The sequence below is a fragment of the Equus przewalskii genome, chromosome 18, assembly GCF_037783145.1.
Source record: "Equus przewalskii isolate Varuska chromosome 18, EquPr2, whole genome shotgun sequence".
Taxonomy (NCBI): domain Eukaryota; kingdom Metazoa; phylum Chordata; class Mammalia; order Perissodactyla; family Equidae; genus Equus; species Equus przewalskii.
The window spans coordinates 23,847,401-23,967,228 of NC_091848.1; the positions used below are offsets into that span (position 1 = coordinate 23,847,401).

A 119,828-nucleotide genomic window follows, 5' to 3' on the forward strand; every position below is an offset into this window, starting at 1 on the left:
TTTTGGCTCAGAATAAACTCACCCCAATTTTCATTTATAGATTGGTTATGGATTATTTGCATCGACAACACCCAAATTCAAGGTAGGAAGAAGGGGACCGAGGGGCAAGGGCAGGACTAGCTAGAACTCTCCCTTCTTTGGAAGTCTCTTTTTTGATTCATCAAAATTGTGGTTTCATCTTCTTGACTAGAACTGAATCATATGGTCACTCCTGGCTGCAAGTGAGTGTAGGAAATTGAGTGTTTAACTTTCCAGCTTCTTTAGAAGAAGGCAGAGGAGAAACGACTGGGAATGGATGTGAAGTCTGCCAAGCTACTGTGTACGCTACATCTAAAAGGAGAGAGTTACAAGAAGGAGAGAGGGGGGTAGTGGAAGGGAGAGAGGACAGACCCAGCTTCTTATCCCTATGTTGTTGCATAAATAAAACTTTTACACAAAATATAAATGTCAGCACTGTAAAAACAATATACAATTAAGGATTGAAAAAATATCTGCTTTCCCCACTATCATACCCAATATTACAATTTTTTTTTTTTACTTTAAAATAGACTGCCTGCATTTTGGGCCATGAAGACTCAAATTCATTCTACACACAAACTCTGACTACTCAAATTCTCTGCTTGGTCTTATCTACAGCAAATAGAATATGAAGCAGCAAGGAAAATTCCCTAACAGTTCCCCCTCGTTTTGTTCCTTTTATAAATGTAAATAATTCTTCTCTAGGCACATTTATGACTGTCCTGACATTATCTGCTGCTCAGCTGGGGAACACCAAACCTGGATGAATTTACTCTGAACATACAAACATGGCATTTTATAAGCATAGAAAGAGAAACATAATGGTTATATAAAGGAAGAAAGTTTGGCAATGTTTGGAGAAACAAAAGTTATTCACATGTGGTATGTCTCACTGCCAAGGTCAGTTTATAGAACAGAACTCTTCTACCTAAAATCCCCTTGTTCACTTGCATTGGAGGAATGTGAGATCTGATACAGGGATAATGTCCCACAATCTGCCATTGGTGGTCCTATCGTGAAGGCAGAATAAGACTTGTAACGTCAGGGTCAAGAGGATAGCACCCTGGGCTGTAATCGATTCCCTGATACATGCAACATTATTCATTTTGGCTCAGTCAAGGCCACCAGAGGCCTCTTCATATGTTTGGGAATGAGGGCTATTTACAGTCAGGACTATACCTCTTGACTAAGGGCATTTGGGGGTGTTTCCAGAACGGATGAGCCATAAAAATAGGAAGCCAGGAAAAGATCATGACAAAAGCTGGCAGAGGATAATACAAGTAAAACCATCAAGGATATTAAAGGATATTAAAAATTCTGTCAACAGATAAATAAGATCCCCACTAGTGTCATTATCTTTCATAACAGAGAGCTGTAGTGTGAAAGTCCAAATTAAAAACAGTAAGTGACAAATGAAAATATCTCAGTGTTGCATTAATCCGAAACATAAGAGCTGATTAAAGATCTAAGGAAATATAATCAAATTAAAATCAGAAGTCTTCAGTCTTTAAAAAGTTGACCCAGAAGTTTAAGTAGAACTATTTTTGGATGTTCCCATTTTTACGTTGTCTAGATTCCACTAGTACCAGCTCATATCACAGCTGAAATTTTATATTTGTCTTACCTTTAAAAGTAATTTTAAGATATTTTTAGCTTCTGCCTAGAGGCTTTTTTTAAAAAACAACTTTATTGAGATACACTTTTTTTGTTTTTGTTTTTTTGCTGAGGAAGATTTTGCCCTGAGCTAACATCTATTGCCAATCTTCCTCTTTTTGCTGAGGAAGATTCGCTGTGAGCTAACATCTGTTGCCAATCTTCCTCTTTTTGTATGTGAGTCACTGGGACAGCATGGCCACTAACAGATGGAGGGTGTAGGTCGACGCCCAGGAAGTGAACCTGGGCTTCTGAAGCAGAGTGTGCTGAATTTAACCACTAGGCCACCAGGGCTGGCCGGAGATACATATTTTTGCTATGAACAAACCATGTACAAATTTTGCCTGGACATACACTTTCATTTCTCTCGGGTATTTGCCTAGGGTCATATGGTAACTCCGTGTTTAAACTTTGAGGAACTGCCAAGCTGTTCGCGAAAGCGGCTACATCCTTTTGTATTCCCTCCAGCAATCTATGAGAGTTCCAATTTCTCCACATCTAGAGGCTTTGTTTTTATATAAAACAAACAGAGAGAACCCAACTAGTTCCAGCTGTAGAAAATTTCCTTTCAGGGCAAATATCCCTTTTTTTTTCCATGAATGAAAACACGTCTGGCATCATCTCCCCCATTCCCAAAGTTTGCATTCTGTGGCGACCGCACAATCCACATGGAGGAGAAGCACAACACATGGCTCCCTTTGGGTTATGATAGGGTCCAGTAAGATCTACAAGGGTAGCGTGTAGTTTTGCCAAAATCCAAATAGGCCAACTAGACATTTGGTTTCTTCTTGGGACCTGGTTGGGGACAAATCTTTATTTTTAACTGCCTGAGTGTTATTCCCAGGCACTAACTACTTAACAGTTTGCTTGGGGCTGTAAATTAAGTGAGGTTCTCATTTTACAAGTCTAATTAGCATCTGCATCCTGGTAGGGGAACCTCATCACCTAAGGGCTCCAGGGGTCCCACTCCTGTTAATCTTAGGAAGGGTGGTAGGTCTCCCCAGGGAGGAGGCAGGATTCCTCGGGCCTGGGGATCTCTGGGCCAGAATTCAGCAATAATTTTCCATCTGAACCAGCTCCCCGCTCCTCCTCTCAGGCAGAGCTTTGGGCTCACCACCCTTCTCAGGCTTTCCTCGTTTCTCTGAGTGCTGCTTTCGGTCTGCCCCCCCGCCCCTCTCCACTGGAGCCCTGCAAGACGCTGCTTGGCAGCAGCTCTGGGAGTGAGGTCCCCTCAGCCACCAACTCCTTTTCCTGGGTCAGTGTCGACACTCCTGGAACTTTCTCTTTTTTTTGTCATTTTTTTTTTCTGTTTTTTCTCCCCAAATCCCCCCAGTACATAGTTGTATATTTTAGCTGTGGGTCCTTCTAGTTGTGGCATGTGGGATGCTGCCTCAGCATCGCCTGATGAGCGGTGCCATGTCTGCACCCAGGATCTGAACTGGCGAAACCCTGCGCCGCCAAAGCGGAGTAGGCGAACTTAACCACTCGGCCATGGGGCCGGCCCCTGGAACTTTCTTGACTAACTTCACTAATAGCTGCTTTTCCTTTCATTAATATTGTACATTTAACATCCACCCTGCCTCCCTCCTCCCACACTTTTACTAAGGAAGGAACTGATGAGCAATCTAATCCACCCCATCCCCTTTCCCAGTTAAGAGTCTGTAAGAAAAGACCCCAAACTGACTAAACTGTATTTTTTTCCCCAAGACTTGAAAACAAGGTTAAGCATATTGTTAAAGTCTCCCCAACCTTAGTCTGAGGAGATCGACCTTATCTAGGTAAAACTGTCTGAAATTAAAAAGTTATTGCACATTTCAGCTGCCTTTTCTCTGTGTCATTTTTTTTTTCCTTTTTTTTCCTTTTGAGGAAGATTAGCCCTAAGCTAACATCCGCTGCCAATCCTCTTTTTACTGAGGAAGACTGGCCCTGAGCTAACATCCATGCCTATCTTCCTCTACTTTATATGTGGGACACCTACCACAGCATGGCTTGCCAAGCCGTGCCACATCCGCACCCAGGAACCTAACCTGCAAACCCTGGGCCACTGAAGTGGAACATGTGAACCTAACTGCTGCACCCCGGGGCCGGCCCCATCTCTGGGTCATTTTAATCTCATATACTTGGGAATGACAGATCATCTCAGAAGTATGATTGTCTCAGCAGCACAGAAATGTAGTTAACAGTTTCTCATACATATTTAATCTAAATACTAACCTGTTTTTACCAATTTTACCTGACCAGATAAGCCACAAACAGAAATTTCACAAATAAATAATTTTTTTTATTGAGTTAATGACAGGTTACAATCTTGTGAAATTTCAGTTGTACATTAATGTTTGTCATTCGTGTTGTAGGTGCACCACTTCACCCTTTGTGCCCACCCCCCACAAATAAATAATTTTTAAATTCTTACCTGTAGAAGTTAGATGTCGTGGGGCCAGCCTGGTGGTATAGTGGTTAAGTTCATGGGCTCCTCTTTGGCAGCCTGGGGTTCACAGGTTCAGATCTCAGGCGCAGACCTAACACCACTCGTCAAGCCATGCTGTGGCAGCATCCCACATAAAATAGGGGAAGACTGCCACAGATGTCAGCTCAGGGCCAATCTTCCTCACAAAAAAAGAAAAAAGAGAAAAAAGTTAGATGTCTCAATTTAATATTTTCTATTTTCTACTTGGTAGAGGCATGGATATAAAGAAATAACTCTCTAACATGAGGCAACAGCAGCATGAGTAAAACCATAAAAAGCAACTAATGCTGACTAGGATGGAGGAGTTGGGAAAACAACAGGGAGTTGTGGGACCCTCTGCCGAAGGCCTTAGGCTTCTCTAAATGGGACTGTAGCTTTCCAGAGGCATCCACGGTGTGACAGCTAAGCTCTCAGACTCAATGCTCAGACCGCCTGAGTCTGCAACCCAGCTCTACCACTTTTCAGCTGTCTGAAAAGTCACTCAACTTTTCTGTGATTCAGTTTTGTCTTCCTTAAAGTCTGAATAACAACAGGAAAGTTGTTACTTAGATTAAATTCGTAAAGTGCTTGGAAGACTGCCTGGTACACAGTATTAACTAATATCTAATTATAGCAATGTGGGTCCAGGTTACACAGTTTTTGATTTTTCATAGAAGGAGAAATCCAGGTTAGTATGTGAAATTTCTCAACGTTTGGAGTATTGGCTTGTTTAAAGCAAAGGGTGACATTGTAGGCTGTGACTGTGCCACCCCTCTGAACTGTACTATCTTCCACTGCAATCTTGCCAGTTCTCACAAACTCCTGTTGACAACGGTGTGTGGGCAATGCCACCCATCAGTTCTCCTCTGAGCCTCAGAACCACCCGTACAGATGCCCGTTTAATCTCCTTAGGTGGATGCCTCAAACTTAAAATGTGCCAAAGGGAATTCCTGATTCACCCATCCCCCAAGATACAAAATCTGTCTTTCCTTCAGTCTCCCTCCTCTCAGTAAATGGCACCACCATCCAGTTTGCCAATGCAAGAAACCTGGGAGTCACCCTCCGTACTGCTCCCTCCTGATCTCCTTGCAGGCCCACCACCAGTGGGTGTGCAGGTGAATGCTGCCTGAGGAGGGCTGGCCAAGGAGGGGCCTGAAATCCAGCCCCCAGCTGTGTGCCCCAGCCTCGGGCAGGCAGCATCTACTGGAAGACTGGGGCAGCTTTTTCTTACGTGCCGTTTCGTGCGGTTAGACTTAGCAGGGGCTAGTCCCCTTCCCTTTCCTCCTCAGTCCTCTCCTAGTTCATTATCAAGCCTCTGGGCATTTTCTCCACAATTCTTGATTCTTTCCACTTCCCTCCGTCTCCATTGCCCAGCGTAAGCCACCCTCATTTTTCACCTGGGCCACTCAAGTGGCTTTCTGACTGTCTGGCTGCTGCTTGGTTCACACACCCTTCCAGGCGTTCCCCACCCATTTGCCCACATAAGTGATCTTTTATAAAGGGCAAATTGAATACCTTACTCTTCTGCTTAAAAACCTTTGATGACTTCCTGTTGTTTTTACGGTAAAGATCAAAATCTTAACGCCACCTCCCTGTGTGACCTTCCTCTTGCCTTACTCTCAGCCCCACCCCAACCCCGACCATGCTGCTCCTGCTTCAGTGACCCTGGGCTTCTGTCACTCGGTCTTGGGCTTTATCGTGCCCCAGCAGCTCTCACTCCCTTCAGGTTCCACTTAACATTTTTTCAGGGAGGGCTTTTCTACCTCCACATTAGATTTGGTCCCCCTGTGTTGTGCTTTCTTAGCACCCTGCCCATTGCCTTCCTAGAGCCTGCCTCTGTTATTGAAAAGTACACACCGCTTACATATGTATAAAAATCTATAGCTATGTTATGCCTCTTTAAATGATGCAAACTTTCTCATGCGCTCTCATTCCTTTTGCAGAATGGGCTAAACTTAAACTTGCCAGTGAAAGTTATCTGGTCTCAAACAGTCTCATTTTGGGTAAATATTCAAAAATATTTAAAAATATTTAAAAATTCAAAGTTGCATTCCTGTCAGAACTTTCCCCTCCTCCCTCTTCTCAAGATGGCCTGTGGGATCAAAGGGAGGCTTCAAGGCAGTGGCCAGAGGGGTCTCAGATCTGTGTGCAGAGCTGTAGCCTGGGTCCTCACTGGCCTGTGCTCCCCAGTCACTCCTGGTCCCCGTGGCCCTGCTGGGATCAGGTGCTGAGGTTGTTCGCTGGCAAGCTCATGATCTGTTGCTTCACCACTTTGAGAATCTGATGTCTCACCTTCCCACCCCCACTCCTCCATCCTGTCCCTCTCGCTGCCGGCTGACTTGGGAGCACTTCAGCTCCTGCTGAGGTCTTCAGCTCTGCCCATCCTTGAAACCTTAGCCACATTCTGTAGTCATTCCCTGCCAATCAGTCCACCACTGCCTCTGGTTTAGGGTCTGGCCCCTGGCACAGTGCCAAATGCTCCGTCCACGGCTCTCAACCATGCTGCTTTCTGCTTGCCTGGCAGGGAGCACACAGAGAAGTCTGGGTTTCTAGCACACCCTCTGCAAGTTGTGGACAGCCAGCAGCATCAGCTCAGACTCCTCTCCTTCCCCAGTGCTGCTGTCTGCTCCTGAGCCCGGCTCAGTGAGAGACATCCTGCCAGAATCCGGCAGCCTTCCAAGGGGAAGTGGACTTCTCCTGCCCGCTCCACTTAGCTAGATTCTTCTATGCCTCTGCCTCAGGGTTAGGCCCCAAAAGTAGGGGAACATTGACACACTCATGATGACCTCTTATGCTGCCTCTTTTTCCATGAAATTTATTTTTATCTCTCCAATTCCTATTCTCTCTTCGGGTCTTAGCTGAAGGCTCAGGGAGGCCTTTCCTGGACTTTCAGATAAGACTGACTGTAAATGTCACAAAGGCAGCACTGTTCTGTTCATTTCTGATCCTCAGTGCCTACCACAGGGCTTGGCACATAGTGCCAGAACACAGAACGGAAATGCAATAAAAATTAGATTAACAAATATTATTAATCTGTCTTTACCTCCAATAGACCTTAAGGTCAGGAGGCCAAAGGTGACATATTATAAATCCCTCTATTTCCTTCTTATGCAGGGCTGTGGAGTCAGTTCCTGGCCCTACTATTCACTCATTCAACAAATACTTTTTGAGTACATACTATGTGCAACGCACTCCACTTGCTATTGGAGATAAAGGAATAAATCCTTTAAAACATTTTTATTAAGCATTAAATACATCCAAAAAATTGATACCATACATGTAAAGTACAAAAAAATTATAAAGTGAATCCCCTCTAAAAGCTGTCATCCAGCTCCGGTGGTAAATCTTTGCATAGTGAGAACAGAATGATCCCTGGAGACCAGTCGGGAGGCCACAGCAGTCTCGGGCAGGGTGGCACAGGGAGAAGAAAAGGGAAGGGTGGGCTCAAGAGATATTTAGGAGGAAAACTGGACTTGGTGGATTGTCACTCACTAGCTGTGTGACGTAGATAAGTCCCAATCTTTGCAAGCCTCAGTTTCTGCATCTGTAAAACAGGTTAGTAATAACGATTGTTATCTGTACTCCCAGCACCTAGCACAAAGCTTGGTACAAGATGACACACAAAAATCATAGCTACTGTTGTTATTACTGGAGAAGCTTCATAAATGCAGGCAGCATGAATATTCTGTCAAACTTGGAGCTGGAACTCGCCTCTTCTTCTAAAGAGGAAATTGATAAATGATGGTGCCTCCGTCAGCACCGATGCACACACTCCCCAGACAGCGCCGCAGCGCGCGCCAGGGTCGGTGTCTGGGTCAGGGCCAGCCCCCGCCCCGGCCCGGGCCCGGGCCCCAGCACCAACCTGTGCCCCGGCCCAGGCCCCGCCCACAGCCCTGCGAGCTCCGCCCCCGGGCCGCGCGCGCGCCCCCGTTTCCGCCGCTGCTGACGCCGCGCGCGCCCGGCCCCGCCCCTGCCGCTGACGTGAGGGGCGAGCGGGCCGGGCGGGCTCCGCCGAGCCGTGTGCTTCCGCGGGCTCCGGGGTCGCTGGGGCCTCGCGGCTGGGCAGCTCCGCGGGCTGCGCCCGCTCCCTCACCTGCCCGTGCCCTCTCGCGGCGCCCAGCGGGGCCTGCGCTTCTGCCGGAGACCGGGGAACGGGTGAGTGTTGGCGCGAGCGGGAGGGGACCGGCCGGGCGTGCGCGCTGCTCTCCGGGGCATTGTCTGGGCGGGGGCGGCGCGGGCACGTGCGCGCCCCTCCCCCACGGCGCCGGCGCGCGGGCCCCCTGCCGAGGGGCGGGAGCGGGGAGCCGGGGACTGCGGAGAGGGGAGGCGCCGGCGCCGGCGGCTGGGTGCCCCCTGAATGTGCGTGTCAGTGCGGTCTCCGAAGCTGGAACCCGGAATTGTGGGGGTAGGGGGTAAGAGTCCTTCTCTAGGGGGCGCAGCGCTCTCTGAGGGGATGGGGTCCCTTAATTAAGCCCAAGTGCCCGGAGCTTTTAGCATGTTAAGTTTGGTTGCCTGTGCCACCCCTTGAAGACGAGATTTGGCCCCAGCACCAGCAAGCTGTGAATTTACCCCCAAGAATCCTGGAATCTCGCTCCAGCCTGTCTCCATCCCTCCCGTCCCTCTCCCCGGTGAAGGATGAGTAGGATTTAGAAAGACTGGAGGATATTCCAGGGATGGTGCCCGAGTTACAGCGCCAGAGGTGCGAGACTGTGTGGGGTTGGAATGGAAAGCTTGGGAAAGTGAGTTCTTGGAAGAAAGGCTGGTTGGGTGGGTTGTGGCCAGATTGCAGAAGACAGTGAGGTTTATATCCTAACCTTTTTTTTTTCTATTATGAATGTAATTATGTTAAAAAACAGAAAGTAGAGGAGGAAAATATCACCAGTAATCCTTCAGCCCTGACATCATTCTTAGAGTTTTGATATGTTTGCTAAATAAAAGCTTATAACGGTTACAATTAGGGGTTACCTACAGTTTTGTATTCCCTTTTCTGGTTAACATGTTTTCTCATAACATGTAATATTATGTAGCATTCAGCAATATCATTTCCTCTTTCCTAATAAGCAAATAGCAAGTATTCATCATAGAAAAATTTAAAAATACAGTCCTGGTAGTTTTACTGCCTAGAGATATTATCATTGAGTGTATGTTTTTGGTTGTGTATATTCTTTCAAAGATGGGAGCAGATGATGCCCTGACTAGGAGTTGCGTTTTTATGAGAATCTTTTGAAGATTTTAAGAAGGCCAGTAGCATAATTTGGCTGCTTTGTGGAGGAACAGGGCAAGAGTGGAAGCTGGGAGATCAGTTAGGGTGTTGTTTGCAATGCCTGGGCTAGGTCTGTGGCAGTGGAGATGGAGAAGAGTAGAAACATTAAAAAATATTTTGGAGGTTGAAAGAACAAGACTTGGAAGTGGATTGGTGAGGGGAAGGGATAACTCTTTGCTTTTTGATATTTGTTTTGAGCACCTATCAGTAGATGGTGGCATTTAGGGAGAAAGTGAAGGATGGAAGAGAGAAATTTGAGGTGGGAAAGGAATGGGTTCTGTTTTTAATTTGAGATACATATTAGTTATGAAGTAGATATGTTGAGGAGGGAGTTGGATGTACTCATGAGGTTTGGACTCATGGAAGAGAAAGCCTAGAACTGGAGATAAAATTTGGAATACTCAATATATAGATGATAATGAAGGTTATGGGACTATATGTGATCACTTAGGGGGAGAGTACAGATAGAGAAGTGAAAAATCAGGGTATTTTGAGGTCTAGTAGAGGAAGAAGGTTGAGTACAGGACAGAAGAAACAGCCAGTGAGGTAGGAGAAAAAATTGGTGTCGTGGAAGCCAAGAGAGAGAAGTTTCTGGAAGATGGAGAATTGGTCCATTAGTTCTTCTGAGATGTTTAGTGAGATGCTCAGTTGGATTTGGCAATGCGGTTGTTATTAGTTTTGGTCATTGGTGTTACTATTCAGAGTTCTACAAGTAGGAGGTAGAAACCAGATTGGAATAATTGAATGGGACAACGAGTGTGATTTAGAAAAAAGTGCCCCTTCTTCAAGACACCTTATTTCCATCTGCCCCCAACTAAATTTGATAGATGAAAAATGGTTATCTTAACTTCTCTTTCCTTGATTACTAGTATGTTTGAACATTTTTCACATTCATTGGCCATTTGTAAATTTCTGTTCTGATCCTCTGTGCATCTTTTTATTTGTATTTGTCATTTTCTAATTGTCAAGTTCTCTAGATATGAAAAATATATAACTTGACATAGAGCTTGCAGAATTTTCCCCCTATGTACCGTGATGCATCACTTAACAATGGGGATATGTCCTGAGAAATGCATCATCAGGCAATTTCGTCATGGAGTGAACATCATAGAGTGCACTTATGTTAACCTAGATGGTATAGCCTACTATACACCTAGGCTAGATGGTGCTAATCTTATGGGACCATCCTTGTATATGCAGTTGGTGGTTGACGGAAACGTCATCATACAGTATGTTCCCTCCTTGGGAATAAATGAGTTAATTAGATAGGCTCCATCAGGAAGGACATGTTTAATAATGGGAAAACCATACTTACCATTTAATTCCTTTGTCTACTTTTTTTTCACTTGTAGCAAAATCCACCTAAGGTAAAATTTACCTCCTTAACTATTTTGAAGTGTACAGTTCAGTGGTATTAAATACATTCATAACATTGTGCAACCACCACCACTATCCATCTCCGTAACTCTTTTCGTGTAAAACTGAAATTCCATATTCTAAACAATAACTCCCCATTCTCCCCTGCACCCCCAGCCCCTGGCAGCCACCATTCTACTTTCTGTCTCTATAAATTTGACTACCCTAAGAACTCATATAAGTGAAATCATACAGTATTTGTCTTATTGTGATTGGCTTATTTCACTTAGCATAATGAATATCCTCAGGGTTCACCATGCTGTAGCATGTGTCAGAATTTCCTTCCTTTTTAAGGAAGAATAATGAATAATATTGAATAATATTTCAGTGTGTGTATATATCACATTTTCTTTATCCATTCATCTGTCAATGAATACTTGGGTTGCTTCCATCTTTTGGCTATCGTGAATAATGCTGCTAAGAACATGGGTTTACAGATAGCTATTTGAATCCCTGCTTTCAGTTCTTTTGGGTATATACCCAGAAGTGGAATTACTGGATCATATGGTAATTCTGTTTTTTTTTTTTAAGATTGGCACCTCAGCTAACATCAGTTGTCAATCTTCTTTTTATTTTTCTTCTTCTTCTCCCCAAAACCCCCCAGTACATAGTTGTATATTCTAGCTGTAGGTCCTTCTGGTTGTGCTGTGTGGGACGACGCCTCAGCATGGCCTGATGAGCAGAGCTAGGTCCACGCCCAGGATCCCAACCAGTGAAACCCTGGGCCTCTGAAGCTGAGCACACGAACTTAACCACTCGGCCATGGGGCCGGCCCCCTCTATTTTTGTCTTTTGGGGAACCACCACCCTGTTTTACAGTGGTTGCACCATTTTATATTCCCACCAACAGTGCCCAAGTGTTCCAGTTTCTTCACATCCTTGCCAACACTTTTCTGTGGTTGGTTAGTTGGTTTTGGTAGTAGCTGTCCTAATGGGTGTGAGGTGATATCTCATTGTGGCTTTGATTTGCACTTTCCTAATATTAGTGATGTTGAGCTGCTTTTAATGTGCTTATTGGTTACTCGTTTATCTTCTTTAGAGAAATATCTATTCAAATCCTTTGCCCATTTTTGAATCGAGTTTTTTTTGTTGTTGAGTTTTAGGAGTTTCTTTATATTCTGGATATTAATCCCTTATCAGATATATGATTTGCGAATATTTTGTCAATATTCTGTGAAATATTTTCTCGTTACTCTGTGAAATATATTCTGTGGATTGCCTTTTTGCACTGCTGATAGTGTCTTTTGATGCACTAAATTTTAAAGTTTTAATGAAGTCTAGTTTGTCTATTTTTTCTTTTGTTACCTGTGGCTTTGGTGTCTTATCCAAGAAATCATTGCCAAATCCAGTGTTGTGAAGTGTTTGTCCAATGTTTTCGTCTAAGAGTTTTATTGTTTTAAGTCTTACATGTCTGTTTTTGATCCATTTTGAATTAATTTTAGTACATGGTGTTAGGTAAGGGTTGACTTCATTCTTTTCCATGTAGATATCCAGTTTTCCCAGGACTATTTGCTGAAAAGACTGTCCTTTCCCCATTGAATGGTCTTGGCACCCTTGTCAAAAGTCATTTGACGATATATGCCAGGGTTTATTTCTGGGCTCCATTCTTTTTTCTTTTTCTTTTTTTTTCCCTGCTGAGGAAGATTTGCCCTAAGCTAACATCAATGCCAGTCTTCCTCTGTTTTTTGGTGTGTGGGCTGCCAGCCCAGTATGGCTGCTAACAGAGGGGTGTAGGTCCCCACCCAGGAATTGAACCCAGGCTGCTGTAGCAGATCTTGCTGACTAGGTGACCAGGGCTGGCCCTGAGCTCTATGCTATTCCATTGGTCTATGTTTCTGTTTATGCCAATACCACACTCTTGATTACTGTAGCTTCTAGTAAGTTTTGAAATTAGGAAGTGTGAGTCTTCCAGTTTTATTCTGTTCGGGATTGTTTTGGTTATTCAGGGTCCATTAAGATTCCATCTGAGTTTTAGGATGGGTTTTTCTGTATTCTGCAAAAAATGTCGTCGGGATTTTGATAGGAATTGCATTGACTCTGTAGATGGCTTCGGGTAGTATTGACTTTTTAACAATAGTAAGTCTTCCCATCCATGAACACTGTGTCTTTAATTTCGGCAATATTTTGTAGTTTTCCTTGTGTAAGTCTTTCACCTCCTTAGTTAAATTAATTCCTAAGTATTTTATTCTTTTTGATGCTATTATAAATGGAATTGCTTTTGTAATTTTCTTTTCAGATTGTTCGTTGTTTGTATATAGAAATGCAACTGATTTTTGTGTGTTGACTTAGTATCCTGCTACTTTGCTGAATTAATTTGTTGGTTCTAACAGTGTTTTTATGGAATCTTTAGGGTTTTCTACATGTAAGATCATATCCCCCCATATTAAAACCCCGAAGTATCCACAACTCTGTGAATAAAAACATTCAGTATTTATCACAACTGTAATTTGCTATGGACTATTTCCAGTTTTTTGTTATAAAATATGTAGGAAGAGGAGAACTAACATTTAAGTCTAGATTTTTCTAAGTGCAGCCCACTTATGATGTACATCGCCCTGCCTTGAGAGTATTTCCTTAGGATACATTCTCAGAAGTACTTGATCCTCCTCTCTTCTCGTTCAACTATAGATTTTTATTTGAACCTTCGTTGCCACCTCCTTAAATTGGCCCCCATCTCCATGCCTTTAATGCTGTCCCCCTTTCAGTCTTTTCTACACTGCTGCCAAATGGGGGTGAGGGTCGAGGGTCGGTGCACTTTTACCTCGTAGGAAACAGGACTTAGGACGCAGACTGTTTCCATATCATCTGTTGTGTGGGAGTTAGGGAAAGAAGTGTTTGAAGACTGGAGTGCACTTCGTGGAGTCTGATTTGATTCTCGAAGGATGGTAGCGTGTCAGTAAGCGAAGAGAGAAGGTGGAGGGGAAACGTGAACCCGTGGGAAGGGAATGGGGAGATGTTTGGGCATGTGAGCTGTGATGACTGCAGACAGGGAGAGGTAGGAGACCTAGTTCTCCTAGCCAAGGACTGTTTATTCTATCTGAACAGTGAGCTGTGGGGGTGTGGGGGAGACCTGTCACGTGGTGAATGAACGCTGAGCGTGAGGACCATGCCAAGGAGGGGGGCTTTGACTTTACTTGTAATGTTTTTATTCGCAGAGTTGTGGGTTCATTGGTTATTGTTATCTGTTTTGTTTTTTAAAAATTAGTTTGAGCGTGTGTATACTTTTTTTATTGAGATATAATTCACATAAGGTAAAATTCACTATTTTATTTTATTATTTTATTTTATTTATTTATTTTGTTTTTTTGAGGAAGATGAGCCCTGAACTAACTGCTGCCAATCCCCCTCTTTTTGCTGAGGAAGACTGGCCCTGAGCTAACGTCCGTGCCCATCTTCCTCTACTTTATGTGTGGGACACCTACCACAGCATGGTGTGCCAAGCATTGCCATGTCCACACCCGGGATCCGAACCGGCAAACCCTGGGGTTGCCAAGAAGTGGAACGTGCAAACTTAACCGCTGCACCACTGGGCTGGCCCCTCACCATTTTAAAGTGTATAATTCAGTGGTTTTTAGTATATTAACAAAACTATGCAGCCATTACTACTGTCTAATTCTATAGCATTTCTTTTTTTCCTTAAAGATTTTATTCATTTATTTTTCCTTCTCCCCGAAGCCCCCCAATACATAATTGTATATTTTAGTTGTGGGTCCTTCTAGTTCTGCTATATGAGACACCGCCTCAGCATGGCTTGAGGAGCAGTGCTAGGTCCGTGACCAGGATCCGAACCAGTGAAACCCTGGGCTGCCAAAGCGGAGCGCGCGAACTCAACCACTTGGCCACAGGGCCAGCCTTCTGTAACATTTCTGTCACCCCAGAAAGAAGCCCCATACCTGTTAGCAGTCAGTCCTGGTTCTCCCCTCCCCTCATCCCCTGGCATCCACTTCTTTGTCTATGGATTTGCCTCTTTCTGGACATTTCGTGTAAATAGAATCATTTAATATGTGACCTTTTGTATCTGGCTTCTTTCGCTTAGCATGATATATTCAAAGTTCATCCGTGTTGTAGCGTGTATCAGTACTTCATTCCTTTTTACTGCTTAATAATATTCCATTGTATGGATATACCACATTTTGTTCAGTTATGAATTGATAGACATTTGGATTGTTTCCACTTTTTCATTATTATGAATAATGCTGTTATGAACATTCACATGCAAGTTTTTGCATGGACATATGTTTTCAGTTCTCATGGATATATACCTCGGAGTGGAATTGCTAGGTCATACAGGAATTCTATGTTTAACTTTTCTTTTCTTTTTTTTTTGGGAGGAAGATTGTCCCTGAGGTAACATGCCAGTCTTCTTCTATTTTGTATGTGGAACACCTGCCACAGTGTGGCTTGATGAGTGGTGCATAGGTCTGCTCCCAGGATCCAAACCTGCAAACCCCGGGCCACTGAAGGGGAGTGCGTGAACTTAACCACTACGCCACTGGGCCACCGTGTTTAACTTTTTTGAGGAACACCAAACTGTTTTCCGCAGCAGCTGTACCATTTTACATTTCCAGCAACAGTGTATGAGGGTTCCCATTATGTATTCTTTATTCGTTTTTTTGGGCAGACTGTATTTAATAATAGTGTTTTTATTTTTTATTTATTTTATTTATTTTTTAATTGTTTTTGGTGAGGAAGATTGTCCTGGAGCTAACTTCTGTTGCCAGTCTTCTCTTTTTGCTTGCGGAAGATAAGATTATCCCTGAGCTAACATCTCTATTTTGTATGTGGGATGCTGCCACAGCATGGCTTGATGAGCGATGTGTAGGTCCATGCACAGGCTGCTGAAGTGGAGCTCTCGAACTTAACCACTATGCCACTGGGCTGGCCTCTTGTGTGTGTGTTTTTAAACAGCTTCATTGAGGTACAGTGGCATCTACAAACTGCACATATATAAAGTGTACAATTTGATAAGTTTTGACATATTTATACACCTGTGAAACCATCATCACAATCAAGATAGTACACATATGCGTCATTCCCCCACTTTTTCTTATGCTGCCTGGTGATCCCTCTCTCTTCTCCTCTTTCATCGCCCCTTCCCCTGGCAACTACTGATCAGCTTTCTGTCACTATAGACTAGTTTGCATTTTCTATAAAGGGAATCATTGTAGTATATACTTCTTTCTTAAGGTAGCTTCACTCAGCATCATTTTGAGATTAAATCACGTTGTTGCATGTATCAGTTCATTCCTTTTTATTGACGAATGATAGTCTATTGTATGGATATCACAGTTTGTTTATTCATTCACCTGTTAATGGACATTTGGGTTGTTTCCTCTTTTTTGTTTTTTTTGGGGTTTTTTTTTCGTGAGGAAGATTGGCCCTGAGCTAACATCTGTGCCAGTCTTCCTCTGTTTTGTATGTGGGACACTGCTGCAGTGTAGCTTGATGAGCCATGTATGGGTCCGTGCCTGGGATCCAAATCTGCGAACCCTGGGCCACTGAAGAAGGGCCTGAACTTAACCACTACACCACTGGGCTGGCCCTGTCCCAGTTTTTGACTGTTACAAATAAAGTTGCTGTGAACATTTTTGTACAGGTTTTTGCGTGGACATATGCTTTTATTTCTCTTGGGTAAATATCTAGGACTGGAATGGCTCGGTCATATAGTAGTGTTTGTTTAGCTTTTTAAGAAACTGCCACACTGTTTTTCCAAAGTGGTCGTACCATTTTACATTCCCCCCAGCAACGTCTGAGGGTCCCAGTTGTTCCATATTCTCTGTAGTTGTATGCTTTTCAACATACAGAAAAGTAAGAAGAAAACAGAGACATAAAGACACCCATAATGTATCTCCCAGATTAGTCCTTTTGGCGTTTTCCTCCCCCAATTAATGCATGTACATGGTTACAAAATTCAAACATCGTAGTCGGGAATAGAATGAAAAGCAAAACCACTGCCCAGAGGCAACTATGTTAATTGTTTTCAGTCTTTTCTTCCAGAAAAACCTACAGAGGCGTAAACCAGCGTTTCTTTTATCTCTCTTCTTTCTCACCTAGTTTACACAGAAGGCATCAAAGTATACATGGTGTTCTGCAGGGTGGTTTTTTTACTTTACAATTTATTTTAGAAGTACTTCCATATCAGCTTATTCTGTTTAATGGCTGCATTACAAAACAGTCAGTTTTGCTGTAGGAAAACACGAATTTGTTCCATTGCAATTGATGTATTAGGGAACTATTTGGGTATAATGTAAATTTCACCTTTGCTTATGCCTGATTTCGTCGGCAAGAAATGGCTAGGTGAATGTAGAAAACTGCACCCAGCGAGCTGAGCCACGGAAGGAATGCACGAGCCGCACAGTCGTCTTCAGGGGTCTCAGTTTACCCTCAGTTTGCTGCTTTGTGGTGAGCTACACCCATCCGCAGCTGGTGTCACAACTTTCTGTTGATTTCGGATCACCCTCCTACCACTTCACAGTAACTCACAGGCTGTGACCTTTCAACGCCCACTTCCACAAGCAAACTTGAGGTCTTTTTCAAGTAGAGTGCCATATTTACTGTAGCATTGATGTATTTCTTAACCATTTAATGTGTAAAACTGTGCTACTGTTTTTATTAGATTTCCTTTTTTGTTTCACCGGTAAGATTTTTGAGTGTTGTGCCCCTAACCCTGTTTTTCCTATAAGCCTTGTGGTTTTTATTATTTACTTTTACACAGCATGGTGATTTTTAGGAATGCATATGTCACATTATAGCAGAACTGATTTATTCCGTAGTGTGAATGTACATAATTGTTTTATTTTTAAAAATTATGACATACATCATATATACTAGAGAATACATATGGTAAGGAAGTATGTTTTAAAGGAGAATAATAAAGCAACAAATACCCGCTTAGTTACTACCTAGCTTAAGAAATAGGAACTTCTAATACTTTTGAACCTCCTTGTATTCGCCTCACTGATCATTTATACTTTTTTGAATATCTGAAATACTTCACAATAAAATCAAATTTAAAAGTATTGGGGCTGGCCCAGTGGCGCAACAGTTAAGTGTGCACGTTCCACTTCGGCTACCCTGGGTTCGCTGCTTTGGATCCCGGGTGTGGACATGGCACTGCTTGTCAAGCCATGCTGTGGTAGGCGTCCCACACATAAAGTAGAGGAGGATGGGCACGGATGTTAGCTCAGGGCCAGTCTTCCTCAGTGAAAAGAGGAGGATTGGCAGCAGTTAGCTCAGGGCTGATCTTCCTCAAAAAAAAAAAAAGTATTATCACTCTGTTCCCCCCCCACCCACCCACCCACCCCTACTGGTTTCCCTGATGTTGATTACCCGGCTGGCTGCCCTGCCCCCTGCAAGTTACAGTGTACATACACATGGCATGCACGCACATACTTCCGGAAGGATAATCTGTAAGTAGATTTCTGTTAAGGTTAATATATATTGGGTTTATCATCGTTATTTTTTGTTACAGCTTTGTTGAGATCTAATTCACATACCATAAAATTCACACTTTTAAAGTGTAACACTCAGTGTTTGGTTTTCTTTTTAGTATATTCACAATGTTGTACAACCATAACTATATCTAATTCCAGGAAGTTTCATCAATAGGTAGGTTTTTGTGAATATATAGATTTTTCTAGATTAGGCAGCGTTGATCTAAAGAGAAACCATTTTCTAAACATGTCTTATGTTTTAAGGTGCTTGTTTCCTTTCTAGAATCTCAGCTCCAGATAGAAAAGCATGAGACTTATCCCCATAGGATTTGTTGTCAGTTTGAAAGCTCTAGTGAAAAATCCCTTTTTAGTGAAGTGTGCAGGATTTGGCTCAGTTTATATATTCTCTGACTGTGTCCAAGAGTTTGACACAGTCTTGATCTGGTCCAGTCCAGTTCCTTCCTTTCTTTTTTCAACCTGAATGTGTAGACAACTTGTTTTTTTCCCTTCTCTTGGAAGGAACTTTTATGGCTTCACAGCTGAAACTAAGGATTGTAATATGAGGCAGAACTATCATTTTAGACAATTCCAATGATCTTTGTCTGAAAGTGGCTCCAAGGAAGTCACTGGAAGGTTATATGGCCTCGCTTCTTTCTGTCAACTTGAGAAGAATTTTAGCTTCAATATTTCAAAATCCTTAAACATCCCATGTGGCTCACTCTGTCCAGAAAAAGTATGTTGAAGGGAAGGGTAGATCTTCCCTAGGCTCTCCAGGTGCACCAATGGACAGAAACAGTGGCATGCGTAATATAAAATACTGTTTCATCCTAAACTCTTTTCGTATTGCTTTGCAAGATCAGAGACCGAGTGCTGGCCTGAATGGACCTTATATAGAAACTTGTATGATCTTAAGCTATTTTATTTATAATAGGAAAGTAGGTGTTTTTGACCTGGAAATATATAATACTTAAATAATGAAAAAAGTTTTTTGAACTCAGCTGTCTGGCTGTTCCATTTTGCTTAGCTCTTTACAGTGATATTGGGGATGGCACAGGTCAACTGAATGGCCCACATAGTTTGATGCTAATGACCGACCTTGGTCAGTTTCCCACCATTCTGGTCCAGTGTAAAGTTGTGATTATATTTACTTAAAATATCTATTTCTTATCCCAGATGAGTTGAAGAAACTGTGATAATGTTGGTCAACAAATGAGAGCATATTCAAATGGTTTTGTCTATAAGACCTGGCTTAGAATAATTAGGATAGAGTTTTTCTCAGTATAAACTCCAGTGAAAATCAGAGCAGAATCTTCTCTTCTCCCTTTTAGATTTTCCTTGATCTGAGTCTTTCCTATAAGTTACTTCAGATTACTTGTGTTGTGAAAAATAAGCGTAACTTTGGGGAGAAAATTAGCTGTATATATTTTCAGTTATCTCTATCAGTGGCAGATGTTAGTTCTATGAGTAATTTTCAAATAGAGGAAAAAATTTCAATTAACATTGAAATATATATATTTTGATTCTTTTGCTAGGACTTCTATATGCCTTAATGGTTTTTCTCAGTATAATATTAAAATGGGTGTAGATTCTTAGAGTACACATTGAGCAGTCTGGGAACTGTGGATGTTGTTGGGGTAAAAGCTGATGCTATTTTTAATTTGCAAAACATGATTGATGAAATGGATCATTTCTATTTGGATGACTGAAAGTCGCTTGCATTAATATATTCCTAAAGGTCCAACTTTAGGCATGTGCAGTACACATCACCTTGCTTCTGGATCTCCTCAACACTTTATTACTGGCAGTAAAACCTTCTAGTTATGATGCACTGTTCTTTTAATACCCTGCTGGATTGGATTTGTATTTGTATTCACAAATGAAAACTGGTCCATTTTCTTCTGAGGATGCCTTTGACTCCATCTCCATAGGTCTAGATATATTCTGCCCTTACTGGTGTTAATTTTGAAATAGTGTGTTATTTTAATTTCCTCTGTGAGCCATAAGTTATTTAGAAGAGTATCTTATTTTCCATATCAGAGATTTTTTGTTAATAATTTCATATTTTTATTAGGATCGGAGAACATGGCTTATAACATTTCCACGTTTTGCAATAGTTGAAACTTTCTTCATATCCTATTATATAATTTAATATTAGTGAGTTTTTATAGATATTTCAAATGCATTGTTCTTTGTTGGGTTCAGAGTTATATGTATGTGTTAAATCTGGCTTTATCTATATCATCTGTATTTTTATCTCATCTTCTTGATCTTTTAAATTTCTGAGAGATGTGTTCAAATTCTCCTGCTGTGGGATTTTCTTAAGTTCTCCTTGTATTCCTGATTTGTTTTGTGCATTTCGACACTGTGTCATTTGGTGTATAATTTATAACATATGTTTTTGATTGTGTCTTTAAATAGTAACATAATCTTTACTATGTTAGATGTTTTTTGCCTTAAATTATTGTCTGTTATTAATCTTGCCATCCCTGCTATCTTTTTGTTTGAATGTATCTGTGTATGTTAATTTTGCACATCCTTGTGTTTTGGACATTTAGCTATAGTGCCTTTGAAGATATAGCAGTGTTAACAAATAGATTTGTAGGTATTATGGAGAGAATGATGAAAGCTAGTGTAAGCTAGTAGTTATGTTCCCTGTGATTATTTATATTTTGGCATGTATTTCATTTATTTCTTGTTTTATTTCTTCAGCAAACAATTTATTGAGACCTCCCAGGAAATTTGGAGGGAGAAATGGAGAGAGCTGTGTTGGATAGTATGATCAGGGAAGGCCTTCTATGATAAGGTGGGCATTTGAGCTGGGTTCTGGGAAAGCTAACCTGGGGGAAGAGCATTCCAGGCAGAAGGAACCATCAGTCCAAAAACCCTAAGGAAAGGTTGAGGTGTATTTGAGGTACTGAAAAAAAACCATTTTGTCTGGATCTTAATGATTAAGGATGGAAAGGGAGGTGGGGTCCAATTCATTTAAGACCTTGTGGGTCATGTTAAGGAGTGTGATTTTATTCCAAGTGTTGTGAGAAGCCATTGGAAGATTTCAAGCAGGGATGATGTGATCAGATAAATATTTTTATAGTGCTTTTCTAAATTGAAGGATAATTTACAAACAGTGAAATACACAAATTTTAAGTGTACAGTTGGATGAGTTTTCACAATTGCATGTGCCCATGTAACCCACACCCTTGTTAAACTATAAAATATTTCTATCACCCCAGAAAGATCCTTCATTCCTCTTCCCAATCAGTCGCCACTACCAGAACCCTAACTACTGTTCTCATGTGTTTCACCAAAGATTAATTTGTCTGTTCTAGAACTTCATATAAATGGAATCGTTCAGTGTGTACTCTTTTGTGTCTGGCTTCTTTTACTTACTGTAATGATTTTGAGATTCACCCCTGTTGTTACTTAGATCAGGAGTTCATTGGGTATACCTCAATTTGTTTATCTGTTCTCCTCTTGGTTTTTGTAGACTTTTTAAAAATGTCTCTTTGTCTAAAACAGGGGAATGGATTGTAGATTCTCTCCAGATATTTAATAAAGGAAAACTGGTTGTTTTGTTTACAAAGGATAAGTTATTTTGTTTGAAGTGAAGCATATAAAAAGGACAGGGCCAAAGAATTATAAAATCATTTTAACATCTTAGGAACATCTGTCTGTATGGAAGCAGGTGGAAAAGGATGCACTGCTCCTCCCTGGCTACCCTTTTAAATCAGGTGGGAGCACTTGTCTTGAGTGAGAGCACAAAGTTCAGTGGTCCTAATGAATTCAAATGCCATGATGATCGTAGAATTTTATGTTGAGAAGATACCTCACATGGTACATGGCAGATTTTTCAAATATCATATATCAGATTTTACTCCTTCCCCCAAGAATTGATCACATCTTGTAAGATGTGCAGAGTTCTAGGATTAGGTTCTACGGGTTCTGTGTCTTCTGTGACATGAGAATTAATACCTTTTACTAAGAATTTCTAGTGACTGTATTACATAATTTTTGCGTTTTTCACTATGCAATTTCTTTTAAAAATATTTTTCTCTTGGGGTCTATTTCAAAGTATAGAACTTTAAAAGGTTTCGTTTTGTTTTTATCTTTAACCTTTGTCAAAAACTCACTTGTTTATATTATTTGAGTGGGTGTGATACAGGGTAGTTTTGCTTTCTTACATCATGCATGGGAAAAAGACCATGTATTTTCTGAATTTAAATTGACACATTTACTTTTTACAATGAGGTGGTTTCAATGAGAAAATTTTAAATTGGAGGAATCAGCATTGCATGTATTTCTGTATTTGGATTTGGTCCCATGGTAAGGAGAAAATCTCACAGACGTAAATTATAAACAGAAACAGATTTCTTAAACAGTTCACATGACCATCTCAGTATTCTTTTCAATTTCCTCTGATTCATATGCTTGAAAACCTAAAGAGGATTAGTGGGACATTTTGTTTCAGAATTGAATCTGACAGTGTCTAGCAACTGCTCACATTTCCTCTTCATAAATCTCAAGTCAGACAAGAAGAATCCAAAACTCAGTATTACCGTGGGTCCTTGGTTACACATTCCATCCGCTCACTTATTACATCATGATGAGAGCATGCCTCCGCAGATGTGCCTTGCCGTAGCTAGCATATACTTGAATGTGCCATGTGTATACAGACCTAAATCTTCCTAAACATGTTTATTGGAAGCTCAAGTCTATGCCCAAAGATGACAGGAAAGGCTTTATTACAGGGCTGCATGAAATATGAAATACCTTGGCAGTACATGTTAACTCATTGGTGGTTTCTTCCCCACCCACCCCACCCCCCTTCACCACCAAATTCTAGTCCCCTAGTTTGAGAGCAAAAGTCAAAAGAGAGTTTCGCTTCATCCTTTAAGTGAGGGTAAAATAAAATCCTATTTTCTTCAGGGGTCCCCAGCCTTTCTGGGGACGAGCCACTGTTATTCTTGAGATTACTTGGGGGTGGGAGGAGAATATGCAGATTATGAAGTCGATGGAATGGAGGAGTGAAAATGATGCTGGAGTCACTCATGTTACAGATAATCCCCTAAGACTCTTGGCAAATTGTAAAGACGGTGGTCACTGAGGAAAAGGGTGTGGTGCAGGAACACATTTGGAGGGCTGCTGGGATGTAGCTGCCTCTGAGTCTAGGTTTCTCTAAGGGTAGGAAGTGGGTTTTTTTGCTATCTGCATTAAGGAAAAAGGAATGAGGGTTATTGACTTTTAAGAATATATTGTTTATATAAGTGCCCAAGACTTTCACAGGTTGTCTAAAACTAGTTGCAGACCAAATGGAGAAGGCTAAAAGAATAAGACTTTCCTCACTTTTTTGTTTTGTTTTTGTGAGGAAGATTGGCCTTGAGCTAACATCTGCTGCCAATCTTCCTCTTTTTGCTTGAGGAAGATTGTCACTGAGCTAACATCTGTGCCAGTCTTCCTCTATTTTGTGTGTGGGACGCCAACAAGGCATGGCTTGATGAGTGGTGTGCAGGTCTGCACATGGGATCCGAACCAGTGAACCCTGGGCCGCTGAAGCAGAGCGCGCGAACTTAACCACTATGCAACCCGGCCAGCCCCCTACTCTCACTTTTTATACGCTTTAAAGACAGAAGATAACAGTTGAATTCAGCGCCTCTCCAAAAATAAAGACTCTTTTTTTGTTCTAAATTACAGCAGGTGTTAATGATTGTGAACAAACTTAAATGGTTTAATTCGAGATTTTTGTAATGCCAGGGGTTTTTAGAACATTTTTAAGCTTAGGAATATTACACAAGATAACAGTTACAGGAAAAGTGTTCTCTTTGATCCAGGATTTGCATCTATATCATTACGCAGTGAGTCTCTCCCAGCTGAGTCAAGTGAGTCTGTCTGAGATGGGTGAAAGAACTGGACCAAGAGCTGAGAGACTTTTAAATTATTTCACTTTTAACATTGAGTGAATAAAGACAAATATTTTTGAGTTGAGGTTTTCATTAATTTTATTTTAAAACTTTTTATTACCTCAATAGATATGTATTGTGTATTTTTGCCTTTGGTTAGGTAATCTCCGTTAGTGGTGGAGCAGAGGTTTGGAAATCAGGGAGCTCTTCTTGTCTTTTCTGTGTCGTAGATTAATGTGCTAAGGGGCAGCTTACCTAACCACCCTGGACCTTTTTTCTTATCTGTCAGTAGACCCTCGCTGCCCAGTGAGGGAACCACTAGCCACAGGTGGTGATTGAGCCTTTGAAACGTGGCTAGTCCAAATCGAGATGTACTCCAAGTGTGAAGTAGACACCAATTTTAAAGACTTAGGACAAAGATAAGAATGTAAAATGTCTTATTGCTAAATTGTTTATATTGATTACATTGTTGGAATAATAATATTTTACATACATTAGTTAAATAAAATGTTATTAAAATTAACTTCACCCATTTCTTTTTCTAATGTGATAGAAAATTTTAAGATTTCTTTTGAACAGTGCTGGTCTGGACAGTATTTCCTAAACTGACTCATGAAAAATAAGTAAGTGCTCAATGAAACACAATTTGTGAGAAGGGTAGAGTCTAGTAGAACTTTTTGCAGTGATGTACATGTTCTGTATTTGCACTGTCCACTATAGTAGCTACTAGCCACTGATGGCTGTTGAGTACTTGAATTGTGGCTAGTTCTGAAATGTGAAAAATTGAAATGTGGAAAAAAGGAACTGAATTTTAAATTTTATTTAATTTTAATTAACTTTAAATAGCCACAAATGGCTAGTGGCTAATGTGTTGGGACAATGCAGATCTAGAGAATTTATGGGATTGTTTTATTCAAAGACTTTTATACCTAATACTTGTTTACCGTATTTCACTAGTTTAATATGAGTCTATACTGTTTGTGGTTTATTATTTTTTTTTAAAGAGTTTGTTTCCTTCTTCTTCCCAAAGCCCCCCGGTACATAGTTGTATATTTTTAGTTGTGAGTCCTTCTAGTTGTGGCATGTGGGGTGCCCCCTCAGCATGGCCTCATGAGCTGTGCTAGGTCCATGCCCAGGATCTGAACCGGCAAAACCCTGGGCTGCCAAAGCAGAGTATGCAAACGTAACCACTCGGCCACAGGGCCAGCCCTGTTTATGTTTTTCCTGAGTAGTGTTAAATGATCAGTAACAATAATGTTTGTCGAGTACCTGTTATGTAGCAGACACTGTGTAAGTACCAGAGAGAATTTATATGATAAATTATTTATTGAGACCTAAGCTGTATTGCTGATATTTTGTAATATGCTTGGATGCATTATGAATTCCAAGGTACCGTGTGGGCTTACCGTGCTCTCATCGAAGTCTGGTTTCTTTCCTTTCCTTATGAGGGCCCTTCCATGAAAGCCTGGCTCCTTTTGAAAAGTCTGAACAATATGCGGCCTTGTTAAAGGATTTTCTCTTGAAAGGGAAATCTATGCCTTGTAACAGATGATGATTTTTTTCCCCCAGTAAACTTTGGTCATTAGTTATGCTTTTGGCTTTAAAAGGGATGTATGCATATTTACACGAGACTTACAAGTATCAGTATTATGTAATATTTATTCCCTTTGTGTGTACACATATGTTTATAAGTACTAGTTTCAAGCAGTGTTGTTAATGAATTTATTTATGATTGCTTCACAGTGAAGAACGAATGTCATCATGTCTGGAATCAAGCGAACAATCAAAGAAACTGACCCTGATTATGAGGATGTGTCTGTGGCCCTTCCGAATAAGCGGCATAAAGCAATTGAGAATTCAGGTAGAAATTCGCCTGCCTTAGGAAGTCATTTCTTTGTTGACGTATGCCTCCCTATGAGATTTATAGGAACTAAAATGAAATGCATTTCCATTGTTGTGCATAATTTGAAGAGATTTGTGAGAGGGATTAATTAAGTGTTCTGTTTAAGTAAGACACTATGTGCAGCATAAAAGGCAGGACACAATCAGGTAGACAGTGAAAGCATTAACAATGAGACAGGATGTAAGTTTAGCTATCATTGTAGGTTAGATATGATCATAAAGTCTTATGTATACTACCGTGTGGTATCATGTGAGATGATTACAGGTGGTACATGGATTAAGGTTTTTTACTTTAGTAGTTATGTGTTATTTTAGTGTCTATGAAAAAGATGATGGTCTTATCAGACTAACAGTTTCATGACTACTGTTGCTTAGGATGAGGCTAAAATTATTTTTAAGTATTATTTAATTGTGTTAATTAGATGTTTTTCATGGTACTCAGATGTTGTAGGTATCTTGAAGGTGGTATATGAATGATGGAAATTTGGGAAACATTAATGTAGTTTAACTCCTGCTTGTGGTTAAGTTAAGGCTCAAAGGCCCAAGATCATATAATTAGCAAATCATCAACTATGTCTTGTAGTTACGCATAATGTTTTAAGCTATCTCAAAAAAAGTTGCTAAATTTGAGTTTTTAAAAGACATTGCTGAAATTTATTACTGTTTTTTTAAATAATAAATTTACCTAAGTTAATATGTATAGCTGGGTAAAGAAGTCATCATAATCATGGATAAGGTATTACAGCTCCTCAAAGATTAGGACCCCTGGAATTTAAGTGGTGAGGAAAATTCCTGACTGTAAGTGGAATCAAGTCATATGTACCCCTAAAAGTGTTTGTGGACAGAGAATTATCAAATCCAATTCCAAATAATGAAAGCATTTAACTACAGCTTTTCCCCTCCATTCAGTTGTAATTTTATTCACAAGGAAATGTTTCACTAATAAGCCAAATAAATGTGAAAGTATCCTGAAACTTAAATCCATTATTCAAATGTATCACATGACATAACTTTTCTTTTAAAATAAAAATAAGAATAGAGAAAACTGATTATTTTAGTAAACATGGTAATTTCAGTTTAAATCTAGTATCAGTTCCCAAATACTCAGTGTAAGAAGGGATAGTTTTTGTTACTAAATGACAGTTTGCTCTTCTTCCTTTTGGTGTCCATACTCTACTTAATCCCAAACTGTATTTTTATTTTTCAGAACTTTTCTCAATGTAGATTTGGTGGGATGCTTTCCTTTGCTTATGTTGTTTTATTTTGTTTGTTGTTTTGTTTTTGTTTTTACTTATTGCATGAAAGAGATAATTTAGAAGTGTTTCTTTCTGAGGAGGTTATTATAAATAGCCTTTAGTGATCACAGTTTCTGGCTTTCAGCCTCCTGTAAGAGTGTCTGCTGATTTCTGTTACAAGGTTTATATATGCAAGGATAAATACAATAATATTAGAAAATATTCTTTTCCTCAAATATGAGAGAAATCAGTCATTTGCCTTTGTGCACACATATCCACAAGAATGCTTATATTATTACTAGTTTTAAATTGCCAATCTAACGGCATATTTTATGGGGAGAAAATGGCATGGGTGATCAAAGGGTCCATTTTTTTGTGCAGCTTTTCATATACTCCGAAGTATGCATGGCGATTTTTTCATATTACAAACACAGAATCATTTTGCAAAATCCCAGGTTTTTCAAGCAGTCACTCAGCTCTTTTTTTTATTCTCTTGTATCAAGCTACATTTCATATTCCGCTGTTTTTACTCTTTGACTTGCATGTTACTTTGAGTAGTCGTCATCTCAGTTTTATTATCTTCAGAGGCATTTTCTTTCCTTATGAATTCTTTCTTTGCTCATTCCTTCGAGTGGTTGTGATCAGAAACTACTGAATTGCTTGCTAGATCCTTCTCTACAGAATGAAACTTCTGCCTTGTTATGAACTGCTCTAGTGTCACAGACTACCTCTCCCTTTAGCTAGCTCTCTACTTTCTTTCTCCTTGGGGCTGTTGTTTTTCAAAGATCACCAAATATTTCTCTCAGAACTTTCACGAGTGTTTTTTCTTTTTTGGTAATTTTATTTTGATAAAATTTCAAACAGAGAAATTGCAAGGAGTACCCATATGTCTTTTATCCAGATTAATTCACCAGTTGTTTGCATTTTGCATCATTTAGTTTATCATTCTTCTCCCCCACCCCCAAACACACACCTACACACACACAACATAGACAAATGTGTGTATGTATACAGATATATATGCACGTCATTCTTTCTAAATCATCAGAAAATAAATTGGACACCTGTGAACACTTTTGTATATGTCTTAAGGACATTCTCTTATGCAACCATATATCAAAACCAGGAAATGTTAACATTTATACATTACATTATCGAATCTGTGGTCCATATTCAGGTTTTACTGTTGTCCCAGTGTTGTATTTTATAACTATTTTCCCCTCTCCAGGATCCAGTCCAAGATCACCGAGTGCATTTAGTTGTCATATCTCTTTAGTCTCTTTTGATTTCCTCAACTTTTTTTGTCGTTCTTGACTTTAATATTTGAAAAGTATAAGCCAGTTCTTTTGTAGAATGTCCTTTGATTTAGGTTTGCCTGATGTTCCCCATGGTTAAATTCAGCATTTTTGGCAGGAATGCCACAGAGCAATGTAGTCTTCTCTTGCATCATGTCAGAGAACACATGAGGTCAATTTGCCCCAGTATTAGTGGTGCTGACTTTTCATCATTGTGGTTAAAGTGATGGCCACTAGGTTTCTCCTCTTCAGAGTTACTGTTTGCTGGGTGTCTTTTCTTGCTTGCTGACTTAAATCAAGACAGCTGCTGATTAATTAAACCTTGGATTATTTTATGTTCTTTGTGCAGCTCGAGATGCTGCTGTGCAGAAGATCGAGACTATTATCAAGGAACAATTTGCACTTGAAATGAAGAATAAGGAACATGAAATTGAAGTCATTGACCAGGTATAATGATGATAAATTTCTAAAAGACCCAAAGCTATTGAAAAAAATCTATACATGATGTATTGAAGAAATCTACTGAGATAGAATCATGGTTGGTTTTTCCCCTTTGCTTGTCATTTTTTTTTTTTTTGCAGGGAAAGATTCACCCTGAGTTAACATCTGTTGCCAATCTTCCCTTTTTTTTCCTCCCCAAAGCCCCAGTGCATGGTTGTGTATAAGTCCCTCCAGTTCTTCCATGTGAGCTGCTGCCACAGCATGGGAACTGACAGATAGGTGGTGTGGTTCCGTGACCTGGAAACGAACCTGGGCCACTGAAGCGGATTACTTGTCTTTTAAAAAGTTTTCTCGTTTTTGGAAAAAAGACATGTACTTTTTGTGTCTTTATATGAAATTGAAGAAAAGGATAAAAACAAATACCATCCTGAAAGATAATTCCTCTTTGCTCTTGTGCTCATATCTTTGTGGCTATTTCTCAACAAATATGCATATAGACACAGAAATATACATATTAATATGTCTATGAACTCTTGAAAACATTGGTTTTTGTCATTCTTTTAAGTCTTTTGCCAATCTGATAGGTGGAAAATGGTCATTTTTATTTGTCTGTCTTTGGTTATTAGACAAGTTGAACTTTTTTTGGTCATTTGCATTTCTTTTTTTATGAATTGTTGGTGTATCTTTTCTGTCATTTCCATTTTTTAAAGTAATGAGTTAATACTTGTTTTTAGCGACTGATTGAGGCAAGAAGGATGATGGATAAACTTCGTGCCTGCATTGTCGCAAACTACTATGCTTCTGCAGGACTTCTAAAAGTTTCTGAGGTAAGTTTCCCTCATGCAGTCATTTCTGGCCACTCATATTTGTTGTATGAAGGGGACCTGGGGGTTGAGATGGAATCCCTGCCTTTGAAACATTTCTCCTGTTGACCTTTAGAATGCAAGAAGCCTAGCCTGCCGTCCTGGGGAAGCACACAGACTTTATGCTGTGTTCAGCCATCATCCTTTAATCATACCTCTCTGTCAGTAATCTTAAGTAATGTTTTTTCTTTTTGCTTAATCCCTCTTCTACTAATTGTTAGCACTGTTGCTGTGGTTTGCAGGTAAAAGGTGACTGAGACCCTGTTCTAACTTCTCATATTCCTCTTCATTTGATTATGGTTAACTTTGGAGTATGTTATAGATCGATTGATTTTCCTCTGATCTTTTACTGCTAATGAACAGCAATTTCTGTTTTCAGTAGATGTACCCTATTTAAGAAGCCCTGATTTTTTTCCCCGTATTTCTTGTGAAAAATTTCAAAGCTACGGAAAAGTTGAAACAAGTACCTGTTTATGCATCATCATCAGTTTCAACAATTTTAATGTTTTGCCTTATTTGGTTTTATCTTATTTTTCTCTAAAACATTTGAAAATAAGTTCCAGGTATCATGACACCTTACTCTTAAACACTTTAATCACATATTTCCTAAAGGACATTCTTCTATGTCATCACAACACCTAAGAGAATGATTTCCTAATGTTATATGGTAACCAGTCCATATTCACATTTATCCACTTGTTCCCAAAATATCTTTTAAAGCTTTTTTTTTTTTAAAGATTTTATTTTTCCCTTTTCTCCCCAAAGCTCCCCGGTACATAGTTGTGTATTTTTAGTTGTGGGTTCTTCTAGTTGTGGCATGTGGGATGCCGCCTCAGCATGGCCTGATGAGCGGTGCCATGTCTGCGCCCAGGATCCCAACTGGTGAAACCCTGGGCCGTCGAAGTGGAGCACACGAACTTAACCCCTCGGCCATGGGGCCGGCCCCCATTTATAGCTTTTTAAAAAACTTTTATTATTGAAATTCATCAGCTTTGTTGCTTTGACTCTGAAACACTAGTCTCTGGTTCCTTTTTCCTCACTAAAACAATTATTTTAACAGCACAATTTTTAAAAACTGGGCTTCTTAGCAACATAAGTACAGTGTATCGCATCATAACAGAACACACTGTATTTTGTATGTAAGTAACAAGATACAGAAAAATGCCCTAGGCTTCAGGGCTGGACTGAGGACAGACTTTATATATTGGTATTAATCATTTTAAAGCTTTCCTTACTATATTTTACTCCTATGTTGAGGCTATTTTACATATACTTTCTTTAATCTTTATATGTCTTTCAATGGAATGTTTTATTTAGAGCAGTTGATATGTTTGTGTAAAGGAAAGTGAGACTTATTTTTTTAAAGTTACATCTTATTTTCTGTGTATTACTATATGTTTATTTTTCATTTACCTTCAGAGGACTTTACATCTTTAGCTTTTAGTGTTAGGACCTTTGCATAATTATTTATCACTCTCTAGTTTTTGTTTTGTTGGTCAGACCATCTTAAGGCGTTTGGACTTTATTTTCTGGGTGTGGGGGAATTTTGAAGGATTTTAAGCATGATCCCAAAATAGATAAGGGTTTTGGAAAGATCAAAATTTTGCCTACTTTTGGTGGATTTGACTAAAAGTTTGTTTTGCTTGCTTTCATTCTTACAGGGATCAAAGACATGTGATACAATGGTTTTTAATCATCCTGCTATCAAGAAGTTTTTGGAATCACCATCTAGGTCATCATCTCCTGCCAATCAGGGATCAGAAACACCATCAGCCAATCATTCAGAAAGTGATTCTTTATCTCAACACAATGACTTCTTATCTGATAAAGACAATAACAGCAATATGGATATAGAGGAAAGACTCTCAAACAATATGGAGCAGAGACCAATCCGAAATACTGGAAGGGTATAGTTGCATGGGTGGGAGGGAGCCAAAGGAAGAGGGAGCCAGTATTTATTAAGTATGCACGTATTATCTCATTTAAGTTAATTATTTCCCTTTTAGAGATGGGGAAACAGAGTCTCAATGAGGTTAAAGTTGTATTTGTTCAGAAATATCAGAACTGGAAAACTTAGGTCTTTCTGATGTTAGAGTTCAGTGCTCCTGTGTGTGGCTCAGTTCCTGCATGCTGTTATGTAGATATGAAAGAAACCTTCAGGATTCAAGGTCAATGCTGTGACCTTGCCCAAGGTCCTTCTACTCTATCATGTTTATTCTCTCAAGAGCAATGGCTCTTCAGAAGTTTCTCTGTGAAGCTTTATATTCTAGAAGCTTTGATAAATGGAGGAAATTTGACAAATAATAAATAGAACTGAAAACCATTTATTGCTCTTTGAACCTGCCAGTTTGTCATTCAAGTTCCCATCTCAAGCTGTTCTGAACTTCTTGGTATCGTGTTTGGCTGTAGAGTCCTTATTGGATGAGACCAATGATTTTTCTCAGCCATGTGTTCTCAAATAGAGAAACTTTCCAGGATGCTTTCCGCGTATTCATACATCAAGGATTTGATTCATTTTTGATAAAAATAAATTTAAAATCTTTTTTCTGATTATTAATTCATATGTGTTCATTGTTGAAAATTGTAAAATACAGAAAAGTGAAAAAAATTAGAAAAATCATTCATAATGCCACCACCCGAAAATCAGAATTCTTAATGTTTGGAGTTACTTGACTCTTTCCAGTATTATTTCTGGGCAAGTACTGCATGTTTTTCTTTTTCTAATTAAAAAGAATTTAGGTCATACTGGTCAAAGGATTTAGAAACTTACCATCTTTTATATAATATACATGCTCATGTTTATGTAATAAATATTTAGTATTTCCTATATACCAGGCACTTTTCTAAGAACTATACAAAACATTCGTGTGAGACAGGTACTATTATCATCCTTATTTTATAGATGAGAAAATTGAGACAAAGAAGTTAAGTAATAACCCAAGGTTGGGGCTGGCCCGGTGGCGCAGTGGTTAAGTGCGCATGTTCTGCTTGTGCGGCCTGGGGTTTACCGGTTCGGATCCCAGCACTGCTTGGCACGCCACACTGTGGTAGGCGTCCTCCATATAAAGTAGAGGAAGATGGGCATGGATGTTAGCTCAGGGCCAGTCTTCCTCAGCGAAAAGAGGAGGATTGGCAGCAGTTAGCTCAGGGCTAATCTTCCTCAAAAAAATAAAAAAACAATCCAAGGTTACACATCTAGTAAATGGAAAAGTCAGGATTTAATCCCTGGCCGTCTGTTTCCATGGTCAAACTGTTAGTTAACCATTATATTACTTCTCACTGAAGATTTTTGATGGTACAGAAGGTTGAAAAGAAAATTCCATTGACCCTTCCATATTCCCATTTCTTAGAGGTAACTTATAATAGTTTCCACATCTTATTTGTATATACAAAGCAAATGTGTATGACTGTTAAAAAAAGCACGTGGAATTATAGTGTATAAACTTTATATAAACTGATGCAAAAATCACAGTAAAAGTATTCTTTCATGCTCAGAGATGCCACAAAGAAAGAAAATTTTGTAATAATAAAAAATTCTGTTATTCTATTCTTACCTTGTATGATTTTATGGTTTCTGCCTATTAAAAATTGTCCAAATTGAAAATGAAAATTGATTATGATGTTTTTCAGGACACTTCTGTTATTACTGGCTCCCATAAAACAGAGCAGCGGAATGCTGATCTCACAGGAGATGAGACTTCACGACTTTTTGTAAAGAAAACAATAGTAGTGGGCAATGTGTCCAAGTGAGTATCAAGCTGAATTGTCTCATTATTGGTCATACATTTATGTTATTACTCTGGCATACTCTTATCATAGTATTATGGTAGGAAGAGGCCGCAGGGATTCTTTTTCCCAGACTCTTCATTGTTTCAAAAGTAAACCAAGGTCCAGAGACTTGAGACTCTGTCTCAGTGTATCTGCTAATCTTTGACAGAGTAAAATTATGCTTGGTAAAAATTTCTAAGACATGAGCTTTTATACAAATGGTATATTTCATCGAGCATTAAGTATGGATAAGTTTGGAGAAACTTGACTTCTCCTGACCTAGTTCTGTCCTTAGGTGCCTTAGCTAATCCCTAAAAATGTTTATTTAATTGCCCAGACCGGAATGTTCTTAATATATAACAAGACTTACAGAGCAAGTCTTGAAGGTAGAATTCCTCTAAGCTAAAAGGCTGTCCTCTCATGCTGTCTTGTGGGAGTGTCATCATTTTTGCCACGTGTCTAGGAATGGATAAAGACATCATAAATCTTCAAATAGCATAAGAATGTTATTTCCTCATGAAGTCTCGTCTGCCTTTCTCTTCCCTTATAAGATATATTTCCTCTAAACTCTCAGGTCATATTTATCATATTATATGGTCATTTCCTATTTTCATATATTTTTCTCAAATTAGACTGGCATCTTTTAAGGATAGGAAGTATGTTTTGTTTGTTTTTTTACCTTACAGTACTTTGTGTTTGGTAAATATTTAATTGGTGAATAAATTGATGTATTTATGAAAATTGTGATTACACATAATTATTGAAAATAAATTTGGATTTGGGATTGTAATAATTGACTGAGGGGAAAAAGTCACACGGGGGAGAAAAAACTTCCAAGCCTCATTTAATGGACCACTAATGATAAAAAAAGAAGTACATTAAAAATCTCAGGATAACAAGAACAGAGATTCTTAATTGTCTGTGTAACGGTATTAAATAACATAAAATATGATTAAGGCAATTAATTTCTGTCTTATAGATTATTTTAGAGTTAGCATGCATTCAGCTAATAGTCCATGTGAAGTGTTAGAGTTGAGGTCTTAAGTGTAGTACAAAACAGGTCAGCCCAGAAAAGCCCGAAATTGGAAATCCTGGTAGACTCACCAGGCCATGAGAAGATTGGGGAGAAACATCATTGATATTTTCAAACCATTATGTCTAATTCTTAGTTTTTTAGTTCTTTTAAAGGCCAACTAGATAAAATACTGGTTAACTGTGGATTTTAAGCAGAGAGGGAGTGATTGGCGTTAGTGTTGTGAAGTCCTTGTTTCTTCTGGGAGAGGGTAAAATATTGATTTACTTGAGACTTTGTTAAGAATACTCAGAATAGCTAAGATAACAACTAAAAGTATACATAAGAGATTTAAACTTTAAAACTAGTAAGGGAGGGTGGGGAATTAAATAAATGAAAGAAAAACAAAACCCCTGATTCCAAAAGAAGGCAGGCAGGGATAAGAGGAAGGATGTGGAGAAGAAGAGAAAAAACAAGACAAATAGTATAAAATAATTTAGTAACAACGAATCTAAATCTAATCAGTCGTAAAAAAGGTATATGGATTTAACTATCAAGTTAAAAGATAAAAAATGTTAGATAAAATAACCTAAAATTCACCTCTCCGTTGTTTATCTGTGACACATGTAAATAGAGGAAGATTGAAGGTAGACAGAGTAAAAAGGTAGAACTGTCCAGTACTAACCAAAAGAAAACCAGTGTAGCATATTAAGATGAGGCAAAATAGACTTTAGGACCAAAAGCATTCATAGAGGTAAAGACAGATATATAATGATAAAAGTTCTGTTCACCAAGAAGATAGAAAAGTTCTAAACTTCTATGCATTTCACAGCATAGTCTTAAAATTCTAAACCAAAATTGATAGAACCACAAGGAGAAATTCCCAAATGCACTACCATACTGAGATTTTATATACCTCTCAGTAACTTGTTAGATCAAGCAAAATACCTGTATGAATGTAAGAGATTAGAGAATCAGCAAAGCTTGATCTAATGTACACATATAGAACACTACACAATTGAAAAAGAAACATTTTTAAGCATACAGGGGACATTTATGAAAATGGGCTGCACAGTAAGCCATAAAGCAAGTTTCAACAAGTATCAAAGGACTTGTGTCATACAGACTGTTTTCTTCTGACCACAGTGCAGTAAAGTTAAAAATGAATGACAATAGGATAACTAGAAAACCTCTGCATGTCTGGAAATTCAAAGCACTTCCAACCTATTCATAAGTCAAGGAAAAAGCACATTGAAATATTCAGAATTAAATAATAACTTGTAGGATAACACTAAAGGGAAATTCATAGTCTTAAATGACTGCAATAGAAGAAAGGCTTGAAATTAATGAATTAAGCATCTCACTTAATTAGTGCAGTGGAGAAAGCAAAGAAAATAAGAGGAATAAATAATAAACATATACAAACCTGGTGAAATTAATTAAGGAAAAAAGGACAAATTTTAGAAATGAAAAAAACATTGCTGATGCTGCACTATTAGAGAAGAAACTATGAACATCTTTATGCCAGTACATTTGAAAATTTAGATGAAATTGAGAATCCTTAGAAAAATACAGCTTAATCAAAATGACTCAAGAAAGAGAAAACCTTGAATAGTCTTAGAACTACTAAGTTTAGTTATTTATTTTAAAACATTCCCGTCACCAAACCAAAGCAGACCACTAGGTCTAGATTGCTTTACAGCAATCTGATAATTCCAGTTGTATATAAAATCTGGAGAAAAAGAGCTAACACTTGTCAAGATATATTATGAGGGTAGCCTAACTTTGTTAATCAAGCCAGACAGTGAGTTTATAAGAAAAAGAAAATTAACACAACATTTACACTCATGAATATAGATGCAAAAATACTGAACAAAATCATTAGCAAGCTGAATTCAGTAATTGTAGAAATGAAAACACTTGATGACTAAGAAAAGTGAGTTTGGATTCACATTAGAAAATTAATAAATAAAATTAACCATATTAACAGATTAAAGGAAATAAATATTATCACCTCCAGATGCAGAAATATTTAACAAGACTCAACGTCTGTTTGTGAAAAATCCTCATGGCAAACTGGGAATTTAGTTAACTCTCATAAAGAATATCTTTAAAAAAGCTACAGCGTAATCGTACTCAATGGTAAACTATTAAAAGCGTTCTTTTTAGGGTCAGGAGGAAGACAAGAGATGCCTGATATCACTGCTTGGGTTCAGTATTGTACTTGGAGATACTAATGTAGTCAAAAGAGAAAAAAGTGTAGGGATTAGAAAAGAAGAAATAAAATATCATTGTCAACAGATGATGTGATTGTTTACACAACAATTTTTGATACAGTTTTAGAATAAGAGCTTAGCAAGATTATTGAATACAGTATGAATACACAGAAGTCAGTTGTTTCTGTATGACAGCCACAAACTTAGAAAACATTTTTTTGAAGATATTTACTTTAGCAATAAGAAACATAATAAATCAAACAAAAGACATGCTGACCTTTCATGAAGATTTATAAAAACTTTATTGAAAGACTGGTAAAAGAACTAAACAGAGCAGTGTACCATGTTCATGGACAGGAAGGCTCGGTATTGTAAAGATCTCTCTTCTCAAATTGATGTGTAGATATTCTGATTAAAATCCCAACAGGGTTTGTGAAATTCACAGGCTGGTTCTTATCTATGAAGAGCAAAGGGTCAAGACTGGACAAGAACACTCTGAAGAACTAGGTTAGACACCTTAGCCTTGTGCATTACCCAGGATAACCTCAGGCAGAAATGAACGTGTAGAAGGCCATGACCATATTTTCCAACAGAATTTAGCAAGGGAGGCTCATGAAATAAAGACAGAACCTGCAAAAGAGAGGGCTAACGATGCTGGTTTTACCGTGGTCAGGACAGAAGGGAACGGCTTGTTTGGGGTTTTAGAAGACGAGACCAATTGCAACATTCTTGGCAGCAATAAATGGGAACCAGAAGTGTCCAAAGTTCTCTTACCGTGAAACCTGAATGAATGAAGTCAACCTGAAGGCCTGAGATTCCCTAACCCAGGAGTAAAATATGGCAGTTTATTTCCACCTCATGTACTCCGTTGGCAGGAAAAGCAAGGTTGATTTTTTTTTAATTACATAGTGATAATCAGAAAACAAAACAAACCTTTAGGAAGTGTTCCTTAGACCAAAAAGATGTTTAAAAAAGAGATTAACTGGAAACACTAGGTTTGGTTTGGTGATGTAGCTGTTAAATACTGCTGGAATTTTTTTAAGATTTTACTTTTTTCTTTTTCTCCCCAAAGTCCCCCGGTACGTAGTTGTGTATTTTTAGTTGTGGGTCCTTCTAGTTGTGGCATGTGGCATGCCGCCTCAGCATGGCTTGATGAGCAGTGAGGTGTCCGCGCCCAGGATCCGAACCAGTGAAACCCTGGGCTGCCGAAGTGGAGCGCACAAACTTAACCACTTGGCCAAGGGGCTGGCCTCTGGAATTTTTTCTTTAATTTTAAAATTCCTTTTCAGATTTATTGATATAATTGACAAATAAAATTGTGAGATATTTAAGGTGGACATTGTGATGATTTATGTATACATTGTGAAAGGATTCCTCCCCCTAGTTAATTAGCACATCCATCATCACCTCACATATTTATCTTTTTGGGGGAGGTGGGGGTGAGAACATTTACAATCTACTCTCTTAGCCACTTTCTTTTATACAATACAGTGTCGACTGTAGTTACCACATTACGCATTAGATCCTCAGACCTTATTCATCGTATAGCTGAAAGTTTGTAACCTTTTACCAAGCTATTTCCCCCACCCCCCAGCCCTGGGAAACCATTTTTCTACCTCTGTTTCTGTGAGTTTGACTCTTAAATTCCACATATAAGTGATACCAGGTGGTATTTGTCTTTCTCTGTTTGGCTTATTTCACTTAGCATAATGCCCTGAAGTTCCATCCATATTATCGTAATGGCAAGATTTCTTCCTTCTCATTGCTGAATAAAAGTCCATTGTATAGCTATATCACATCTTCTTTGTCCATTCATCCATTGACGAGCACCTGGGTTTCCATATCTTAGCTATTGAAAATAATGCTGGAGTGAACATGGGAGTGCAGATGTCTCTTAGATTGCTGTTTTCATTTTCTTTGCATATATACACAGAAATGGGATAGTTCTATTTTTAATTTTTTGAAGAACCTCCCTGATGACTGCAACCAATTTACATTCCCGCCAACGGCACAGTGGTTCCGTTTTCTCCACATCCTCGCCAAGGCATCATCTCTTATCTTTTGGATGATAGCCATTCTAACAGGTGTGAGGTGATATCTCATCGTGGTTTTGATTTGTATTTCTCTGATGACTAATGATGTTGGGCATCTTTTCATGTACCTGTTGGCCATTTGTATGTCATCTTTGGAAAAATGCCTGTTCAGTTCCTCTCCCCATTTTAAGGTTGGATTATTTGTTTTTCTGCTGTTAAATTGTGGGTTATTTATATATTTAGGTTATTAACCCCTTATCGGATATGTGATTTACAAATATTTTTTCCCATTTAATAAGTTGCCTTTTCATTTTGTTGATGGTTTCCTGTGCAGAAATCTTTTTCGTTTGATGTAGTCCCACTGGTTTATTTTTGCTTTTGTTGCCTTTGTTTTTAGTGTCAGATCCAAAAAGTAATTGCCCAGATCCATGTCAAGGAGCTTACCTCCTATGTTTTCTTCTAGGAGTTTTATGGTTTCACGTCGTAAATTCAAGTCTTTAATCCATTTTGATTTGATTTTTGTGTATGGTGTAGATAGGGATCCAGTTTCATTCTTTTGCATATGTCCAGTTTTCCCAATACCATTTATTTATTTTTATTATTATTATTGTTATTTTAAAGATTTTATTTTTCCTTTTTCTCCCCAAAGCCCCTGGTGTATAGTTGTATATTTTAGTTGTGGGTCCTTCTAGTTGTGGCATGTGGGATGCCACCTCAGCATGGCTTGATGAGTGGTGCCATGTCCGCACCCAGGATGCAAACCAGCAAAACCCTGGGCTGCCGAAGCAGAGCGCTCGAACTTAACCACTCGGCCACGGGCCAGTCCCCCCGAATATAATTTATTGAAGAGACTGTCCTTTCCCCATTGTATATTCTTAGCTCCTTTTTCATAAATTAGTCAATTATATATGCCTGAGTTTATTTCTGGGCTCTCTTTTCTGTTCCATTGATCTATGTGTCTGTTTTTATGCCTATTCCATACTTTTGTTTTACTATCAATTTGTTATATAATTTGAAATCAGGAAATTTGAAAGCCTCCAGCTTTGTTCTTCCTTCTCAAGATTGCTTTGGCTATTCAGGGTCTGTTATGGTTCCATACGAATTTTAGGATTTTTTTTCTGTTTTTGTGAAAAAATGCCTTTGGAATTTTAATAGGAATTGTGCTGACTCAACAGATGGTTTTAGGTAGTATGGACATTTTAACTCCTAATTCTCCCAATCCATGAGCACAGAATATCTTTCCATTTATTTGTATCTTCTTCAGTTTTATTTATCAGTGTCTCATAGCTTTCAGCGTCTCGTAGTTTTCAGTGTACGGAACTTTCACCTCCTTGGTTAAATTTGTTGCTAAGTATTTTATTGTTTTTGATGCTATTCTAAATGGGATTATTTTCTTAATTTCGCTTTCTGATAGTTCATTGTTAGTGTATAGAAACACTATACACTATACACTGATGTTTGTATATTGATTTTATGTTCTGCAACTTTACTGAATTTGTTTATTAGATCTAACAGTCTTTGGGCAGAGTCTTTAGGGTTTTCTATATATAATATGTCATTTGCAAGTAGAGACAGTTGTACTTCTTCCTTCTTCCTGCTTCCTTTGTGATTTGGATGCCCTTTATTTCTTTTTCTTGCTTAATTGCTCTGGTTGGGACTATGTACTGTGTTGAATAGAAGTGGCAAGAGTGGACATCCTTGTCTTGTTCCTGATCTTAAAGGAAAAGTTTTCAGCGTTTAACTGTTGAGTATGATGTTAGCTGTGGGCTTGTCATATATAACCTTCATTATGTTGAGGTGTGCTCCCTCTATACCCAATTTGTTGAGAGTTTTTATCATAAATAGATAATGAATTTTGTCAAATGCATTTTCTGCATCTGTTGAGATGATCATTTGATTTTTGTCCTTCATTTTGTTAATGTGACATATCATATTCATATCGATTGATTTGTGGATATTGAACCATCTTTGCATCCCTGGAACAAATCCCCCTTGATCTTGGTGTATCATCCTTTTAATGTATTGTTGAATTTGGTGTATAAATATTTTGCTGAGGATTTTTGCATCTATGTTCATCAGGGATATTGGCTTAGAATTTTCTTTTCTTGTGGTGTCCTCATCTGGCTTTGGTATCAGGGTAATGCTGGCTTAGTAAAATGAGTTTGGAAGTGTTCCCTCTTCTGTTTTTTTGGAAGAGTTTGACAAGGGTTAGTATGAATTCTTCTTTGAATGTTTGGTAGGATTTACCTGTGTAGCCATCTGGTCCTGGAGTTTCCTTTGTTGGGAGTTTTTGATTACTAATTCAGTCTCCTCACTAGTAATTGTTCAGTTCAGATTTTCTGTTTCGTCATGATTCAGTCTTAGAAGTGTGTATATTTCTAGGAATTGGTCAATTTCTTCTGGGTTGTCCAATTTGTTGGCATATAATTATTCATAGTAATTTCTTATTTATGTGGTATCAGTTGTTAATGTCTCCTCTTTCATTTGTAATTTAATTTATTTGAGTCCTCTCTCTTTTTTTCCTGGTAGGTCTGACTAAAGATTTGTCTTTTTTGTTTATCTTTTCAGAAGACCAGCTCTTAGTTTCATTGATCTTTTCTGTTGTCTTTTTAGTCTCTATTTCATTTATTTCTGCTCTGGTCTTTGTTATTTCCTTCCTTCTAACTTTGGGCTTAGTTTGTTCTTTTTCTAGTTCTTTGAGGTGTGAAATTAGGTTGAGACGTTTTTTCTTAATGTAGGCATTTATCACTTAAACTTCCCTCTTTGAACTTTTGCTTTTGCTGCATCCTTTAGGTTTTGGTATGGTATATTTCCATTTTCATTTGTCTTAGGATATTTTTTTATTTCTCTTTTGATTTCTTTGACCCATTGGTTGTTCAGTAGTATGTTGTTTAATCTCCATATGTTTGTGAATTTTCTGATTTTCTTCTCATAATTGATTTTTCATCTTGTGTTAAGTAGGAGTTGCTTTGTTAGGTTTTTGAAGGAAAAAGAATTCAAGTTTTTTTTTTTCTCTTCTAGATATATACCTCCTGATAAGAGAGAAGAAAATGACCAATCAACCCACAAGTGGATGGTATATGTCCGAGGTTCTCGTAGAGAACCCAGCATTAATCATTTTGTCAAGAAAGTTTGGTTCTTCCTTCATCCCAGCTATAAACCAAATGACCTTGTGGAAGTTAGGTAAGCACACTGGAGTGAGTTAACCTAAGAAGTACAGGTTTATTGAAGTGGAAGAAAAGTGATTTAACTGGAGAACACGCCCTTGAAATTCTTGTGTTATTAATAATTTACTCAGCTTTGACTCTTAGTCACAATATAGTTTTAACTGTGGTTTCCTCTTGCCGATTACTGTCTCACTGAGCAGGCACTGTGTCCTCCTGGCACATTGTTACCATAGGAATTATATTAGCTGATTTTGCTCCCCCTGGAAATAGCTAAACTTGTTTATATAAGTACAGATAAATATAAAAATGTTACTGCTTGTTATGAATATCAGAATATTATAGAATTATATACAAGATTTTAAGATTTTAAGACTTACAGAAATATTTAATGTCAAAAGTTCCCTATGATCTCACTCTCTTACAGGTAACCCTTAATGATATATTTCCTGTGTGTATTAATCTGGTATAGTTGTTTGTTGTTATTTCACAAAGATAGAATGATAATATATATACTATTCTGAAATTTACCTCATTTAGATGTATTCTTTACACCTTTATATCACTTTACATATCACATATCCATTCATTGTGTGTGGAAGTGGTTGTGGTTTGTTATCGGTGAAATCTCCTGTATCTTCAGCTCTCTTCAGAACATTCCTTCTACTCTTGACTCTTAAACAAAACGTGGCTATCTCCTGAGAACATCGCTTTGCCTGAGAACAGCTTTGAAGTGGCAGCTGGTTTCTTCCTCAGACACCATGTGCCATTGTGTCTGGGGGTGGGGTGCATGTCTTTCTTGCTCATATTTGTGGCTTCCAGAGCACCTTTCCCCCCTCCTTCCTGAAAAACCTCAGCTCGTCTGAAGCAGCGTATGATCTGCTGCTCTTCCTTATTGCGGCATCTACTAATTTGCTGGTCACTCCCCGCTTTAAAAAACACTTTCAGCACCTCGTTTACTGATTTTCTCTGTGCCAGCAGTCTTGTATCATTCATAAGGACTTTGACATGCCTACAGACAGTTCTCCCAAAACCCTGCCCTCCCTGTTCGTTCATGTCCTCACTTTATTTATTTATTTATTTATTTATTGAGTTAATGATAGGTTGCAATCTTGTGAAATTTCAGTTGTACATTATTGTTTGTCAGTCGTGTTGTAGGTGCACCACTTCTCCCTTTGTGCCCACCCCCACCCCTACCCCCCCCTTTCCCCTGGTAGTCACTAATCTGTTCTCTTGTCTACATTTTTAAATTCCTCATATGAGTGGAGTCATACAGAGATTGTCCTTCTCTTACTGGCTTATTTCACTTAAAATAATTCCCTCAAGGTCCATCCATGTTGTTGCAAATGGGACGATTTTGTTCTGTTTTACGGCTGAGTAGTATTCCATTGTATATATATATACCACATCTTCTTTATCCATTCGTTTGTTGCTGGACACTTAGGTTGCTTCCATGTCTTGGCTATTGTAAATAATGCTGCAATAAACGTTGGGGTGCATGGGACTTTTGGAATTGCTGACTTCAGGCTCTTTGGGTAGATACCCAGTAGTGGGATAGCTGGGTCATATGGTAGTTTTATTTTTAATTTTTTGAGGAATCTCTATACTGTTTTCCATAGTGGCTGCACCAGTTTGCATTCCCACCAGCAGCGTATGAGGGTTCCTTTTTCTCCACAACCTCGCCAACATTTGTTACCATTAGTTTGAGATATTTTTGTCATTCTAATGGGTGTAAGGTGATGTCTTAGTGTAGTTTTCATTTGCATTTCCCTGATGATCAGCGATGATGAACATCTTTTCACGTGCCTATTGGCCATCCGTATATCTTCTTTGGAGAAATGTCTGTTCATGTCTCCAGCCCATTTTTTGATTGGGTTGTTTGATTTTTTGTTGTTGAGTTGTGTGAGTTCTTTATATATTATGGATATTAAGCCTTTGTCAGATGTATGACTTGCAAATATTTTTTCCCAGTTAGTGGGTTGTTTTTTTGTTTCAATCCCATTTTCATTTGCCTTGAGGAAGCTCTTTAGTCTGATGAAGTCCCATTTGTTTAATCTTTCTATTGTTTCCCTTCTCTGAGAAGACGGTGTCCGAAAAGATACTTTTAATACTAATGTCAAAGAGTGTACTGCCTACGTTTTGTTCTAGAAGCCTTATGGTTTCAGGTCTCTCCTTTAGGTCTTTGATCCATTTTGAGTTTATTTTGGTCAATGGTGAGAAAGAATGGTCAATTTTCATTCTTTTACATATGGCTTTCCAGTTTTCCCAGCACCATTTGTTGAAAAGACTTTCTTTTCTCCATTGTATCCCCTCAGCTCCTTTGTCCAAGATAAGCTGTCCATAGATGTGTGGTTTTATTTCTGGGCTTTCAATTCTGTTCCATTGATCTGTGCACCTGTTTTTGTACCAGTACCATGCTGTTTTGATTACTGTAGCTTTGTAGTATGTTTTGAAGTCAGGGATTGTGATGCCTCCAGCTGTGTTCTTTTTTCTCAGGATTGCTTTAGCAATTCAGAGTCTTTTGTTGCCCCATATGAATTTTAGGATTCTTTGTTCTAATTCTGTAAAGAATGTCATTGGGATTCTGATTGGGATAGCATTGAATCTGTAAATTGCTTTAGGTAGAACGGACATTTTAACTATGTTTATTCTTCCAATCCCATGTACATGAAATGTCTTTCCATGTCCTTATGTTATCATCCAATTCTCTCAGAAAGGCCTTGTAATTTTCATTGTATAGGTCTTTCACTTCCTTAGTTAAATTCACCCGGAGATATTTTATTCTTTTTGTAGCGATTGTGAATGGTATTGTGTCTTGAGTTCTTTTTCTGTTAGTTCATTATTAGAGTATAGAAATGCTACTGATTTATGTAAATTGATTTTATACCCTGCAACTTTGCTGTAGTTATTGATTACTTCTAAGAGTTTTCCAGTGGATTCTTTGGGGTTTTCTATATATAAGATCATGTCATCTGCAAACAGCAAGAGTTTCAATTCCTCCCTCCCTATTTGGATTCCTCTTATTCCTTTTTCTTGCCTGATTGCTCTGACCAGGACCTCCAGTAATATGTTAAATAAGAGTGGTGATAGAGGGCATCCTTGTCCCGTTCCTGATTTCAGGGGAATGGCGCTCAGTTTTTGCCTATTGAGTATGATGTTGGCTGTGGGTTTGTCATATATGGCCTTTATTATGTTGAGGTAGTTCCATTCTATGCCCATTTTGTTCAGAGTTTTTGTTATAAATGACTGTTGAATCTTGTCAAATGCTTTCTCTGCATCTGTTGAGATGATCATGTGGTTTTTATACCTCAGTTTGTTGATGTGGTGTATCACGTTGATTGGTTTGTGGATGTTGAACCATCCCTGTGTCCCTGGTATGAATCCCACTTGATCATGATGTATGATCCTTTTGATGCATTGCTGAATTCTGGTTGCCAGAATTTTCTTTAGAATTTTTGCATCGATGTTCATCAGCGATATTGGCCTGTAGTTCTCTTTTTTCGTGGTGTCCTTGTCAGGCTTTGATATCAGCGTGATGTTGGCCTCATTAAATGTGTTAGGAAGTGTTTCATCCTCCCTAATTTTTTGGAATACCTTGAAAAGGATAGATATTAAATCCTCTCTGAAAGTTTGGTAGAATTCCCCAGGAAAGCCATCTAGTCCTGGGGTTTTATTCTTTGGGATGTTTTTGATTGCTGTTTCAATCTCTTTCCTTGTGATTGGTCTGTTCAAATTGTTTGCTTCTTCTTGAGTGAGCTTTGGGAGATTGTAGGAGTCCAAGAATTTATCCATTTCCTCTAGGTTATTCATTTTGTTGGCATATAATTTTTCGTAGTAGTCTCTTATAATCCGTTGTATTTCTGCGGAGTCTGTTGTTATTTCTCCTCTTTCATTTCTGTATTTGTTTATTTGAACTTTCTCCCTTTTTTTCTTTGTAAGTCTGGCTAGGGGTTTGTGAATTTTATTTATTTTCTCAAAGAACCAGCTCTTTGTTTCATTGATCCTTTCTACTGCCTTTTTTGTTTCAATAGCATTTATTTCTGCTCTGATTTTTATTATTTCTCTCCCTCTGCTGACTTTGGGCTTTGTTTGTTCTTCTTTCTCTGATTCGGTTAGGTGTAGTTTAAGATTGCTTATTTTTGGGATTTTTCTTGTTTGTTAAGATGTGTCTGTGTTGTGATGGATTTTCCTCTTAATACAGCTTTTGCTGTATCCCATATGAGTTCGTATGGCATGTTATCCTTTTCATTTGTCTCCAGGTATATTTTTATTCTTTAATTTCTTCAATGATCCATTGTTTGTTCAGTAGCATATTGTTTAGTCTCCACATCTTGTGCCTTTCTCAGCTTTTTTCTTGTAATTAATTTCTAGCCTTATAGCATTATGATCAGAGAAGATGCTTGTTATTATTTCAATTTTTTTAAATGTGTAGAGGCTTGGCTTTTTTCCCAGCATAGGTCTATCCTTGAGAATGTTCCATGCGCACTTGAGGAGAATGTGTATTCTGCTGTTTTTGGATGAAGTGTTCTATATATGTCTATTACGTCCCATTGCTTTAGTTTTTTGTTTAGCTCTACTATTTCCTTGTTGATTTTCTGTCTGGATGATCTGTCCATTCATTTGAGTGGGGTGTTGAGGTCCCCTACTATTATTGTGTTATTTTTAACATCTTCCTTTAGGTCTGTTAATAGTTGCTTTATGATCTTTGGTGCTCCTGTGTTGGGTGCATAGATATTTATAAGCATTATTTCTTGTTGATGAAGTGTCCCTTTGATCATTATATATTGTCCCTCTGTGTCTCTCTGTACCTGCCTTATTTTGAAATTCGTTTTGTCTCATATAAGAATTGCAACACCTGCTTTCTTTTGCTTGCTATTAGCTTGAAGTATTGTCCTCCACCCCTTCAGTCTGAGCCTGTGTTTGTCCTTGGGGCTGAGGTGTGTTTCCTGGAGGCAACAAATTGTTGGATCTTGTTCTTTAATCCATTTTGCCACTCTGTGTCTTTTTATTGGAGAGTTCAATCCGTTTACATTGAGGGTGATTATTGATGCATGTGGATTTACTGCTGACAATCTGTCGCTCATTATCTGGATTTCCTGCATTACCTTTGCTTCTCCTCCTGTGTGCTTTAGCCTACCCATTGGCTATTGCAATTTCTTCTGCTGGGTTTCTTAGATTTTTCCTTATTTATGTTTTGTGGCTCTGTTCTGTTTTTTAGTTTAGTGGCTACCCTGAAGTTTGTATTTAGAATCTTGTGTATAATATAGTCTATTCTCTGATGGTCTCTTACTTACTTGGCCTAGACTGATTTAGTCCCTTTGCTCTGCCCCTCCTAAATTATTATTTTCGTTTCTTATTCCAACTCGTGTTATGAGTTTGTAGTTAGAGTGATAAGATCGTCTTTGCTTTGGTAGTTTCCTTACCTTTTTCCTAATGCTTTAATTCAATATTTGCTGTCCTGTTCTGGTTATACCTGTCTCCCTACTCTGCGGTTTGTGACCTCGTTTTACCTTTTTTCTTTTTTCAGGTGTGAGAGCCTTGAGGATTTCTTGTAGTGGAGGACTTTTGGTTACAAATTCCCTTAACTTTGTTTGGAAAAGAGTTAATTTCTCCCTCATATCTGAAGGATATTCTTGCTGGATAGAGTATTCTTGGCTGAAGATTTTTATCTTTTAAAGTTTTGAATATGTCACTCCATTCTCTCCTAGCTTGTAAGGTTTCTGTAGAGAAATCCACTGAAAGTCTGATAGAAGCTCCTTTGTAGGTTTTCTTCTGTCTTGCTGCCCTGAGTATTCTTTCTTTGTCTTTCATTTTTGCCATTTTTACTACTATATGCCTTGCAGTACGTCTTTTTACATTGACAAATCTAGGAGATCTGAAAGCTTCCTCCACACACATTTCTCCCTCAATCCCTGGGTTTGGGAAGTTCTCTTCTATAATTTCATTAAGCACACTTGCTGCTCCATTTTCCTTTTCTACGTTCTCGGTAATTCCTATGATTCTTAAATTCTTTCTCCTCATTGAATCCACTATTTCTCTGATATTTTCCTCATTCTTTTTTCTCCTTAGTTCTCTTTCTTCCTCTGTCTGGAGCCATTCAGCCTGTCTATCTTCGATTATAGTAATTTTCTCCTCTATGTTGTCTACACGGGCATTCAGGGAATACGTATTCTGTTTTATCTGATCCATCGTATTTTTCATCTCCAGTATTTGTTTGATTCTTCTTTATAGTTTCAATCTCTTTTGTGAAGTAACTCCAGAATTCGTTGGCTTGTTTCTCTATCTTTCCCTCTACCTCATTGAGTTTTTTGATGATAGCTACTCTGAACTCATTTTCACTTGGTTTACCTATTTCCAAGTCCTCAGGACTTAATTCTGTGTTTTTATTGTTTTCCTTCTGGTCTGGAGCTTTTATAAATTGCTGGACGGTAGAGGAGCGGTTTTTGCACATGATGGTAGAATTCAGTTGCAGTTACAGCCTGTCGCCCCTAGATAGGGGTTGAGAGCCATGTGTTCTGAGCTCTCCGCCTTCAGGCAAGATGGTGGCACCCAGCGCAGGTTGGGGAGGAGGGGCTCTTTCTCTTGCGCACCAATCTGGATTCCAATGCAATCAGCTCTCGTTCTCTGGTCTCCTGGGGCCTTGGTTTGATGGGGTCCCCACGCACGGAAGCTTTCTGCCATCAGTGGGTTTCCACTGTACCAGCGGCGGGAGTCCTGGACGATGCCCGGTGGCATGGCCCCTCCCCTGCTCCTTCCCTCACCCGCGGCAGTGATCCCAGTCTCTAGGGGAGAGAGTGAAGTTCTCTCTTACCCCGTTCCAGCTCCTCCGAGGCCAGCTGCACCCTCTCTGTCCTCCATGGTCTTGTTTCTGTAGTTCTCTGACAGTCTGGCGTTAAGATTATTGGCTGAAATTCACTTTTTCCTATCCTTTGTTGTGGTGTGGAGGGGAGACAGTCCTGGGTCAGTTCAACCCGCCATTTTGCTCCGCCCCTCTCTCCAGTGTCCTCACTTTAATAATGAGGTTATGGTAGTATAATACCATAGAATCTAAGCTGACTAAGGAGAGGAGGAAATTATGTAAGATCAGCGATGCAAATTGAAAGTTAGTAGACTCAGAGCTTCTTGATATTTAGGACCTTTTCTTTCCTGTCTTTATATCCTCAGGGTCTAGCGTAGTGCCCAGCACATAGTAAATACTCATTTCATGTTTGTCGTGGATTGAATTGTTGAATCCATGAGTGGGCCATTCCTTTGGAGGTGGCTGTATTTGTTTGGAAGTTTTTTGTTTTTGTTTTTGTTTTGCAGGGGAAGATTCACCCCGAGTTAACATCTGTTGCCAGTTTTCCTCCTTTTTTCTTACTTTTTCCTACCTCAGAGCCCCAGTACATAGTTGTGTATAGTTGTAGCTACTTCTGTGTGAGCTGCCGCTACAGCATGGCTATTGAAGACAAGTGCTGTGGTTCCACGCCCAGGAACTGAACCTGGGCCGCCAAAGAGGAGCATGCCAAACTTTAACTGTTAGGCCATCAGGGCTGGCTCTTGTTTGGAAGTTTTTAATTATATTGAGCAGAGACCTAATTTCCTTTAACTTCTAAATAGTAAACTTTAGTATGCCTTTTGACACCACACAGATCATTATAATCTCTTTTCCATGTAGCTGTTGTTCAGATATTTTGAAAGCAACTGTTGGGTCTCTTCCAGTCTCCTCCAGGCCAACCACCCACATTTTTTTCAGTGGTCATTCATGTGACTTTGCTTTGTGTTTCTTTCCATCCAGGTTATATTCCCTAACACACTCCAGTTTATTTATATTCTTCTTAAAATAGTCTTTTTAGTACTGAACTTTAAATTCCAGGTCTGGCGTGTGTAACCAATATAAAGTAGAACAGAACATTAATGTGTGTTCTAGATTTAAGAAGGGTTTATGTCTTCTACGAGGCTCTTCAGGTATTTCTGGCGTCAGGTGTCTAAAGCAGTGTGATGAGTAGGGGAGATCTTTTGCAGCTGCCTTGAGACTTGGGCTTAATCTTAGCTCTGGATCAAAGCATGTGTGTGTTTCTTATGTGCTCTGAATTTCCTCATCACCACGTGTTACCTGGTAAAGAGCATGGGCAGATTCTGCTCCTATAGAAGCATCTTTTTTTATATTTGGTTCAGTTGCCATGACCATCCTTAGTTAACTTCCTAAAAGCCATGATTATAAATTTTGCTTTTAGGCACAAGACAGTCAGTAAATGTGTGCTAGGCTCAGAACTTGGCAGGGATTGCAGAGGTGAAGAACATATGGTTCCTGCCTTTGAGAAGTTTAGTGGCATATTCCTGCCCTTGGTGCGTGAGAGACTAGAGTGGGCTAGGCCCCCACAAGAATGTCCTAGCGAGCCTCCTCAAAACATTTGTATCTGTTTCATTTAATTCACATGTAGAAACTCTCTAGAGTTGCACTGTCCAATAGAAATGTATTGTGACCCACATAAGTAGTTTTACATTTTCTAGTCACCATGTTAGAAAAGTAAAAACCAAAAAGTGGAAATAAATCGCTACACAGGGTAATGCAGTCTTAGGCTACTTTATGAGGAGTAGACTTACTATACCCTGCAGTCTGACAGTGTCTAGCCATACTGTCATGCATATGGGGAGTGAGGAGATCTGACACCACAGGGACCTGGAGTAGCTAGTGGTTAAAGCATGGGTCCTGGAGCTTGTGGCCTCTGTTTTTATCCTGGCTCCACTGCTTATCTGCTCTGTGACCTTAGGCACGTTAGTTATTCAGCCTCACTGTCTCAGAGAGCATATTGCATAGTGTGGTTATAAAGATTAGATAAGTTAATAGATATAAAGGGCTTAGAACCTAAGTGGTTGGATCATAGTAAACAGTATAAGTGTTTGCTTCTGCTGCTGTTACAAGAAACAGAATGTATTCATCCTAAAAAGAAAAAACTTAGGAGAATGTTGTAGTTCTCTTGAAGTTCTTTCATGGGGAGGAAGAATTTATTTATGATTCCAGAAGGCATATTAGAACTAACATGCAGGAGGAAGATGAAATGTTTTTATAACAAAGCTATTCAGGAATGTAATGGAGAGTCTCATTAAGTAATGAGTTCTGGGTCCCTAGAAGTGATCCCGAAAGACTGGTTGGCCACTTGAATTAATTAGTTGTGCAAGGAGTTGCACTCCATTCTTTATTTCTAGTAAAGCCATTTTTTTTATCCCTATATTCTGTGGTTTTCCTTCCTGGTCATCAATGTATTTCACCTTCTATGAGGAATCTACAGTCATGTGTAACGACATTTCAGTCAATGACGGACCACATATGGTGGTCCCATAAGATTAGGACCATATAGCCTAGGTATGTAGTAGGCTACGTCATCTAGGTTTGTGTAAGTACACAAACACACAACGACAAAATCACCTAACAACGCATTTCTCAGAACTATCCTTATCATTAAGTGACTCTTGTCTGTAGACATACAGAAGTCTGTTCAGGAGAGGCAGTCCTTTTTTGTGTGAAAAATGTGTATCTCTGAAATATAACATTTCTGTGGGTGATGTCTTGTGTGTTGGTAGGTCTTAGGTTCCTTTTTTGTTTTAAAAAATGTGGTTATGGAGGAATTTCCTGTTAAAAGCATTGTTCCTTTTTCCTGGCCTTTATGCCATTTGTCTGTCTGCCCTGGCAGAGCTCCTTCCTGTCCATTCACTAAAGTTTAGCCTGTGTATGTGAATTGAGGAACGCAGCTAATTTACTGTATCCATAGTGAGAGAAATTCAGCATAGAAACAGTATTATGGACATGTATTGCACAGTAAGTTTAGACTGTCTGCTTGGCTTTACTGGAATTTAAGTGGCCAAATGTCATCAGTAGAATTTGCTTTAATTACTCTTAGGTCTACCTTGCCTCTTGGCCCCGCTGTACCTCAGGCTTTGGATCCCTTTCCAAAACTATCTCAAGTCTACCTTCTCGTTTGACCCCAAGCTCATCTTTTAATTTATGTCTGAATCTGTACCAACATTGTGGCTGCTTCTAGTACTTACTCAGCATGTATTCAGCTGGTCTCTTCCACCAAGACACTCTGGTTTTCTTTGCTTTATTCTCTCTCTGCTTTATAACTTGTGTTGCTTTCTCTACTTTCCAGGCCACTCTCGATCTCAGGGGTCTTTCCTGTCTTGGGCTCTCCCGGTAGCCCCAGGCCCTGTGCTTAACGGTTCAGACCTGTCATTAGGCTCCTCTGAGGTCGAGTCCTTGGACTCTGCCATGACTGATTCATGTCTCCTGAGTTTTCCGAAAGCACAGCACACTGAAAGTTCCTTTCTCCTTGCAATCTTGGCATCCTCTCTCATTACAGTAATTCCAAGCCAGTGATTCATAATGAGCATTTTCATTTTAAAGGCATTCTCTTTTCCCCGTTAACTTAAACCGTATTGTTTTTGAGTACTTAAAGATCTCAGTTAAATTAAAAAAATTGTTATTATGGAAAATTCCAAACATTCACAAAAATAAAGAGTGTACTGAACCCTCATGTACCCATCACCAGTTATTAACAGTTTGCTAGTCTTTTTTCATCACTTTTCCTTTTTTTCCCTTCACAAATGACATTTTGCCTGAAGATTCTCTAGTCCAGTTAGCATTCACACATATTCCCCTTTGTCCACTAAAATCATAGTCACTGTTTGGGGAAGATCATTTTATGAACATAAGATCTTTTAAGTCCTCTTAGCAGACAGTTCCAAATAAATTGTCACTTTCAAATTGAGCATTTTCATGATTTACCTTGTTTTGGCCAGAGTGGAGGAATAAATGTGAGTGTCTTGGGTAGGGAACGTGCACCTCAGAGTCTGTCTGTCAAGTACCAGTCAAGGACTTTGGCTCTGATATTGTGACATCCATCAGATCACCTTAGTTCCCTGTCTGTGAAAGCAATGACATTGAATTATATAGTATAAGTGCCTTAGCTCTAAGTAGTCAGTAACTGAAAGTTTAATATAGGTTTGAGTTGTATTTTCTTTTATAATTCAGCATTTTAGCAAAATTCACCATATTAATTTAACGTCAAACAAAGAAACCTAAATAACTATCAGAAGGATGTGAATTTTTAACTTAGCTATTATGAGAAAGCTTTTCCTCTGTAGAATGAGAGCGTGAACATGGATTGATGTGTTAATATCTGCTTTTCTCTAGAGAGCCTCCTTTTCATCTGACCAGAAGAGGCTGGGGTGAGTTTCCTGTCAGAGTTCAAGTTCACTTCAAGGACAGCCAGAACAAACGGATAGATATCATACATAATCTGAAGGTATTGTCACAAATGTTACTTCCCAGGAATGAAGTCTCTTTGCACCTGGTGCTCACAGTGGAAGTGTTAGGCCTTCTGAGACAAGTGGCCAAGGAGCCTTATATTTACTGCTGTGACCCTCCTTTGTCCTCTGAACATCGGGGGAGGGGCTGTTGTACAGCAGAATCTACATTCTTTAAAAAGATGAACTGGTCAGATAATCAGAAAACTTGAATCTTTGATCAGCGCTCACTGTTAATTGTGTTGCCTGGGGCTAAGTTACTGAAATCTTTTTCTTTTTTAATCTATTTGCTTTTCTATAAAATGAGGCAAATAATAAGGCTTGTCTGTTTATCTCATAAGGATAAAGAATATGCTGATCTCCTAAGAGTAAAGATAGGAGAACATGTTTTATAAAATATAAAGTACAAGGTTATAATACTTTTGTATTAGAGAAATCCTTCACTGGTATATCCTCCTGGTTTATTATGCAGCCGTTGTAAATTGTATTTGACAAAGTGTTTTCTATATGTGGGGAAAAATTTCCATTATAGTAAGTCAGCAAAGTGTATAAAACTGTATGTATAGTATGAGGTCAACCATGATTTTATTTATTTATTTTTATTTATTTATTTATTTTTAAAGATTTTATTTTTCCTTTTTCTCTCCAAAGCTCCCCGGTACATAGTTGTGTATTTTTAGTTGTGGGTCCTTCTAGTTGTGGCATGTGGGATGCCGCCTCAACATGGCTTGAGGAGTGGTACCATGTCCATGCCCAGGATCTGAACCAGCGAAACCCTGGGCCGCTGAAGCAGAGTGCGCGAACGTAACCACTTGGCCACGGGGCCAGCCCCCAACCATGATTTTAAATAGGTGGAAAAAACACAAAAGAAATATACCAAAATGTTGGAGTAATTAAAGTAATGATATTGCGGGCAATTTCCCCTGCCTTTTTTTCGCCTGGGTTTTAAAAAAAAAATGTTTTTCCAATTTTATTTAATAAACATATTTAACTTTTGTAGTTGGAAGACAGACCATTTTTTTTTATGTTCCCTTGGGCCATTTCCATAGTAGTTTCGTGTACATTTTCTCTATGTAAGATATAATCCTAATATTGAGCTTCTCCCAAAGCACCGTTACTTTGTAGTTTACCATACTGTTTCCATTAATGGCTCCCAAAAGTGAACTACATGAATTGACTATATCTGCAGAATTCCTTTTTTATACCCTTTGTTCTACAAGTGGACCCTTTACAACCTTAAGGCATGTTGAAATTTGCCCTCCATTGGTGATAGAGAGCACTGCTTAACTTCATGTTTAAGTTATTTTCTAGAGATTCCTGTAGGACTGATTGCCTTATGACTTCAGAGAACAACTGGAGCCAAATAAAGAACATACTGAGGGGCAGGATATGGTCCTACTTACTTAGAGAAAGATCTAAAATAGTTTTGCTTTCCTTTTATTTTAAGCACTGCACATACCATCTTATATTATACTGGGCCCAGCCCTCATCCCCAGAATAAAAGGAATTGTTTACATAGCTTTCATACATGTTTTCTTGTCCATATCACTTAGAGTTTCTGGTGGAAGATTGAGACAGTTTTTTAAAATGACAGTATTTATTTCTTATCAAGCTTTCTGAAAACCTTAATTTTACTATTTATTATGTATTGGTTGGCCTTGAGACCTTAACTGTGACCGTATGATCTTTATTTGTACTGGAGTGTCATTTTCCCTGTTCTTCTGTGTTAACTCTCAGAGCCATCTTTGATTCTTCCCTCTTTGTTCTAAATATTTGTTCAGTTGCAGACCATTCTTTCTTCATAATCTTTCTTATATTCTACCCTTTGCCCTTCCCTTCTCCTGCTAGGCTATTGCTCCACTCTCTCCTGATGCTTCTTTAATCCTAGTTGATCAGTCCGTTCTGCACACCACCGTCAGAGTAGCCTTCCTAACAGAGGAGAACCATTAAGCTATTCCTCTCTGAGAACCCTTGATTGAATTCCTGTTATTCAAGTTTGAACTCCCCTGCCTGCTACTCAGGGCTCTTCACATTTTGACTCAACATACTTCTCCTTGATCTAAATTCTCTCACACTGATCCCCTGTGTGAACATCCTCCTCCAGCCAGGTCAGTCTGTTCATGTCCCAGAAATGCCTGGAGCCGCCTTCTCTCATGTCTTCTTTCAGGCTCTTCCCCTCCTCAAATGCCTGTTTGGATTCTTTCCATTCTTCAAGTTCCTATGTAACTTTTCCTGGCTATTGAAGCCCAAAGTGATCTCTCTGTATTCTGAAATTCTATGGTAAATAACAATCTGTATTTGATACTGTAATAATTACATTAAATACTAAATACTCTGAGTGTTAGACTTATGTGAAATTTAAAGTTCCCAGAATGTATGAAGTTCCCACATCCCGGATCCCTGACAGGTCATCATCTACAGCCATCACCCTGGAGTACAGTAATCCCCAAAACAATCCATTTATCCATTTAGTAAATAAACTTTTGGAAGGTTCTTTCATAAATTTACCTAAAACTGCCTTTTTTCTTTTTTAACCTTGAAACTCATTTGTCCTAGTTTGATTTCTGGAATAGCACAGAACAGGACTTTGTTTTGTTTTTTAAGAACCCTAAAACTGTTTAATGATAGCCTTCGTGTCTCTCCTTAAGTCATTTCTTTTCCAGGCATAGTCTGTTCTTGTATGCTGTGCTTTGTAGTCCCTCTTGCCATTTTGATAACAGTTCTTTTTATCAATCTTTCTCTTAAAATGTGCTCTGAAGAGTGAAACATAGGCCAGTGCAGATTAGAGAGAGACTCTGTGCTCTGGAGAATATGAAATGAACGTAACGTGAAATTGCCCGTATCTTTCAGCAGTCATAGTGTTGGCTAAGGTTTAAGTTTTAAAACTCCAGATTTCTCCCATGGAACTACTATGAATCCACTCTGTGTTGCTTTTCTATTATGAACACTAGATCTCGTGTCTGAGTGTCCTCTCTCTGTGTTGGCTGCTAAGGAGCTCAGCCAGACTTCAAATGTACCTCTTCCAAGCCTTTAGTATTTTCTGTTTACCAACCTACCCCTAGCTTCATGTTTTCCCCCATCTTTCCTCTCTACCCAACTTAACCATTTTCCCCCTGTTGATCTTACTATATACTATTTATATTGATGAGCTGCCACAGATCCTTTTTTTAAAGTGTGAGAATATAAATGAAAATACAGGAATAAGAACTTTGCCTCTTTTTATGTAATTGTAATCTTTTTTGTTTATATTATCAACATTCCCTCAGTTTATACTCTTGTCTTTTCTAAAGTCAGTCACGATGCTGATATATTGAAAGTGATTAGTGTTGCCTAATATTATCTAAATTTTCATTTATTTTTTCAAAAGTGCTTAGTAATACACACTAACTATAAAATTGTGTCATCACATTGCATATGTATTTTTATAGTCTGTATTTTAAAATATTTTTACATAGTCTTTGTAAATATCATCTACATGACTGCATAATACTTCACAATTGATGGTTCATGGTTTACTTAAGCATTCCTCTCTTGCTGGACGTTTATATTCTGATTCAGTTTGTGATTATAGGTAATGGTGCAGTAAACATCTTTTTATGTAAAACTTCCTCCATTTTTAGATTGTCCTTAGAATAGCTTTTTAGAAGTGTGTAGTTTATGTTAAAAGTATAATAACCAGCTGTATTTCTGAGGTTATTATTAATTTTACTCAATTTTTCCCCCAGAAAATTGAGGGGTTTTATTGAAATGATGAATTGATAGTTTACATTATGGAAAAGTAGATCCTATGGCATGAAGACTTGTGAAAGAGATTTTAGATAAGATTGTATCCTGAGATTTATAAGTAAGTGTTGTGAAATTTAACACTCTTCCTTTTGTCTCTCAATAGCTGGATAGAACTTATACTGGCTTGCAGACTCTTGGAGCAGAGACGGTAGGTTTCTTCCCTACAGTATTATTTGGGAACACGTAGAATGAAAATTGATGTTGTTTGTTGTTGAGGAAGATTGGCCCTAAGCTAACATCTATCATCAGTCTTCCTCTTTTTGCTTAAGGAAGATTGTCGCTGAGCTGACACCTGTGCCAGTCTTCCTCTATTTTTTGTGGGATGCTACCACAGCGTGGCTTGACCAGCAATGGGTAGGTCCACACCTGGGATTTGAACCAGTGAACCCCGGGCTGCCAAAGTGGAACATGAGAACTTAACTGCTGCACCACTGGGCCGGCCCCTCTTCATTTTTAATTAGAAAAAAAATGAGTGCTGAATTTTTTAAAAAGTTTATCTCCCCCTTTTTTTGTTTCCTTTTTGAAAAATTGTGATAAAATACACCTAAAATTTATCATTTTAACTATTTTTAAGTATATGGTTAAGTGGTATTAAATATATTCACATTTTTGTGCAGCCATTGCTACCATTCATCCAGAACTCTTTTCGTCTTGGAAAACTGAAACTGTACCCATTTACAATTACTCTCCATTCCCTTCCGCTCCCAGTCCCTGGCAACTACCCTTCTACTTTCTGTGTCTATGAGTTTGACTACTCTAGGAGACCTATAAGTGGAATCATACAGTGGTTTTTTTGTGTGTGTGTGACTGGCTCATTTCACTTAGCATAATATTCTGAAGGTTCATTCATATTATAGCATGTATCAGAATTTCCTTCCTAAAAAAGGCTGAAAGATACAGACATACCTCATTTTGTTGCACTTTGCAGCCGTTCCATTTTTTGTATATTGAAGGTTTGTAGTAGCCCTGCATTGAGCTAATTTGTCAGTGCCATTTTTCTAACAGTGTTTGCTCACTTCATGTCTCTGTGTCACATTTTGGTAATTCTCACAATATTTCAAACTTATTCATTATTATTGTATTTATTATGGTGATTTGTGATCAGTGATCATTGGTGTTACTATTGTAATTATTTTGGGGCTCCACAAAACACGCCCATGTACAATGACGCACTTTATCAATGTGTGTGTTCTGACTGCTCCTGACCAGCTGTTCCCCCACCTGTCTCCCTCTCCTCTGGCCTCCCTATTCCCTGAGACACAGCACTACTGAAATTAGGCCACTTAAGTCTACAGTGGCCTCCAGTGTTCAAGTGAAAGAACGAGTTTCACATCTCTCAGTGTAAATCAAAAGCTAGAAACGATTAAGCTTAGTGAAGAAGGCCTGTCAAAAGCTGAGATAGGCCAGAAGCTAGGCCTCTTGCACTAAACAGTTAGCCAAGTTGTGAATGCAAAGGAAAAGTTTTTGAAGGAAATAACAAGTGCTGCTCCACAGAACACAACCTTATTGCTGATATGGAGAAAATTTTAGTTGTCTGGATAGAAGCTCAGACCAGCACAACATTCCCTTAAGCCAAAGCCTAATCCAGAGCAAGGCCCCAACTCTCTTCAATTCTATGGAGGCTGAGAGATGAGGAAGCTGCACAGGAAAAGTTTGAAGCCAGCAGAGGTTGGTTCCTGAGGTTTAAGGAAAGAAGCTGTCTCCATAACATAAAAGTGCAGGTGAAGCAGCAAGTGCTGATGTAGAAGCTGCAGGAAGTTATCCAGAAGATCTAACTAAGATAATTAATGAAGGTGGCTACACTAAACAACAGATTTTCAGTGTAGATGAAACAGCCTTCTATTGGAAGAAGATGCCATCTAGGACTTTCATAGCTAGAGAGGAGAAGTCAATGCCTGGCTTCAAAGCTTCAAAGGACAGCCTGGCTCTCTTGTTAGGGGCTGATGCAGCTGGTGACGTTAAGTCAAAGCCAATGCACATGTACCATTCTGAAACTCCTAGGGCCCTTAAGAATTATGCTAACTCTACTCTGTCTGTGCTCTATAAAAGGAACAACAAAGCCTGGATGACAGCACATCTGTTTACAACATGGTTCAGTGAATATTTTAAGCCCACTGTTGACACGTACTGCTCAAAAAAAAAATTCCCTTCGGAATGTTACTGCTCATTGACAATGCACCCAGTCACCCAAGGGCCCTGATGGAGATGTACAACGAGACTAATGTTGTTTTCATGCCTGCTAACACAACATCCATTCTGTAGCACATGGATCAAGGAGTAATTGACTTTCAAGTCTTATTTAAGAAATACGTTTCATAAGGCTATAGCTGCCATAGATAATGATTCCTCTGATGGATCTGGGCAAAGTCAATTGAAAACATTCTGGAGAGGATTCACCATTCTTGATGCCATTAAGAACATTCGTAATTCATGGGAAGAAGCAAAGTATCAGGAGTTTGGAAGAAGTTGATTTCAACCCTCATGGATCGTTTTGAGGGGTTCATAGCTTCAAAGGAGAAAGTAATTGCAAATGTGGTAGAAACAGCAAAAGAACTAGATTTAGAAATGGAACCTGAAGATGTGACTGAATTCCTGCAGTCTCATGATAAAACTTTAATAGATGAGGAGTTGCTTCTTAAGGGGTTTGAGAGATTGACTGCAATTTTAAAAGAAGTTCTACTTCTTAAGAAATTGCCATACCACCCCAGCCTTCAGTAGCCACCACCCTGATCAGTCAGCAGCCATCACCATTGAGGCAGGACTCTCCACCAGCAAAAAGATTAATGACTTACTGAAGGCTCAAATCATTGTTAGCATATTTTAGCAATAAAATATTTTTAAATTAAGGTATGTACATTGTGTTTTTAGACATAATAGTATTGCACTGTTAATAAACGACAGCATAGTGTAACCATAACTTTTATACGCACTGGGAAACCAAAAAATTCATGTGACTCGCTTTATTGCGGTGGTCTGGAACGGAACCTGCAGTATCTCTAAGGTATGCTTGTATTCAGTTATATGTGTATCCTGCATTTTGTTTCTCCATTTATCCACCAGTGAGCACTTGAGTTGCTTACATCTTTTGGCTATTGTGAATAATAATGCTGCTAAGAATGTGGGTCTGTCTGTTCAAGTCCCTTCTTTCAGTTCTTGTGGGTATATAACCAGCAATGGAATTTCTGGATTATATGGTAATTCTATTTTTAATTTTTTAGGGAACTGCCACACTGTTTTCCATAACAGTTGCACCATTTTACATTCTCACAAACAGTGCACAAGGGTTACATTTTCTCCATATCTTTACCAGCACTTGTTATTTTCTATCTTTTTGATAGTAGCTATCCTAATGGTTGTGAGGTGGTATTTCATTGTGGTTTTGGTTTGCATTTCTCTAATGATTGTTGATGTTGAGCATCTCTTCCTGTGTTTATTGGCCATTTGTATATCTTCTTTGGAGAAATGTCTGTTCAAATTTTTTTGCCCATTTTTGAACTGGGTTGAGTTTTAGTTGTTGAGTTTTAGGAGTTCTCTCTGTATTCTCTATGTTAGTCTCTTATCAGATATATGATTTGCAAATATTTTCTCCCATTTTGTGGGTTGCCTTTTTACTCTGTTGATTGTGTCCTTTGATGCACAGAAGTTTTAAATTTTGATAGAGTTCACTTTATCTGTTTTTCCTTTTGTTGCCTGTGCTTTTTGTGTCATATCCAAGAAATCATTGCCACATTCCTATGTCTGAAGGTTTGCCCCTATATTTTCTTGTGTTGCATTGTTTTAGGTCTTATGTTTAGGATTTTGATCCATTTGGAGTTGATTTTTGTATATAGGGTAAGGTAAAGGTCCACCTTCATTCTAATGTATGTGGATAGCCAGTTTTCCTGGCACCATTTGTTGAAAGACTGTCCTTTTCCCCTTGAGTGGTCTTGGCATCCTTGTCAAAAATAATTTGACCATATATGTGAGGGTGTATTCTATTCCAGTGGTATATATATCTTCCTTTATGTTAGTACCAAATGTTTTGATTACTATAGGTTTGTAATAATAAGTTTTGAAATCAGGAAGTGTGAGAGCTCCAACTTTGTTTTGCCTCCCCTTACTGCTTCGCCTCCTTTTTTTTGGTATTCATGATGTATCAGCAGTAGCCATTATAATTAGAATTATCTAGTTAAATCTTACTCTGCTTAGGGAAATGTACTCTGTTATGTCAAAAGATATTTATTGAGCATGTACTGTGTTCTAGGCACTGGTCCAGGGATTGGGGACACACAGAAATGAACAAGATAGCTACTATCAAGCAGATATATTCTTGGTTGTGTTGAGAATAGGGAGAAGGTATACAGTAAACATAAAAGGAAATAAGATAATTTCACTTGAAAATAAGCTTTATAAAGAAGAGCGGGTGACAAGAGGGCTGCTTTCCCTAGGTTGGTTAGGGAAGGCCTTTCTGACAGGGTGATGTTGATTGAATGGTGAGAAAGAGGCATTCATGCAAAGATTTGGGGGAAAAGTTCTAAGGCGTAAAAACAGCACATGGAAAGGCTCCAATTTTATGGCTGATTTCACTGAATTATCTGTTAAGGCAAACTAGATATATTCTGGGATAAGTGCTTTAGTTCTTGGGATTGAAATTGCCTTTGAAGTATGATTAGAAATCATTTGTCACTTCTCTTTCGATTACCACATTCTAAGACAGGTATGGGGCTTTCTGTGACACTGATGATGGGTTCTTGAGCCCAGTTGTTGCTCCATTGTGTAGGTAGTGGATGTTGAGCTCCACCGGCATTCCCTTGGAGAAGACTCCATTTATCCTCCATCCTCCGAGTCGGACATCTCTGATGCCCCACCGTCTTTGCCTTTGACCATTCCAGCCCCAGTGAAAGCTTCCTCGCCGTTGAAGCAGTCACATGAGCCAATACCTGATACCTCTGTGGAGAAAGGTAATATATTTTTCCTTATATGGAAATGCCTTTTTCTTGTATGGAAGAGTCATTCTGGGTCATTTCTTTCTCTCATTTGCATAATATAATATTGCACTTCTGCCTTCAGAGACTTAAGAGTGTGTGGAAAGTCACTTTTCCGTAAGTGGACATGATGCTTATACTATACAGCCCTACTATGAAAAGAGCTAAATCTTTCCTCTTCTCAGAAAATTTTCTTTCATAAAGTTCTACTGACATTTTTTGGAACACAAAACTCAAAAAACATTAAATTTTTATTCTTTGATTATAATGGTTTCTTCTAATATGTTACAGGTAGACTTTCTGATTCAGTCCCTAATTGTGTGCACATGAAACTTAAGTATCTAATCTTACTTAAAATACAATATATGATTAATCATCAAATGTATTTTGACTATCGCATTTTTTCATTTAATAAGTGTATAAGTATTTAAATCTTCACTTATATGATGTATACATATATGATATAAAATTGATTCTAAATGGTGTTAGTTTAATTCTAAGCCTACATTTTTGTATTTTTTTATTTTTGTCTGTTTTCTTTTTTGGCAAGGAAGATTCTCCCTGAGCTACCATCCGTTGCCTATCTTCCTCTTTTTTTTTTTGGCTTGAGGAAGATTAGCCCTGAGCTAATATCTGTGCCAGTCTTCCTCTACTTTGTATGTGGGGTGCTACCACAGCATGGCTGATGGGTGGTGTAGGTCGGCGCCCAGGTTCTGAACCTGCAAGCCCAGGCTGCCGAAGCAGAGCACGTGGAACTTGAACCACTCAGCCACGGGGCCCCTCCCCTAGTCCTGCATTTTAATATGATGGCACTATTTTAGTTCTTTTATGAAATCTCAACTTTATTCCTCTTTAAGTTTCAGTTGCATCTTTATTGGCATTTAAGAAGACATCATTAGATTAAGTGAATGCTTTCTTTAGAGTTTTTCTCTTCTTTAAAGTTTTTCAATTCATACATAAAAAATGGGAGAACATAATAAACTTGTGTGCTTTTTATATTATATACACTGTATAATTAATATATTTTCTAATTTTTTGAAAAAAGCATTTTAATAAAATATGATTCTAGGCATGATATTTACGTTTCACCCAAAAATGTGTGAAGGGTAATAAATACTGTTGATTAATTTACTACTGGTAAATGGTTGTTGAAATAATAAGGGATTTTTATTTTTCATTCTTTTCCCACAGTGGTAAGATTTTATTATTTTGAAGTGATTGATGACTTATCATTTGCCTGTTTCATTTCAAGCAGGATTCCCAGCCAACACTGAAGCTGAGAGACACAGTACATTTTATTCTTTGCCATCTTCATTGGAACGAACACCCACCAAAATGACAACATCCCAGAAAGTTACCTTTTGTTCTCATGGCAATTCAGCTTTTCAGCCAATAGCATCAAGCTGCAAAATTGTGCCTCAAAGTCAGGTTCCTAATCCTGAGTCACCTGGAAAATCCTTCCAACCTATCACCATGAGCTGCAAGATTGTTTCAGGTATACAGATGACGTGTGTAAAAATTGTTGGAATGACAAGACAAAATACTATGGCTTTTCTTTTTTAGTTCTTCTAAGCAGGGGTTTTTGTTTAACAAGCAAGCTAATGATTAGCAAAGCAAAGCTGTCACAAAGCAAAAAGAAAAAGTCATTCATATGCAAACAGTTCTTTTACAAGAAAGAGTGGCCCTGAGCTAATGTCTGTTGCCAGTTTTCCTCTATTTGCTTGAGGAAGATGGTCCCTGAGCTAACATCTGTGCTGCTCTTCCTCTACTTTGTATATGGGACCCTGCCACAGCATGGCTTGATGAGTGGTGTGTAGGTCTGTGCCTGGGATCTGAACGTGCGAACACCAGGCTAGCCCCTGGAAACAATTTTTGAATGAGGAAAGAAATGAAATTCAAAGTAAATTTTCATCTCGTACAATTAGCACAGGTCAAATGTTTGCTAAGATATATGGTTGAAACTAAGGTGGGGATTAAGTTTGGGGATTATATGTGGAAACCAAAGTGACTAACGATAGAAAAGAATTTAGGAGGCTTTTGGTTTGGAGTTCAGCTTCAGGAGTTGGAATTACTTTGGGATTGAAATATCTTTTATACTCTCTAACCATTCTAGAAAATTATTCATTCCTGTTATCACTAGATAGTTTTGAGTCTTCGTTTTCATTGAGGTCGAATCGTCCGTTGCCTTGTGACAGTTTCCCATTTATGTCGGGTAAACTTCTGGTGGGAATACAGTTCATGATTTTGGCTGTACCACCTCAGAACAGACAAGGAAGAGAGTCAATAGAAATGTCTAGCTAGTGGGAGGCTTCCTTATAATGCTTCATTTAAGAAGGGGGAAAAAAGGGAGTCTTTGGTGCTAAAAATAGACAACTAAGCAGGAATATAACCAAAGCCTTTGAAGTTGAAGAAAGGTAAAGAATCTATAATTTGGGCCTGGTCCCATGGCCGAGTGGTTAAGTTCACGCACTCTCCTGCAGGCAGCCCAGTGTTTCATTGGTTCGGATCCTGGGCGGAGACATGGCACTGCTCATCAAAACACGCTGAGGCAGCATCCCACATGCCACAACTAGAAGGACCCACAACGAAGAATATACAACTATGTACCAGGGGGCTTTGGGGAGAAAAAGGAAAAAAAATAATAATAATAATGATAAAATTTTTTTAAATTTAAAGAATGTGTAATTTTACCTGCCAGTTAGAAGCGGTTTGGAACTTGCTGCTTCAGAGGTGGAAGAAGATGAACATATAAATTAGTTTGAAGTTCAGAGAAATTCATGGATGACAAATTTGATCAATGAAGAACAGTTGAGAGGGGCCTGCCCCACGGCCAAGTTGTTAAGTTCGTGTGCTCTGCTTCAGTGGCCCAGGGTTTCGCCGGTTCGGATCCTGGGCGCAGACGTGGTACCGCTCATCAGGCCATGTTCAGGCAGGTGGCATCCCACATGCCACAACTAGAAGGACCCACAACTGAAATATACAACTATGTACTGGGAGGATTTAGGGAGAAAAAGCAATTTAAAAAAAAAAAGATTGGCAACAGTTGTTAGCTCAGGTGCCAATCTTTTAAAAAAAAAAAACAGTTGCGAGTGTTTAATGGTACATTGGTAACCTTTGAGAGTATTCTGTGGGAACATGAATCTCTCTGGATCGTGGCTGTGACATAGTATTGACAGAGACTTTTGTTTTGAGTGGGTGAATTTCAGAATTTTTTATTGGAAATTAATTGCACATCAAGATTTCTGGTGCCTAAGTCTAGCTGTTCACTTACTAATTTCCTCCCTAATTTTAGTGTCTTTGGGTGTAAACAGTATTATAACAACTTTGAACTGCTTTTTGAACTTTAATGTGCCTACCGTGTGATCTTGTTAAAACGCGGATCTATATTCAGTAGGTCTGGGGTAGGATTTCAGAATCTGTTTCTGACAAGTTCCCGGATGCTGTTGCTGCTGCTGCTGGTCCAGGGATAAGGATGGAGAGAGTGAAACTCCCTAATCCCAGGCCTCAGCTACGCTGCTGCTGCTGCCCAGTACCTGAAACATACAGTTCCGTTCTCTTTTCCCAGTTTGTCACCTTTGTCCTCGTCGCCCTGCCCTTTTTCTGTTACCTTCAGCATCTTCTTAGATAGATTGAATATATCTATTTAGTTTAGTTTCTCTGTCTTTTCTCTTTTTTGTTGTAAAGGTTCCCCTATATCAACTCCAAGTCCATCACCATTGCCTCGAACCCCAACTTCCACTCCAGTCCATGTGAAGCAAGGCACTACCAGCTCTGTTATTAATAATCCTTATGTTATCGTGGACAAGCCGGGACAGGTTATTGGAGCTACCACTCCCACTACAGGTGGGTGTTTCATCAACATTTGTGCAATCCAAAAGAGTTGATCTTTTTTAGAGATGAAATCCTAGCATGAGAATGAAATCTTCATCCATAAACAAGAGGAGGGAATATATAAAAGTAACTCCAGTGCTCTTTCTCTGAGGGAGGATTTGCTTTTTTGTAAAAGTTATATTTTTAGGAATTTACTTAAGTTTTTTCTTTGAAATCTAAAAATTAAAAGTGAGACCTAATTAGTTTTCTTTAAAACAAAAAAGTTTATTTTATTTTCATTTGGAAGACATTCTTGTTGGGCCTGCAAGCAATGTGGTTGTTAACTTTTCCAAATTAAGTTTTAGAACAAGAACAGCTTTGTGAGCCGTATATATTTCTCCCCAGTCAAATAAAAAAGTGATCTTTGCTTTTCTGTGAATAAGATAAATTTTCGTGTGAGAGGGAAACTGATCTCTACAGTTATAGAAAGAGAACTCTAGAATACTTGGATTCACTGTGATTGTCATCATAATCATAGTGATTTTCAGGTTTCTTTGAAGTACTTTCACTAACATTTATTTCCTTCAATTAAATTTTTTAAACACACACTCCTAAGTGTAAACTTACCTATTAGCTTTTACTTCTAATTAAGAGAAATTGCGAAAAGAGAAATGAAGTAAGATATGACTAAGATAATGAGACTGGTTTTTTTTTTTTTTTTGAGGAAGCTTGGCCCTGAGCTAACGTCTGTTGCCAGTCTTCTCTTGTTTTTTTCTCCCCAAAGCCCCAGTACACAGTTGTATATCCTAGTTGTAGGTCATTCTAGTTCTTCTATGTGGGATGCTGCCACAGCTGGCTTGATGAGCAGTGCGTAGGTCTGTGCCCAGGATCCAAACTGGTGAACCCTAAGCTGCCCAAGCAGAGTGCGTGAACTTAACCGCTCAGCTACCGGGCTGGCCCCCTACATATTTGACTTTTTCTTTTTTAAAGATTGGCACCTGAGCTAACATCTGTTGCCAATCTTTTTTTTCTTCTTCTTCTTCTCCCCCTTTACATAGTTGTCTACTCTAGTTGTAGGTCCTTCTAGTTCTGCTATGTGGGATGCCGTCCCAGCATGGCCTAACAAGTGTTGCCATGTCCACGCCCAGGATCTGAACCAACGAGCCCTGGGCCGCCTAAGCAGAGCACGCAAACTTAACCACTCGGCCACAGGCCAGCCCCCATATTTGATTTTTAACACACATGAATGTATGTTGCCTTTCCAAGTAATCTTTTGAGAAAGTTACGTCCTTTAACAATGATTATAATTGTGTAACTTTTAAAAATGATGCTTTCGGAGATTAGCTAATAGCTTTTTGAATATACTTAGAGATGCCAAATAGATGTCCTTTGAGGATGTTTAGTTTTAGGAATCAGCCAGGAGTCTTTGCAGGGAAGTTTGGTAAAGGGAGTAGGTGATGAAATACTGTTTTCGGTCTCGACTTATTATTGACTGTAGATAATGTGATTTATTCCTATTAGACCTAAAGGTAGTTATGCAGGTGGAGTACAGAGTGTTTAGTGTTGGCAGCATTTTGGAATAGGTATAACTGTCTACCTTGATGGAGCTAGCAGTCCCTTGAATGCATACATTTTGGCACAGTGTTAAATACCCAGTACCATTAGGCTGTACTCTCTCTTTTTGTGTCCATAGCAGAGTGTATAACGTTTCTTACTTCACTACTTCTTCTACACTTCCTTACTAGCTTCTTGTACCTTTTTAGCTTAATAAAGTGTTCAGCTTTGTAGGATGAGTCCTTGAGTGTTTTTCTATAATAATTTCATGATTTTGAGTTCTCAACCTTTAAAAATGAAAAATAAATAGTGGGGAAAGGGGAGGGTGGTAGAAAATGCTTTAAAATTCCATTTTGTAAATTTTACTTTGTTTGTACTTTTGCTTATCAGGAAGTCCTACAAACAAGCTCTCTACTGCCTCTCAGGCCTCCCAAGGAACAGGTTCCCCTATTCCTAAAATTCATGGGAGTAGTTTTGTAACATCTGCTGTCAAGGTAATACTCTTATTGCGTGATTGCTCTTTGCTAGTTTCTGAAGACAGTTTAAACTCAACAAGAATTCGTCAGTCGATAATGCAAATTTCGTAAAGTAGGATCTTAAGCTAGTAAGTATCTTGAAGATCATCTTCTCCAGACTCCCCTACCTTATCCTTGATCTTTTCCTAGTGTAGGAAATGTTTCTCAACACTTCTATCAGTTGGTCACCCAGTGTCTATATGAAAACTTACGATGATGAAGAGGTGGCCTGGTTTTTTTTGGACAGCTTTGTTATAAATTTTTCCTTATAAAAATATTCATCTGTCAGTACATGCCTTTTTGCCTGTATTTGCACCAACGAGGAGTAAATGTATTTCCTTTTCTATGTCACCATTTAGTTAGTTTAAAATAATTCTTATCTTTCCATATGTGTTTTTCTCCCTTCTTCAGAGTAAGAAGTCCTTTGAGGTTTAGAACTTAAGATATGATCTGACTTTTTCAGGTCAGAGTGCTAGATACTTGCCCACTGTTTGGCAGAGACAGTCCCTGTTATTCAACTAATTTGTCCTTGTCATGGCTGCCTTCAGGCAAGAGCCTTTGAGGTACAAACTCCTGTCTGAGAACTCCTGAGAATTCAGAAATCACCTTTACGTGACAAGTGCTAACACAGCGTTTCTTATATTTAGGCGCTTAAAGATTAAAAAAAAATTTTTTTTCTTTTTCTCCCCAAAGCCCCCCAGTACATAGTTGTATATTTTTAGTTGTGGGTCCTTCCAGTTGTGGCATGTGGGATGCCCCCTCAGCACGGCCCGATGAGCGGTGCTACGTCTGCGCCCAGGATGCAAACCGGCAAAACCCTGGGCCGCCGAAGCAGAGCACACGAACCCAACAACTTGGCCACGCGGCCAGCTCCTATTTAGGCACTTAATGTTGATGATACTGAGTAGTTTCCTGGTCCAAGGCGAGGTTTTTCTCTAAATTCAGTGTAATCCGTGAACAGTGTGTTACATGAATGCCTGAACTGTAATAATTCCCTTGAAAGTCTTAATTCTCTGCCAGTCTATTTTTTAATGTTTGTTGATGATCATTTCATTACACTTAAGCAGTTTTCTTAACTTTGTGTCTGCCCTCTAACATTTATTTGTGGCAAATTGCCTCTGAGCTTTGCATTTTGTAGTTGAGAATTAGAAACAAATGACAGTAATTTTGAATGTTGACCTTTGTTGTCTTTATATTTGCTAATTGTTCAAGTTCTTTTTGTTGTTTTGTTTTTTAAATCCTTATTGAAGAGTATCCCCATGTCCTGAGTATTTATTTAGAGTGAAAATAACAAATCAAGTTGTGAGTACTATTAGAAGAGAGTATGTACTGAAACACTGTAATGACTGGTTCATTCACTTGTTTCTTTAGTGCTGAGACTCTAGGGGTAGAAAAGGGGTAGAAAAGAAGTAAAATACAGCGCCTGTCCTTTAGTAGCATACCGTCTGGCAGGGGATGAGACCTGCACACCAGTGAGTCAGCCACATATTTAGAGGTGGGGTGATGAGAGTGTTTGCAGCACACAATGGGGCACAGATGGTAGGCTCTTGCCAAATTATAGCTTTTCTTTGCATTTGGTTTCTAAAACAATATTAAAATGCTTGGAAGACTCCAAAGAGTTTTGGGCTTTTTGTTTTTCTAGTTTATCTTGCTAGAGAATGTCACAGGTTTGTATTAAATACAAGTGACTAGAATATCTGAAATCACTCATTTTATCCTAATTGTTGAATATGTATTTTTACACACACAGCAGGAGGATTCTTTGTTTGCATCTATGCCGCCGCTTTGCCCGATTGGAAGTCACCCTAAGGTTCAAAGCCCCAAACCTGTAACTGGAGGACTTGGAGCTTTCACAAAAGTGAGTGTTTATCAGGGCATCATCACGCAAGTTGATACGGTCTTGTTATGTAATCTTTTTTTTGGCTTGTTGGAATTGATTTACACTGCCCCACAACATGTACCTTTTTAGTGTGTCTCAGTTCTAAGACCAGATCCATTTCTGAGACATGCTTCCATGTATTTAGTGGTGTCCACAGGACAGCTCTTGGAGTCCAGCAAGATGGGAACTTCAGAGAACACAAACGGTCTGTGTGTTTCTCCCTGCTGCCATCTTGCCACCAATACCTAAAACAAATGACTAGATTGAGTTTGCAGATATGCACAATCAAGCCCAGATCCTACTTTGGTCCCTTTGGTAGCTGTTATGAGCCATATTTAAGCAGTGTTTTTACCCTTATGGTGGAATCATTCTTTCCAGACCAAACTTCATTCATTAATTCCTGCAAACAGAATAGCTTCGGATATTAGTAGCTTTTTTTATGGGATCTTTATTCAGTGTCATTATCATGTTTGTTGCAAGGTAATCATCAAACAGGAACCTGGTGAAGCCTCTCACGTGCCCACAACAGGAGCTGCCAGCCAGTCACCCCTCCCTCAGTATGTGACTGTGAAAGGGGGTCACATGATAGCTGTGTCCCCTCAAAAACAGGTCATAACTGCTGGAGAAGGGACTGCCCAGTCACCAAAGATTCAGCCCTCCAAGGTTTGTGTTGGGTCGGGATGGGGACATCAACATGGAAATGAACGTCGTTTGTCTAAACAGTTGACAAGTGCTGAGAACATTCAGGATGACAGGGTTGCTGATCCCAGAAAACCTATAGCTGAAAGCCCCATTGGAAAAGCAAGGCAGTTGCTGTTAAACCCGTCTGCTCTTGCAGTAGTCATTGACAAGAGCAGGGCCGTGTGTTATAGAGGCTCCAGGAGCAGTCGAAGAGGCAAAGGGACGCTCTGTTCTCTCTGGCAGTGAGGGTGGTTGACTTCATGGACACATCTCTCCACTTGATTCAGGCCTAAAATGGTAACTGACAGGACCAAGGTTTACTGTTTTACTTGTTTATTTCTGATAGGAGAGTGCTATAGTTTACATCTCTGATGTTCAGGCTGGGTGATCTGTTTAATGATTCTTGGCTCTTCAGAGAGTTTGTTTTCTTTATAGTTTGGAGGTGTGGGGAATCGATGTATTGGGAGAGCTGTGAAGTAGTTCATAGCTCCATGCTTTCCTGCATCAGTTGTGCTTATGAGTGTCTGTGCACGTCAGCCTCTTATTTATAGACCATCTATAACCCTCAAACAACCTTGCAAGGTGGATATTTTCACCCCCATTTTACAAATGAGGCAGCTGTGACGCTGAGAGGTTAGGCAACTGCCTTGAGAGCATATAGCTATTAAGTGACAGAAGATTTGAACTCAGGCCTGCCAACTTCAAAACTCCCCATTCCAGAACTAATTAAAATGTGTGAGTCATTCTCTGTAACCTAAACATGCTTTTAGAACATCCAGAGTTAAAGCATCTCACTTTTTGGTCAGATATAGTCTAAAGCTATTAAGAATATTATGTGAAATGTTTGTTTTTCAACTTGAAAGCCACCCTATCTCGAGAAAGAGTGAATTGTTTTGAGAGGAATGCTTTAAAATAGAAAAAGGTTTTCGATATTTTGATTAGTCTGGATAGCTACATGTGAATTGAGATAAAATTTCATAGTGTTATACGTAGTTCTAAAATCTGTAAGAGTCCATTAATCACTTGCCCAAACTTATCAGGTCATAAGACTCATCTGATAATTAAAAATATATAGATACTGAGGCCCCCTCATCTCAAACTTATTGAGTCAGCATCTTCTTGGGGGCCCTGAGAATCTGAATTTTTAACAAGCTCCCCTCCTGACTCATGATTAGGCAGATTTAGGAACCGTGGAGCTAGCATCAAATTTGACTTTGGGGCTTCCATAGCCAAAATTACTAAGATGGGCACCCCCAGCTGCTTCCTAGTGCCCCCTCTGTTGTTTGGCCGCAGGAGTCAGCATTTGTGGAAGTTTTTTTGTGAATCAGTTATTGTCTTCTGGACTTCCTACTCAGACACATCCTGTGAGTTCTTCACAATCTATTTTGCTTCACCCAGAGATACTTGGCATTACTGATTTAGGTTTTTGAATCAAAGTAGCATTGCTCTTTATGCTCAGAAGCTCTGGGTAAGTTAGTTTCCACTTTCTGCCACTTTGCATTTTGCAAATCTACTCATCCAGTAATGCTGAGCAACTGTATTAGCTTTTTTGTCACATTGCCACCTACCTAATGGCAATGTAAGACTAAGAGAAAGTGGGTGATTTGTGCTAGATTGCCCTGAATAAAGGTAAAGGTCACCTGAGAAGAAAAGCCACAGGAGAGTGTGAAGGAACTGCAAAGAAACAGTAGAGCATGAGAAAAGACATCACTGTTTATCCTGGAAATTTAGTACCTGCCTTGGACTTGAGATAAGGAGCTGTCTGCAAGGACAGACTGTCCTGGTTGTTGCTCAGGTGCATTCCTAGAAACTGTGCCACCGCCCAGAAGAGAACAAAATGGTACTGTTTGCCTGCCATACAACTTGGGCACAAGGGAAACACAGCTTGTCTTTTTCATGAAAGTGGAGAGAGCTGCTGCTTTTAATATGAAAAGGAACCACTGAGGAATTAGTGGGTTCACGTGGGAAGGAATCAGTGCGGTAGAGAAAAGATTGTGAGCTTTGGAATTAGGGCTTGTCACACATCTCAGATCTCAACCACTCATTTCTTGTGTGACCTGCTCAGAACCTTATTTTTTTCATCTAGTGAAAGAGAATAGGACCGTCTGTCTATCAGAGTGTAGGATTAGAGGTCATTGTATATGAAGGACCTAGCGAGAGGAACTGCTCGGTAAATGACGGAAGCTGATGTTGTGTGTCTGGACAAGTTCTAGGCGGTATCCATGCATGAGCACCTTGGTGATAGTTATTAAGTACTGAATTGTAATTGGCTGCATTTTTCAGTGTCTGGGTAGAAAATCACGTGTATAGAATCCTCACCTTCAGGCTGCTAAGGTAAATTCTGACTTGCAAAGGTCTGTACAGGGCACCGGGAGGGTGGAAATAGGAACATTGAATCAAACCATCAGTCAAAGTGAAGTATTTACAACAATACAGGACAAAGGGTGTCTGCTTTCTGGAATTTGAAGGAAATTAGGAATACAGAGAGAAGTATTGTGGAATGGGAAGAGGAGAAGTGTTGGTAGGGTTCAGGTTCTAGGTCAAAATGTTGTATTGTTAAAAAAAAGAAAAACTAATGTGGGATTATAGTGTCCTGCTTAAGAGCCTGCCTTGTGATGTCCTAAGACAGCTGTGTGTGGGGCTTTCCCCAACAGAATGCCAGACTTCCTCATTCTCCTCAGTTTTTTAGGAGAAAGGGAGTGGGGTTGGGGAGTTCATCTTGTGAGTCTGTGCTTTGAGTGTATCAACTCTGCTAATAAAAACTGCCCTCCTGTGGCCAACTTGGAATACCACGTTTTATTTGGCTCTTGGAGAGATTAAGTATGTCATATTCTGGAAATTTTGAAGCAGTTGAGTCTGAGGATAGAGGTTGGCACAAAGAGGGAGAAGCAAGTCAGATGCGTGGAATTTTAGGAAAGAAATTAAATAGGTCCGATATGTATGTATTGTTTTCCTTTAAGATGTTTGCTTTTCTCATTAGCTTAGGAATGTAAAAATAGACTGTAATTTAACTTATACAATAGATTATTATGTTTGATTTATTTAGGAAATGTGTTGTCTTGGGGAAAAATATTCGACGACTATAACAGAAATCCAAAAAACAGAGGCTTAAATAAGCTTATTTCTCTCACACATGAAAGACCTGTGGATCGTTCTAGTGTGTTGGTTCCGTAATCATCAAGAATCTAGACTCTTCTCATTGCTCTGCCATTCTCAAAATTTTGTTTTCAGCTGGTGGGCTAAGATAGTCACTTCATCTCATGCCACATGTTCACTTTTCTGGTCAGCAGGAAGAGGGAAAGGGAAAGGGGAGGCGTAACCCAAAAGTTAACCACTCATCACTTGCATTCACATCCCTTTAGCCAGAAATCAGACAGCCAGACCTAGGTGTGAGGAGCCTGGGAAATACAGTCAGTGTTCCACGTGGCCATGTCCCTGGCTGAAAACTGGGGACTCTTACTATATGAGAGAGAAGCAAAGATGGATATTGGGGTTTAACTGGCAGTCTGCCATACCCCAAAAATGTTTTTCTACTTTAAAAACTTTTTTTTTGATAAATGCAGACAAGTTCTTGATTAGTAAGAAGAGTTTATATACCTCCACATCTCTAAGGGGAATGACTGCCCAGCTCTTCAGCCACGGCAGCACTCTCTTTTGCCCAGAGAATGAGGCTCAGATAGTTAGAATAAAGAGATTTGGGTAATCATAAGGGGTTGTTTTAACCAAGCCAGGATAGGTGGGAGAATTTCTCTTCTCCATTCTAGGTCAACTTGCTTTTTCTTTTCATTGGTTCTTTGATACTTTTGTTTCTTCCTTCTTTCTTTCCCTCCTTCCTTAAACTTTCATAAAAGTGGAGAGACTATTATAATGTATCCTATGTGCCCATTACCCAATTTCAATTATCAGCATTTTGCTAATCTTATTTCTCTTCCTAGAATATTTTAAAGCAGATACCAGATGTTACATACTTTAATTTCTATTGGATTAACTGAATCTAGAGTTTAAGATCAAGGTCCTCTGCCCTGGCCATCGCTGAAGACAGTGACAAATGTTTGTTCTGTGGCTCTCGCTATCCTGAGTCTTGAGGTAGCCTCACAGATTACCATTCTTCAGTTAATAATAACGAGTGTTATGGTTAACAGCACCTGTCATTTACTATGTGCATCTTGTTGGCTAGGCATTTTATAAACTTACTCTCATTTACACCTCATGATCTTATGAGTTAAATATTATTATCCATGTTTTATAGATGATCCATATTTATATAGATTTTATAGTGTCTAAAGGTAAAGCTCAGAGAGGTTAAATAACTTATCTAGTTACTAACTGGTCACACAAAACTGGGAAACCAGGTCTCACAGCTTATAGAAGTCTGTATTCTTTTCTCTTTGCACTGTGGCTTATAACGTTTGATTAGGGGACCATTTTCTTTACATCAGCCATATTTTCCAAGCACAGGCAAGTATCTTTTACTATATTCATATTTCTTTGAAAAGAAATCATGTATGATTTGGTAACTATTTAACCTAAAAATCCCATTCGTCAATTGCATGTGGTTTATCATTTTGTTTCACTAAGTAACTATTTTTTAATTTACAAAGATTCTAAAATTTCAGTAAAATACAAAGAATAATATAATCAACACCCACATATCTTCTACCCTGAATTAACATGTTCATATTTACTTCAAATCATTTTTTCTCTGAATAAAACATGACTGGTAAAGTTGAAGTCTACTTTGTCCTTCCCAAAAGCAGCACTATCAAGAATTTGGATGTGTAGCTTTCTAGTCCATACTCTTATTACAATAAATACATAGCCATAAATAGTGTGTGATGTTTTTCGGGTGTTTTTTTTTTGAAGATTTATATAAAACATATTTATACTCCTATTTTTCTGCAGCTCCCCTTTCACTCAATGTTTGTACTTTCAACGTCTGTTGATGTTGAGATATACAGTTCTAGTTCATTCATGTATTCTATTTTATTGTGCGTGTTTCTTATTCGACAGTTTATCCATTCCTCTATTTGTAGACATTAAGATCATTTACAGTCTTTTGGAATTACAAATAGCACTACCGTGGACATTCCGTGTATGTTCCCTTGAGCACACCTCTAAGAGTTCTCTAGGATATGTTCCTAAAAGGAGAATGGCTACACCACGGGGTGTGTGAATTTTCATTTTTAGTAGACGTGCCAGTCCTCTCTAGAGTGGCTGTACAAATTTACCTTTCTACCAGCAGTGAACAAAAGCTCCTGTTTCCCCATATCTTCTAGCCACTTCTTGGTATTATCAGACTTAAATTTTTCCCCTCCAATCTGATGGGTGAAAAATACTTCCTACTTTATCTTTTTTGTGTTTAGAAGTCAGATCTTTTGCCACTTTTTTAACCTTATAAAAGTCTTTCCATCTAGTTTCTGGTGAGATGTTCTTTTTATGAAATAAAGAACTGGGAGTAGGAACACTGCCCGAATTTGCCATTTGTTAAATTTTTTCTTCTAATTTAACATCCTCCTATTATCTTTGTTTTAAAAGAGCTCTGTAATATTTTCTCACTTGAAAGATTTAACTTTACAGTTTTTTCAAAACCAGATATTTCTAACTTTCATAATCTGGATACTGGGATCTTTTTTTTAAAAAATTCAGTTAAATATTCTTCTTGCTTATACTTTTTCTTTTTTAATCAAATATCTACCATCAAGGAAAGGAAAGATTAGAAATATATAGACAAAGATAACTTGTCTTAAAAATCACCTGGAAGAGGTGTCACATATTTAATAAATTATGTGAATTGTTAGGAGTTCTAGAGATGAAGAGATAATTATTTCAGATAAGGATAATATAGAAGGGGTTGCTGAAGAGGTGATATTTTAAAGGATATAGTGGGGTTTATAGTTCATATATGAGAATGTTTTTACTCAGTTTTTCATATTGTGAAGTTTAAAATTACCTACATATTCACACAATATGTAGTGAAAAGTTTACATAGATTATGATGTATCTATTCTATTATTTAGTCATCTAGAAATGTTTTTAAAAAGTAATAACATTGGAAACTTATAATATGATTTTAAATTTAAAAATTACAAAACTGTATGTGTGATCCTAATCTGTGTTTTAAAATGTACATTAAGGAAATTGGAAGTAAATACATTAAAAATATTAATAGATTATTTTTGGATGAGTAAAATTTTTTTTCTGTATTTTCTAAATTTTCTATAAAAAAGATTCCTTTTCATAGTTAAAGTAAGTTATAGATAGTAGCCAAGGTTAAGACAAAAACAATAACCTTTTATTATTATAATATCCGAAATGTAAGCTGTTTTGCTGTGAGGCGTCACATCTGTCAGGGGTCGCATTCCTAGACGATTAAATTCGACTCCAGGTATTCTGTCTAGGCCTTTGCCTTGTTCTTTGCTAGAACAGAGTGGCTGTTCTGTTCTAAGAGCTCCGGAGAGGACTATGAGGCACTGCTGGACTCTCCTCTATTTTGAACAGGTTGTTGGGGTGCCAGTTGGGTCTACTCTGCCTTCAACAGTGAAACAGGCTGTGGCAATCAGTGGTGGCCAAATCCTCGTAGCCAAGGCCAGTTCTTCTGTCGCCAAAGCAGTTGGTCCAAAGCAAGTTGTGACCCAAGGAGTTGCCAAAGCAATTGTGAGTGGAGGTGGAGGAACCATTGTTGCTCAGCCGGTCCAAGCCTTAACCAAGGCCCAGGTCACTGCTGCCGGCCCTCAGAAGAGTGGATCCCAGGGTTCAGGTAACTGATGCTAATTGGGGGCCCTTTGAGCAGCAGCCCCTTCTAAAACATTCTTTGCTAGTGATCTTTTTTGGTGTTTGTTCTGTCTGGGAAATCTAGTAGGTTGATGCTATAAGGACTGTGTGAAAGCGTGTTAATCTTTTTCATGTAACATTTACATAGAGGTCTGTAAGTAGTTTGCTTTAAGTTTTCGTGCATGTATGTTTTAGGAAGAATAATAAAAATAGAGGATATTTCTTGATACTGCTTTTAGATCTGAAGAATAATTCTCATTTGTACTCATCTCCACTTTGGGTTGTATTTCAGGCTTAAAATCATGGTATGGTCACTTGCCAGCAGCACTTTGAGATGCTTGACTAACGCATTCTCTACCAAACAAAAGTTTAAACACCTTGAAGGTGTTTTAGGCCTTGATATGTCATTTCTGTGAGGGCATGAAAAAATATACCTAAGATATTAGATATTTACTAATTTTTGAAGGTCTTGATGAGTCTAAAGAATTGTTCAGTGAGTTAGAAGGATAGAAGGTAATGGGTGTCCAAAATAAAGATTTCAGAGGTGATGAATTGCTGGTGATGACAGAGTTCATTTGTGGTGTTGAAAATGAGTGCTTGAGATGGATTGGAAGAAATGATCTTGGAGTTTAGAAGATCAAGCAGCTGAAAAGCCAGAGGGTTAATACGTCATCTACAGGGACATCACCAAGAATGACAGTCTTTAGCCTAGAGAGCAAGGCTATGAGTCAGGAGTCACTCTTTCGCAAATGAGGGGAGACGACTGGGAGTTCAGTAAATGAGAGCAGAAAAGAGAGGGATAAGATGGGATGGCCAAGCATGAGCCTCGCAGGAGCCTGGATTTTTTTTTTTTCTGGAGTGAGGTATGATAATGGTCTGAAAGCCAAACTGGAGAGCAAAAAGGCTCCTCTCTGGTCACGGCTCTAAGAAATTGAAGTGAGATGACAAACAGCCCTAGCTAAAGGGGCTGCTGGGGAAGTCATATCTTCAGAGGACTGACAGGTTTAATTACCACAAAAAGTGATAATGTTCAAAGAGGCTGAGGTTCTAGAGGTATGATGACCACAGCAGGGATTCTGGGGAGTATGATGAAGGAGTGTGGGAAGGAGGAAGGGAAGAGGAGATTGGTTCGGATCAGGAACTCTGAGCAATGTGAAGATGGGACTCCGCGTGTGCATGGCCGACCAGAGAGGTTTGTGCTTTTGGCATGGCTGAGATGCACAATGCACAGTGTGTAAGAGGAGGTTGGTTCTGGTAAATGGAGAGGGATGGCACTCAGTTTTAACGTTAATCCCTCATATTTGGGGCAGCTTCCAGGGTTCCTGCTTCCCAAAGCTTTGCACAGTGAGGTAGTAACAGGAGGACTAGTCCAGCGGGCTGGAAGGGCTGTGAGAGTCCTTTCCCTGTGGTGACTCATGGTTCTACAGGTTCCCTGTCATGGAGACTTGAATTCAAAGTAACTGTAGAAAATGCCATGTGTGAGACTCATGTTTAGAGGTTTTAAGCCGTGTGCATCAAGAAGTAAATTCTAAGGGGTCAGTGAAAGCTCTTTGACGTAGGTGAAACTTTAAAAAGAGGAATTATAGAGGCCAGCCCCGTGGCCGAGTGGTTAAGTTCGTGCACTCGACTTTGTCACCCCAGGGTTTCACCAGTTCGGATCCTGGGCGCAGGCATGGCACCGCTTATCAGGCCAAGCTGAGGCGGCGTCCCACATGCCACAACTAGAGGCATTTACAACTAGAATATATAACTATGTACTTGCGGGCTTTGGGGAGAAGAAAAAAAAGAGGAAGATTGGCAACAGATGTTAGCTCAGGGCCAGGTTTTTAAAAAAAAAAAAGAGAAATTATAGTTTCATAGTATATGTGCCAGTTGTTGACCATAGCATTTTTTAGCTATTAGAAAGTGAGGGAGGCGGCCAAGTGGTTGAGTTCACGCGCTCCGCTTCAGCAGCCCAGGGTTTCACCGGTTCCAATCCTGGGCACCAACATGGCACCATTCATCAGGCCATACTGAGGTGGCGTCCCACATGCCACAACTAGAAGGACCCACAACTAAAATATACAACTATGTGCCAGGGGGATTTGGGGAGAAAAAGCAGAAAGAAAAAAAAATGAAGAAGAAGATTGGCAACAGTTGTTAGCTCAGGTGCCAATCTTTAAAAAAAAAGAAAAAAGAAAGTGAGGGTGGCTAGAAGTCTTGTTTCAAATCAGGTTCATCCATTACTAGAAATTGACTAAAGGGGCTTTAAACAAATGGGGAAAATTTGTCTTCATCCACAGGTAGGGTGATTATTTCATTGATCGTATGAAGCCCAGTACTTTGAGAGTAAAAAGAGTCGCTGTTATAGGTGTAAACTGAAACTGTTCTGGGCAGACTGGGACATAAGGTCACCCTATTTATATACAGATATAATTTCCCTTATAGTTTATAGTAGACTTTTCTAGTATGTAAATTATTTTTTAATTAGCAAGGTATTTAAGAATATCAGTCTTTAAAGTATTGTACATCTAGGAAACAAACTGTAGAGTTTACTGTTTGTTAGTGTTTTTTACTAAGTATTTTATTACTCTGTGTTTTAATTTTGGGCATAGCATTGCCCTCAGTTCCAATGTATCTTACTGTTTTTCCTCTTACTTTTTTCTTTACCATTTTAGTAATGGCAACGTTGCAGCTACCAGCCACTAATTTGGCCAACTTGGCAAACTTGCCTCCTGGCACTAAACTCTACCTTACCACAAACAGCAAGAACCCCTCGGGAAAAGGAAAACTGCTGCTGATCCCTCAAGGAGCCATCCTGCGCGCCACCAACAGTGCTAGTTAGTCCACCATTAAGTCATTGGGTTCTTGGGTCTCTGGGTATGTTCATCTCCTCCACCAGAGGGGCAGTTCTTAGCTGTTTTGGGAAGTATTTCCATAATTCTATTTGTCTTTTTTGCCCAAATGGATTTTAAACCTATACATAATTTAACTAGGTGTGGGTATACAGTCTTAGGAGGTGACACTTATTTTGGGTTTATCTACTCCGAGTTTGGGATCAGGAACAAATTATCTACCCAGAGTTTGGGATCAGGACAAATTACAGTGGAGAGGTATGGCTGCTGAGCCTGTGTTGGGAGAAAAGTGTCTATATGAACTGTAAATGAAGAAGAATTCTTCGTTTCAATGGTATCTGAAAACCAGTGGCACCTGGAGAGAAGGTAGTTGGAGCCACTTTTATTTTGATGGGGATAGGAATAGGATTGAAATCAAGGGCTCTGCCTGCCATTATTTAGATGTGTATCCTGAGTTTGCCAGGTTTGGAGACGGAAAGAGAAATACAGGCTCATCCTTAGTGTTTAAGTCACAGCCCCAAGGAAATGAGGTGGTTTACCTAGACTTATATGAACTTTGCTTTGACATGTAGAGAAAAACAACTTGGATAGTGTTGAAAAGGAAAGGGTAAAAGGCATTATTTCCCTCTGAATCAGAAGTAATAATTTGTATAGCAGTCAGGTTGGTTAGAAGTTAGCCACTCTTGGTGCCGGCCCGGTGGCGCAGCCATTAAGTGCACATGTTCCACTTCGGTGGCCCGGGTCTCACCGGTTCAGATCCCAGGTGCAGACATGGACCGTTTGGCAAGCCATGCTGTGGTAGGCATCCCACATATAAAGTAGAGGAAGATGGGCACGAATGTTAGCTCAGGGCCAGTCTTCCTCAGCAAAAAGAGGAGGATTGGCAGCAGATGTTAGCTCAGGGCTAATCTTCCTCAAAAAAAAAAGAAAAGAAAAGTTAGCCACTCTTGCCAAAATGCAGTGTTTAAGCTCATCACCATTTTGTTTACTGATTATAATCAGTGATTTCCACACTCTCACGCCGGTATTTTTTCCTCATACCTAAGCAATGGTCTACCAAAAAGTAACTATGTAGGAAAAGGATAATGTAAGTATTCCAAAATTTATCCAAAGAGCTACTTAGATTTTCGTTTATATGTATTATGTCACCGAAGGGGAAATAAAAAGGGTTTGAAGGCTTTAAAGTAGAATTTGAAAAGCAGAAAAGAATGGGGCCCTGGAGTCTTTAAACTATGAGGAAAGTCTTAATTTTTTCCGAGGCAGAGGGAGACAGAAGAAGAGAACTATAAAATTACACTAAATTTCAGCAGTTTCACTGAAATCATATCAGATGCCAAAAGGTGTGGAAGCATTTCTCTGAGCACAGAGCAGTGGTTAGAAAATGTCAGCCTCACTCTCTTGATCTCCCACAACTAAGTCAAAACACCTGTCAGAGATAAGTTCTTCATCATGTTCAGAGCTGAACTAGTCAACTGTCACGCAGTTGACAGTAAATAAATTTCAGTCTTCAGCTCTGGGACGTTCTCCTCACTCTTATTGCGGAAGACGTATTTTACCAAAAAGGAGGAGGAAGATAGGGAAGGGAAGGGATGGTGCTGTACAGGAAACATCTCTCTGGGCTCCTCTGTTTTTTCTGGTAAGCCTTTTCTTAATACTTTTTATGGTACTGCTGTCATTCTTCATGTTTTCAGACCTCCAGTCTGGCTCAGCTGCCGGTAGTGGTGGAGGAGGAGGCGGCGGTGGTGGCAGTGGCAGCAGTGGAGGAGGAGGAGGAGGAACGGGAGGAGCCCAAAGCCCCGCCGGCCCTGGGGGGCTGTCCCAGCACCTGACCTACACCTCGTACATCCTCAAGCAGACTCCTCAGGTCTGGTCATTTGTGACTGGTATCTTTTAAACTATTTAGTTATTTAAAAACTGCCTTTAATTTCAATGGATTTACCTGTCCACCTCTGGAATTGGGGGTCAGTACTAACATTTTAGCCATGTTATAAATCTGTATTCTTTGGGGCTTGTTTTGAAGAAGAGCAAAGAGAGATTCAGAAAGACTTAAGTAACTTATCCAAGATCTCTCTGCTAAGCTAGTGGTAGAGTTTGGATTTAAACCCACATCTCTCTGGTTTAAGAAAGATTAAAAGAAAGATTTTTGCTATGCTACTGCCTCCCAAATCCATGAGGTAATGAATAATATTAATGTACAGTTGAAAATTGTCTCTTAGAAAAGAGTAACCAGGGAGATAGTGTCAAGTTATGGTATTTGGAGTTAGGTTGGATTTAAGATTAGGAGCAGGTTTCTACCTTCTTTCCCCTTTCGCTAAGTCTTGGCTCCCCTCTAAGGAGGGTCATGGAATTTAGGTTCCAGACGTTCTTATTGAGAAGGATGCATAGTTATCAGTCTGAATGATTAAATCCAGCTTTGAGGACTAGATTGTAAAACCTGAGCTTCCAGCAGTCGGCTCTGTAACTACTCTGCGAAGTTTGAGAAGTAGGGGTAAGTGTTGGTAGTGACACTGAGAGCAGAGCTCTTCTTTTCATTGATTTTGACTGAGTTGCAGAATTGAAGGGGAGCATTGTAGCTTGCAACATGGGACCTTGTCATTTAAAGGATCAGAGCAAGCCATTTGAACTTAACAAATTACTGATTAAATTATTGGTCTTTGTTTCTAACTTAGGGCACCTTTTTAGTTGGCCAGCCGTCACCCCAGACATCTGGAAAACAGCTGACTACTGGGTCAGTGGTCCAGGGAACACTGGGAGTCAGCACATCTTCTGCACAAGGACAGCAAACATTAAAAGTCATCTCTGGACAAAAAACTACTTTGTTTACCCAGGTAAATACACACTCACCTGTGTCCCTGCCAAATACATGGTTATGGTGGTTATGGCATTTATTTAAATATTTACAGCTTATCTCTTGCCACAAAGAAATTATGGTTACATAAGAAAACAAACATTAAAGTATAGACAAATAGGAATAAAATCTTGAGATTTCGGAAAAGAGAATGAGAAGATAATGCCAGAGAGTTATTTAGATATGCAAACAGTAATGTCCTGTATAGTTAATAAAATTAGCCAAAGCAGAATGAGAAGCAATGAGCAGTTATAAAATTCACACTATTTGTGATAGGAAAAGAAAATAACCACATAATATTTCGTAAGAAGAAACAAAGGTTTTCTTGCCCCTTCACTCTAAAATTTCTCTGGTGGGGCTTCGTATAGGAGATTCTGAATGGTGTAATAGGTGATTTCAGCCACAGTATCTGTATAGTAACTAAATGCTGCATGGGGCTTGGTGCATGTTTTCACAGCGTTCTTTAGTATAAGCCATAGAATAATGACAGGAAGTTTTAACTGGGCGAGGGGTTTTATAATCATCTGCAGGAGAATCTATAGCTAGATCTCAAAAACTTAACCAGATGAAACAAACAAGGTACACAAGGATGTAGACAGTATGATACCATTTCTTAAAAAGAATGCATTTTCCATGACTGTGTGTAGATCAGCAGTTCTGAAAGCGTGGACTGGATATTGGATTTTTGTCAAATGTTTTTTCTGTGTCTATTGAGAGGATCATATGATTTTTCTTTTTTATTTTGTTAATATGTTAACATTGATTTTTCACATGTTAAGCCAAACTTGTATTCCTGGTAAACCCCTCTTGGTTGTGATATGTTACCCTCTTTTAATATATTGTTGGGTTTAATTTAGTAGATTTTGTTTAGAATTTTTGCAAGGGACCATTGGTGCATAGTTTTCTTTGTAATTTTTGTCAGGTTTTGGGATCAGAGTTATGCTGGCCTCGTAAGATGAGTTGGAAACTTTTCTTTCCTATTCACTTTTTGGGGAAGAGTTTGTGTAGAATTGGTATTATTTCTTCCTTAACTGTTTAGAATACACCAGTGAAGCCTTAATGACCTGGAGTTTTCCTAATTGAGAAGATTTTTATCTTCAATTTCAATTTTTTTAATAGATACAGGACTATTCAGTTTATTTATTTTGTCTTAAAGGGAGCTTTGGTAGTTTATATCTTTAAGGGAATTTGTCCATTTCATCCAAGCAGTTGAATTTATTGGCATAAAATTGTTCATAATTTTCTCTTATCCTTTTAATGTCTGTAGAATCCTTAGTCATGTCCCCTTTTTCATTCTTCATTTTGGTAATTATGTATCTTCTCTTTCTTGATCAGTCTAGCTAGAAGTTTATTGATTTTATTGATCTTTTCAGATTACCAGCATTTGGTTTCCTTGAGTACTAATTTCCCTTTGGTCAGATGCTCTTAGCTGTTTCAAACAGATATGAGGCCCCCAGATTCTTTAGGCAGTTCTTTAAAATCTTAGCTGATTTCTTCTTACCTGCTTATGTTGCAGCCAGTGCAGTGACTTTGTCCCTGTTCTCCCTCAGCTGAGACAGTTACTGCTGCCGTTTATTAAGGTGTAGTTTACATAAAATAATGTGCAGATCATTAGTGTACTGCTCAGTGAGTTTTGACAGGTGTGTGTACTCATGCAAGCACTATCCCAAACAAGATAGAGAACATTTCCATCACTCTAAAACATACCCTCATTTCCCTTTCCAGTTTTTTTCTATCACTATTTTTCTGTTTCTGTCACTGTACATTAGATTAGCTTTCATCTATTTTTTGAAGTTCATATCAATAAAATTATGTGGTATGTACTCTTATATCTGGCTTCTATTGTCCAACGTAATGTTTTTGAGATTTACCCATATGTATATCAGTAGTTTATTCTTTTTTGTTCTTGAGTAGTATTTTGTTACATGACTATTTTATTGATGGACATTTGGATCATTTCCAGTTTTTGACTTACGAAGATGCTCTTGTGAACATTCTGATATAGATGTTTGGTACAATAGAATAACTAGGTCATAAGGTAAGTATATGTTTATAAGAAACTGACACATGGTTTTGCAAAGTGATTGTACCATTTGACTCTGCCATAAGTCATGTGCAATATCTCATTGCGGATTGAATTAGCATAAGACTCCAATGCAAATTATGCCATGGCTACTACTTATGGACTCTAATCATGGCTCCTCTGGTTACTAGCTGTGTGACCTTGGAAAAGTTACTGAGCTTAATCTCTTCGTCTATAAAATGGGACTGAAATCTACTCTATAAAGTTGATGAAAAGATTCAGTGACTTAAGATATGTATAGATGCTTTCTGCCATTCCTGGCACCTAGCCCTCAGAGACTGACAAATGGTATCTATTTGTGGGGTACATTAATTTTGGGCACTAAGCAATCATTTAGACCAGGAGTCAGCAAACTAAGCCCAAGGCTTTCTGTTTTTATAAATGACGTTTTATTGGAACCCAGCCACACCCATTTCTTGCTATAACTGTAGAGTTCGGTTGCAACAGAGCCCATATGGCCTGTAGAGCTGAAAATGCTTCCTCACACCATTTACGGAAAAAGTTTACCGAGCCTTGATTTAGACCACTAAAACTAGTTTGTTGAGTGGTTCTCTGGTATTGAAATGCTAAGCCTTTACTAGCCTAGAGCACCGTTAACTTACCCACTTAAATCTGGCCCTTCTTGGTTAGATTTTCATGTTTAAAGATTATTTGTATCTTTAAGAGCACTTTGGACTCAATTATTTTGATAACAAGCGGCATATCTTTGGAGACACTGCTGCCAAATAGTGACTTGCAAATGCATTCATTTGCTTCTCCATTGGGGTAAAGAAACATTTGTAGGTGAAAGGCAGAAACTGGGGAGCTTGTTGGAAAGGTGCACTAACACCTCATATAGCTTTGATTAGCAAGACTTTCTTAGACGTGCTCTAATTCTTGAGGCATGTGTAGGTAAGGAATAGATCGTGCCTGTTGACCAGGGCAACATTATTACTTCAACTCATTTTGTTTCTGCAGGCAGCCCCTGGGGGACAGGCGTCTCTGATGAAAATATCTGATAGCACATTGAAGTCTGTGCCAGCCACGTCACAGCTCTCAAAGCCTGGAACCACGATGCTGAGGGTAGCAGGAGGGGTTATCACAACTGCTACTTCCCCAGCTGTGGCCCTCTCAGCAAATGGTCCTGCACCACAGGTGAGGATTAGCACGACAGTAGAAAATCACGGTGAAATGTAAAAGTAGTAAAAACGTAAGGAAGATATATTCCACAGGTATACCAGTAGGCCTTATGTCTCCCTTGTAAAAAATTGAAATGTAATACACATACCATACAATTCACCATTTTAAAATGTACAATTCACTGGTTTTTGTTATATTCTCAAGGTTTTGCAACCATCACCAGTATCTAATTCTAGAACATGTTTTAACTCACTCCAAAAAGAAACTCTGTACCCAATAGCAGCCACTCCCCATTCCCTGCTGCCCCCAGTCCTAGGCAACCACTAATCTACTTACTTTCTTGTGTCTGGCTTCTTTTGATTAGCATAGCGTTTTCAAGGCTCTTGCATGTTGTAGTATGTATCAGTACTTCCTTCCTTTTGATGCTGAATAGTAGTCAGTTTTATGGATACATCACATTTTGTTTATCCGTTCATTAGTTGATGGACATTTGGGTTGTTTCTACCTTTTGACTATAATGAATAATGCTTCTATGAACATTTATGTACAAGTTTTTGTATAATTATATGTTTTCATTTCTTTTGTCTTTTTACCATGTGGAATAGGAATTGCTGGATTGTATAGTAACTACATTTAACTTTTTTTTTCAAGATTTTATTTTTCCTTTTTCTCCCCAAAGCCCCCGGTACATACCTGTATATTCTTAATTGTGGGTCCTTCTAGTTGTGGCATGTGGATGCCGCTTCAGCACGGCTTAAGGAGCGGCACCATGTCTGCGCCCAGGATCCAAACCAGCAAAACCCTGGGCCGCCAAAGCAGAGTGCATGAACTTAACCACTTAGCCACAGGGCCGGCCCCTACATTTAACATTTTAAGGAACTGCCAAACTATTTTCCCAAGTGGCTGCACCATTTTAGAGTCCCACTAGCAACGTATGAGGGTTTCAGTTTTTCCACATCCTTACTAACACTTGTTCTTGTCCATTTTTTTTTTGTTATAGCCAATCTAGTGGGTGTGAAGTGATATCTTCTGGTTTTGACTTGCATTTCCCTGATAGCTAATGATATTGAGCATATTTTCATGTACTTATTGTCCATTTCTGTATCTTTTTTGGGGAAATGTCTGTTCAGATCCTTTGCCCATTGTTTATTTGGGTTATTTGTCTTTTTGTTTTTCAGTTATAGGAGTTGTTTATATATTTTAGGTACACGTCTCTTGTCAGATTTACAAAAGTTTTCTCCCACTCTATGAGCTGTCTTTGCACTTTCTTGATGGTATCCTTTGAGTCACAAAACTTTTTAATTTTGATGAAGTCCAATGTACCTGTTTTTCTTTGATGCTTATGATTTTGGTGTCACAGCTAAGGAACCTTCGCCTAATCCAAAGTCACAAAATTTAAGCCTTTGTTTTCTTCTAAGAGCTTTATAGTTTTAGCTCTTACATTTAGATCTTTGATCCATTTTGAGTTAATTTTTGTATATGGTGTGAGGTAGGGGCCAAAATTCATTCTTTTGTTGTAGATATCCAGTAGACCCAGCAACATTTATTGAAAAGCCTGCTTCCCCTTTACTTGTCCCAGCACCCCAAGGGCTTTTATAGTCTGATTTTGCTTACTTCTCAGACTTCATCCCCTGCAGCTACTGCTTCTCCTCACGTGCCTGTTCACACTACTCTGCTGTTCCTCAAATGTGCCATGTTCTTTCATGTCTCTCGGACTGTCTCCTCTCTGTCTTCTGCCAAGAAACACTCTTTCATTTCCCCCTTTCCCTGTCGTGAATCTTGAAGATTTCCCTAAAGTGCCATATTTTTCCGTGAAGCTTTTTCCAGTACTCTCACCACCCCACCCCAAGGCAGTAGGAGGTTTCCTCCCAGCTGTGATGGTGCTTTGTCCCTGTGCCTGCTGTAGTATTCCTCACGGTGTGGTGACCCTCTCTTCCTTGAGGGCTTGTCTCTGGGCCCTAGCATTTAACACTGTGCCTGTCATGTAGTAGATGTTTGTTGAATGAATGTGACAAAATTTAAAACACTATAGTGAGTTTTTAATAAAGCACCTTTTATTACATTTTTACGTTCTGACGTTATGTCCTCCTACTTTTTGGTGTTGAAATACCCTTTTATAAAGTGATAGAATAGGTGGTGAATGTTTTTTAATGTGGTAACCCTATGATACCTCCTTGTTTTAAAATTTAAAAATTTTTCTGCTCCATGAAATCCAAAAGTGTAGGAACTGCCGAACTAGAGAGACAATCTTTTAAAATGGCATGACATTTAATAGGTAGGTAATAATAACTAATAGACAATATTTATTGAGTATACTACATGGCAGTCACTGTTCTAAGTAAGTTACACTGCTTTCTTGTTAATTTCTGTTATTTCTGGCCATGTGGATGAGCAGTCAGAAGGAGCAGTTCCCAGTTCATCATCTACAATAGGTTCTGTAATGAAAACTTCTGGGCAGCAACAAGTGTGTGTGAGCCAGGCCACCATGGGAACCTGCAAAACTACCACCCCCTCTGTCATCAGTGCCACATCCTTGGTGTCCACACCAAACCCTATTTCTGGAAAAGCCACAGTATCAGGTCAGTTGTATTATAATGATACTATTTCTCTCTTCCTTCTTTGAGCTAGAATATTTTTGGAAGGTCTTAAATAATATTTTGTATGTTAAGTTGTTAAAAATAATAAACTCAGCAACATTTTCCATATAGCTGCTGTTTAGATAAATTATTCTTTCTTTTTTTTTTTTCTTGGTGAGGAAGATTATCCTGAGCTAACATCTGTGCCAGTCTTCCTCCGTTTTGTATGTGGGACACCACCACAGCATGGCTTGATGAGCAGTGTATAGGTTAGTGCCCCGGATCCGAACCTGTGAACCACAGGCTGCCGAAGTGGAGCATGCGCACTTAACCACTGCGCCACCAAGCTGGCCCTAGACAAATTATTCTTATTTAAAATCTATGTATATTTTTAAGTCTGAGATGGTTCCATGGATTGAATAATAATTTTTAAGTGATGTAATAAAACCTTAGCCGTCTGGAACTTTTGACTATTTTAGCTGCTTTTATAATGTAACTTTATGGAGAACTGAGAGTTTGCTCTCCTTAAAGTAGCAATTTTTCTTTTTAAATCATCAGTTTTGAATGGAACTCACTATAAAATATCGTATATCTCTTTGCTTTAATAAACCAAATATATAAAATATAAATTAGCCTTGATGACTCCAAGTCCTGATCTTTGGCATTAGTTATTATATTGGGCAGCATTAGAGTGACACATCTGAGGTCTGGTGAGATGTATGAGATCTTTGTGCGCACGCTAAATGGCCCCAGGAAGGTGTGCCTTTTACTTTGGGTAACAAATCCTACAGCTAGATTGCCTCAATTAAAATAACTTTCTTTAGTTTTCTTGGCTGTAAAATGAGGTTGATAATATGTACATCATAAAGTTGAGAGGATTAAATGAGTGAATATATAAATGCTTAGAATACTGTCTGACATGGAGTAGACATTATATAGATAATTGCTGCCTTATCATTCTTAGTGTTGTTAGTCCACATTCCCTTAACTGCAATTCTAAAATCCAAAGGGCCATGAAAACCAAAGTTGTTTTTTTCATAACTAATTTTAGGGCAAAATCTGACCTCCATTGACAGGCTATTCATACAACTTAATATGAATATTCATGTTTTGCCACTGAAATACTAATGTTTCTGATTACATCGTGCTGTCCCAGATGCTGGGGGGCTGATAGGATGTACAGCGCTGCTTTTCAAATTTGGAAGATCAGTTCTGTTTTTCTACAGTCCAGTACAGATACTTTTGTAAAATACAATAAAAATGTCGCAGGAATGTCAAGCTGTTATAGAAGTTTCTGAATACTCTTAATTTCTGTATGTATTGCCATGTTGCAGTTGATAACAGTTGACTAGCTGGCACTGATGACACAGAAAAAGCTGAGTATCACCAGTATATACACACACATAAATATAGATAAACGCACACACACTCACACCTTTGGATAAAAGTTTGTGGATATTGTTGTTCTTTTTGTTGTTATTATTGCCACTACATTTCATACATGACTCCAAACCAAGCCCCTGTATCTCGTTTGCTTTTTGGATAGTTAGAGACCAGAAGATCAAGGCTGGTGTGTTTTTCCCGTGACTTCCATCTCCAGTTAGGACTGGAGTAGAAATTGTAGAAAGGAATGCCCTTCTCTTTTCTGATTAAGTTTTTAACATGCAGTAAATGATGTCTCTGCTTTAAGTTCTGGTTTCCTAGGATGCTGCTCATGAAACTTTCCGTGTAATGTTTTCACAAAAGAATCAAACTGTTTCCTGACTATTAATTTTTTTGCATGTGTATATACTCTTTTTTTTATTGAGGTATAACTTAATTTTTAAATTATTTTTTTAGTAAATTCAGTTTTGGATAGGGTCGCCATTGCGACTGGAGCAGAGTGAGCAAGGGAGAGAAGAATACTTGGAGACAAGGTCAGAGTGATGGGGGCCAAAACCTATAGGGTCTTTGTAGGTCGTTGTGAGAACTCTGACTTTTAGTCCAAGGGAAGCCACTGGAGGGTTTTAAGCTACGGAGTAACATGATCTGTCTTACCTTTGAACAGGATCACTGGCTGCAGCATTTAGACTAAACTCTGGGGCACAAGGTGGAAGCAGGGAACAGGTCAAGAAGTAGACACTAAGAAAGAAAATTCGATGATGTATCAGGGAACTCTGGCAACATCAGACTAAAAGGAGTTCCAGAAAGAAAACAGAAAATGGTGGGAAGGAGATGGTCCAAGAAATGAAACAATTGATCCCAGAATTGAAGGGCACCAACTTCCAGGTTGAAAAGGCACAGTGTCCAGCGGAGTGAATGAAAGATGACTCACATGGAGACGTAATTTGTTCCTGAAATCAGAAGACCGGGGACAAAGAGAAGATCTTAAAAGCTGTCAGAGAGGAAAAAAATAGAAAAGTTCAGAAACTACATTATCATTGAGCTTCTCAGTAGCCATGCAGGAAGCTGGAATATTACTTTTCAAAATTCTAGAGGAAAATTACTTTCAGCCTAGAATTCTCTAGTCAGCCAGATCATTACTGAGTGTGAGTGTAGAAATATTTTCTGACAGGCAAAGTTTCAAATGTATTTTCTCCGCACCCTGACTCAAGACATTGCTAAAATATGTGTTTTACCAGAGTGAAGAGGTGTAGACTTAAGAAGAAGAAAACAGGATCCAGCATAGAGGGAAGGCAGAGGGAATTCCCAGGGTAACGGTGAAGGACGTTCCCAGGATGTGAGCTTTGCAGCAGGCCTAGAATCGACAGTCCAAAGTGAGCGGATCAGAGAGCTCCAGGAAGAATAGCTCTTAGAAGAAGTGCAGCTATAAATTATTTAGGAGATTTGACTGTGGAGAATTGTATTAAGGGGTGGTTTATTTCGTTTTTGAAGGAGGCAAGCAGACTTAGTAAGACGCTGAAACAGAACTAAGCAAATGGAAAAGGAGGTAATTATTAACTCCAGAAAATAAAATGGAATCCAGTACCATGGTATTCTTTGGATCACTGGAGTCACTACTCTCTGGAGTATGGGGAGGAGAGGCTCTAAGTGCCTTACAGTGCTTGCGTACCCTAAGAGTAAGTCAGCATGTAACATCAAAATGTTGCATCAAAATGAGTCAAGGCCTACAATATGCACATTCTTTTTAAATACTGAAATAAATATTTAAAGAAAGGACCAGAAGGGTTAAAAGTGCGGGCTCCTGGGGAACTAGGTGAGCATAGGGAGGTGGGGCAAAGAAAGGCTATTTTTGGTTATAAGCCTTGTAGCACTTTCTTACTTTTCAACTGATAGGCACGTAATATTTTGATAAAAATAAGCATTTGAAAAATATGAAAATAATCACGTCATTGTGGTACTCTCTGAGCGCACATCTCAGTGAATACTTAGACTTCGACTGATTTAACACTCATCTATACCAAAGAAAGATTTTGTTGTTTATTCACGGCTTTGTTCTAGAAAGTGTTTAAGATTATTCACTTCCTTAACTTAAACCAACTGCTTTCCAGTGCCTAAAGGATGCAGTTTTTAAGTAGTTGTCATGTTATAACATGTGTTGTGTCTTGTGTGCTGTCTCACAATAAATGTCCTTTGTCATTTTTCATGGCCTTCTGAATGCCTAGAATGGTTTTGTAGTGAAAATGAGAATATGGAAATTTCCTTTAAAGATAAATGGGAGATGACCCTGTCTAAAATAAGTAGAGAATATCTGATGTTTGAAAAATAAGGGCTGCACAGAGATAGGAAATTGTAAGGCATGGCAAGTAGACAGATTAAGTATTAGATATATAGGGACAGTGCAAAGGAGATACAGATAAATTGCGACCAAATTAAAATGGACTATGAATGCTTTGAAACTAATTTGGGAAACATTCTCTAGGTAGTCGGGAACCAGAGAAGGTTTTTAAGTGGGAAAATGACAATTATCCAAATCAGAATATGAAATTTTATATCCAGTTTGTACATATCACAGCTACGAAACAAATTGTCATAGTTCTTTTCCATGTTTACTATTTTCTATCTCAAAATGTTAATACTGGTTGTCTTTGCAGTAGGACTTTGGGTGACTTTTTCTCTTTTCTTTTAGTTCTCCTTTTCCAAAAATTTCTGTATTTATGACTGGAGTAAAAATAAATCATTATTGTCACATCATTGTTTCATTGTGAAATCTACCACATCCATTGCCTCATGCTTCCAGCTCTTTGTTTATTAAAAGGGTAAATGTCTTAAAGCTTCCTCCTGTGGAATTTTCAACTGAGTGCTAAAAAGGGCAGGAAATGTAAGGAAGCATCTGATCTTCAGCTCAGCCTTGTCTTCCAACTTATTTTAGGATTGTTAAAGATTCACTCCAGCCAATCCAATCCCCAGCAGGCAGTCCTGACGATCCCCAGCCAGCTCAAACCCCTCAGTGTGAATACGTCGGGAGGCGTGCAGACTATACTGATGCCTGTGAATAAAGGTAAGTCCTTCAGCCATGGGTTGTGGTTGTCTCCGGGTCTGTCTTGTGGGGACAGTCCGTATTCTGTCAGTTGGTGACTGCTCCTCCCTTGTGCAGCCTGCCTGTCAGCTATCGCAGTGTCCCTGCACCTTGAACTCAGAGCACTGACTCTAGGACTGAAAGTAAAGCCCAGACGGGCCATTGGCTTCTAAATGCTGCCCATTTCTGAAGTGGAGTAGAAGGGGAACGTTTTTAGCATTTGTGAGAGTTCAGGTTCATTGGATTGATATTTTCTTAGTTTAGTCACAAGCCCCCGCTAATAGTGAACAGCCCACCTCGTCAAATCTCTGTTAAAAAAGGACCGTACCATTTCTCTTCTACTGGAATTGTTTCTGTGCTTTTAGTTTAAAATGGGCTATCCCCTGGGAGTTAGATCATCCTTGTTAAAATAATTTCTATATTTCTTATATCCTCCTCTCCTTGTTTGCCTGTTAGTGGTTCAGTCATTTTCTGCCAGCAAATCCCCTACCATTCTGCCTGTTGCTGCCCCGACACCAGTCGTCCCCAGCTCTGCTCCAGCAACTGTTACAAAAGGTACGTGGTGTCTCATGGTATTTTTGCCCAGAAGTTTTATGCAAGACATTGCAGTAATCTGAGTCCCTTGAATTTTCAGCATCTGTGAATCAGTCACTTCAAAAATATGTCGAGTGTTTCTATAGTAGACTTGACGTTGAGGGAAATGCAGAGATTTCTGCCCTCCAAGAAGTTATAATCAGATTGAAGAGAGTTTCAGTAGACAGCAAGCAATGATTGACCAGTGCTAGATAAGTGATCTGGAAAATGCTTGCTGAAATCCTTCCATCTGGGGTGTCTGGTCAGGGTTGGTGGGCTGCGGAGGGGGAGAGGACTTTGTACGGGACGTGGCTTATAACCTGGGCTTTAAAAGGGGGAAGCATCTTTAGCTGTGGAGAGGTCAAGGGACATGCTGCATTAAGGGGACAGTAGAGACAAGGCCTCAGGGCTTGTTTGGGGGAGTAGACCAGTTAGAGGGACTCACCTGAGATGGATAGTGGTGCTAAAGGAGCTTTAGATAGAGCCAGACTTTGACAAGCTGACAGTGGGGACATTTCTGACTATTGAGTAGACTGAGATAGTGCGGTGGGTGAGAGCAACACATTTGACCTCTGTAACATCTACAATAATGATAGGGGTTGGTATTGCTACCAGTGAAATTAGCAAGGTCACTCCTACAGAAATTAAATGTTAACAACCTACTAAACATTTCTGAGAGAAATTAAAAAGAACTAAATAAATGGAAGGATATGCCATTATAGATACAGTAAATTACAAATAATTTATTGTACATATAATAAATTATGTTAATTTACTGAAAGACCTGATATTATCAATTCTTCCCCAAAAAATGACATACAGATTCGATACAGCTCCAATCAGAATCCCTTTTTGTTGTTTTTGTGTGTGTGGAAATTGACGAGCTAAGTCTAAAATGTGTATGGAAATGCAAAGCCCTAGAATAGCCGAAACAGTCTTGAGAGTGAAAGCGGGGACTTGGGCCACCAGGTATACTGTAAAGCTGCAGAATTGAGGTGTGCTGTTGCTTCAAGAATAGACAGAATAATGGGCAGAAGAGAGAGCCCAGAAATAGATTCACACGTATGTGGTCACCTGATTTATGACAAACTCAGTAGGTTGTTCTTTTCAAGAAGTAGTGCTGGGTTAATTGGATATATCCATTTGGGAAAACACTGAACCTTGGCCCCTGCCTTACTTACACCAGAAACAAAAGTTAATTTGAGTTGGATCATAGACCTAAATGTGAAAGGTAAAACGATAAAGCCTCCAGAAGAGAATATGAGGATATTTTCATGACCTTGGGCAAAGATATTTTGTAGATAGAACACACAAGAAAACTAGCCATAAAAAAAAAGCAAATTGATGAATTGGACTTTATTACCACTTCCTCACTTCATCAGAGGCACAAAATTAAGAGTGAAAGTCAAGCCACATACTTGAAGATACTTGCAGTAGATACATCTAACAAAAGAGTCATATCCAAAATATACACAGACCTTCTAAAAATCGGGCTGACCCAGTGGTGTAGTGGTTAAGCTCGTGTGCTCTGCTTCAGCAGCCCCAGTTCACGGATCCTGGGCATAGACCTGCACACTGCTCATTAAACCATGCTGTGATGGCATCCCATATACAAAACAGAGGAAGATTGGCTCAGATGTTAGCCCAGCGACAATCTTTCTCACCAAAAAAAAAAATCTATATGAAAAAGACTGACACTGATTTTTTTTTTTTAAAGAGCAAAAAATGTGAACAGGTACTTCACAGAAGAGGATATCTAAATACCTCTTAAGGATATGAAAAATTGTTCAACCTCATTAGTCATCAAAGAAATGCAAATTAAAACCATAGTGAGATACTGTTGTATCACCAAAATTAAAGGGACTGGTAGTGCCAACTGGTGGCAAGGATGTGAAGCAGCTGGGACTTGAATACACTGCTGGTGGGGCTGTAAATTGAAACAGTCGCTTTGGAAAGCAGTTTGGCAGTTTCTAATAAAGTTAACATGCATCTGCCTTATGTTCCAGCAAATACACTTTTAGGAGATGCGTGCATGTGTCCACCAAAAGACATATACAAGAATGTCCGTTGTTTTATTTATTTATTTAGTGAGGAAGATTATCCCTGAGCTAACATCTGTGCCAGTCTTCCTCTACTTTGTATGTAGAGGAGGAAGCCACAGCATGGCTGATGAGTAGTGTAGATCCGCATCCAGATCTGAACCCACAAACCTGGGCTGCTGAAGCAGAGCACACCGAACTTAACCACTAGGCCACGGGGCCAACCCTGCATCGTTATTTTTAATAGCTAAAAAGATGCTGACACAAAAGAGTAAGTACACTGTGAGTCCAGTTATATGAAATTCCAAGTGGACAAAAGGTGGTTATCTTTGACAGGGAGGAACTGCAGAAAGTGTAAGGGAGCCTGGTTGAGTACTGGAAATACTCTGTATCTTGACTGGATGGTGGGTACGTAGGTAGGTATATGCATAGATGAAATTTACTAAACTGTACACTTAATATTTGTGCATTTTCTGCAAGTTATGCATCAGTAAAAAGGGGGGAAGGATATACTAGTGGATCTCATTTGTAGACCCTTGTTATATAGGAAACTACTGAAGGATGTTGAGGAGGAAAATGACACTATAAAGGTCCTTGGGAAATTGTCTGGTTCTGATGTACAAGATGGTTTGTAAGGAGAAAGATTGAAGGGAGGGAAGCTGATGCAGAAATGGTACGTGTGTGGTCAGGGTTTTTGGTCAAAGAAAACTGTGGAAGTAAAGGAAGACACATGCACCTGAGACATTGCTGTCTTCCATCAGTAGCTTTGGTCATAGAGTCATGCACTGCATGAGGACGTTTCAGTCAGTGACGGACCATGTATACCACGGAGGTCCCATAAGATTAGGACCATAGAGCGTAGATGTGTAGTAGACTATACCATCTAGAATTGTGCAGGTGCACTCTATTGTGTTTGTACAATGGTGAAATTGCCTAACAACGCAGTCCTCAGCTGTTGTTAGCCCTGTCGTTAAGCGACACATGACTGTTATAAGCCTAACGTGATTAGTATGGATATTTCCAAGCACAGTGGATCTGATGGTTGCTATCTGCCTTGTGTCTCAGAACACTAAGATAATGCTGGAAGGTGACAAACTTAGCTGGAGACATGATATCCTTAGAACAAGCCAGCATTGTATTTTAATGTGGCGTTATTCAAGGCTGTGTGTGTGTGTGTGTGTGTGTGTGTGTGTGTGTGTGTGAGAGAGAGAGAGAGACAGAGAGACAGAGAGACAGAGAGAGAGATCTCACATAGCAGTGTGGTTGGCCCTTTAAGAAATATCTAAAAAGTCATTTTATTGCCCCGCCTTGTCATGAGCTTGGCGTTGCTCCTCCTGAGACCCAGGCTAACAGTTCTTCCCTTGTCTGCTGGTCCTGTGATGGTAGGCACCATCTCAGTCCCTGGCTGTGTCCCGCGGCAGCTGGTGTGGCAGTTTCCTCACTGAGTTTCAGTGGAAGCGCTTTTGTTTCTGCCCGCACGTGTCCTTCCATCCTTGAACGCTGACAGCTCTTTCTTTGTTGCTCTTCCCTTGTAGTGAAGACTGAACCAGAAACACCTGGGCCGAGCTGCCCCTCTCAGGAGGGGCAGACAGCAGTGAAAACAGAAGAAAGTTCTGAGCTGGGAAACTATGTCATTAAGTAATTATTTCAGTCTTTCCTTGGGGGATTCTGCTTTCAGGCTTTTATGGTACTTTTTAAAAGCGATTCCTGTGACAGCTGCATCTCTGTAGAGGTGTGTGTCTAGAGTTAAGCCCCTCGATGGGTGGAGACCTTCTGTCCGGGTGTAGTGAGCACGTATTGCCACTTGACAGCAGCTCACGAGTCTTCATTTAGCACGGTGACGTGACCTGGGACAGCTCTTGATCTGTCGCTCAGAAGCTCAGGTGGAATCACACGTCTCCCTCCAACTGGGCTCGCCAACACGGACTTTCTGTGCTGAATCCTTGGGGGTAGAATTTCTCGTAATGTCATTACTCAGATGTATGTACATTTGGTGTCTGAGTCTCCACATACCTGCCTGATCTTAAACAGCTTCCTTTTCGTGGGCCGTGCAAACTCATGCTTTTTCTGAAAAGACTTGGTGAGATTTTCTAATTTCCAAATTGGGAACCCGCCTCTGACTATGTATTTTGAAGTATCTGAAACTGCCGGGGACAATAGAAACCTAGCTGCTTCCACGTGATAGGTGATGGGATGAACTCTAACAACCCTGAGGTGGGCATTTGTGTGATAGAATTTTCTGCTCTAGTGGCACTCACGCTGCAGAAAGATTATGTGGCTGTTTAATTTAAAAATACAGATAAAATGGGGCCGGCCCCGTCGCTGAGTGGGTAAGTTCAGGCAATCCGCTGTGGCGGCCCAGGGTTTTGCCAGTTCGGATCCTGGGTGTGGACATGGCACCGCTCATCGGGCCATGCTGGGGCAGCGTCCCACATGCCACAACTAGAAGGACCCACAGTTAAAAATAGACAACTGTGTGCTGGGGGTTTTTGGGGAGAAAAAGGAAAAATGAAATCTTTAAAAAAAATAAATAAAAATATAGATAAAATGTGATGTTTGCATTATTTGCCATTCTTGGCATCTCATCTATTTATTTAGTCTTGACTTTTTCTTTTTGAGCATAGAATGCTCTTGGTTTATAAAGAAGGCTGTCTATGGAGGGAAAGACATCCGATATAACTAGTTCAAGTGGTAATTCCCTTGGAAAGGGGGAGTATGTACATAAACTCATGTGTGTATACGTATGGCTAGAAACTGCTACATGTATTTACTACTTTATTTTCTTTTATCCTCAGGATTGACCATTTAGAAACTATTCAGCAACTCTTAACAGCAGTAGTTAAGAAGATTCCATTAATCACTGCAAAAAGTAAGACAATTATACTGAAAATATGGATCCTTTTTTTAAGCTATTGAGTCAACTGAATTCACGTGGTATTGTAAATTAATACTGATGTGATAGTTATCTTAAGAAGCTTTAGCTACAGCTCATTTGCAGTGTTTTAGAATTCATCATATCTTGGACAACCAGTCAGTCTTTTACTGTTTTCACTGTGTCTGATCTGTAGAAGGAATTTTTTACATTTATTATTTTATGTAAATATAAATCTATATATAACTAAAACTGCATTAGTTTTTAATGTTTATTAATAAGGAAAGGAATTAGTATTTGCCTACTTGTTACGTGCAGGCTCATTACATTTACTGTCTCATTTAATCATCTCCCATGGGATGGGTGGTATCATCTCCATTTTACAGATGAGAAAACCGGGGGTAAGCAAGGTTAAGTAAACTTAGTCAACATCACTAGCTCTGGGTGGTGAGGCAGATACAAACCCAGTTCTCTTTGATTCCAAAGCCAGTAATCTTTCATCTGACACTCATTGCTCACTTTGTAGAAATGCAGGATTATCAAGACCTCTAGCAGTGAAGTCTGCTCTGTCCCTGCCCATTGTTAGCAAGACTGAGTGGTCTGCTTCTCAGCCCCCGTTGATCTGACAGAATCGACAGCCCTTCCTGAGGGCCAGGCATCCTGGGGTCCTGAGGTGTATGCTCTTGGGCAGGGGCACCATGAGCAGCTGGAGAGAAGGGATGCGGCAGGTTGTCATTTCGAGCTCATGGAATGCGAAAGTGACAGGCCAGCCACAGACTTCCCTGCTCACTTTTTGTCCAGCTCTTAGAGCAAACAAATTTCCTTTTTTTTTCTTGGTTGAAGTTCAGGGGGTTATTTCGAGGTAATTTGAAGTAAACTTTCAGTAACATTTTCCTAGCCCAGCAGAAAAAAATGCAAAACTCACTCTCATTTTTTTTTTAAATTTTGACATAAATAGAGAATAAGAGAGCTGGGAGGCAGTTCAGAGACCATCTTTCCTAACAGTCTCCTTTGAAAGATGAGAAAACTGACGCCCAGAGAGGGGATGTGGATTGCCCAAGGCCACTGAGTGAGCCAATGGCAAGGCCAGGGCTGGGTCTCAGGTCTGCTGCTCCCGCTCCGAGTGGGGTGCCAGTTCCACTTAGTCGAGTAGGTACCACCTACCATGAAGCTTGCCCTACCAAAGTCGATGATTGCCCACGGAGGGGCATTTTGAGTACACACAAATGGGATGCCTTCTGTTTTCTGTTATGCTGCCTCTGAACTTGCCCAGGAACAAGCATATATCCAGTAAAGAGGTCTGAAGAAACTTTTGGACATGCCTCCAGCAAATAAGATTTGATTTAAATCAGGGCCATCCCGGTGGCAGAGTGGTTAAGTTCGCATGCTCCACTTTGGCAGCCCGGGGTTTGCTGATTTGGATCCTAGGCGCAGGCCTATACACCGCTTATCAAGCCGTGCTGTGTCAGGCATCCCACATACAAAGTAGAGGAAGATGGACGCGGATGCTAGCTCAGGGTCAGTCTTCCTCAGCAAAAAGAGGAGGATTGGCAGCAGATGTTAGCTCAGGGCTAATCTTCCTCAAAAAAAAAAGATTTTATTTAAGTCATAACAACTTTATTCAGAGGTTGCTGGATATGTGCTTTCTAGGTGAAGATGCCAGCTGTTTTTCTGCAAAGTCTGTGGAGCAGTATTACGGCTGGAACATTGGAAAAAGGAGAGCTGCTGAGGTAATCCCAATGTCTGCCTATTTAACATGCCAACTGCCACCCAAGAGCCTGGGGGGAGAAGGAACCAGAACCCACGTGCATCCTGGCTGCCTCCACAAACCTTGTCATATGAAACAATGACACTTGCAGCATATTTTGTTAAATATTTGATGGTAGAATTTTTTTTCTCACTTAAAAATATCTCATTCTTCAAAGACCTGTAGCTAGCCTTGAGAGGTCTACTTTCCTTCCTGCATTGCTAAAAGTTTCTAAAAATTTTTTATGAATTTCAGTATATTAAAATGAAATCAAGTATTTATTCAGTACTTAACGTGGCAGCTACTATGCCAGACAGTGGGGTGTAAGAGGAAAGAGCATGTACGAAGCCGTGCTTGGAAAGCCGCAAGAATGTCAGTGTGATGGACTTGGGGAAAGTTGGGGAAGGAGGGAAAGTGGGGGAACATAGGTTGAGACCAGGTGAAAACATTATAGGCCAAACCTAGGAGTTTCAGTTTAATTTTATAAGCATTAGGTGGAAGTTCTTTTGCTTTTTTTTAAGCTGAGGAGTAATCATTTCCTTAGGAAAAAATGATTCTAACAAGTGAAGTTAGCATGGTTGTTTACAACTGGGTGATTTGTTTGAACACGCTCCTAAGTGAAAGAATTTTGTTATGGTTCAAAACTTTTTTTTTTAAGTGGCAAAGAGCAATGACAATGCGAAAAGTCTTACAAGAAATACTGGAGAAGAACCCAAGATTTCACCACCTGACTCCCCTCAAAACCAAGCACATTGCTCACTGGTGTCGCTGCCACGGCTACACCCCGCCGGATCCCGAGAGCCTGAGGAGCGATGGGGACTCCATCGAGGATGTGCTGACCCAGATCGACAGCGAGCCAGGTAAGCCGTCGGCGGACTCGCGGAACCTCGTCGGCAGCCTGAGAGCTGGTTCCATGGAACACACTCACATCTCTTCGGCCTCTGGTGTTCCGGCCGCTTCAACCCCAGCCGTTTTCAGTGCTCTCTCCTTCAGCTGAGGTGACAGGACCGAGGACTCGAAGAGTTGCCTTGGAGAACAGAGCCTTTGCTCACCTCTGGCCATGTGTCCTTCCTCCCTCCCCCCAGTACAGTCCCTGCAGAACTGTTTGTGCCCAAGTGTCCCCAGTGTTGTGCCCCAGCCAGGAACATTCCAGCCCATGCCATACAGCAGGCACACGCTGTGTGTTCAGGCGTCCCCCTTCTCAGCACCATTTGTTCTTTGAAGACTCTCCTGATCTACTTCCTCTCCTCCAGGTGGAAGTGACTTCTTCCCTTGTGACCTTACAGCCCTGATAAACGAGACTGCAGTCTCCTTGGAGACGGGGATGCCGTCTTCTCTGGTGCTGTGTCTCTAACCTCACTAGGAGGTGCACTGCCCGGTGTTGGAGGCACGACCTAGACAAATCGTAGTGTTGCAGATGAAATGAATTGTTTTATATTAAAGACACAAACAGCTGTGCTGTATGGGGCGGGGGATGGGGCATAAAGGATGTGTGTGGAGAAGAATATTTTGAGTTTTCACCTTAAAGAATAAGGAGGGTTGTTTTCTCCTCCCAACCTCATTTCTGTAGGAAAACAGAAGCCCCACCTCCCAGGCTGAGGGAACTGGGAGCCCAGGGATGGTGTGAGGGTCCTTTCAGATTGAGCGCAGGTCCCATATTCTCCGTGAAGCTTTCCTGAGAGCCCTAATGCAGGGTGACCTCTCCTTTCTCTGGCCTCTGGTGGCACCTAACATCAGAATCTTGAGGGTTGGTGGGATTTACATGTCTAAGCTCTTTGAGAGCAGAGACCGTGGTCGTTATTCCGTGCTTCACTGGTGCTCTACGTGAGGCACGATACTGTACATGTGCTAGGCTTTCTGTTGACATCACTGATTAGTTTCTGAGCGCCCAGTCAGTAAAACAGAAGCAGCCAGGAGCTGGATGCTCTGCCACCACCCTGCTTGGGGCCCTAATGCCTGTCTTGTACCTGGTCTGGACCTCACTCATCCATAAAGTGAAGGGGATGCGCTAGAAGATTCCTAGAGCCCTGCTGCCTTTACAGTTCTGACCCTCTTTGTCAGGCTTTGTATAAATCAGCGTATGAAAGGCTGATGCACAGTGTTTACTGAAATGTTAACAGTTCTTACCTCTGAGCAGTGAGCATGCGAGTGATTGTTATTGTCTTCACTGTGCATTTCTAAGTCTCCCGAATTTAAAATATGAAAACAATCAGTTTAATATTTTGGGGTTGGGAGGATGGCCTAGTTTTGGGCAGCAGAAGTCAGAATGATGTTCTGTCATTTTTGTCTTAGATTGCGGTTACATCACATCTATCTTTTTTTTTTTTTTTATTTTTTTATTTTTAAAGATTTTATTTTTTCCTTTTTCTCCCCAAAGCCCCCCGGTACATAGTTGTGTATTCTTCGTTGTGGGTTCTTCTAGTTGTGGCATGTGGGACGCTGCCTCAGCGTGGTCTGATGAGCAGTGCCATGTCCGCGCCTAGGATTCGAACTAACGAAACACTGGGCCGCCTGCAGCGGAGCGCACGAACTTAACCACTCGGCCACGGGGCCAGCCCACATCACATCTATCTTAACACGAGATGCCTGTCTGCCTCATGAATTACCATTTCTCATGACTATAGAGCCATAGAATTTTAGAACCAGAAAGAAGGTCAGCTCCCTTGATACTTACTGAGCCTCAGACTGTTGGCCTTATGGAGATGGAAAGTCCTTTTCTTTCGTCACCACAGCTGTCCTAAGACTGCTTACCTCTCATTTAGAGTGCCCGTCGTCATTCTCCTCTGCTGACAGCCTCTGCCGCAAACTGGAGGACCTGCAACAGTTTCAGAAAAGAGAGCCGGAGAACGAGGAAGAGGTGGATATCCTCAACCTCTCGGAGCCGTTCAAGATAAACGTCAAGAAAGAGCAGGAAGAGAAACAGGAAGAGATGAAATTCTACCTGCCACCAACACCAGGGTCTGAATTCATTGGGGACATCACACAGAAGGTAGGCGCTGTGGCCTGTGATGTTGCTAGATCACAAGCCAGGTGCGAGGTGCTGAGATGGCCAGCCTTATAAACTGACACCAGACTCTCCTGGTGAAGTACATCTGTGATTTACTTCTGCGTGTAAATCGAGATACGCTCTCTGGGCCACCCCTCTGCCCACGGCAGGGCCCTTGGGCAAGAAAATTAGTGACCTGTGAAAAGATTGCTTCTGGAACATGGAATTGAAGCCAAGGCAGCTAGATAACAGGCGGTTTTTCATTTCATCTCCTTTCTTCTCATTTGTGTCCGTGGCAGCACCTTTCCCTCATGAGGCACGTCCTCATGTTTCCAAGTTATGCTTCCGCGTGTGAGCTTTCCCTGATGTGTGTCTAGCTCCCGAGTGCCCTGCCTGGGGCAGGTGCGCCACACTGCCCTGTGCTACGGGAGAGTCAGTTACCCACAGGATGGAACTCAGCAGCTCTTCGGTGTCGCCACCTGCACAGCTGCTGAGACCCGGAGGGAAAGACAGCGTTTGTGTTCATTTCCAGGAGAAAAACACGGGGCAAGACGCAGCTCCAAGTGCATCCTCATCAGCTTCTGCAAATAGGGCCTTAGAGTTTGATTGCAGGCTTTCCAACTTGTTAAACCCACTGTGAGAATTCGTGGCAAATCCCGACAGTGTTCTCCAATGAAACAGATGTAGGGATAAAAGCAGGGTTTTAATAGCATTTGTAATAATCACTCAGAAACGTGGAGAAAGAGCATATCATATACTTTCAGTGGTTATAGTCTGTGTTCCTTCCCTGCGAGTTTTATCCAGAACAGTTGTAGAGTTATCTTCCAGTGGGCATCTCTCTGGATATCAGAGAAGTCTGCTTGTTTGGAGAGATGCTGTTTTTAATGTAGAAATAGGAACAAGTGGTTTTCTTCTGCCTTTCCAGATTGGGATCACCCTGCAGCCCGTGGCACTTCACAAGAACGTGTATGCGTCGGTGGTGGAGGACATGATTTTAAAGGTGGGTGTCTGCTGGCAGCAGAGGGTCCATGAGCCACCCTAGAGGCTAAAGCCCTCGGGGGCTGGCCCAGCAGGACAGTCTGATCCCAGGCTCTTGTGAGTAAGGGACAAGGACAGAAGTGGAACTGAGATGACAGGTTTTAAGATTTCTCATCTTATTCAGGCTTAAAGTTTTCTCGTTTTTTTTTCTGATTTTTAAATGAACTAAACTGGTTCCTCTGAGTGTTGAAGCATCTGCAGTAAAAATTTCTGTGCTGAAGTCACTCTGATGATATTTTTTAGTGCCATTTCAAGTGCTTTTTAAGAAGTCTGAGGTGACAGTCAGTGCTCTCATTGCTTGAGGAGGTGACAGAAGCAAAGCTTTACTCCACATGTCACAACAACAACAGAGAAACAGCCACAGCCGTCCCATCCCTGGAAGGGGGATGACAAAACTATTTTCCTTACCCAGCCTGAGCCCAGCTCACAGTCCCTTTCCTGGGGGATCCTCTCCAGTAGCAGGGAGACCTGACGAATAACCCTCCCCTGTTTTCCTTTAAAACAATGTCTGATTAATGAAAATTACCCCCATTCGTAATTTCTTAGAATCATGGCCTGTATCATTGTAACCTATTATTCGTGGTCCATTATTCGGACCTTTAATTTTTCCTTGAGGACTTTTGTATCCAAGCATCAGTTGTATCCTTAGATAGAACTGTTTCGAAAGTTTAGGGTGTGGGATGGGGTCAGGTGCATCCCTCCTTGTCAGCGAGCAGATGGCCATTTCTGAGAGTGACAGCGTCTTCTGTTGCAGGCCACGGAGCAGCTGGTGAACGACATCCTGAGACAGGCTTTGGCAGTTGGCTACCAGACAGCATCTCACAACAGGTACCGTTACCTCTTTAGTCGGTGATGTCCGGCTTACAGATATTTCCTGACAGTTTGGTTGCCCATCAGGATGTTTTAGGTTTGCATCAATGCAGTAGGAGATGGAGGTGTCAGTGCTTGGGACGTTCTCAGTGCCAGACAGACTCAGGTTTTGCTTGGTCATTTTGAGAGACTCTCCTGGTTGTGAAAGCCCAGCTGTGCCCAGAGGCCTGTGTCTTCCCAATCGCTGCTTCACAGACGCTCTTCAGCAGGACTCAGTTAGGTTACAGGGTTGGTTGAACAAATACGAGCTCTTTGCAGGTCAGGATAATGACAGTGTCCATTATGTGTCACATATTGGGGCCAGGATTGCATATGTTATCTAATTTGTTTTTCGTCACAGAAGTCTTACTCCCTTTAGAAATTGGGAAACCAGGCTTTGAAAGGTGATCTTCCCTGGCTTTCCCAGAAGTGCATGATAGAACCCAGATTCAAACTCAGATCTCATTGGCTGTAAAGCCCACAGGCTCACCACTGCTCTCTGATCATCATTGACTGGGACACTGAATTTCTCTCTTTTCTTAGGAATGGTAGACAGGTAGCCTTTGTTCTACATCCTGGCATTCCTTCCAAAGGAAACAAAAATTTTATCCCATTGCGTTTAAAGGCTGTCGTAAATTTATAAAATTGTAACAAAGTGCGTGAGGACCCAAAGAGGCCTGATGGGAGGACTGTCAGGTCAGACTTCACGGGAATATGATGCCTCGGGCAGTGCCGGGGAGCTCTAAGAAAACAGAGGGGAACAAAGGAGTTCAGCAGTGCCCCTTACTGTGCTGCTGAAACCCAGGCAGGTCTGAGCGCCTTCTGTGGCCCTGGCTCCCTCCATGGTCCTGATTGTGGAGGTACAGCGACTTGGGTGCTTTTGGTAAGAACATCTAATGTCACATTTGGCCTGGCATAGCTCCTTCTCCCATTTTGCCCAGAGGTGGGAAATATGGTCCCAGAGTTCTGAGGTGCTTTGGCTCAGCTTTCACTATAAGACTGAATTATAGAAATATTATCTTTTCTCTTGTGCACTTTACTTCCTTTCTCTTTTCTCAACCCTCAGATTCTTTTTTTCTTAACCATTCAACCAACTTTTTGAAATCCATCTCATGCATGTGACTGGGAAGTCAGATTTGAGCCGTGAATAGGGCTGACTGTCAAGAGGGTGGGCCAGATCTTCGCCAAAGTGAAAAGGAATCAGTGGGAAGGGGAGAGAGAGAGTGCTCCTGCCACTCCTTTCCCCATGGCCCTAAATCAGGCCTTGTCACTCATCATTGTCCCCTTCTATTAGAACCCGTGTCGGGGGGGTGGGCCTTCTGATAAATTAAGTGATTAAATTGTGCAATGGTCAAGAGAACTGCACCTAACACCCTTTGTTTTTTGGACCAGGATTCCCAAAGAAATCACAGTGAGTAATATTCACCAGGCCATTTGCAACATTCCCTTTCTGGACTTCCTCACAAACAAACACATGGGGATACTGAATGAAGATCAGTGAATGGAGTGAAGATGCCCCTAGAAAAGCAGGATTTGAAGCTGCATCGGAAGCTTTGAACTGTGCTGACTCTTCTGTTTGGGGAAGGAGGTTGTTTTCTGTGTGCCTCAGAATATCACGGCTGCCAAACCATTACCTCCACCTAATGCAGTGTAACACCAGAGCGTTCAGTCCCAGATCAGATCCTTTTAGGACAGAAGTGTGTTTCCTCATTTTGGAGTGGAGCTGTGAGTGGATGCATGCTCTGTCAGCTTGCATTTGTCCACTCTCTGTGCAGGCTCCGTGAGAGTCTCAGAGCTGGGCCGGGCCACATGCATCAGGTCCTTCTCTCCTCTGGGTGTCCTCGGGGGCACCTTGGGCCTGAGTCTCCCTCCAAGAGGCAGAAAGTGAGTCTGGTGGACTAGAGATCTCACCCATTCTGTGGGCTGGGGTTCCAGGCAGCCCAGCTGTCACCTGGGAACATCTGGAGGAGGGTTGGCCCTCAGCACTCAGCGGGTGCCCGTGGTGTGGAGGATCCACAGTCAGCCCATGTGAATGAGCTACAGGAAGTGGTAATCACGTGTAGAAAAAATAAAAGCCTGGGAGGCTGCAAACAGAACAGAATTCTTGTTTCATGAGGCACAGGAGCATTGCTACCACCAGTCTCAGAGCACTGTGAAGGGACACACAGATCCCAGAATAGTCAGGAAAAGGTTTCACTATAACCAAGAAGTCATGTTAGTGATGTGTTAGTCACAGACAGCACCCACAAACCTGGGCACTTGGCAGACGCGTACCAGCTTTGCGTACGTCCTGGGCAGAGAGCTGGTTCCACACCATTTGCATGGTCTGCAGGAGCTTCTGCTACTGAATCCATGTTGGGTGGTTGATGGGGAGCAGCCCCTGGGATGGGCCTGCTGGGATTGTTCATCCTATCAGTGTATTTGGTGTCCTCCTCTTCTCTGTTGAGGAGTTTTTCCCAAGAAGAAAAGTGTTTCAAAGAAACACTCACTTGTGAGTGCCTTAAAGGTAGAGAAATGACTGCTGAAGCTGAGAGACAGGGATGTCAGTGCTCAGAAGCGGTGAGAACAGACTGCGTGCATGCGCAGAGCCCCTCTCAATGGGAGGAGAGGTGAGTAGGAGGAGGAAGGTTAGCAGTGCCCTGAGTGATGTCCAGTTCCATTAGACACTCTGTCCCCATCTTCCCAACAGTCTATGTGGAAGGAAAGGAAAGAATTTACTCTGTTAGGAATCTTCTCGAAGAAAATTTGAAACCTGTGAGTCACAGTCAAAGAAACTTATCCACGAAACATAATTCATGTTTTCATGAGTCCTATAGATGTTTGAGTCAGAAGAAGAAGGAGGGAGGTGACTGTGAGAAATCGCCCCTTTTTATTCAACATCTGGGGATTGCAAATGCAGAAGGAAATCTATTTGGTTAGGCCTAGGCCATGCCTTGGCTGAGTATAAAATAGCTTAGTCGTGAAGGCTCAGATAGTCTGTACGTGAACTGCTCCAAGCGGGGTTACTGGCACATGTACAGAGGCATTCAGCGTGGACTGTGCCTGAGACCGACAGGGCGGAGGATTCGATCCCAGTGAGAGCTGAGTCATTTGTTACAGGTATGAACGCCCAAGGAAATTACCTTTTAGCAAAAGAAAGTTAAATGATTTAACAGTCCCCATATGTGTTAATGTCTCACATGTATTTGTATCATAACGTGTAACATAATTGTGGAACAAAAATATCTACAATAAATCTTTTAGTATTTGTGATGGGTTTCTCTGAGTGTGAAGCACTACCCTCTGGGAGGATTCCCCTTGCCTCAGGTCAGAAAGAGCTGGGATGGGGCAAAGGTACAGGTGTTTGTGTGTTTAATTCTTCCACTTCTTTTCAAAAAGAATTTGCAGCTACGGCGAGATAAAGGGTTACAGTTACATAAAAGTCTGAAAAACCTTTGGAAGATCCGTGTTGACCCTGGGCATAATGCTTTCCGACAGCCTGGGGCAGAGGACGCCTCCCTGAGTGAGCTCAGAGCCAAGGCAGAGCAGGAAACAGCGCTGTCTGTGGTCCAGGAGAAATGCTCTGGTGTGTTGGGTTTGCCTGTGCTGAGGTCTGAAGGAATTACTTGGTCCTGCTTTGACCATCTGCTGTCATGATGTCTAAAAAATTACCAAAAAATGCAGAGACATTTCAGAAATGACCACTTTTTATATCCACCATGGAGAACTAAAGGCTTTGAAAGGTTTGGCTCTTCAACGGCAAGCGGTTCTGGGGAGGAGGCATGTGATGCAGCCCAAGCAGGTAGCTTTCCTGGGACCCAGCTTCACCCACTGTCAGCCTTTGGGGAGCGAGTGGTCTGGAGCAAGGAGAGTAGGGCCATTGCAGAGATCCCTTCCTGTTAATTGTCGCCGCCACGGTTTTGACAGGAGTCACAGAACAGATCGTTAAAGTTCACTGTCACAGGCGCTACCTTAGTCGGGGACTCCCTCTTACTGACTGAAGGAGCCTGTGTGCATGGGGCCAGCGGAGGTGACCCTGCTCCCAGGGGAACGGCCCCCATCTCCCCAGGGTGGGCTGCAGGGCCACCAGCCAGCAGAGCCAAGGTTTTCTCAAAGATGCTTTTTAAGAGTTTGGCCTAAAACCCTGGAGTTATTAGAGAAATGAAAGTCTTGGTATTGTGATGAGTTTTTCTGAGTGTGAAGAGCGGTGGGACTCGGGTCTGAATGACTTTGGGTGGAAGGACCTCAGGGGCTGCTGCACTGGGGCTCCTAGCACATCCGCATGGCTGGTGGAGGCAGCGCGTGGCAGCGCCAACTTTGGTTATGGAGTGATTAATAGTGGACTCTTTGGCTGAAGTTAGCAAACAGAGTGTTTTTTATTTTTTAAAAAACTTTTCTCTTTACAGAATTAATACAAAAATGTTTATTATATAGACACTTTAGCAAATGTAGTAAGGGGTAAAAAATTTTAAATTACCCATAATTCCCCTTCTCAAAGATAACCACTGTTAATATTCCCAGTGCGTTTCTGTCTCTATCTACGTATATTGTGTGTATGATGTATATGTGTTGGGACCACATAGCTGAGACTTGTCTCAGTTGCTTCTCGAGGCCACTCCAGTAACACGATGTCAGGCCTTCCCACAAGGGCGTAGAAAGCAGTTTCTTCTTCAGAACCCAGATCTCCTCATAGTTAATGAAGTCTAGTAAGAAAGGTTATGGGGTTGGGGTGTTTGTGAAAAGCTTTCTGTTCTGGTGCATTCTAAAAAGGATGTCGAGCAGGCACACCTGTCTCCCAGCGGTCAGGCCTAAGGCAGTGGTGCTTCCCACCCCCCCACCCTCGCTGCTGCAGAGTCAACGCTGCCAGGAAGGGGCACCCTGCTCTGTCCCAGCCGACGGCCAGCGGAGCTGATGGGTCTGTCTGTAGAGCAAAAGAATGACTGGGCTTCCCGGGCAGGCTCTGGGGGAGGGGAGGGCACTGCCAGCTGTGCAGTGTGACAAGCTCTGGAGGGAAGGACTGTCAGTGGTGTCAGATGAACCAAAGCTGCGGATGAGAATAGAGCCGGCTCGCTGGGAGGGGGGAAGGGCGCCTGGGCAGGAAAGAACTCCAGCAGCTGTGCTTTGCCGGCATTTACTGTCTGCGCACCTGCACGCGAACGCATGTTCTAGCACGGCAGCGGGTGCTGGCCTCTCTGTGCACATAGGGAAACGGGAAGCTTCAGTTGCTCACAGCTCGGGCGTGGAGAAGCCAGGAGTTGAGCCCACGACTAGCTTCAAAGACAGTCCTTTTGTCCTAGGCTCCCGGGGTGGAGGGTAGGGAGACATGTGAAAGAGGGGAGGTTGGTGGCTTCTGTGAAATCGATAACGCCAGTGTGGCCTGCAGTCCAAAGGGAGAGTTCTCAGGATTCACAAGCCTCCAAGGGACACCAGCAGTGGCCGTGATACGTGAAAGTCCTCGATACCAAGAGGAGGACACAGGAAGACGTATGAGAAGGTGCTCGTTTATAATTAATTTAAAGAAATAAAGTGACAAGAAATGGAAACAGTGCATTTCTGCATTTTAGTAAGATCTGAGATTGTACAGTGAATCTGTGCACTTCCCACAGAATGCCCAGTGGGCAGGCTCTTTTCTCTCCAAAACATCTAACATGCGAACCAATGACATCTGAAATAATAGAACCTTTGTGTAACCATATGGTTTTGGTTTTCCCTTTCAAATGATTCTCTCCGAGCATTTCCTCTGCTGGAGTGAGGGAGGGGCTGTGCCTGCCGGAGCTAGCACCTCAGGGGATGGCCCCCTTTGCAGCCTGAGCTGGAAACACGGCCTCGCCTCCACGCTGAGGCGGCTCCAAAACCCAGATCCCCCTCCTGCAGCTTAAGTAAGTGCTCACCAGACTGGAGCCCGTGTGGGCTGGAGAGGGATAAAGACCCACGGGGAAATCCTGAGTTTCCTTGCCAAAAACTATCCGAAGCTTGTGCCCCTAGTCTCTAAGAAGGAACATAAATTCCTTCAAATGTTTAAAGGACTGCTGTGCAAACAGGGGACCAGGCTTGTTCCATGTGGCCTCACTGGCTGGAATTTAGCACAAATGTCTGGAGAGAGCTGTCTTCCTCAACAGGTAGTAAGCTCCCTGTGACTGAGAGTATGAAAGTAGGGCAGGCGTGAGGGCAGAGGTTGCTGTAGATGACATTTTGAGGTCTTTCAGGAAACGAGGCTAATGCTGCCTTCTTCCCAAAAGTGCTCCCAATTCTTAGTGTGTATGGTAAGTTCCCTTCTAGTCATCAATATGTTAAGGGAAAAAATTAGAATTAGTAATAAAATGGGCTCAGAAAGCTACCACAAGGTCAAAGTCATTCATTCATTCAGTGCATCAAACACTCTCCCAAGAAATGTTTCATTAAATCTAAGGGTCACCTTGGCCATAAGGAAGTTACGTCTTTGACATTGAAACCCTATGATTGATATTGTCTCTTTTGGAAACTCCTTGCTGGTTACTCAGCATCACCATGAGTCCCATGCGGGTGACCACCTAAGATTTTTTCTACACCTTGAACTTGTGGGGCCATTTGTAGGACTATCCAAGGACAGCACCTTGGGTTACCGTAGGTTATAAATTATACAACCTGGGGAAACAAAGTGGACATAACTGGTTCTTTCGAGGACCTGTTAATGTCCATGTTCCTCAGCCCCGATGGACCAATTCAGTTCACAAAAGAATTGATCCTCAAGTTCTTCAGATTTAAAAACTGAAGGATGGCCAAAATTAAGATCAATTAAAAACAGATCTGAAGCCTTCTGCACGCTTCTCGAGGAAGAAGAGGATGGCTGAGGCCCCGAGTGGAGCTGGGCGGTGCCGTGTCCGTCTGAGCCTCTGCACCAGGCCCGCAGCCCTGGCGGCAGCTTGGAGAGGAATGGTGCCCCACAGTGACAAGAGGGACCCTTCCCCTCCTCTGACAGCAGGGGAGCATCCGGTCCGAGAGTTCACCCCGTCCCCTGGTGGCAGCGGGCTCTGACCCACCCCGTGGCACTCTCCTCTTGGTGGGCAGTCACACGTTGAGGATCCGGGGAGCTGAAGTCTGAAAGATGGCTGAGGGGTTAGGAGCAAACTTCTTCCTCGCCTCAGGGACCTGAAAAATGAAATGTGGCCACGTATCAGTGGGCCTTTTCCTCGACTTGCCCCCTCCCCTCAGCTCCAGGAAAAAAATTCCCTCTTCCCATCCTCCCGAATGGTCCGTGGGGAACATCCACACTGGGCAGGGTCACTGCCTTAGTAGGTTGGATGGCACGAGGACCTGTAGTCTGCTCCCTGAAGCCCCCTTTGGGTGGAATCAGGAAGCTGAGTCATCCCCACCTTCCCTCCATCTTTTCTTCTCTCTCACACAAGAGCCAGGGCCTGGGAAGGCTTGTCACTAGTGCCCAGTGGTCATGGGTAAGATGGGGATTTAGGAGGGGAAGAGACTGTTCCCCCAGAGAAGCCAGCACTAGGGGGACACCCACCTGGCTAATGACAAAGACGGACCTTGGTTTTCTGTTTGTTGAGGGACGATTGGGCACTCAGACACAGCTGTCCCTGGCCTTAATGCCACGTTACAGCATCAAAAAGACTCCTAGTCCCTAACCTGGAAAAAGGCCCCATCCCACACCCCTGCAGCCCTGCAGCCTGGAGCTTCAGGCTGACCTGGAAACTGGCCCCGGGGCTGCTCTCCCATCCGGAGCTGTGGGTTGTGACGACGGTGGCGGGTTTCGCCTTTCTGGATCTCGATGGCTTCACTGCAGTCCAGGCCTGGAATTCCTGTCTGGAACAGAGAGCACAGTCACAACCTTGCCCAGGGTCAGCCATCCCTTCCCCTGACTCCCCTGGGGTCAGTGCCCTTGCCCCGTGCTGCTGGGACTATTCCTGGCCAATATCCACTGCTGAGATCCTGCTTCGGCTCCAAGTGCGCCTTTCTCCTCCAGAGACCGAACTAGCAGGGAAAGTGCGTGCCCCAGACAGACCCAGTTCCAGGGTGCAGCAGGCCTTAGCTGACCTGCCCTTCACTTCTGAGTGTTCCACCGCGCAGTCCTCACCCTGATCCCGGAAGGAAGGAGGAGCGGAAACCTCTTTCCTCTTTGCAGATGAGCAACAGGCTCAGACTGCGCAGGGAGTTGGGGAAGAGCTCAGTCAGCACCCATATCTTATTTATCCCAAACTCGCAGCACCTGGTATGTGCTGGGCCTCAGAGACAAGGCCCAGCCCTTCCCTCCAGTGCTCCCTGTGTTGTCTGCAGCCACTTTGAGGAACCCTGGAGGCCCTGGACCAATTGCTCGCCTCCAGCCCAAGTCACTGGCAGCCCTTATGTCCAGAGGAGGAGCTGGCCTGGACAGGACCCAGCACAGCAAAGGTCCTCCACCCCTGGTTACGACTGAGAAGGAAAAATAAGGCTCAGTGTTTACTTTTTAATAATTTGTCTTAACTCCTGCAAAAGAGAATAAACCATAGTGACCATCTCAAAAAACTACAAGATGGTCTGGCTTTTGCACGGCTCTGCACGTGGACTCTCGTGCATGGGATGCTGGTCTGCGTTTGGTAAAACTGGCTCCCTGGAGGGAAGGGACAAAGGTGGCAGAGCCCAGCTCCACATCCTCAGAGTAGCATTCTTTTGAACACAACTTAATTCCTCAATTCCTCTGAACAAAAAAGACCTATTTTAATTCTGTCAACTCCCCAACTAGATGGTGAGCTCGGAAGGCAGAGACCAGTGTCCACAGGAGCCCCTGGCCGAGGTGATGTTCTCCAGCCAGGGGCAGCACCCACATCTCGGCTGGGTCCACTCTTGTCTTATCGCACCCACAGCCCTGGCCAGGTGTCAGGCCCTGAGGTCAACAAAGTGGCCTTTTCTCCCTGGCAGCAGCACAGCTGGGCACCACTGGGCAGGCCGAGAATGCAGGAAGCAGCTGTGTCTGTCCGGGGTCAGCACTAGGGTGCCAGGAGGAGAGCTGGGCCAGGGCCCTATCGGATCATTTTTGCTTCTGAAGCCACAAGGTTCCAAAGGCCAGCTGCTCGAGCCATCTGCTGCTCTCTTTCTCCTGGGGAAGCAGTCCTCCCCTGGGCGTGCCCTTCTGTCACCAAACGGAGCTGAGCCTTGGGCCTGGCAGCCCAAACCTGCTGCCACAGGGGGGCTGCAGGGGTCCCAGAGCAGGAAGCGACCAGAGCCAGGGGCTAGAGCAGTGCCTGTGGCTGCTCCTGGGGCAGGGCTGGTGCTGGAGCCCTGGTGAAACGGGGCTGCAGTGGGGATGGAGAAGGGACATCAAAGATAGAACCAGCCAGACATGGTGACCGCCCAGGAGAAGAGGTGACTGCCCAGAGCTGCTTTGCTCTGGCCAAAGAAGATAATAAAAATACAAGACTAGCCGAGTGCACTGTGTGCCTCCTCTCACCAGGCAGGTTCCACACAGTCCACCTCATGCGGGCCTCAGCTGGACCCTGAGGGCTGCAATCCCCCACTGAGGGGCAGGGGCCGCCTGGGGCAATGTGGGGAGCCCTGGACCGAGGCTCTGGAGGCCTGGGTTCTCAGCCCAACATGGCTTCAAACAAATCTCGTAACTTCTCTGAGCCTTAGCTTTCTCTACGGGAAAGGGGGCTACAGATCCACGGGCACGAAGTGCTGAGCCTTCCTGTGGGGCGCTTGGGAAGTGGGAGTCAAGCCTTGTGGCACTTTCACAGCCCTTAACTGCCTCTCCCAGGAAGGAAAGAGGAGATGACTGAGGAAGGCGCTCTTGTAGAAGTGGGTGGAGCTAGAAGCTGGGCAGAGGGAATTCTGGAGGGGAGGCTCCAGGAGGAGCTGGTCAGGAGGAGGGCCGCAGGCTGGCTGGGGGCAGGATCTGCTGTGCCCACCTGGCCGAGCCAGTGAGGCAGGTCCATTCTCACGTGGAGACCAGGGGCTGAGCGAGGAAGAACCTGCTGGGGGAGAGGCGTGGGCCAAGTACTGGTACCTTTGGTTCCCTAATGTGGGCATTTTCTTTGCTCTGGAATTTCTTTAAACAACGTGCTCAGGTAATGCGCATCTTGCAAGAAGGCTCATGCCAGGTGTGGGAGGTGAAGGGTCCCAGAGGTCAGCTGGCGTGGCACTGGGGGGAGCGAAGTTCAGCAGTGGTCCTGTGTCTCTGCCAGATTTGGGAGTGTGGGGGCCCAGGCAGCCAAACTCTGGCTTGTTTCTGCTTTTCAGATGAAGAAAAGGCTGGAGAGGCCAAGGGACCCTCCAAGCTGATACACCAAAGAGTGAGAAGTCCAGAGAGTCGCACTCGGGCCAGTGCTCTGCCATCGCTGCAGGACGCAGAGCAGGAAATGAAGGGAGTCAGAGGAGGCCGCATCTCGGGAGACGATAACCTGTGGGGTGTCTGAGGCGAGACGCACTTGGGTTCCATTCCCTGCTCTGTGTGGCCTTGTGCCAGCTGCTCAAGTTGCTCATCTGCAGAATGGGGACAGCAGGAACTGAAGTGATTCCAGAGGCTTCCTTGGGAAGCCTGGGGAGGGAATCCGTGGGAAGTCCTGAGCCTGGTGCCTGGGACTTGCTAAGCAGAGAGAAATAACTGGTACCTTTAGAGTCACTGCAGCTGGGGTGCCATCTGCGCAACGCGGGTGAGGGACTGCTTCTAAACGCCCAGCCTTTGCGTGAACACGCCCACGAGGAGGAGCTCAGCACCACGCAAGGCAGGCAGGCGGTTCTGCTGAGCAGAGAGCGCTTCCTCCCCCGCGCTGAAGCTGGCTCCCTGCCAGCTCCGCCCTGTCCTGCTCCTGGCGCCTGCACAGCAGACATTTGCGGGGGCTGCGCACCCACGACCTCTGCCGCCCGGACCTCTCCACTCAGGCCGCTCCAGCTGGTTCAGAGCCCCATCCGGCAGCGGTCGGAACCATCCATGGCCTGGCTGGGGCCCGAGCGCTGCGACTCAGGGTCTGCTCTGCCCGCGACATTCCCACAGGCGCTGTGGCAGTTCAGCTTGAGCTCCGTGAACACAAGACCCACCCTGCAACCACCGCTCCCCGACAAGTTCCGGAACAGCTGCCCACCCGTGAAGGAAGGAGCCTCTGGGGAGATGGAACGTTCTGCATGTCTTGACAATGGTGGTGGTGCCCAGGGGTGTACAAAAGTCATCCAGCTGCTCACTTACAAGGGATGAATTTCCCGTATGGAAATTATACCTCAATACAGTTGATTTTTAAAATAATAAAATTGAGGGAGAAAGTTCATACCTTTCTGGCCCTTTAATTCCACAGGTAGCAATTTATTATAAATTATGGTATGAGCAAAGACTGAGCTCTAAGGATGCTTATGACGGAAGGTATTTTTTTCTCTAAGAAAAAGTTTTTTTAAAGGCAATACATGTACGTGTTAAAAAAAAAAAAAAAAGCAACGGTTCAAAAGACACAGAGTGAAAAGTCAGTCTCCTCCTGCTCTGGCAGCGTCCATCCCCCTCCCCTCCCTGCCTCTCCCCAGAGGTGACCATTGCCTCACTCAGAGATGGCCTGTGCTTATTTGAGCAGACTTGTGTATATCAGTGTCCCTTTTAAAAACACACATAGGAGACACGCTGTCTTGCATCTTGCTTTTTTGACATGTACCTATTGGAGATCGTCTGTCATCAGGCCGTCCTGGGCTTCCCAGTAGCCCAGCTTACGGTGGAGCTGTAACTAACCATCCAACAGCAGAGGACAGTGGGATTGTTTCCACCTGCTGCTGTACAATGTTGCGCACACCTTATAGGGATGACCCTTAGCTGCCACCCCTTCAACACCTGTAGGGAAACCTCCTGGAAGTGAAGTAACTGGATCAAAGGAAGTGTTTTTAATAGCCCCAAATTAGAAATACACTAAATATTCAATGCCATGAGAGTAGATTAAAAATATTTGGAGATACTGATCTATCTATAGATTTATAGATGGATAACTAGATAGATCAATGTATGGATAAATGTACACCCATCCGATAAAGTGCTGCACGTCTATTAAAATTCCCCTTGCGGAAGAACATCTGGTAACATGGGCAGCTATCCACCAAAGGTGAAAATGACGTGCACAGTAAGAATCTAACCATGTAAGAATTATAAATGGATATACACTCAAATGCAGGTTATGGGCTAGAAAGTTTGGGGTGGAGTTAGGGGATATTAATTTTCCTTGTTGTCATTTCCGGTTTTCCTACTGTGAGTGCATATTACTTTTGTAATAAGAGAAAGAAGGCAGAAGGCCCTCAGGTGTCCCGGGGCAGCGCTGAGGCAGGGGTGTGGGTGGGGAGGACCCACAGACCTGTCCTCAGCGAAAGCCAAGTCAACGGGCTTCAGTCGCTCTGTGGGATCCCGAGGGGACCACCGGCTCGGGAGCCCTCTTGGTCCTCACCATTAACGCCCCCCCAGAGGGCACTGGCCAGAGGGAGCTTGGGCAGGTGGCCTGCGCGCACTCCGCCTATGGCTAGGCCCACTTGGTGGAAGCAAGCCGATTTTAACTCGGTCGAAGGCAGGGCTTTCTGGCAGGGCTGCCCACGAGGGGAGCGGGCTGTGAGTGAGGTAATGAGCCACTCGTCCCCGAAGGTGCTCATTCACTCTGAGGCTGGTCAGGGAACAGCGAAGGCGACGCATGCAGTGCCCAGGGACCAAAGGGGATGACCTGAGAGGCCACCTGCCGCTCTCGAAGTCGTGTAGGATGGTAGCTCCAGGCGCCCCCTCTTTCCCACCCACCCTGGTCCTCATGGCTCCTGGCCTCAGTCTCCTCCGACCACGGGCTCTGGATACGATGCGCTCCCCTGCCCCCAGCCCTGTACCTGTACGACGTGGTCGCTGCTGCCGCCGCGTCCGCGTCGCCGATGGGGAGCACGTAGACCCCCCGGGCGGAGGGCGCGGGGGGCTTGCCCCTGCGGCCGCCTGGCCCCGGCCCGCGCTCCTGCGGCGCATCTCTGGGCCCCGCGGGCGCCGTCCACACGCCGAAGTCCCGCTGGTACTGAGTGAGCGGCACGTCCCGGCTGGGGTTCCGGGCGCCGGCGGGGGACGGGCCCCTGCGCGAGGAGGCGCCGCCCGGGCCCGGCTCCTCGCTCTCGAGTTCCGAGTAGCTGTGCAGGGTCAGCGGCACTGCCACGTCGGAGCGGTCCAGCTGGTTCCAGCGGCGCGCCAGGCAGCAGAGGCGGCTGATGCAGGGCCACGCCATGCCGGCCCCGGCGCCCGCCGCTCGGCTCCCCGCGCCCCGGGCCGCGCCGCCCCCGCGCGGCGTCCCCGCCCCCGCGGCCCTCCCCGCGCCGCCGCAGCGCCGCCCCCTGGCCTGGGGGTAGCCCTCCTGGGAGCGGGCAGGGCTCGGTGACAGCCTGGCGGGGCCGGGGCCCGGGCGTGCACGGCTGGAGCGTGCGCCGGCCGGGGAAGAGCGCGGCTGGAGGGGCGCAGAAGCGGGGATCGGAGAGGAGACCGAAGCAGCCTAGAAGCATTTACAAGTGTCGAACTCGAAAACTGCTTCCTAACGGAACCCGAAGTTCCCTAAATGTTATCTCACGAATCGGATCTGGCTCCCAGACAGAGGCCCGGCCGGCAGCGACTCCTCGCTCACCGCGCTCGGCCAGCACCCGGGCGCAGGCCGCTCGGCGCGGGGGTCTGGTCTCGCGGACCGGCCGGGGCTGCTGCGTTTGTGCCGGGCTGACCCGCGGGGACTCGCGGGCACAGAGAGGGGAGGTGCAGCGACGCGGAATCACAGGGAAGACCTGGGGCCATGCTTCCCAGAGGCCGCGGGTTTGATCCGCCTGTGAGTCACCGACTATTTGTCTTTACGACGTTCAATCTGTGACAACCAATCCAGTCCTCACTGAGAATTAGCATTAGCCCTCAACTGACCTTCCCCGAGTCTCAGTTCCCTAACGTTACAGCACGGCCACAAAGGCTTGATTCAGCTTTCTAAAGCTGCCGCCAATCTTTGGCCACTTCGCTGTAAAAGCTCCCTTCCATCCTGCATGCATTCTTGTTTTATTGGAGAGCCAAGTTTGGGTGATCCTCGCCGCTAAAGGGCAGTCTGTTTAATGCATGACAGTACCAAACAACTCCCTGGCCACACTCTAAGGGCTTCCTGAATATCTGACACATGCCCTCAGCATGCACCGCAGACCGATTACTGACACTACTGAAACAGCATTAATTACCCAGAGCTCCATCTCAAGCGTCTACTTGGATGGTATCCAGCCTGCACCTCAGAGGACAGGACTGCAGCACAGCCCTGGCCAGTCAGGACACAGATTCCACTCCCAAACCATTGCCTGTCTTAGCTGGAAGCCACAGCAAAATGACAACAGCTGCCCTGGTCAGGCCATGGCCCAAGAGGCAGCAGGCGAGGGGCAGACTGTGAAGACACTGGGACATTACACACTGCTCTCCCGCCTGGGGCAAGCTGCCTTGTGTGACCTCTGCGCCAGGGCCCTGTGTTAGCCATCCCAAAGACTGGGGGACTAAAACACCCCATCCTGCAGAAAAATGAGCAGCTTTTCTTATTTCCTCGTTCATCAAACAACAAAAAGCACTTACTG

At 41.2% G+C, this 119,828-nt stretch overlaps 2 protein-coding genes and 1 long non-coding RNA gene across 24 annotated transcripts; 1 reads left to right on the forward strand and 2 right to left on the reverse strand.

Annotated features, from left to right (window-relative positions):
- Positions 1-7,314: 7,314 nt before the first annotated feature.
- On the reverse strand, positions 7,315-8,352 carry LOC139077000 (uncharacterized). Of its 2 annotated transcripts, none has more exons than XR_011529109.1 (3): positions 8,211-8,352; positions 7,755-7,836; positions 7,315-7,661 (listed from the first exon to the last, which is right to left on the reverse strand). It is a non-coding gene; the product is annotated as an uncharacterized lncRNA (long non-coding RNA). The 2 variants fall into 2 exon arrangements; XR_011529110.1 differs by having other exon boundaries at positions 7,767-7,836; positions 8,211-8,344.
- On the forward strand, positions 8,047-108,572 carry YEATS2 (YEATS domain containing 2). Of its 21 annotated transcripts, XR_011529106.1 has the most exons (32): positions 8,047-8,272; positions 25,866-25,983; positions 28,904-29,001; positions 29,730-29,822; positions 31,520-31,765; positions 33,489-33,604; positions 41,909-42,070; positions 53,225-53,336; positions 57,227-57,271; positions 61,883-62,063; positions 63,343-63,582; positions 65,772-65,930; positions 67,842-67,945; positions 69,717-69,824; positions 70,326-70,508; positions 77,025-77,283; positions 79,955-80,116; positions 81,823-81,995; positions 82,801-82,959; positions 86,020-86,196; positions 88,577-88,760; positions 88,941-89,026; positions 93,070-93,198; positions 93,673-93,771; positions 97,364-97,466; positions 98,624-98,697; positions 100,351-100,430; positions 101,106-101,307; positions 103,210-103,436; positions 104,359-104,433; positions 105,226-105,299; positions 106,713-108,572. XR_011529106.1 is itself a non-coding variant. In XM_070582425.1 (31 exons), exons 2-31 carry the CDS (start codon positions 25,884-25,886, stop codon positions 106,819-106,821), a joined length of 4,236 nt encoding a protein of 1,411 aa, XP_070438526.1. In that variant the 5' UTR covers positions 8,047-8,272; positions 25,866-25,883; the 3' UTR covers positions 106,822-108,572. The 21 variants fall into 21 exon arrangements, 16 of the variants coding, with proteins under 16 accessions (XP_070438526.1, XP_070438530.1, XP_070438537.1 ...); XR_011529107.1 differs by lacking the exon at positions 97,364-97,466 and having other exon boundaries at positions 106,713-107,416; XM_070582425.1 differs by lacking the exon at positions 88,941-89,026 and having other exon boundaries at positions 63,340-63,582.
- Positions 108,573-110,836: 2,264 nt separating this feature from the next.
- MAP6D1 (MAP6 domain containing 1) lies at positions 110,837-118,537 on the reverse strand. The gene is made up of 3 exons (XM_008525992.2): positions 118,095-118,537; positions 112,979-113,096; positions 110,837-112,427 (listed from the first exon to the last, which is right to left on the reverse strand). Exons 1-3 carry the CDS (start codon positions 118,472-118,474, stop codon positions 112,347-112,349), a joined length of 579 nt encoding a protein of 192 aa, XP_008524214.2. The 5' UTR covers positions 118,475-118,537; the 3' UTR covers positions 110,837-112,346.
- Positions 118,538-119,828: the final 1,291 nt, after the last annotated feature.

What these genes read in the sequence shown, in the direction of transcription:
- MAP6D1 (XM_008525992.2), bottom strand. Translation starts at nt 118,474, where the DNA reads ATGGCGTGGCCCTGCATCAGCCGCCTCTGCTGCCTGGCGCGCCGCTGG. An exon ending in GCAGCGACCACGTCGTACAG is followed by an intron (nt 113,097 to 118,094) that starts GTACAGGGCTGG and finishes TCTCTGTTCCAG; the next exon opens with ACAGGAATTCCAGGCCTGGA. An exon ending in GCCCCGGGGCCAGTTTCCAG is followed by an intron (nt 112,428 to 112,978) that starts GTCAGCCTGAAG and finishes TTCATTTTTCAG; the next exon opens with GTCCCTGAGGCGAGGAAGAA.
- YEATS2 (XM_070582425.1), top strand. Translation starts at nt 25,884, where the DNA reads ATGTCTGGAATCAAGCGAACAATCAAAGAAACTGACCCTGATTATGAG. An exon ending in GTAGTGGGCAATGTGTCCAA is followed by an intron (nt 33,605 to 41,908) that starts GTGAGTATCAAG and finishes TTTCTCTTCTAG; the next exon opens with ATATATACCTCCTGATAAGA. An exon ending in CAAAGATTCAGCCCTCCAAG is followed by an intron (nt 70,509 to 77,024) that starts GTTTGTGTTGGG and finishes TATTTTGAACAG; the next exon opens with GTTGTTGGGGTGCCAGTTGG.